We start from the raw sequence: 120,400 nt of genomic DNA, 5'->3' as shown, positions 1-120,400 counted from the left end.
GTCTTGATTCCTGAAGCTTTGTTAGACGTTTTGAAATAAGGAAGTGTGAGTATTCTAAGTCTGTTCTTCTTTTTCAAGATGCTTGCTTTGTTTGTTCTGGATCCCTTGCATTTCCATGTGAGTTTTAGGGTTGGCTTGTCGATTTCTGAGAAAATCCCAGCTGGAATTTTGATAAGCATTGTATTGAATCTGTAGATCAATTTGAAGAGTACTGCCACTTTAATATCAGTCCTTTGATCCATGAACATAGGATGTCTTTCTACTTATTTCGATATTCTTTAATGTCCTCCAACAAAATACTGTTGTACAAGCTTTGCCCTTCTTTTGTTAAATTTATTCCTAAGTATTTTATTCTTTTTTGTGATTTATAAATAAAACGTTTTTTTTTTTCTTTTTTTTTTTTTTCTTTCTTCGGTACGCGGGCCTCTCACTGCTGTGGCCTCTCCCGTTGCGGAGCACAGGCTCCAGACGCGCAGGCTCAGCGGCCATGGCTCACGGGCCCAGCCGCTCCCCGGCACGTGGGATCCTCCTGGACCGGGGCACGAACCCGCGTCCCCTGCATCGGCAGGCGGACTCTCAACCACTGCGCCACCAGGGAAGCCCTAAAACGTTTTCTTAATTTCATTCCCATTGTTTATTGCTGGGTATAGAAACACAATTGATTTTTGTACCTTGACCTTGTATCCTACAACCTTTGCTCAACTCATTTATTCGTTCTAACAGTTTTTTAGTGGATTCCTTAGGAGTCTTTAGGATACGAAATGATGTCATCTGTGACTAGAGATAGTTTTACTTCTTCCTTTCCAATCTGGATGCCTTGTATTTCTTTTTCTTGCATAATTTCCTTGGCTAGAACCTCCAGCCCAATGTTGACTGGAAGTGACAAGAGCAGACAACTTTGCATTGTTCCTGATATTAGGGGGAAAGTTTTCAGTATTTCACCACAAAGTATAATGTTAGCTCTGGGTTTTTCCTACATCAGGTTGAAGATGTTCCCCCTCCATTTATTTCTACTATTCTTGTAATCTTTCACAAATTTGAAATTACGTTAAAAAAAAAGAAGTTAAAGGGAAAAAATTATGTGTTCTAATCCATGAACATAGCATATATTTCTATTGTTTTTTTTAATCTTTCCTTCAATGTCTTTCAAATGATTGTAAATTTCTACATAATTTAGACATTATTGCATGCCCTTTTTTATATTTATTCCTAGATAGATATTTTATGCTATTGTAAATGTTATGTTTCTTTTGTTTATAAATTCTGTCCCTGTTTATTTTTAGATATTAATTTTGTATCCAGAAACTATGCTAAATTTTCTTATTAATTTGAATAATTTATCTGTAGAATCTTCAGGTTTTTTACATAGACTACCACACCACCTGCAAATAATTTCTAAATCTTCTTTTTTTTAAAATTTGGCTTGCCCTACTGCACTAGCCAGGAACTCAAGTACAATGTCAAATAGAATTAGCTGGTAATCTTATCTTGTACCTGATGTCAAACGTAATGCTTTCAACATTTCACAATTCAGTAATTTGGTTTTTAGCTATTTTACCCTGATATCCGTAAGTGTGCATTTCTTCTGCGTGTAGTTTCTAAGCCCTCTTTAATTTGTGGTTTGAGATTCTGCCCCCCATTTTTGGAAAGTTCTCAGCTATTATGCCTTTTAATACTGGTTATGCCCCCTTCGTCTCTCTTCTTCTAATTACACATATGTTGAGCTCTCACATATCCTGTCTCTTTCTCCCTTTTCTTAGTTTCCATCCATTTGTCTCTCCCTGCTTTATTCTGCATAGTTCCTTCTGACTTATCTTCCAGTCCATTGATACTCTCTTTAGCTGTATTCTGCTATTATGCCCATCCATTTGTCTATTAATTTTGGTTAGTGTCATTTTTGGTTCTAGAATTTTTAAGTAGCTCCTTTTTATAGCTCCAGTTCTCTGCCATAATTATCAATGCTGTCATTTATATCTTTGAACAGCGTATGCTTAGTTATTTTAAAGTTTATATATGATCATTCCAATATCTGGAGTCACAATCTATGAGGCCATGAAAACTGAAGCTCAAGGTCACCAGGGTCCACAAATGCTCTCACGATTGGCCTCAGCATTCTGTTTACCTCTCTGGGTTTTTGTCTTGATTGAATTTTTGGACTCTGGGATTCCTTACTTGTTCACCATCGAATTGGTTCATTTAAAAGGATGATTTTTAAATCTTTTATTCAGCAATTTTAGTTATTTTCATCAGAAAGGTCATGCAGAGCATCTAGTTTATAATGCTGAAAGAAACAGAAATAAATGTGTACGTTTTGAAAGGTCACAAACCTTGCACCCACACTGACATAAAAACGGCTTCCTTCTTGGTTTTGTGATTGCAAAAATCTGGATACGTTCATCTAAGATGAATTTTTCTTTCTCTCATTGGTTTTTTGTTGAGAGGTGGCCTTGTGTTTTTCTTTAATAGATAGTTTTGCAATAACAATAATAATATTAATAATAATAATGTCCCCACAATAGGTAATAACAGGGACCACATCTGTTTTGTTTTCTCCTCTGTCAGTTAGGATTGGGTTCAGTTACACTTATGAGAAAAAACTCATATTAATAGTGGCTTAACCAAGAGACATTCATTTGTCTCATGTGTTAATGAAGTCCAGAGGTAAAACGCTCAGGACTAGTATGGATATTCCACAAAATCACTGGGGATCAAGAGTCCTTCCAGAGGGGCTTCCCTGGTGGCACAGTGGTTAAGAATCCACCTGCCAATGCAGGGGACACGGGTTCGAGCCCTGGTCCAGGAAGATCCCACATGCCGCAGAGCAACTAAGCCCATGTGCCACAACTATGGAGCCTGCACTCTAGAGCCCACGAGCCACAACTACTGAGCCCATGTGCCGTATCTACTGAAGTCCACACACTCTAGAGCCTGTACTCCGCAACAAGAGAAGCCACCAAAATGAGAAGCCCACACACCGCAACAAAGAGTAGCCCCCGTTCGTTGCAACTAGAGAAAGCCCGCACGCAGCAACGAAGACCCAACCCAGCGAAAAATAATAAATAAATAAAAATAAAATACATTTTAAATAAAATCGATTCCTTCCAGATCATTCCAACTCACTGCTCCGTAATTCCTAGAGTGTGGCCTTCATTGCCTTGATCCAAGATGGCCGTCAGAGATCCAGCCATAGCACCAGGACGGAGATGAGGAAGAAAATAGGGGAAGGGGTGAACGAGGGGAACACCAGCGTCTCTGAAAAGTGTCTCCCAGAAGGAGCTATACTTTATAAGACTCCCAGTTAATCTCACGGGCCAGAACTGGCCACATGGCCACACCCAGTTGTAAAGGAGGCTCAGAAGTGTGGTCTTTACTCAGGCGGTCATGGGCCCAGCTAAGGGTCTGTCAACAGAGAAGCAACCAGCAGTCTCCACCATAATCACTGCATCCAGAGAGCCAACTAGAAAATGCAGGAAGAATTACAGAATCAGAAAATCACCATTTGTAACCCAAAATAATGGCCCTAGATGGAGATCATCAATGCCTACTAAAACTGCTAGGTGTACATTTGCTGTACCAGGCTGACCCCACGTGCATCTGCCAATCCATCTTGACTTTGAAAGTGGGCAACTGGATGAGGTGTGTCTCCTGGCATAGGATGGGAAGCGCTCAGCCCCACCTGAGGAGTCGTCTTACCAACAAAATTTAACCTGAGGGCTTCCCCGGTGGCACAGTGGTTGAGTGTCCACCTGCCGATGCAGGGGACGCGGGTTCGTGCCCCGGTCTGGGAAGATCCCACATGCCACAGAGCGGCTGGGCCCGTGAGCCATGGCCGCTGAGCCTGCGCGTCCGGAGCCTGTGCTCCGCAACGGGAGAGGCCACAGCAGTGAGAGGCCCGTGTACCGCAAAAAAAAAAAAAAATTTATAGGAAATTCAGGGGGCAAAGGAACACAGTAGACACCACAAGGATGCCATCAGCCACATCTAGGCCTGTGAGGAATGCTTCAGGAAGGAGTTGGCTTCTTCAAGATTTTAAAAGACATGAGAGGTGAATCAACCCCAAGCTAAGTGGGCACCTTGCTAGTGTTCATACCTGAACAAACCAGCTATAAGAAGGCATCTTTCAGGCAAGGAAAGTGTGTATTAAGTGACATTAAGGACTATTTCCATATCAGTCATTAAGTGTGATCATGATTTGTGGGTTGTTTTTAGAAGCCCTTAACTGTTAGAAATCCATAGTTATGTCTTTATGTGTGAAATGACATGATGTCTACAATTTATTTTCTTTTTTATAAATTTATTTATTTATTTTTGGCTGCATTGGGTGTTCGTTGCTACACACGGGCTTTCTCTAGTTGTGGCTAGCGGGGGCTACTCTTCTTCGCAGTGTGCGGGCTTCTCATTGCGGTGGCTTCTCTTGCTGTGGAGCATGGACTCTAGGTGCGCGGGGTTCAGTAGCTGTAGCACGCGGGCTCAGTAGTTGTGGCTCGCGGGCTCTAGAGCACAGGCTCAATAGTTGTGGCACACGGGCTTCGTTGCTCTGCGGCATGTGGGATCTTCCCAGACCAGGGCTCGAACCTGTGTCCCCTTCATTGGCAGGCGGATTCTTAACCACTGCGCCACCAGGGAAGCCCTACAATTTATTTTCAAATGCTCCAGACTAAAAACAATGTGGGATCCTGGATGGGATCCTGGAACAGAAAAGGACATGAGTAGAATAACTGGTGAAATCTAAATGAAGTCTGGAGTTTAGTTACTGGCATTGTACCAATGTTCATTTCTCAGTTTTGACAAACGTACCTTGGGAAGGCCAGGTGTTAACATTAGGGGAAGCTGAGTGAAGGGCACCCAGGAGCTTCTGTACTATCTTTGCAACTTTTGCATAAAAGTAAAATTATTCCACAGTCAAAAGTTCACTTTGGAGGAAGCCTCCTACACCTTTGGTGGGAATGTAAGTTGGCGCAGCCACTATGGAGAGCAGTATGGAGGTTCCTTGAAACACTAAAAATAGAGCTACCAAATGATCCAGCAATCCTACTCCTGGGTATATACTTGGAGAAAACTCTAATTCAAAAAGATACATGCACCCCAGTGTTCATAGCATCAGTATTCACAATGACCAAGACATGGAAGCAACCTAAATGTCCATCGACAGACGAATGGATAAAGAAGACGTGGTACATACAATGGAATATTACTCAGCCATAAAAAGAAGGAAATAATGCCATTTGCAGCAACGTGGATGCAACCAGAGATTATCATAGTAAGTGAAGTAAGTCATAAAAAGACAAATACCATATGATATCACTTCTGTGTGGAATCTAAAATATGACACAAATGACCTTATCTAAGAAACAAACTCACAGACATAGAGAATAGACCTGTGGTTGCCAAGGGGGAGAGGGGTGGGGGAGGGATGGGGTGGCAGTTTGGGATTAGCAGATGCAAACTAGTATACACAGAATGGATAAAAAACAAGGTCCTACTGCATAGCACAGGGAACTATATTCAATATCCTGTGATAAGGCATAATAGAAAAGAATATAAAAAGAATATATATATATATATATACACACACACACATATAACTGAGTCACTTTGCTGTACAGCAGAAATCAACACAGAACTGGGGAGTGGGACACCGGCCTCCTGTCCGTTTCTTTGCAACTTCCCGTGAATCTAATTATTTCAAAATAATGAAGTCCCCAGGGCTTCCCTGGTGGTACAGTGGTTGAGAATCTGCCTGCTAATGCAGGGGACACGGGTTCGAGCCCTGGTCTGGGAGGATCCCACATGCCGCGGAGCAACTAGGCCCGTGAGCCACAACTGCTGAGCCTGCGCGTCTGGAGCCTGTGCTCTGCAACAAGGGAGGCCGCGATAGTGAGAGGCCCGCGTACCACGATGAAGAGTGGCCCCCGCTTGCCATAACTAAAGAAAGCCCTCGCACAGAAACGAAGACCCAACACGGCAAAAATAAATTAATTAATTAATAAACTCCTACCCCCAACATCTTCTTTAATAAAAATAAAAAAAATAAAGTCCCCAAAATACTGCATGCAAAACGAAGGGTCTAAAGGAAAATTACAAGCCAGTTGATAACTGTTGACACTGGCTGGTCAGTCCCCAGGGCCTCATTAACGATTCTCTCCACCTTTGCTTAACGGCTGACATTTTCCGCAATAAACAGTTTTCTTAAGAGTCACTGCTAAACCAATGTCTGTTGAATGAATACATGAAGGATTAATGAATAACCACAGTGAAAACCTGCGGTTCTATAGATCATGGAAGCAAGACCCAGGGAGGCCTACTCAAGGCCACGTGGGATCGCAGAGGGCAGGCCTCAAAGCCAGGGCTTCTGATCTCCAGTCTCACTCTTTGAAAATATATTTTTTAAACTTTACACAAGCAGTACATAAACACGTGCTTGTTATTTAAAAAAAAAAAAAAAGGAAGGTGGGGGGAATTGACCGTAAACTGAGGGCTGCAACATGGGGGGCTTCCCAGGAGACAGCAAAGGGAAACCCGGGGTGCTGTGCTGCAAGAGATTTTCTTTAAGATGAAATCACTTGAATGCGTGGTGTGTTTGAACGTCTTGAGAGAACATTTACACACCAGGACGAGTCTAGGGTTGAATTAGTGATAAGTGCATGGGAAGCTAAGCAAACAGTCAGCCAGAGGACAATTATTAACTCCTGGGAAAACAAAATGCTGTGCAGAGAAGAAAAGTAACCATGGCTTGCTTGCCTTAACTGTGAATGGCATTTACGTGGCCGCATAATTTTCAAGGCTGGTGGGATTGGAGTGGGGGGTGGAGGGCAGAACCCTCGTCCTGCAGAGAAGCCCCGAAGCAGGCGGGGTGCAAGGGCGCAGGGCCTCGGGGTCGGGCGACCTCGTGAGCAAAGGTTTGGGGGCAGGACGGCGGGAAGCCTACGAGAAGGTTCTCAAGATGTAGCTGGCCCCTCTTCCAGAAGGCCTGCTCTTCCCCCACCCTGGCCATCTCCGTGACCCACCCTGCCCTTCGCTCCCTCCCGTCCCTCCAGATGGCCTGTCCTTGTTCCCATGTGAGGCCAGCCCCTCCACGGGGCACCGGGCCCCTCCCCACCGGCCTCCTCTCAGTCACACGCTGAGACCGCTCAGACAGCAAACTGTGCACGTGCCCAGCTGCAGGCACACCAGGCCCCTCTGGGGGCTGAACTCCCATCTGGCTACGTGCTGGACGGTGGCAAGGTGACAGCCCACCACAGAGCACGACACAGCCTCACTGAGGCCCCTGCCCTCCGGCCTGGCTGGGGCCACCCAGGAACACCACAAGCCGTTGGCCTCAGAAGTTGGGTGCTCGAGAGTGCGACACACCATGGGTGTGGCGGGGTGAATAGTAGCCCCCAAAAGATAGGTCCTCATCCTGGCCCCTGTGAATGCACCCTTATTAGGACAAAGGGTCTCTGCAGATGGAATAAAGTTAAGGCTCTGGAGAGGAGATCATTCTGGGTAACGAGGGCGGGCCCACATCCAACGGCAAGGGTCCTCACAAGTGACGGAAGAGAAATAGAAGGAAGGTCAGGACCCCGTCATACTGCGAGGGCAGCCCCAGGACACTCCTCTGGGGGAGACAGCACCAGGGCGTGAGGGCTGCTGGCCCCGGCAAGCCCAGCAGGGCTTCACTCGGGGCGCTACTCCCAAGCAAGGGGCAGGGCCGGCGGCCTTCGAGCAGTGAGGGTCCTGGACCCAGCGCGGCACCCCGTACGCTCCCACGACCACGAGGCTGGGTGACTGGGAGTCAGCACCGAGGCACGCCTGCAGCCACCACCCCCTTGCTCCAAGGCTTCTGCCCATTCAGGGGCCACCCACCCCTCTTCTGACACTGCTCTGGCCAAGGCCCTCCGTGTCACCAAACCCACTGGCCTCCGCCCTTGCCTTTCTTTCAGCAATGACCTTCCTCCCTGCAGGCCTGATGGCCCATCTATCTGTCCGTCTGCAGTTTTAGCTCCATGGTCTCTGGCCTTGACGGGGGGCGGGGGGAGCAGTAGAGACCCAGGACAGCCCGACAGGCCGGTTCTCCGAGGCATCCTTGGGTTTACGTGTCAAGACGGGGAGACTGTGGAGACCTGGGGACGGCACTGCAGGCAGGAGTGAACGTCGCACCCAAGTGAGACAGAATGTTCATTCAACCAGAGGCAAAAGGAGGGGAGAGCCCCAGAGGTTCCCCCACAGGGGCGGGGACTCCAGGGGGCGGCGTGCCAGCCTGAGCCCAGTCCCCTCCCTTCACGGCTACTGGGCCATTGCACCCAGGGCCCACCAGTCACCAGAGGGGACCTGCCACAGGTACACCCTGAGCTTTGGGAAACACGCCTTTCATCCGGGTAACCATCCGGCTGCCCTGCTTGAATGTCAGCGCCTTAACAACAGTCACTCGGCTTTGTTCCCCTTTCCACCAGCACCTAGCACAGCACGCGACACGTCAGAGGTGCGTCACTAGTTTTTCAGTGAATGAAGGGGCCCATCACTCCCACCAAAGCTCTGTGCCAGGTGCTCACTGCCCCGGATCCAGGTCTCTTCCCCACCTGCCACGCCACTGGCCGCTGAGCTAACGCTCACCAGGCATGGAGGCCACACGCCAAGGGGCCATGGCCCAACAGGCCGGCGGTCCCGAAGGAGGGAGGGGGCAGGCTGACAAGGAGCCGAGGCAGGGAGGGGGCAGGGGGAGGCTGCCCCTGGCCCCCCGGCTGGCACTCTCCCCCACCTCCTCCCCGTGTCTGAGGCTGGCCCAGCACAGGCAGTCCAGGTAGTTGAGGCATGGGTGTGCGGGCGCTTGGGGCACTGGCTGCACCAGACGTAGCTTCCTCCTGGGGGCAGGTCCCCGGGACCCCAGTGGGGAAGGAACCTAGAGAAAGGGTTCTGGGTGAAGCCAAGCCATCAGTGGGAAGTGAGCCAGCCCCTTGGGAAGGAGGGAGAGTCCGAGCCAGCAGTGAGAGGCAGGCGCAAGGAGGCCGTGAGCCGACTTTGCAGAGGGCAGGAAGTGACCGTCGGTGCCACGTGGGCTGGGCGGTAGGAGAGTGGGAGTACTGCCGAGAGTCCGTGGATGCAGGGCTGTCCTTCTCCACCTCTGCTCCGTCCGCCTCCCCTTCTTGTGGCCTCTGAGAGAGGTGGCCTCACCCGCTACGGGCAGGGACGGCACCCCCTGGGAACTTCGACCCATGCCTTTGCCAGCCAGGGCAGGGGCTGGCCCGCAGGGGTGCCCTATGCTGGGCTCCGGCTGCCGAGTGGGGGGTGCCCAGGAACTCTGAGTTCACAAATCAGCCCCTGGTGCCCCATGGGTGGGACCAGGTCAAAGCCAGTGAGAGTGGGAGGTGTCTACCAGGGCTGCACGTGGAAAGCAGGGTCCTGGGATGGGAGCGGCCCAGACAGAAATCGCCCCAGGCGTTTGCCCTCACAAGGAGGGAGAGTCAAGGGGAAACAGGTCATAACCAGAAGCGAGAGAATGTGCGTCAGCTCAGGGCAAAGGTCAGGTGTGACCGGAGCCGGAGCCTCGAGGGGCGGGCAGGAAGGGGGCCAGGTGCACCGAGCCTGGGGCGCTCCCCCCACTGTCCACGACCGGCTGTGCCTGGCCCAGGCCTGCCACCAAGCCTCAGATCCGTGGGCCCAACCGCCCAGCCACCATGTCTGACGCAGCTCCAGGTGCAATCGCTTCTTCCTACTGGATATCTTCCTGGCCTGTCCACCTCTCTTCCTTCCAGACTGGCCCACGAGCGTACACACAGGCCTCCTGCCTGGAGGCTGGGCGATGGCCGTGGTGTCCCCAGGGCCCACTCCCTTTAGTACACATACAGGCTGTTTGGGGGTTCTGAAAGGCTCTGGCCCTTTCCCCTCCAGCAGTCCTCTGAGGGGGCCGAGTGCAGGTTCACACACACACGCACGCACACACACCTGCCTTTGCCTTGCACATACGGGTGAAAATCATTGGCTCCCCTGGGCAGGCCAGCCAGGAGGCTGGACCCTGCAGCCCCGGGGCTCTCTGCACAGCCAGATCTTGGAAGAGTAGCACATCAAGGGGTCTGTCCAGTAGTCACCTTCCTTTTGGCCCGGGAAGGTGGCTGGTCCCAGAGGTGAGCTTCCCAGGTGAGGACTCAGCTGGCAGGGCCGCAGCAGGCACTGCTGTGGGTCGGTGGAAGCCTCCCTCCCTCCCTCCCTCCCTCCGTCCCTCCTCCAGTAGGCCCACCCTTTCCCACTCCATCAAGACCAGACCTGCTGGGCCTGCCCTGCCTCGCCCAGCCTCCCCTCACCCACCACTGGGAGGGTACAGAGAGCCAGGAACTGGTGTAGGAGGGGGGAAGGGAAGGCTCTGCCGGAGGCAGCTAGCTACAAGGGGCGCCCCCAAGGGCAACCATGGCTGCTTTCCCCTCAGCGGAGGCCAAGAGCTGTGTGTGTGTGTGTCCCAGGGGCTCTGGGAGACAAGCTGGCAACCGGGAAGCACCCTTGGGATCTTGAATAAAGCGGGCAGCCTTGGCCATTGGCCTCCCCATAGCCCCCTCCCCTGATGAGGCAGCCGTGTGGTTGTGCACGTCCAGTTCTCCAGCTTCATTTTTACCCCAAATAGACAGACATGCATACGTGCCACAGGGAGTCTTTCTGGGTCCCTGAGGAGGTGAAGCATTTTCACGACTCCACGCTCTCACCCATGCTGTGTCCGCATGGTACCACATTCTTCCCTGCCCCACCTGGTGAAGTCCTACTTCAAGACTCAGCTCCAGGGGCTTCCCTAGTGGCGCAGTGGTTAATAATCCGCCTGCCAGTACAGGGGACACAGGTTCGATCCCTGGTCAGGGAAGATCCCACATGCTGTGGAGCAACTAAGCCCATGCGCCACAACTACTGAGCCTGCGCTCTAGAGCCCACGAGCCACAACTACTGAACCCAAGTGCCACAACTACTGAGCCTGTGCTCTAGAGCCCATGCTCCGCAACAAGAGAAGCCCCCGCGATGAGAAGCCCGCACACCGTAATGAAGAGTAGCCCCCGCTCGCTGTAACTAGAGAAAGCCCCCGTGCAGCAACGAAGACCCGATGTGGCCATAAATAAATAAATAAATAAATTTATTAAAAAACAAAAAAAAGACTCAGCTCCAGTGCCCACCCTCTACAGAGCTTTCCCTTGGTCCTCCGCAATCTGTGGATTTTGCTGGCCACCAGTTGAAGGCAGTCCACTTCCTCCTGGGTTCTCAGCTGCCATCTCAGTAACTACTACCAGACCTAGATCACCCCCGGAAACCAATCAAATTGGTTCGTTCATTCATTCCACAGAGATTTGTTAGATGCCAACTAAATTATGCTTCCTTCCTAAAGATAAGCTCTTAGCTAACGTAACTAATTATCAATTACTAGGTTGGGATGCATATTTAGGAAAAGCTGTAATTTAGAGCAGGGTTTAAAGGAATGCCATTAATCAAGAATAAACTAAGGGGACTTCCCTGGCGCTCCCGTGGTTAACACTCTGCACTTCCACTGCAGGGGGACCGGGTTCGATCCCTGGTCGGGGAACTAAGATCCCATAAGCCGTGCAGTGCACCCCAAAAAGAAGGAGTATGGATGGACAATTTGCCTCGACTCATTCAATCAACAATATCTGTCAGACCCAAAGCTTCAGAAATATACCCTTTAAAATAAAATTAAAAACCTGACTATAGCAGGAAGCTGGGAGACTTTAGTGCCTTATGTTTCACTGGATATAGATTTTAAACCAGATGAGTTGCACTGAGCCCCGGGTCTGCTTCAAACTGACCGAATTACTCTGAGAAAGTCATTCAAATGCTCCGAGTCTCAGTCGCTTCATCTGTGAAATGCTAAGACTCTCTACCTCGTAGGGATATTTTAGCTTTAAATGATACAACAGATGAGAGAGCCGCCATAACCAAGTAGCACAAACTAGTGGCTTAAAATAATAGACCTTTATTGTGTCACAGCTCTAGAGGCCAGAAGTCCTGGATCAAGCTGTCCGCAGGGTCCTGCTCCTTCTGAAGGCACTGGGCAAAGGTCTGCTCCGGGGGCCGTCCCTGACTTCTGCCGGGTGGCCTTTGATGTCCTTGGTTTTACAGGTCTGCCTCCATCTTCATGTGGCATTCTGTGTGTGTCTGTGTCTAAATGTCCCCTTTTGGGATTCCCCTGGCGGTCCGGGGCTTAAGACCCTGCGCTTCCACTGCAGGGGTTGCGGGTTCAGTCTCTGGTCGGGGAGCTAAGATCCCGCATGCTGCGCGGCATGGCCTATAAGTAAATGAATGGCCCCTTTTCATAAGGACACCAGTCACAGTGAATTAGAGGCTCACCCCCTCGGGTACGACCTCATCTTAATTACATCCACAATGGCCCTATTTCCAAATAAGGTCACATTCACAAGTACAGGGACGTTAGGACTTCAACATGTGAGTGGGTGGCGGGGGGGAAGGCAATCGATCCCATAACCAGGTCTACACTAACCTTGCATTAGAATAGTTCGGTCTTTTTGATTACTGTGTTTTGTTGGCTACACCTTATTGGTCCAGTTAAATCCTAATTGGCTATGTATGCGTGTGTGCACGTGCGCGTGGCTTCAACCTTGGCAGACTCCCTGCCCATGTGCCTGGATGGCTGGAGAGGTGAATTTGTGCCACGTGAAGGCTCGTGCACATTCACGTGTGGACACCACGTGGCTACCCCAGGCCTGGATCTGCACGGCCGTAGCACTGCTGAGGGAGCAAGTTCCAGCACCGACGCAGGGAGCCAGGCTCCGGGTGCACATCTCTGGGGCCGTCCAGCGGGATTCCGTGCAGCCTCATGGGCGCCCCGTCCCTCATCCCTTGATGACGAGAACTCACACGAGGCTCTGGTTTCCGCAGTAACCAAGGCCTGTGGCTGACTGGTCACGGAACCTGCAGCAGAGGTGTCCCAGGGATGCCAACGGGGTGACATGGCAGCTCGTCCCCCTCCCGCCCTGCCCGCCTTTCCTCTTCAGCATATGCCCAGCCAGCTCCTCGGAGTGGGGCAGGCATGGCCGGCCCTGTCCTCGGAAGGCACCCACTCGGCCCTCTGAGGGCTGGGTGGGCAGGTGAGGGGCAGTGGGAGAGAAGGCTGGGGGGCTCTCTGACGGTGCCTGCAGGCTATGGGGTACATCCGAGCACACAGAAGGAATCGAGGCAGTCAGCCAAGCTCAGCCCCAGGAATTCACAGTCCCTGTTTGGAGGCTGCGCGACGCATATGCCAAAAGTGAAGGGCAACCCCTGGCAGGGAGGGGGCGCCAGGATGTGCCTGGAGTCCCACACATGGGCAGGGGTCTCCCAGAGGCTGGCCAGGGCCCTGTCCTCTCTGTGCCCTAACAGAGTGCGGTGCCTGGAAGGTCCATGCGGGGTTACACAGCTGCCCTGACTCAACATCGTTCACTCAGGAGACGTCGGTGGAGTGCCTGCGGTGCCCAGGCCCGATGCCAGGCGAGTAGGAGCCCAGAGACATCCTCAGTGTTGCTGGGCTCGCCAGCTGCCAGGCACAGAAGGAGACGACAAACAGGGAAGCCCTGCAACGCATGAGGGCAGGAGGCTGACACCTGAGGGATGTGCTCCGAGCTGTCTGCCCGAGCCGAGAAGCAGCTTCGGGTGGGTGCAGGTCGTGCGGAGGCAACGCCCCAGCGACAACACGCAGGGCCTGAGTGACTCCCTCAGTGTGCCCCATGCCACAGCCCATCAGGGACCCAGGCCGGCCCCTCCGCTGGGTCCCAAACCCTCTCCTTCCTAGTGCCCCACACCCCCTCCCTGGCCTGCTCACGACCAGATGCCCAGTGAGGCTGAGAGCCAGGAAGGGGGTGGGGGACGATGGGGGATAAGATGGGGGGTGGGCCTGCCGCCACATGCAACGCAATGGAAGTGCTGCCCCCGTGCCATCCGCAGGCGCAGCCATGTGGGCCCCTCTGGGGGCCGCCAGGGCAGGGGTCCCGGGCAGCAGCCCTCTGGCCGCACGGATGGATGGCAGGGTCGGAGGGACTCTCGCTCCGCTCCGCTCCGCGGGACAGAGGTGTCCGCGAGAAAGAGCCGGGCCACCGGCCGTGGCGCTGCGGGCCGTGCAGCCAGGGGCCCAGGAGGGAGGGATCAGGTGGGCTGGGGGGCGCCCAGGATGGCCGGCGCCTGCGTCCCAGCCCCTCTCTCCAGGCCTGCTGCGGGCACTGGGCCACATCAGGCGGGAGCCTCCCTCGGCGGCAGGGCCGCCCGCTCGCAGGGCAGCACTCGGGAACCCAGCACCGAGGGGACCGGACCGCCCGGCCCCGGGCCACGTGCCTCCCTCCCAGGCCCCTGGCTCCAAACCAAGACGGGACGCTTTGCCCAGCTTCTTCCAGGAGGAACAGAGCTGAGGCCCAGAAGTGGGGAGGGGGTGCCAGGGAAGGTTCCCCCGGGCCTGGCGTGGCAGGTGGAGGCCCGCTCACGGCGGGGAAGCGGGCGCCTGGCCCTCCCCACGCTGCGCACCGCCGCCGCCACCGAGGGCGCCCAGCGCTTGCGGTCGGGGGCTGGTCCTTTCGCGGAGAAGGGCCCTCCCTGCGCGGTGGCCACCATCATGCCCAGTGATCATGTGCACAGACGTTCGGCAGGGAGGCCACCACCGCTCCCCGGTCTGGGGTTTGTGTCGGGACGCGGGTGTGCCGGGATTACCGGCGTCCCGTGGTCCGGGGGCTGAGGACGTTCCCAGGCCAGTGGAGAAGAAGTGCTCGCAGCGGCCCGGTGGCATCCACCTTCGTTCAGGGCCGGCCAGAGAGGTGACTCCAAAGCACAGCACGAGGACCAAGGCCCCGCGCTCCGAGGTCCCCCGCGGCCGGGACGGAGATGGCCGGCAGTGACGCCTGCGTCTCCCTGCCCCTCCCTTGGTTGCCCGCTTTGTTCTCCCCCTCTTAATCAGGAGGGTCTGGCGATCCTGGGCTGTCTGGCAATTCTAGCCAGGCTCTTGGATCTGTTTGCTCCTGGGGTCTAGACACATTACTGGAGCCCCATCCCAGAGCCAGGCTAGGTGGTAAGCATTGGACAGAGACACCAACGCAACATGGTCCCTGTCCTCCAAATGTTCTGTCAACCCAAAGAGATGGCTTCCCGTCCAAGAGCTGCAGTGGTCCAGGCCTGGGAGTACACAGCCCACCCGTGCCAGGTGGTCCCAGCGAAGGGAAGAAAGAGGGTGTGACCTCACCAGGCTGATGGTGGGCTGTGACGGTAAGTGGCGGCGGCGTGGCAGGTGAAGACTTTAGGGGACAGCAGCGTGGCGGGATTTATCTTGCACGTGAGCTGACGTGAATTGGGGGTGGGGGCCGGCCATGGCGGACTGAGAGTGGCCCCGGAAAATGTGTGTGCCAGAGCCTCAGGGTGGGAGCTTATCTTGAACAAGGCAAATGGGCACGAGACAGCTGGTACATTCTGGCGACTGCCAGCAGTGCGATGGGGCCGGAGGGGTGTCCTGGGAGAGAGGGGCTGGGAGGCGGCAGGAGCTGCTCACACAGGACCGTGCGAGCGGCTGAAGTGCTTACACTTTGTCCTCAGGGTCACTTGGGGCCATCTTTAGGACAATCACCACGTCCACCATGTGGGGGACGAGGGGAGGACGGAGCCCTGAGGCTGCGGACAGTGAAGAGGGGGCAGGGCCTGGCCAGGGACAGGAGGGAAACTCAGCAGAAACCAGCAACGCAAAGGGGTGGTGGAGAGAAAGGTGAACTGGGTGCCACCCCCGAGGCCAGGATGTGGGCAGCTGAGGGGAGACAGTGAGTTTCCCTGGGGCACACACTGCACCTGAGGGCCATGGGTCATCCCGGTGGCAGTGGAGACACTGACGTCACAGTCGTCACCCAGGAAAGGAGCCGAGGTCATCCGGGGACACACAGAGGGACAGGAGGACCTCAGAGCCTGAGACACACTTGAGAGAAATGGCCAGAGTGGTGGGAAGGAAACCGGGAAGGCAGAGAGGGGAGGGTTTCCAGGGTCTGAGGGACAGCAAGACAAGAGGGCACCTCGGCCGGCGGCATCCGGGGCAGTAGCTGAGGGCATGGGACAGCAGGCTGACCTGGGAGGGAAGAGGACCCCACCTCCTCTGAGCCTGGACGCCAGGGGCCCGGGACTACAGCTGTTGGTGGCTTTGACTCAGGAAGGGCAGGAAGTCCAGGGAGCTCTCCCCTGACGGGCCGGAACGTGCTTGGTCACTTGGGTGGCAAAGGCACCCGCTGGGAGGGTGAGGCCTCAGCTGGGCTCCAGGAGACCGATGGAGCTTGGGACTGTCCACTGAGGATCGTGGGAAGGAAGGTAGCCAGGTGCAAGTAAGGGATTCGACAGGTGGAAAGCAGGGTACCGAGTGGAGAAGGGGCCGGGGTCACCAGAGAAGCACTGAGAAGCAGGGGTTCGAATGGGCCACCCAGACCCGAGGCCCCAGGAGTGGATCCGAACCCAGGGAGTGAGAGGTGGGGCGGCTGAGAGGAAGAGCCTTGAAGGCCCCGGAGTTTGACAGGAAGGTGGACTAGTCACATCTAGAAGCCACCACCTTGTGAGGCAGGTGATGCCAAGAGGCCTTGGGCTCCGGGAGAGGGTGTGGGAGAGCGCGCAGTGGTGTCTCCACTCTGAAGGCACAAAGCGTCGTGGAAGGATTTTTTTTTTTGACATTTCGTGTTATTTGCCACAGATTTTTTTTTTTAATTTAACAAAGCATTTAGGGACTTCCCTGGTGGCCCAGGGGTTAAGAATCCCCCTGCCAATGCAGGGGACACGGGTTCGAGCCCTGGTCCGGGAAGATCCCACGTGCTGCGGAGCAACTAAGCCCGTGCACCACAACTACTGAGCCTGCGCTCTAGAGCCCACGAGCCACAACTCCTGAGCCCATGTGCCGCAACTACTGAAGCCCATGCACCTAGAGCCCGTGCTCTGCAACAAGAGAAGCCACCATAGTGAGAAGCCCATGCACCACAACGAAGACCCAACACAGCCAAAAATAAATAAATTAATTAAAATAAATACATTTTTTAAAAAAGCATTTATTTATTCATTCATTCATTTTATTGAAGTGCAGTTGATTTACTAGTTGTGTTAGTTTCACGTGTACAGCACAGTGATTCAGTTATATATATATTCTTTTTCAGATTCTTTTCCCTTATAGGTTGTTACAAAATATCATGGAAGGACTTTTTTTTTTTTTTTTGGCTACGTTGGGTCTTCGTTGCTGCGCGCGGGCTTTCTCTAGTTGGGGCTAGCGGGGGCTACTCTTCCTTGCGGTGCGTGGGCTTCTCATTGCAGTGGCTTCTCTTGTTGCAGAGCACGGGCTCTAGGCGTGCGGGCTTCAGTAGTTGTGGCATGTGGGCTCAGCAGTTGTGGCTAACGGGCTCTAGAGCACAGGCTCAGTAGTTGTGTCACATGGGCTCAGTAGTTGTGGCTCACGGGCTCTAGCGTGCAGGCTCAGTAGTTGTGTCACGTGGACTCAGCAGTTGTGGCTCACAGGCTCTAGAGCGCAGGCTCAGTAGTTGTGGCGCACGGGCTTCGTTGCTCCACGGCATGTGGGATCTTCCCGGACCAGGGCTCGAACCCATGTCCCCTGCATTGGCAGGCAGATTCTTAACCACTGCGCCACCAGGGGAGCCCCCATGGAAGGACTTTTGAGAGCTGCTCAGGGACTTGGGCAGAGGCAAGGGTGGTGCTGAAAGGACAGGGGCCAGTGGTGGTGGAGAGGACACGGTGATGGGAGCCGTGAGGCTAAGAAGGAGACAGCGTTCCGAGCGCCCTAAGTGCCCCTTCCTGAAGATGAAGACAGCTTCTGGACACTTGTCTCCCTGTTGCCGTGGAGAATGGGGCCATCACTGAGAGCCGGAGCACAGGACGTTTGCATCTGGGCCTTGGTGACTCTGTTCTGATGACTGGGAACGCTTATAGACTTGGGGACTCCATCTTTGATCCACCCTTTCTCCTCTGGGGCTGCAGAGAACAGGCAGCTCAGGTCAGGGGTGCCATGGGGAGGCCGATGTCACGGTCACAGTCCCTGTGGCTCTGGCCAGGTCCCAGTAGCCAAGCCTCGCAGGTTGACACATTGGGCTCTGCGTTACCCTCCTGGTCCCCGCCCACGCCAGCCCCAACAGACGTCCCCAAAGTGGAGGTGCAGTGAAGAGAGGCTGCCACTGCTAGAAAGCCAGCCTCAGGCCACTGCTCCAGGTTTCTAACGGCAGAGACAAATGGGACCCCGGAGTGACTCATACTGAACCGTGACCCTCTGTGCCCCCCACCCCAGGTCCTGCCTTTTCTCTCCGTGATAATGGAATGGCGCTGGCCGGGGGAGGGGGCACCCAGCTGGCAGGTACTGAGCGCTAAACACCTGCTAGGTACCAGGCGAGGCCCGACAGGAGAAGGGACCCGCCACAATGCCCAGGCACATGGTGACGGAGGGAGACAGCTCTGAGGACCCCTGCAAGGAGCTCTTGACTCCCCACAGCCTCCGGCCAAGGGGCCTGGCTCCAACTGCAGGTCTGTGGCTGTCCCCTTCCTGCGTGCAGCGTCTCGGGGCGGAGACCAATCCCTCTGGCTCTGCTGCCACCGGGCCCTGGCCTTCCCCTCCCTCTTCTCCCCGTCTCTCTGCCTGGAGGTGCTCTCCTCTCTGTGGGAAGCAGGTACTGAGGGGTAATAGCTACTCTCTAAACTTAGAGGGGGAAAATCCCCACAGACTTGGCAGAAGTATCCTGCGCCTTCCTTGTGGAACGCCTCTCAAGCGTGAACGTTGGGAGGGGGCAGTGAGGGGGCGCTGCATGGGGACAGCGTTGAGGCTAAGGGACAGTGACGGAAGAGGAGTCCTCACCTGGGCCGGGGCGCACCTGGGGCCACAGCCTGGGGCTCCACCTCGGCCTGTGTGGACGGCTCCCCAGGGCCCCTCTGCAACTGGGAGCTCTGTCCTTCCTTGCTCTGGCTGGGTCGCTGGCCCCGCTCCTGCCACCCCCAAACCTACGAGAGAGAGAAACCTGGACCCGAGCCCCGACAGCAGAGGCAGTGCTCGCTCTGGAGGCTGGAGTCCTCCGCCTCGTCTCTCTGTGCCTCGGTTTCCTCATACAGAAGGCTCCTGGCCCTTGTTCCTGGCACGGTAACCAGGAGCTACCGTTTTCATTATTTAAGGGTCCCTCGGCGACAGCAGGGCTCCAAAGGGCAGCAAGTTGGCTGTGTGGCTTCACGTGGCGGGGCGCCACCCGAGTCTCCCTGCCAGCGGCCAAGTGGCTCCGTGAGCTGGCCTGGGCCCTGGGGGCCCACCCACAGTGCCTGCTCTGCCGCGGCCGCCTGCCCTGGACAGCGGTTCCTGCGTCCTGCAGCTTCACCGCCGCCGCCGCCGCCACCGCCATCGGGCCACGGGCGAGTCCCCGCCCTGGGCCTTGTCTCCCTCCTGTCTTCCCTTAGCCCAGTCACTGTCAGGGGCTGACTAGGGCTTCCGGGGCCCAGAGCTGGGCCTGCACAAGTGCTCCCAGACCAGGCCAGAGGGTGGAAAGCTCCTGCAGTGGGAGCACTGAACACCTGACCCCAGAGGAGCAGTGACCCAGCCAGCCTGGTGTTAGGCCTTGGTCTGCGCGCCAGGAGCCAGCGGGGCCCAGGCTGGGCCTTGCAGTGCTGCAAGGCGGAGCGGGAAGCAAGGCGCTCAGTCTGTCATACAGGGAGGCGACCCCTGAGGACGGAGACGAGAAAGACCCTCTGCATCCCCAGGACCCCCTCCCCACCCCCCAAAGACAACTGAGCCCGGGCCAGGGAGCTGGAGTGAGCCCCGCCTTGGTCTGGCCGCACTGCCTGGTTCACGCCTCCCTTCCTGTGGCGAGATGGCTTGACTCAGGAAGCACACTCCTGGTGGGGGAACGGAGAGACGTGGCCAGGGAGCTGGGCGGGCCACTCACAGAGGCCTTCACTGGAGCCGTTGGCTCCCGACCTCCTGGCCTATCCTTCCAGCCGTGCTGGCTCCCCTCTCCTGGCCCCGTTCGGCCCTCTCTCTCCTCCCCTTCCACCGCCCTCCCGCCTCTTCCCTCTCGCCTCCCTTTGCCTGTCCAGCCAATGGGCGTGGGTGTCTGGCTCTCTCCTGGTAAAAGGATTATATCATCTGTAATGTATATCCAGACACGCGCACTGCTTCTCGGGAGGACAAGGCAAGGAGAGGGAGCCCGCGCAGCTGGCCGGAGGGGGTTTATAACCAGGTTATTGAACCTGAACCTGAGCCCTCCCGGAATGGGGCTGTTAATGGCTCCCGAGGTCCCGGACCCTCGGAAATCAATCGCTGCTGCACGACACAAGCTGCCTCTCGGCCCTGCCCCCTCCTCTCCCCTCAGCTCCCTCCTGGCCCTCACCCTCACCCTTTCACCTGGGCTGCAAGTGCCGATCTGAGAGCAACCACTGGGCCACTTGGTTTCAAATGTCCGGATGCGGTTCTGTCAGGGGCTGCTGCAGGCAGGTGGGGCTCCGGAACAGGGCCTAGAACGTGTTCCTGAAGGCAAGGCAACTGGTAGTGAGATGCGTCTAAAGGATGCTGGCTAAAGTGCCTCTGACGGAGGAGGGGCAGAGTGAGGCCTGTTACCCAGTGGTGGAGGGACGACGGCAGCACGCGGATTCAGCGGCGGATATCGCTCTCAGTGGGACCCAATGGTTGCCCAGAAATAACGCCTCACGTGTGTGCGCACCCAAATGCCGGTGCCCATGGGGAGCAGGGTCTCCACGCAAGGACCAGGTGGGATGCGCCTCTCCTCAAAGCTCCAGCTGCCTGGAAAGGGACCCAGAATCGGACCGGAGAACAGCTGCACCTGCGCAGCTATGGCCGCCTTCAGCCCAAGGCCCGCAGTGGCACACCCCCGGCACATTCGGAGCACGGCCCAGCCTCCTGCCGGTGGAGGTTCTGGTGGGCGAGGGGGCAGGGCCACAGAGGAGAGGGTGAGGGCTGGAGATTTCTGTTAGGAGCAACAGCATCTGAGCACGTGGGCTTGGCTGCTTCGGGGACGGAGGCCCAGCTGCGTCTTCAGAACAACCTCGATTCCAACACGGTTGGCCTCTCAGTCGAGCGCTCTTCGAGAAGATTCTCCTTTTTATTCCTCAAGAGGGAACAGGTCAGGCCTGGCTACCTAAGACAAGTCCCTGGGGACGAGGAGGGAGACCCCGTTTCCCGAGGCGGAGCAGACCTGTGCCTTGGGAGCTCCCAGGACTGGCCTGGCCGTTTGTGTTGGTCTTCTCTCCCAGAGCTGGGTGGGTCTTGTTGCCTGGAGAGCAGAGGCCCTGTGGGAGGGCTGGGGTAGGAGCTTTGCAGGGGTGGGGGGGCAGCATCATTCAATCCAAATGTTCCTCCTCCAGCCGTTCAGCCCTGAGTCACTGAAGTGCAGGATTGTGGGGGGCGGGGGGCTGGTTATTCAACCTTTCCAGATACTCCTCTGTGAGTCAGCTCACCAAGCCTTTGCAGGGGGCCAACTGAGTGCCCAGGGCCACGACACGGCTGTCGTATGTCTTCCGCAAATGGGAGGCTCACCAGGGAAGCCAGCCCCATCTTTTTCGGTTTCCATGTATTTTCCCGTTTTGACAGATAAAATGGTCCTATTGATAAACGGCACGGCTTCTGGCACATGTTGATTTCTTAGCAAAGGCCCCCTGACTTGAGGACAGCTGGCACCGTGGAGCGTCACAGAAGCACGGCGTCGAGCGGCACGACCCACACACAGCTTCGTTTGCTCGCTCATGCAGTGTGGTTTTGGCAGTTCAGTTCCACGCTGGACCCTGGGGCCCTGATGCTGAAGAGGAGGTGAAAGGTCAGCCCAGCCCAGGGCACCTTAGGCCTGCCTGTCAGATGCACCTGCCAGCGGGTGCAGCCCAGAAAGGCCCAGGGGCTCGAGCAGGGGGAGGGTTGTAAGGGTGGGCACCTGCTGAGGCCCGAAAGGGGCAAAGGGCAGGGTGGGCATGCCAAGCTCCCACAACCTGGAGAGAAACTGCAGCAAAGCTTAGCAGGGCCCTTGGAGATCATGAGGTCTGTGCCTTTCCCCAAATGTACGGATTAGGAAACAGAGCGGCCCCTCTCCTCTCTTTTCCAGGGGAGCTGACTCAGGGGAATTCAAGGCTGCTGCAGACACTAGCCAGGAAGCCTGGCCTCCCTCGGCCGCCCCTCATCCGTGGGGCGGCTGGCATCCCGGCTCTGCCTACCTTCTTCTCCATGCTCTCCCGGCCTTGAGCCCGCTCGGGCCCTGTCCCTGCACTCCTGTGTGATCGCCAGGATACCACTGCCTCGGTTTCCCTACTTATAGCATGGGAAAGGTCTCCTCCGACTCCCAGACTGGTATAAGGACCAAATGAGGTCCTGGTGGCCTTGGGTCCGGAGGAAAGCAAACCGGGCCTGGTGACAGCACCCCCTCCCAGCCCCACCCCCAATGTCCAGCCTCCACCCCTTCCAGGCACTGAAGCCCAAATGCTATGACCATTAGCCGGAATCCGATGCATGAAAAAGGGAGAAGGTAGTGCCAGGGGCACCGGTGGTTGGGGACACTTGCAGTGCCGTCAGCTGGACCTTATGCCCTATCCCCTGTGGCGGCAGGAGGTGGCTCTGGGGGCCAAGATGCGCCTGGTCCTCGATGGGTCCCTTCGCTTCTCTTGAGGGTAGCAGGGGTGCCAGCAGAGACTCTTCGGTGCAACCGTCTCCCAGCCCAGGCCCTACCTAGGTCAGGGCCCCCCACCCCACTCCGGCACCCCAAGCTCGGAGACCCCAGGCAGCGGGGCCGTTGGGGGCCGGGGGCTGCAGGGGACATCCCGGAGAGGGGCCACATTGGGCAGAGCGGGCAGAGGCTTGCAGGTGGGAGGAAGGCGGGCGGGGGAGGTGGAGGGAGACGCCGGGCAGGCCGCGGCCCCTCCCCGCTCCCTCCCTGCGCGCCGCCGGCGACATTGCCCCTCCTGGGCAGGGGGCGGAGAAGACGGCGACGGGAGAGGAGGAGGCGGCGGCGGAGGCGGGATTTGGAGTTTCCCTCCGCAGCGGCGGCGGCGGCGGCCCCTCGGCTCCAAGCGAGGCCGCCGCCCGAGGCTCCGGTGGCGCTCGGCGGCAGAGGCTGTGGCGCTTCCCGCCGCCCGGGCTTCGGAAACTTCCCGGCCGCGACGCGCGGAGCCGGCGCAGGAAGCCGAGCGGAACGGAGGTGAGCGGAGGTGAGCGGAGCACGCGGCGCCCGGGCACCCACCCCACCCCCACCCTGCCTGGCCGCCCCCCGACGTGCGCTCCTCCACCCTGCACCCCCAAAGTCTTGCCAGAGCGCACCCCACAGGGCCAACGCACGCGCCCCTGGAGACCCAGGCACGCGCCCCTGGGAGATCCACTCAGTGCTACCATCGCACACCCCCCGTGCACATCCCGCCCGTGCACCTCCCGTGTCCATGGCCACGCACACCCCCTGACACAGGCGCGTGCACAAACCATGCACCGCGGACCCAGGTCCCTGCAGTGCACACACCAGCAGCCGCTAAGTCACCATCCACTACTGTCCCCAACTCAGGCCAGCACCCATCCCAGACGCTGCCACGCCTCAGTACACACCCAGGCGCGCGAGCGCGCGCGCGCGTTCACACTCACACACACACACACACACACACACACACACACATGCCAAACACATCCCTGCGATGTCTGCACTAACATAGCTCTCCTCACCGTGCCCCACCATCTCCAACTCCCCATATGCTCATTACAGACACCCCACCCACGTTCCCAGCCCAGAGACACTGCAATCCGCCCAGCCCTGAACAAACCCCAACACTAACCCCCACCCCAGAGGCCGACCCTCCCCACTCCCTGAAGCCAGGCCCGCTCCCCAGGCACACACCTCTAGCATCCCCAGCACGCACTCCCATACACCCCAACATGTATGCACACCTGCTGGATTCATGCTCTCCAGCACCCTGCCCCGCCCCCATCGCAAATAGCCCTCAACATCCCCCAGCACATCCCGAGTCCCTCCCACCACCACTCCCCAACACCTGGCACGCGGGCGCTAGAGGCTGCAGCGTTTGGTGGCATCTCTGCCGGGCGCCTCTGGCTCGCCTTCGCAGCAGCAGCTCACCATCCTGAGACCCCCAGGTGCCTCCCTAAACAGACCTTGAGGCTCCCCAGCGACTGGCTTGGCCTCTTCCCTAAGAGATAAGGAAGGCACTTGGGGTGCAAGGTACCGTACTTAGATGGGGGGGAGGGGGCGGGGAAGAGGAAGGGAGAGGCAGGCACTGAAATGGAGGCGGCCCAGCTGGGACCAAAGGGGCCCCAGTTGCTGGCACGCACGTAGTAGGTGGGTTTCCTGGGGGCATGAGTCGGAGTGCCGCGTGTGCCCGTCTGCCTGTGCGGTGGCGGGAGGGCCGTGTGCGCACGTGTGCTTGTGCGTGTCTGTTGGGGGCGAGTGTGTGACCCGCTGAGGAAACAAGCAGGAGTGGTACCCTCCTGGGCTCCCTCACGCAACAATTGGTTTCATTCATTCATGCCTTCTTTTGTTAACGAGCATTTCTTCCGTGAGCGCCGCGTGCCAGGCCCTTCACTGGGGGCTGGGGCCAGCTTGGGGCCGGGCACACACCCGCTCCTGCCTTGGAGGAACTCCCAGTCCCGCGAGGAGACCGACCGGGAAAAGCAGAAAGCCATCCCCAGCGGAAAGTGGATTTGGTGGAAAAGACAGTGGATTTGGCAGGAACGCTGTCGCTGGGAGTTCTGCCCCTGGCCATGTGACCCGGCCGCGACAGCCGAAATTCTGCCACTCGGCCCGGCGGGAACCGTGTGTTTCGGGGAGGCGGGGGGAGGGGGGGGATGGAGGGGAGGCGGGGCGCCGCTCTCGGGAGGCTCCAGGGACCAGAAGGCGCACGCGGCGCGCGCGAGGCCTACGGGCAGCGGCGTTTCCGCGGCCTCCGAGGGGCACTGGCTGGGCCGGGCGGGGGGCCGGGGGCGCCCGGCGGGAGCTGGGGCGGCGGGCGCAGCGCCCACCCTACGGGAAGCGCGCGGCCTGGCTCCGCCCGCCGGAGGGGGCCTGCCGAGGCCCCGGCGCGCGGCGCTGCCTCCCCCTGCCCGGCGCGCCCGGGGAGCGGGTGCGGGGCGGGGCCGGCGCTGCGGGGGCCCGAGCGCGGGCGGGCCGGGCGAGGGTCGGGGGAGGGGGGCTTGGCTGCGTTCAGCCCTGCAGTGCGGAGGTGGCAACAGGTTCCAGTCTGTCCTGCTGCTGGCGCAGCGGGCGCTGCTGGCGCCGGGCAGCGAGCGCTCACTTTCGAGATTGAATCCCCCTCCTGAGCGCTCTCTCCCGGCGGGAGGGCTGGCCGGCAGGGGTCCGGAGCGAGGCTCAGGGGAGCCCCTTCTCGGGCGTTGCGAGGCGCAGGCCCCGCAGAACCCCAGCCCGGGGCGGGGGTTAGGGTTTCTTGGAGCCTAGTTCCCTCTCCCCTCACCCTTGCAGAAGTTGCCTCCCTTCTCATCCTCAGCTTCCCAGCCCGGCTCCGGTCACCTCCCCCAGGGAGCCCTCTCCAGAAAGCAGGGCTAGGCACCTCAGGAGCTCCTACCTCCAGGGGGTTGGCGACCGTCTCTCCAACCACGCTGAGCCCTCAGGACAGGGCGGGTGGGGACACGTATCTCTCCACCTCCCTGTCGGGTGCTGCCACCCCCACTGCCCACGACTCTGCCAAGCCAGACACCCCAGGCTGGCATGTTGCAGAGCCCCTTAGTGCCTTCAGCCCCTGCCCACCCCAGGCTCCTGCGCACAGCTGCGGCAGGCCTGGAGGGAGCCCCCAGGCTTGGGGCCCATGGGCAGGTGGCAGCCAACCTCTGTCTCTGGGAGCTAGGATGTGAGGGAAAGGAAATGCCCCCCACTCCGCTCCGGCCCAGCTGGCAACCTCGGGGAACTGAGCCCTGGAGCACAGAGGAGGGAGACAGAAACCTTGTGGGGAGGGGGGATGGCTGAAGAAGGAACAGAATCAGGACAGGCTGCAGAGGAGGCCGGGACTAGGGGCAAGGGGACCCAGCCCAGCTGCCTGAGGCCCCTGGATGCATGTGGTGGGACTCAGCCCAGAGACCTAGACATGTCCCAGGCTGCTGGCGCACTGGGCCCGGAAGGGAGGGAGGGAAGGAGGGAGGGAGGAAGGGGGCGACTGGAGGCCCCTTCGAGGCAACTGGCTCTCTGTAAGCTGCCCTCTCCCCAGCATTACCTCCCACGTTTTCTCATCTTACTTTGTGGTCCGTGAGAGGAGTCTTCGGCAGCCACGCTGGACTGAGCCGTCCCAGAGAGTGGCCCTCCAGTGGCTTTGCACCCTCGCTCCTTAGTTACTGTCTTGTGGTGCTCATCCTGTGTGCACAGCTCTGCCTTCTTTTACTTAGTTCCTTGGGGTGGATTCCCAAAAGTGGCCAGAGGGTGTGGTGTTCTTCCCAGCTGTGGAAGCATAGTACCAAGTTAATTCCCACAAGGGCCACACCAACAGAGAACCCTCTGGCAACCAGCAATGGAGCAGTAGGCCAGTTTCACAGCACCCCTGCCAGCACCGGGAGCTCTCATTTTGAGAACATTTCACTAATGTGACAGGTGGGAAGTGTTACCTTGTTTTCTGTCGTTGTTACCTTGTTTTTTTTAAATTTACTTTCCTTCCACGACTGAGGTTGAACCTTCCCCCAAACGCCTTGGGCCGATCGCATTTCCTTCTTCGTGTGGTCTTTTCTGCTTCCTTCGCCCATTTATCTATAGGAGTCTTAACCTTTTGATTAAGCTGTATGAGCTTTATCTTATCTGCTGTACATTTTCCTTCAACTCTGCTGTTTGCTTTAGATGGGCTTGAAGCAGAGAAGGGACACAGACCAGACTTTTCAGAAACCTCCCCCACCTCGTTTCATTGTCTCAGCACTTATCACACCTGGTATTATCTTGTTCGGCCCCTCGGTTTATTACTGACCTGTCCTGCAGGCCTGGGAGTGCTGTGCAAGCAGCGGCCCGGTGTGTCCTGCCTGTTCGCCATCCTGTGTCCGTGGAAGGTATGGAGGACACCGTGGGCCTTTGCTGCAGGGCAGGGCTGAGGGGGGTTGAGGCACACAGGCCTGGAGGTAGGGAGAGGCCTTTGGAAGCTATGATGGTGACCCAGGCCGGTGCAGGGGGCAGAGGGGAATGTCCAGATGTGAGAGACATTTAAGTGGACATGACTCGGCTCTTGACAAAACGAGGAGCCAGGGGTGGCTCCCAGGATCAATAATGTGGTACGAGAGAGCACCCCACTTCAGGGCTGAGAGCACAGAGCTCCCGGGGCCGTTGGCCTGGCCTGTCCGAAGGAAGCCACTGTGGTGCCCAGAAGCTGCCCTCTGCCTGCCCAGCCCTCCAGCTGGCCTTGGGCAGGGTTCTGGCCAGGAGGCAGCAGTGGGTTTCTGGTCCCGCTTCCCCCTCCCCTCCACGATTTCGCCGGCATCCCATGGTAGCCAAGGCGGTGGCTGTGAGGGGCCTGTTATATAGACTGAAGTCCAGTCAGGGCACGCGGTGGTCACCCCAAATGAGTAGGGCTGGAGGCAGCCTCTGGGGCAGGGCCACTGGGCTCCTGTCCCCACCCCTCCCCCTGCCTCCAGGGGCCTGACTGGCGCCGGCCAGGGGAGCTGCAGCTGGTCCCCTGCTGGGCCCCTGACCTGCCCTTGGCCTCTGCCCTGGCCCAGTCCCGCTTCGGTGGAAGCCCCGGCTCAGCGCGCCACTTGCAGGGCCCACTCAACTGCTGTCGAGGGCACCCGTTGGTTCGCTGCCCCCCTGAGCCCGCCCCCGCCGCCCCGCCCCTCCAAACGGCAACTCCACGTCCAAAGGCAGCAGCTTCCAAGGTGGAAGCTGGGTCCCACTGCCAGGAAGCGGCCGGTGCGCGGGCGGCAGTGGACTCGGCCTCCACGTGCGCGCCTGCTCCACTGCCCCGCCCTCTTCCCGGTGGCCGGGATCGGGGACTCCCTGCCCGCGGACGGCGCCCCTCGTCCCGCGGTGGCCGTGGCTGGGACGTCCGCGCGCGGCCGCTCGCCGCGGGATCACGCTCCAGGTCTCTCTCCTTTTGTTTTCTACGGGGGGGAGGAGGGCAGCTCCGAGAGGTCCGGCCGGCCGAGGTCCAGCACCTCGGCACCACCTCTATTACCCGGGCCCGCCTGGCCATGCGGGAGATCTCGGGCTGGACCCCCTCTCACGCGCACACGCCCCCCAAGTCGGAAGCTCGAACGTGGGGAGTGACTGCGGGCAGGCAGAGTGAGAGACGGACGCAGAAAGGGGGTGTGGGGGGAGATGGCTGCGGCCTTGGGCCCCCGGGAGTGGCCAGGAAGGGACCCACGGCGGCTCTCGAAGGGGCCGTTGGACCCCCAGCCTTCCTCTTCTGGGGGACCTCTCACTTCCCTTCCTGGGACGGGAAGCAACGCCGAGTGGCTGCCTGGGGCGTTTTTCTTGGGGCGCAAGGGGCGCCTTTCTGCATATCCTTACTGTAGGAGGGGTACGAGAAGAAAATCAGGCAGTAGAGGGGCGTCCCTGCGGGACCCTCGGCGCCCGCCTTCAGGACCCGGGCCTGGCTTCCCGTCTTGGCCCCCGGGCCAGAGCCCGTTGGCGGCCGGGCGCGAAGGACGCGAGCTCACGTCGCGCGCCTTCCCTCTCTCTGCAGCTCTCGGGGCCCGACGTGCCAGGAGCCGCGAGCCCATGGAGGGTCTGGGCCGCTCGTGCCTGTGGCTGCGCCGGGAGCTGTCGCCCCCGCGGCCACGGCTGCTGCTCCTGGACTGCCGCAGCCGCGAGTTGTACGAGTCGGCGCGCATCGGCGGGGCGCTGAGCGTGGCCCTGCCCGCGCTGCTGCTGCGCCGCCTGCGGCGGGGGAGCCTGTCGGTGCGCGCGCTCCTGCCTGGGCCGCCGCTGCAGCCGCCCCCGCCCGCCCCGGTGCTCCTGTACGACCAGGGCGGGGGCCGGCACCGGCGCGGGGAGGCCGAGGCCGAGGCCGAGGAGTGGGAGGCCGAGTCGGTGCTGGGCACCCTGCTCCAGAAGCTGCGGGAGGAAGGCTACCTGGCCTACTACCTACAGGGTAGGTGCGGGTGGTGGCCCGCGGGCACCAGCCCGGGGAGGACCCCAGCCCAGGGAGGGCCGGGCCCCACCTTCTGAGGACATTCATGATTCATTTGACCTTGGGCAAGCCCGGCCTCATTTTGTCTAAAGTGGAGGTGAGGTTTCCCTCCCCTGAGCATGACCTTGGGGAAGTCCTTCACTCTTGGGAGCCCCAGTTTCTGAGTCTGGAAAATGGGGAGAACCTGCCCTGACCTGGCTCCCTGGATGCTCAAGAATGGAATGCCCAGTTCGGGCTCCCAGCCCCCATCCCATCATATCACCCCCTCCCCCAGCTGCTCAGCCATGGGTGAAGGAGGCTGGAGCCACAAGAGGACAAATCCCGCTCAGCAAAGGGTCTGGAAGGGGGAGGGGAAGAGAGAGGGAGAGAAGCAGTGAAGGCAGGAGGAGGCAGAGAGCTCCCCCCTCCCCCGCCTGCCATGGTCATGGCAGGGCTTGGGGGTGGAGGGGAGATGGGCTGATACAGGCATGTTGGCTCCTTGCCAAGCCAAACACCCCCAGAGATCCAGGGTAGGGACGAGATTCCCATGAACCTACAGAGCCAGCTGTCCCCACCTCCCCATCCAGGAGGGTCATTGGCCTGTCGTCTGTTGCTCCATTCTGAATGCACAGGGACATAGAAATACATAAAATGTCAAATTTCCAGGCCCCCACCGCCATCCCCAGGGAAATAGTAGTTGTTTGTAGATGGAGATGTTCACTTCTTGGGACTTTGGGACCATCCAGGTGGAGCGCTGCACTCTCTCCCAGGCTCTCTGCCCCTTGGGGTCGACCTCATCCCTGAGGAGAGCACAGACACGGCTGTGACCCGGCCCCTGGCCTCGGGGTGCTCCTGGTCGACCTGGGTCAGGAGACCCCCCCAGGCAGAGAACTCACATCTGAACCTTTCCTCTCCTTTAACTGATGGCCGCTGTCCTCCCCAAGGCTGGCAGTACATCTAAACTCTGTTGAGCCCTCGTGCCTGCCTTGGCTTGGCCCTGGGGGGGTGTAAGGTCCTCTTTGGGTGGCTCTGCCCCCGCCTGGCGCCTTGCAGCTGCAGTGGGCCCTTGCCGTTCGGAGCAGCAGCCACCAGTGCCGAGCACACCACACGGGAGACCAGTGTAGGTCAGACTGCTGGCTTTCGAGTTCCTCTCGGAGACATCTGCCAGCCCCCTCAGGCATCGGAATTGTCCAGGGTCGGGTCCCTGTCCCCAGCCAGGGCGCTCGGCTACCCGGGATCCTCCCCTTGTCCCCTCCCAGGTGGCTTCAGCAGATTCCAGGCCGAGTGCCCTCACCTATGTGAGACCAGCCTTGACAGTCGTGGGGGCCCAAGCACAGCTCCGGTGCCCAGCCCAGTGGTGGGGCTCGGTGGCCTGTGCCTGGGCTCCGACTGCTCCGACGCGGAATCCGAGCCTGACCGAGACTCCATGAGCTGTGGCCTGGATTCGGAGGGTGCCACGCCCCCCCCAGCGGGGCTGCTGCCATCCTTCCCGGTCCAGATCCTGCCCAACCTCTACCTGGGCAGTGCCCGGGATTCGGCCAACGTGGAGAGCTTGGCCAAGCTGGGCATCCGCTACATCCTCAATGTCACCCCAAACCTGCCTAACCTCTTCGAGAAGAACGGCGACTTTCACTACAAGCAGATCCCCATCTCGGACCACTGGAGCCAGAACTTGTCCCAGTTCTTTCCGGAGGCCATTGCATTCATTGGTGAGGCCGCTCTGCACTCCCCCCTCCCTCCCCAGCCCCGGCCCTGGCTGCTGGCCTCTCCCACGTCTTCCCTGTCCCTCACCTGGGCTCCTCCAGGCTCAGCTGCCTCCCCAGAGCCCCGAGCCGGGATGGCCCTGCGGGGGCCGGGCACCACTGGAGCAGCTCCCTAGCTCGGAGGATGGGGCGGGGACTGCCAGGGACCCCCCGGAAGGCCACCACCCGCACCTCACGCGGGCCCCCCTCTGCCCCCACCTAGACGAGGCCTTGTCCCAGAACTGCGGGGTGCTCGTTCACTGCCTGGCCGGCGTCAGCCGCTCCGTCACCGTCACCGTGGCCTACCTCATGCAGAAGCGCCACCTCTCGCTCAACGACGCCTACGACCTGGTCAAGCGGAAGAAGTCCAACATCTCGCCCAACTTCAACTTCATGGGGCAGCTGCTGGACTTCGAGCGCAGCCTGCGTCTGGAGGAGCGGCGCGCCCGGGATGGGGGCAGCGGGGGGCAGGAGTCGGCCGCCTCCGACCCGCCCTCCTTCTTCACCACGCCGACCAGCGATGGCGTCTTTGAGCTGGACGCCACATAGGGCCCCGGGCCGTCCCCCAGCGGGTGCGCCCAGCCCAGCCACCCGCGTGCTGGGGAAGAGGAGGGAGGGGGCTCAGCCTGGGGGGGCGGGGAGAGCACAATACCTCATGTGGAGCTGTGGGACGAGGCAGGAGCCGGGAGCCCCTCCAGGGTGGCGGTGGGGACAGGCCTGTCCTACCCACTTGAAACATCCACAGGAATCCTATTAAACGTGCCTATGGGCCGGGCCTGGGGCCGCCAGCCTGACCCGCGCTGCTTGTGGGCGGAACCCCGCTCCAGAACCTGCCTCTTCTGCGACTGTTCCTTTTTCCTTCGGGAGGGGGGTGGGGATTCCCATCCCCAGAGACCATTCCAGGTGGCTGCACTTGGCCGAGCTGGCCGGGCGCCGAGCCCCCTGCGGCTTCCCTTTCGGGAGGGCCGTGGGCCCGTTCCGGCCACCTCGTCTGCCACAGGGACCCACTCCCTGTCCCATCCCTCTTCCCAAATGGCTACTTATGGGGAGGGGTGCACCGCCGACACCAGCATAGTCACCCACTGCTCCTCCGCAGAGGGCTTGGGCTTCCTGGGACTGGGGGCCTCCCTGGGGACATGGCCTTGGAGGCGCAGCGGCCACCCAGCGTCCGCAGGGACAGCCCCTTTCTGGGTGGCTCCTTGCTGGGCAGCACTAGAGGGGAGGGCGCCGGCCTGGGAGCCGCTGGGCGGCTCCCGGCCGCACATCTGGCGCCCTGACTGTTTATCCACTTGACATTTGAAAAGATGCTTTTCTTCCTCTTCGCCCAGATGTCCTGACAGGATCACTGGGGCTCTTTGTGACTGAGGGTGGTCAGACTGCCGCCAGAGGAGATGGGGTCTCAAAGCAAGAGCTGGGGTGGGGGAGGGGAAGAAGCAGGCCTGGATTTTGCTGCTGTGGGTCCCACACGGCCGTGGTGGGTTTGGGGGGCGGGGAAGGGGCCGAGCTGCACACACACACAGTCATTCATTGCAGTACATACCCCTCATGGGCGGCGTGTGTGCGTGTGTGTGCGTGTGTCTATGTGTCAACACTCACACACACACCAGCCCGCTTACGGACCCGGCCCAGGGCCAGCAGTTCCTGCAGCAGGGCCATCTCACCCTTGGGAATGCACACCACGGCTGCTTTCCTTAATTGTTCCTGAATAAATGGTTTCTGTAAGATCCTAAACAGCGGGAAGCAGCTTCCTGAGCACCTTGGAGAGTTTGGGGGAGAAGGCAGGGAGCAAGACCTGGGGAGTGGGTGTGCTGGGCTGCTCGGGCACTCGCGCACCACCCGCCCCCATGTCACTTCCCACCTGGCATCCACACTGCCTGTCGGCCCAACCTCTGGCTGAGCCGCCCATTCACTCGTTGAGCTCCTACTCTGTGCCCCATGGCTCAGGACCAGGACCCTGTGAAGCAGCAGAGAGGGGAGCAGGGACCCAGAAGTGACCATGGGGGGTTGGTAGCTGAGCCCTGAGAGCGCAGAGTCCAACCCAAGCCCCAGTGTGAGGAGATGGAGCTGCAGAAGGACCCAAGCTGGTGAGGGACACGGGAAAACTGCACATCCAAGCATGTGTCCCTCCGGCTGACACTGTGGAATTTGGCCTCCAAAGGCTGGGTTGGGGGCAGGGAGAGCCTGCGGAGGCCACTGGGCCACCTGCAGTGACCTGCTCCTTCCAGCCTCCCAGCCTCAGCTCTGGCCGCCTCCAGTGCCTTCTGCGCACTAGCCGGGGCGGTCGCTCTAAAGACATGATTCCCGGTGATGGAGACACGGCAGGAAGTGACAGGAAGCTGGAGGGTGGGTGGAGACAAGCACAGTGTGAGAATGCAGTGGAGGCCTTGCGAGCAATGTGGACCACGCGTCCAGAGCAACTCTCCTGGTCCAGAACCTCTAAAACATAGGATGAAGTCTAAAAACATTTTTGAATGAATGGCTGAGCTCGTGGGAAAATAAGAGAAAGTCTCCAAGGTCAGAAACAATGAGGATACTTGAGATGGGGAAATAGTCCTGGATTCTCCAGGTGGGCCCTAAATGCCATCATATGCATCTTTATAAGGGAAAGAGAGAGGCGGGAGAGTGAGATGAGATGTGGTGATGGACATGGGTCGGAGCCAGAGAGATTTGAAGATACTACACCGCATGGAGGTTCTCCCAGGACAAGGCAGCTCATGAAGGCCAGCAGCTTCTCTGCCTAGGTTTGCAGGTGGCTAAGTCAGTTTGGAGTGGTGGGTAGCATCCACACCAGGGGCATTGTCAACTGAAGTAACTTCTCAGGGGCAGACAACAGGGAAGGGCCAACAGCTCAGTTCTACTAGACAGGTTGTGCAAGTGGTTCATTGGGACAGGCATATTCCTGCCTAGCTGGAGAAAGGAGAGGTCCCAAGCCATCCACACTCTCCTGACTGCCTTGAGGCTGTGCACAGGTATGTAGGAGACTCAAAAGGGTCAGTGGAAAAAACCCCGGGAAGGCCTGAAAATAGCCTGAAGATTGAAAGAACTCCCCCTCCCACACACAGATCCATCAGCAGAGCACACAAGCCTTAGTGGCTTGAGATGTTTGAGCACAGTTTCTGTCCAATCATTGTCTGGCCTCTAAGCTAGGCAGATACGGGGGCAGCCCCTAGAGAACCAGGCTTAAATTTTAAAATGGACTATTTCTTTTTTAACTCAGCAGAGACACCACTGACTGCACAGTGTGGGGCGGGGAGGGGACAGATTTCACAGACTTAGCCCAGAATAGTCACACAACAAAGAAACAAACAAGTTAAAACACACACACACACACACACACACACACACACACACACACACTCCAAAACAACTACTTCTAAGGGGAAAGGGAATATGAGAATCCAGAGTTGATGAAAAATATTATCTAAAATGTTCAATTTTCGGACTTCCCTGGTGGCGCAGTGGTTAAGAATCCACCTGCCAACGCAGGGGACACGGGTTGGAGCCCTGGTTTGGGAAGATCCCACATGCCGCGGAGCAACAAAGATCCCGCATGCCACGGCTAAGACCCGGCGCAGCCAAATAAATAAATAAATAAATAAATAAATATTTTTTTAAAAAAGAAAGAAAGAAAAGAAACTGTCTCTGAGTGTTCCCAGATGTTGGAATTAACAGATGAAAACTTCAAAGCACTTATTATAATTACGTTCAAAGTGCTAACAGAAACCATGTTTAAAGAGTTAAAGGGAAATGGGACTTCCCTGGTGGTCCAGTGGTAAAGAATCTGCCTTCCAATGCAGGGGACACGGGTTCGATCCCTGGTCAGGGAACTAAGATCCCCTATGCTGCGGGGCAACTAAGCCCACGTGCCACAACTACTGAGCTAGTGCGCCTCAACAAGAGAGCCCGCGTGCCGCAAACTACACAGCCCACACACCCTGCGCCACAACTAGAGAGAGAAAACCCGCACACCACAACTAGAGAGAAGCCCGCACGCCACAATGCAGAGCCCGTGCCACAATGAAAGATCCTGCATGCCTCAACAAAGATCCCACATGCCGCAACTAAGACCCCGTGCGGCCAAAAAATAAAGAAAGTAAATAAATATTTTTAAAGAGTTAAAGGAAAGTAGGACAAAAAAGAATCAATAGATAGAGATTCTCAATAGGGATACAGAGATTATGAAAGGATAACTAAATGGAAACAATGGATTTAAAGAGTACAATAACTGAAATGAAAAGTCCCCTAGAAGTATTAAAGAGTAAGTTCCAGATGTCATAAGGAATTATTACTGAACTTGAAAATAGATCGATAATATAAATTATCCAATCTGGAGAAAAGAGAGAAAAATGATTGAGCTTCAGAGACCTGTGGAACAACATCAAACATTCTAAAATATGTGTAATGGGAGGTTTTGAAGAAGAGGACAGAAAGGCTCAGAATAAATATTTGAAGAAGCAATGACAGAAATGTCCAAAATTTTATGAGAAACATTAATCAGGTCCAAGAAGTTCAATGAACCCCGAATAAGATAAAAACAAAGAGAGTGAGTCATAGACACTTCACAAATTGTTGAAAGCCAAAGATAGAAAATTTTGAAAGCAATAGGAGAAAAATGACCCACTTAGAAGAAAACCACAATAAAATTCACATCAGAAACAATGAAGGCCAAAGACAGTGAAATGACATAATCAAAGAGCTGAAAGAAAAAAACACTGTCCATCAAAAATTCTATATCTAGCAAAACTATCCTTTAAAAAAAACTGAAGGTTTAAAAAAGACATTTCCAGATAAACAAAGACTAGGAGAATTCATTGCTAGTATACTTCTTTACAAGAAATACTAAAAGAAGTCCTTCAGGCTGACACCAGTTAGTGACTTGAATTCACAAGAAGAAATGAAGAGCAGCAAAAATGATTAATATCTGGGTTAATATAAGTGTCTCTCTTAATATATTTTTCCTTATTTCTTCTCAACTTCTTTAGAAGACATAAGATTGTATAAAGCAATAGCTATAACACTGTATGGTTGAGTTTATATTATGACATATATAGATGTAATATACATGACATTAATAGCACAAAAGAGGAAGGAAGGAATGGAGCTATACTGGAGCAAAGTCTCTACAGTTTACCGAAAATTGTATGAGTACTAATAGGAAGTAGATTGTGATTAGTTAAGATCCGTATCGTAATGCAATTGTTCTTTGTGGGGTTTTTTAATATTTATTTTATTTATTTATTTTCCTTATTTTTTTGGCTGCATCAGGTCTTAGTTGCTGCACACAGGATCTTTGTTGAGGGATGCGAGATCTTTTTCGTTACAGCGCACAGTCCGCTCGGGTTTCTCTCTAGTTGTGGCCTGTGGGTTTTCTCTCTCAGTTGTGGTGCATAGGCTCCAGGGCGCGTGGGCTCTGTAGTTGTGGCACGTGGGCTCCAGAGCGCATGGGCCCTGTAGTTTGCGGCACGTTGGCTCTCTCGTTGAGGCGTGTGAGCTCAGTAGTTGTGGTGTGCGGGCTTAGTTGCCCTGCAGCATGTGGGATCTTAGCTCCCCGACCAGAGATCGAACCCACGTTCCCTGCATTGGAAGGAGGATTCTTTACCACTAGACCACCAGGGGAGTCCCTGTAATGCAACTGTAATTCAAAAATATATAGTTAAAAAATCAGCAGCAGAAATAAAATGGTACACTAAAAAATATTTAACACAAGAGAAGGCAGTCAAGGAGGAAGAGAGGAACGAAAAGACAGGCAATATAGAGAAACCAATAGCAAAATGGCAAATGTAAATCCAACCATATCAATCACTACATTAAATACGCAGGGTCTAAACACCCCAATCAAAAATCAGAGATTCAAAAAAGCAAGATTCAGCTAGCTATATATTGTTTACAAGAGAAATTTATCTTTAAATGCCTAGACCAACAACAACAAGAAAAGGTCTCAAATCAATGGCCAAATGACATACCTTAATAAACTAGAAAAAGAAAAGCAAACTAAATGCAAAGCAAGCAGATGGAAGATTAGTGCAGAAATGAATGAAATAGAAAAGAGGAAAACAATACAGAAGATCAGTGAAAAGTTGGTTCTTTGAAAAGACCAGCAAAGTTGATCTTACTTAGACTGATCAAGAAAAAAAGATTACCTGTTCTTTTCTCTGGCGGTCCAGTGGTTAGGACTCAGTGCTTTCACTGCCGTGGGCCAGGGCCCAATCCCTGGTAGGGGAACTAAGACTCCACAAACTGCACAACACGGCCAAAAGAAAAAAAAAAAGAAAAAGATTACCAAGATCAAGAATGAAAAGAGAGGGGCTTCCCTGGTGGCGCAGTGGTTGAGAGTCCGCCTGCCAATGCAGGGGACAAGGGTTCGTGCCCCGGTCCAGGAAGATCCCACATGCCGCGGAGCGGCTGGGCCCGTGAGCCATGGCCGCTGAGCCTGCACGTCCGGAGCCTGTGCTCCACAACGGGAGAGGCCACAACAGTGAGAGGCCCGCACACCGTAAAAAAAAAAAAAAAAAAAAAAAAGAATGAAAAGGGGGGGCTTCCCTGGTGGCGCAGTGGTTAAGAATCCGCCTGCCAATGCAGGGGACGCGGGTTTGAGCCCTGGTCCAGGAAGATCCCACATGCCACGGAGCGACTAAGCCCTGGTCCAGGAAGATCCCACATGCCACGGAGCGACTAAGCCCGTGCGCCACAACTACTGAGCCTGCGAGCCACAACTACTGAGCCCACGCACCTAGGGCCCGTGCTCCACAACAAGAGAAGCCACCGCAATGAGAAACCCACACACCGCGACAAAGAGTAGCCCCCGCTCGCCGCAACTAGAGAAAGCCCGCGCGCAGCAGCAAGACCCAACACAGCCAAAAATAAATAAATAAATTTAAAAATAATAATACTGTAAAAAAAAAACAAAAGAAAGAAAGAAAAAAAGATTACCTGGGAATTCCCTGGCGGTCCAGTGGTTAGGACTCAGTGCTTTCACTGCCATGGGCCCGGGTTCAATCCCTGGTCGGGGAACTAAGATCCCACAAGCTGCACAGCGCGGTCAAAAAAAAAAAAGATTACCAAGATCAAGAATGAAATGAGGGGACTTCCCTGGTGGAGCAGTGGTTAAGAATTTGCCTGCCAATGCAGGGGACACGGGTTCGAGCCCTGTGCCGGGAAGATCCCACATGCTGCGGAGCAACTAAGCCTGTGCACCACAACTACTGAGCCTGCACTCTAGATCCAGCAAGCCACAACTACTGAAGCCTGCGTGCCACAACTACTGAGCCCACGTGCCACAACTACTGAGCCCAAGTGCCTAGAGCCCGTGCTCCACAACAAGAGAAGCCACTGCAATGAGAAGCCCGCGCACCACAATGAAGAGTAGCCTCCTCTCGCCACAACTAGAGGAAGCCCGCGCACAGCAAAAAAGACCCAATGCAGCCATAAATAAATAAATTTATTTTTTTTCAAAAAGAATGAAAAGAGGGACATTGCTACTGACCCATAAAAATGTTAAGGGTTATAAGGCAATGTTTTGAACAAGTTTATGCCAACAAATTAGACAATTCAGATGAAATGGGCAAACTCCTGGAAAGACAAAAATGACCTCAATTGACTTTAAAAGAAAGAAAATCTGAATAGACTTATAACAAGCAAATAAGTTGAATTTGTAATTGAAAATCTTCCCACAAAGAAAATCCAAACCCAGAAGTCTTCACTGGTGAATTCTATCAAATAATGCAACTGAAAACGTATGTCCACACAAAAACTTGCACAGAAATAATCATAGCACACAATAGCCAAAAGGTGGAAACAACCCAAATGTCCATCAGTGGATGCATGGATAGATAAAACATGGTCTATCCATACAATGGAACATCGTTCAGCTATAAAAATGAATGAGGCACTGATACATGCTACAACATGGATGAACCTTGAAAACATTATGCTTAATGAAATAAGCCAGACACAAAGAGCCACATATTGTGATTCCATTTATATAAAATAGCAGAATAGGGAAGTCCACAGAGACAGAAGGTAGATTAGTGGTTGCCAGGGGCTGGGGGGTGGGGGCCGGATGGGGAGTTACTGCTAACGGGTACAGGGTTTTCCCTTGGGGTGATGAAAATATTCTGGAATTAGATCGTGATCACGTAAACTGTAAACACAGATCTTCCTCAACTTCTGATGGGGTTACATCCCAATAAACCCATCATAAGTTGAAAATATCCTAAGTCGAAAATGCATGTAATACACTTAACGTACCGAACATCATAGCTTAGCCTAGCCTACCTTCAGCATGCTCAGAACAGCCATAGTAGTCTACAGTTCGACAAAATCACCTAACACAAAGCCTATTTTATCATAAAGTGTTGAGTATGTCACGTACTTGAATACTGTGCTGAAAGTGAAAACCAGAATGGCTGTCTGGGTATAGAAGGGTCATAAGTGTATCCATCGTTTACCCTCGTGATCAAGTGGCTGAGTGAGAGCTTCGGGTGGCTGCCACGGCCCAGCATCACAAGAGAGGACTGCAGCACGTATTACTAACCTGGAGAAAGATCAAAATCCAAGATCCGAAGCACAGTTTCTACTGAACGCGTATTGCTTTTGCACCGTTGTAAAAGTCAAAAAATCGAGGGTCAAACCATTGTAAGTCAGGGACAATAAATTGTACATTTTAAAGGGTGAGGTTTATGGCGTGTGAATTATATCTCAGTAAACAAATTTAAGTTTGAAAGAAAAAGAATTGAACAAGATATGACAGGCAAGTATTCACGAAAAGAAAGATATAGTTGCTATGCTACTATCACTGTATAAGTCGACTATAAGGCAAAAGCATTACTAGTATTAATGCATGTTGCTCCATTTTGACCAAATGTGCAACTTACAAAATACGTAGCAATCCTAAACTCATCTGCACTTAATAACCTAACTTAAAAATACATAAGGCAGGGGCTTCCCTGGTGGCGCATTGGTTGAGAGTCCGCCTGCCGATGCAGGGGACACGGGTTCGTGCCCCGGTCCGGGAAGATCCCACATGCCGCGGAGCGGCTGGGCCCGTGAGCCATGGCCGCTGAGCCTGCGCGTCCGGAGCCTGTGCTCCGCAACGGGAGAGGCCACAACAGTGAGAGGCCCGCGTACAGAAAAAAAAAAAAACAACATAAGGCAATAATTGAAAGAACTAGAAGGATAAACTGAGAAAAAACAACTGGGCCTCTACTCGGGACATCACTTGAGGCAGGCTGGGCTCCCTGGCATGAGGGGAACTATTGAAATCTCTCTCGGGCTTGGGTGGGGCGGCATCTAGAGATGAGATTTTTGTATTTATCAAGAGGGGCCAGATACGGTTGAAAAATACTTGGAAACTGTCTTAAAGCAAAAATCTCATCTGGCCACCATCCTCCCTACAGCCCTCCAGTGGCTCCCCAGTGCCGTCTTGAGAAAGTTCACCTTTCTGGGCAATCTCTAACCACTTGTCCCAACAACCCTCAATCGACCAAATCGGGTTATTCGGTTTTTTCCCAAACACTCCGTACTTCGTGTCTTGCCCACCTGAAGAGACAGGGATGGAGACAGGGGTGCCTGGGCGGAGGTGGGGTTGGACGGAGAACATGGCTACCATGGGCCCTGAATAGGCCTGCTTCTCTCCTAGACTCCCTCACAGTCCCCCTGCTCAGTCCACCATGACCAATGTCCATCTTTCCAGTCCCTCTTCAGCTCCCTCCGTCAGCACATCTCTCTCACTTGCCCTCCAACATGGCCCCCAGACGTGCCCCTGCCGTCAGCCCAGGCCCTCACACTGAATCGCAGAGGGGTTCGCCCCATCAGCCAGGTTCCCGTTTCACAGGGAATTGACTCAATGAGCTAGAGGCACAGGGAGCGTCAAAGGCAACACCACCACCTGCAAGGCTGCGCTCAGCAAGAGAAGGGTGGAGAAGAGCTCCCCTGCCTTCTCCCCAAGTCCCCACACGGCCTTCCTGTTCCCAGCGAGCGCTCCTCACTTACACAGAGACCGGCAGGAGGCAGAGCCCAAGGCTGCATGGCCTTGGCTCAGTTATGCGGCCTCTATGCCCCGCCTCCCAGTATCCAAAGTGGGGATGACGATGATGAGTCGCTACCTCAGAGTCGAGGCTGGAGTTGATACGGGTGCCTGGCACACAGTAAGTGCTCAATAAACACTCACCACTGGGCCTTCCCTGGCGGTGCAGTGGTTAAGACTCCGCGCTTCCACTGCAGGGGGCAGGGTTTCAATCCGTGGTCTGGAACTAGATCCCGCATGCCACAGATTCGCTCCAGGACAGAGCGTGTGGCCCACCCTGTGTGGCCCAGAATGAGGGAGACATCTTCTTGTGATGCCCACAGGGCTCCCCCCTCAAACCCAGTCTGGTCCCTGACACCTGGGAAGGCCAGTCCTCTGGCCCCGGCTCCAGACTCAACAGCAGCTCAGCACCTCCCCAGCCCGGACAAGGGCGCTCTCAGGCCCCCACCCCGCCAGCGGCTCATCGCAGCTCAAAGACCGAGGCCCAGCTCTCACCTCACCAGGCTCCAGTCTGACCCGTCCCTCCGGCGCAGCCTCAGTACCGGAGCACCTGCTCTTCCCTGAGCCCGAAATGCTCCCACGGCCTGGGTCACCCAAAGCTTTCTTCTCGCAAACTGCCCCCCCCAGATGGGAAGGGCTCGGAGGGATGAACGGCGACGCCGCTGCCCGACCTGGGGGTCCCCCGTCTCCCTGCTCCCAGATGGGCAGGGTAGGCCTCTCCCCCAGGCTAGGACGTCCCTGGGGCAGGATTTGGGAGGGGGGAGGAGAAATGGTTTTGAGCAGCTGCCCCAGGTGCTGAAGGATCAACAGGTGGCTGATGGACGTGGAAAAATGCGACTGTGGCGCCTCCTGCTGGCGGAAGATCAAATTGCGCCCTGTGTCACTGCGGCCGGAGCTGGGGCCGGACTCTGACTCCGCAGCGAGGATGTGGCTGCAGCCTGGGCTGGAAGAGCTGGCTGTCTCCGAAGGAGTGTGGTTGCTTCTGGAAGGCTGGCTCTGGCACTCCTGATCAGGCCTCCCTGAGCAGCCAGCTGCTACCTTCCCCGGGCGGATCATTCCCACCGCCTGAGTAAGCCCACTCCCTCCACTGCAGGACCTCCTGCGTGACGGTGGGCACCTTGGCCGGTGGGCTCAGCGCCTGGCACAGAGTAGAGGCCCAATCAATGTTGATGGCAAAGCGAGAAAACGTGAGTGTGCTGGGAGGCCAATGTGAACAACCAAAAGAGGGGAGGAGAGCCAGAGAAGGGGACGTCTGAGGTGGCAGGACAGGAGATGACAAGGCCCCGCGTGGGGGGCTAAGGGGAGGCAGGACAGGTCGTTGGAGGTGAAGAGGCCAAGCTGTAGAGACCGGGCCAAGGTTATGGCAGCCTGAGGTCCCCCGGGCTATGGACAGAGAAAGGGGAGCTGGCGTGGTGGGACCACATTGTGTGACACCAAAGCCTAGAGCAAAGGATGGCCTAGAATTGGCCGTGGGGACAGAGGGGGAAGCTGCCTACCCCTCGGGACTTGCCCCGGGCTCAGGGGCCTGCGCGGCTGTGCACGGAAGGGGGTGGGAGGATGCTGGGAGGAGAACTCCGGAGAGAGACTTGTGCGTGGCTACCCTCCTCAGCGGAAGCCCGGCCCCTGCTCCAGCCCCACCCCCGAGACCCAGGCCAGCCCTGCTCTGGGCCTCGCCATCTCCCTTCAGATCCCAAAGGTCGACGTGGAGAGGTGTCTTCTCCAGCAGGCTCTGCGATGAAGGCTGGAAGGGACCAGTGGGCAGGGGTGACGGTGGGACAAAGGGGTGGCCAGCTCAGCCAGAACCGTGAGGGTGTTGCTTCTGCCCTGACCGGGGCCGAGGAGAGGCCCTAGGAGCCTTCCCCTCATGGGCGCAGGACAAAGGCCAAGCGGAGCCAGTAAAGGCCTGGAGCCCAGCAAGGCCGGGCTCTGGAGCCCTACCCGATCCAGAATGGGGGTGTGAGGGGCAGGGGCTGCGCAGACCAGAGCACCAGCCACCGTTCTTCACACCGGAAGCCACGACCCACCCAGCCCGGGGTCCCCAGGGCCTGGAGCCCAGCGGTGCCAAAGCCACGACCCAGCACAGAGGTTGAGGCCCCAGCAGCGCCCCCTCCTGGACGAGGGGCCCCTCCTCCAGCCTCAGAGACGGGCTGCTGAGGCTTTCGGTGCAAGGCGTGCTCTGGGAATGCTCTGTCCGGCCACGGCCACGGGAAGCAGGGGAAGGAAGGGAGACGGAGGGGGGGCGGGGAGGGGGGTGAAGACAGCCCGGAACTCTGGTTGCCCTCCTGGCTACAGCACCCGGGGCTCCACTCGCCCCTGAGCCCGGCCCAGGGCCCCAGAGCCACACGCAGGCCAACCTCGAGGGTGGCAGAGCTGGCCAGCTCGGCTGCCTCTTGCCGGCACGTCGGGGAGTGGGGACAGGAAGTTCTTGGACAACCCGGAGCTTGTCTGCTGTGATGGGGGGAGCAGAAGTTCGGGTGGTGACGGGCGAGGTGGCCTGCCTCCTTGGTTTCCTTCCCAGCCCTCATCCCTCCCCCCAGCTCACCACTGCCCATTGCTCTGTCTGTCTTTATTGATTTGGGGAAGACTGGAGGGAGGCTGGAGGGCCACGACACAAGCAGGACCACCCACAGTCAGCAAAGCACAGAACAGCACGGGGAGGACAGCCCCTGGGCCTCTTGGTCTCTAGACGGGGTGTGGCAGCGACAGGGGAGGGAAATCTGTGGACGTGCCCCAACAGCGCCCACCCCAGTGCCCTGCACCACACCCACAGGGCTCAAGCTCTACCGCAGAGGTGCCCTGGGGCGGGAGGGGGAGGTGGGGGGGACTGAAAGGGTCCATTGGAAGGGAGTCTGGGGGTCCGTGCGCTCAGCCTGGGGTGGAGAAGAAGAGAGAAGCACAGGGAAGGGGGCAGTCAGGAGGCGCCCCTGGCCTGCCCTGCACCCCCTGCTCCCGGCCCAGGCTCTCAGCAGAGGTGCTCACTGGGCCCCTCGAGGACCCTCACGCCAGCGGCACGGCCTGCCCCCCACCTCTCTGTCTCATCCACTTCTTGGGGACCCCGGCTCCTCCCCTCTTTCGGTGCTCTCCGCCCTCAGCCCGCTACTCTGTGGGGCCCACCCTGCTGAGCTCTTGGCCACACGGGGCCTGCCACCCCCTGAGCTCAGCGAGGAGCCAGGTCCCCGCGGGCGCAGGGCTCACCCCCACGCACCTGGGTGTCACCACTTGGGGGGCTGGCCAGTGCGGAGGCCCGGGTGGCCGTGGCTCATCACCCTCCGTCCCGAGGCGTCCTCCCCCTCCGGGGTCTGCCCCAGCTTGCGGATGTGGCGCAGGAAGGAGGTAGCATTGAACGCTCGCTGCAGGGAGAGGGGTGTCAGGCCGTGTCCCGGCCCTGGTCCCAAGACTTCGAGGACCGTAAAGACCACTGGCGGCCCAGACCATCCTCGTGAGGCTGACGGACGGGGCGGGCAGCCTCGAGCCGGGTCCCCAGGCCCCTCCCCACACTGACCTTCCAGTGGGTCCGGGCAAAATTCTTCTGGATCTGCTCACTAACTGAGCCCAGGATGTCCTTGTCAAAGGCTGTATCCCCGGAGATCCTAGGGCAAGGCCAAAGGTCAGTGAGGGGTGGGGGTCTCTGAGGGTGTGGATCCTCTGGTCCCAGGACAGCTCAGCAGGGGTCCCGCTCACCAAAGATGCTGTAAGGCCTGCTGGCAGGTGAACCTTTTCTGGGGATCTCGCTCCAGAAGGTGCCGGATGAAGTCTTTGGCTGGGACAGGGAAACCAGGTCAGCCCGCCCCATCCCCACGGCCCCACGGCCCTCCCCGCTCCCTGAGCTTGGGGTCAGCCTCAAGTTCACCTGATTCTGAGATGTCATCCCAAAAGGGAGAGTCAAACTCGTAGCTGGCCCTCAGGATCTGGCTGAAGAGTTCGGGGTCGCTCTCATCATAGAAGGGGGGGTACCCACACAGCCTGGCACCCACAGATGAATCACCCAGCTGTCCAAACCTCCCCGACCCAGCAGGGGGCAGGCAGGCAGAAGAAGAGCCTTCCCAGTGGTCACTCACAGGATGTAGGAGATGACACCCAGGGCCCACACATCTACGGCCTTCCCGTAGGGTTTCTGCTCCAAGAGCTCCGGGGCTGGGGGCCAGAGACAGACAGACGCACGCCCGCGCACACGCACAGCACGCCTTCAGTGCTGCCGGGCTCAGCCTAGTGCACCCCAGGAGTGGCCCACCGCCTGCCCTGCCCCTGGCACCTCGGCCCCCACAGGGTACCCCGGCCCCCGGCGAGCCTCGGGGCGCCCCCCTCACTTACCCACATAGCCCGGGGTCCCACAGGCGGTGCCTAGCATGTTGCCAGCCTGGATTTTGGAGAGGCCAAAGTCAGAGACCATGATCTTGGAGTCCTCGAAGGGCGTGGCATAGAGGAGGTTTTCAGGCTGCGACACACCGATGTCAGAGAGAACACCGGCTCAGCCGTGGCGTGGTCCCCGGGGCTGGGCGCCCGCAAGTCCCCCAGACCCGTGGTGCACAGGGACGCGGGGCAAGGCCTGGGTGGGCGGGCAGGAGGGCAGAGGCACCTTGAGGTCTCGGTGCACGATGCCCAGGCTGTGCAGGTAGGAGACGGCACCAAGGACCTGCCCCACCAGGTGGCTGGCGTCCTTCTCCGTGTACGAGCCGCGCTCCATGATGCGATCGAACAGCTCGCCCCCCGTCACCCTGGGGGGGCAGGGGCTCAGCTGACCCGGCCCCCCGGCCCCGCCCACCCCCGCCTGACCCCGCCCTCCTCACAGCTCCATGGCCAGATAGAGGTGGGAAGGGCTCTCGTGGACGTCCTCCAGAGCCACGATGTTGGGGTGGCTGACCCTGCAACGGCAAGAAAAAGCCCCTTACGGGCCGCCACGGCCCCCTCTGGACCCCCAGGGAAGCCCTTCACCCTCTTCTCTTCCTCCCGCCCCTGCCCCCTACCCTACCGTGGGCCGCCCCTGCCGGTCCAGCAAGGCAGAGCCCCCGGCCAGGCCTTTCTGGGGACACGGAGGAGGCAGGGCGCTCCACCCCAGGAGGCTCCCAGCCACTGCGAGGCGCACACCTGCGGAGCACCGCGATCTCGTTCTCCACCAGGGCCTCCTTGCCTCGAAGGGCCTTCTTGGGGATGCACTTGAGGGCGACAAGGTGTGAGGAGCCCCGCTCCTGGGCCAGCACCACCTCGGAGAAAGCGCCCCTGCGGCAGAGGGGGAGGCAGGAAGGGAGGGGAAAGGCGAGGAGGAGGGCGGGGCGCGAGAGCAGAGGCGGGGAGGGAGAAGGGCCCCCTTAGCCGAAGGAGATGGGGAAGCCCTCCCCGTCCCATGCCACCCATCCCCCCACACAGACACACACATTCACTCTCACGCGCGCGCGCGCGCGCGCACACACACACACACACTCACGAGCCGAGCTTCTCCCGGATCTCATAGACGCTGCTGATGTCCTCCGTCTGTTTCTTGAGCAGCAGCATGTCTGGGGGTGCAGGGAGAGGTGGAGGGAAGCTCCCTGAGCGAGGGGCAGCCCCGTCCCCCAAAACCCAGATCCGGCAGTGCCTCAGCCACCCTCAGCCACAGCCCCACTCAGGAACACAGGTCCCACACACCCTCCCCCAGCCCGTTACATCTCGCCCCTCCCCCACTGTCCAGGTCCGCACTCCCAGGTGGACGCCTCCAGCGAGGCCGCCGCATAAACTCCTCCCCCTCCCAGATACGGCCACGATCCGACGCCCCGCGACCTGGCACCCCGACGACGATCAGCGCCCAGAGACCCCCTCTCCGCCCCCACACAACCTAGTCAGCCGCGATTGGCCGCCTTCCAGAAGGCTCCGTGCCCCCGCCCCCGGCCCCTCCAGGCTCACTCCCATCCGCAGCGCCCAGAGGCGCCCCCGGTCGCCCCCAAGCCTAGACCTGCCACCCACGGCCCAGCGCCCACAGGCACGCGCCCCCCAGGCCACCGACCCGCCCTAGATGCACCTGCGACCCCCGCGCACAGCCGCCCGCCACGGCCACCCACGCGGCCGCCCGGCTCAGCCCAGCCCTCGGCGCCTCGCGGCGGGAGGGACTCGGCAGCCCGGGCCTCCCGCGTCCCGAGCTGCGTGAGCCGCGCTAGTGCCGGCCGGGGGCGCGCCGGGCGTGACAGGTGTGCGCCGGGCCTGCCGTGGCCCGGGACACTGCACGCCCCCGCCAGCGCGCGCCCGCGCCCCGGAGCGCCGGGTGCGGACCTGGAGCCGAGGCGAAGCCGCAGCGTCGCCTAGCGCAGTAGCCACCGCGCCGAGCCCCCCGCCCGCGCCCCGGCGGCCCCGCCCCCCTCCGCGCGCGCCCCCGCCGCCCGCTGGCGGCCGAGCACGCGGTGGCCGAGCGCGGCCGCGGCACTGCAGGGCGCCTTGTAAGGCAATCGGCCGGCGCCGGCCGCCCCCGCCTCTCTCCTTTGTCATTCGTGCGGGTTCCCGCCGGCTCCAGCTCCTCCCGGCGGCCTGACTGGGCCGGCCCCAGGGCCTTTGCACCACCGGTGTCCTCCACACAGAAGTCTCTTCACCCACATGTTGACCTGGCTCTCTGGGTGCCTTCGGGTCTCTGCTCTAATGTCCTCTCTGCAGACAGGGCATCCAGGCCACTTGACCTAAAACAGCCTCCTTCCCTAGCCCCAGCCCTGCCACTGCCACTTCTGCCACCTTGGCCTGAACCCCCATCAGCACTCAGTTGGAGGACAGCAAAAGCCTCCTCGCTGGGCTCCCCCTTCCCTCTGCCTGCACCCTTAACCTCTCCAACCGGCAGTTTCTTCCCCACCGAGCAGCCAGAGCTTCCTTTTATTGAGATCATGTCACCCCTGAGCTCCAAACCCTCCCACGGCTCTTCGTGTCACTCCAAACCAAAGCATGAGTCCTTACAGGGGCTTAAGAGTTCTGCGTGATTGGTCCCTCTTCCCCATCATTGCTTTGGCCCCTCTCCACCCACTCCCCCCCCCCTTGCTCAAGCAGCTCCAGCCACACTGGCTTCTTAACTGGTCCTCAAGCACACCACACATGCACCCGCCCCAGGGCCTTTGCACTCACTGCCTCTCTGCCTGGAACACTCTTCACTCAGGTATCTGTTTGGCTTGCTCCCTCACTCCATCAGGTCTCAACTCAAATGTCACCTCTTCAAAGAGGCCTCAGCTGTCCCCCTCCAACACATTCTATATAGTAATCACCCCGCCTGCCCTGTCTGAAGAGCCTGCACCTCTGCAAAATCACCTTCTTTGGCTTGTCTTCCTCAGCAAAGCATCCACTCCCAGAGAGTGTCTCTGTCAACTTGGCCCAGGAGAATCACTCAGGAAATAAGTGCTTGGTGAATGAATCCAATCCTTCATCCAACAATTAGTGGATTTGTCCCATCCAGTCTCATCTCGGTTCTGGCGCCCCTCCCAGGGAGTCCAGGTCCCACCAAGGATGGGGGCAACAGGTGTCCTGGCTGTTACCAAGAGTACATCCACACAGGCCATTGTTGGAGGGGCTCCATGGAATCTCAGGGCCCGGGAGTAACCTGCTGGCTCTATCTTTGCAGGGGTCTATAGGCCCCCGGCCTGACACAAAGTCTTCAAGAGGGTCTACGGGGCAGGCAAAGGTTTTTAAAAATCATCTCTCCAGACCTCAGCTCCTACATGTCCTCTGTTCAAAATGGCGGGTCTGAGAAGGCCCCCTCAGGTTCCCTTTCCCAACCACCCCTCCCAGTTCCTTCGAGAAGGCTCCAGGGGCCTCAGCACTCGGAAGCATGGGCCCCACTCCCAACTGCTCAAATCTGTGAACAGGGTTTCCTAGATCTTACATCTAAAAGAGAAAAAAAAGATAGGAATGGAACCGACAGTGAACCCCATCTCATGCTGGCGGTAAGTCCTATTTGTTTATGGACACTTGGACAAATTGACACAAACCAAAGCCCCATCTTATTTGCTTGTTTCATAATTATGCATCCACATGTCGAATCCACTGCCCTGTGGTCACAGGTCCTAACAAGAAATGTAATTGGTGTTTTGGAGAAGTACGATGATGCATGAGTAATAAAAGGCTTCCCACGTGGAGAAGGACAGCAAAGGAGACTGCTCTGGGGGGCAGCAGATGGAAAGTGGAGGCAGGAGGAAAAGGACCCACTTCCAAAGTGAGCCTGTGGCATCAAAATCAGGAAGTGGAAGTGTAAAAAGTGATCTCACAGTTTTTGTTTTAAATCAGTATTTACAATACACTGGAAATGACACCCTTCACGACTGTTGAAACATCCGTTGAAATACTGTAGATGTCAACTTCAAAAAACACATGTGTGTGTGTTAGAGGGTGGTGGATGCAGAGCTTTTCAAAATCCTTTCAGGGGATGCCTTACAGAAAAATGAACGCAAAGTGGATCACAGACCTAAATGTAAAATGCCAAACTTCTAGAAGAAAACATAGGAGAAAATCTGTCTTACCTTGGGCTTGGTGATGAGTTTGGGGATGCAGTATGAAAAGCATGGTCCATTAAAGAAGAAATGATAAATTGGACTGTATCACAATGTGACATGTTAGCTCTGTAAACAACACTGTTAAGAGAATGAGAGAAAACGAGAGAGAATGAGAAGACAAGCCACAGCTTGGGGAGAAATCTTTGCAAAACACATATCTGATATAGGACTGGCACCTAAACTATATAAGGAATTCCTAAAACTCAATAACAACACAAACAACCCAATTTAAAAATGGGCCAAAGCAATCAGAGAAGAAAAAGAACTAAAAGGAATACAAATTGGAAAAGAAGAAGTAAAACTGTCACGGTTTGCAGATGACATGATACTATACATAGAAAATCCTAAAGATGCCACCAGAAAACTACTAGAGCTAATCAATGAATTTGGTAAAGTTGCAGGATACAAAATTAATGCACAGAAATCACTTGCATTCCTATACACTAACAACAAAAGATCAGAACGAGAAATTAAGGAAACAATCCCATTCACCATTGCAACAAAAAGAATAAAATACCGAGGAATAAACCCACCTAAGGAGGTAAAAGACCTGTATGCAGAAAACTATAAGACACTGATGAAAGAAATCAAAGATGCCACAAACAGATGGAGAGATATACCATGTTCTTGGATTGGAAGAATCAATATTGTGAAAATGACTCTACTACCCAAAGCAGTCTACAGATTCAATGCAATCCCTATCAAATTACCAGTGGCATTTTTTTACAGAACTAGAACAAAATATCTTAAAATTTGTGTGGAGACACAAAAGACCCCAAATAGCCAAAGCAGTCTTGAGGGAAAAAAACGGAGCTGGAGGAATCAGACTCCCTGACTTCAGACTATACTACAAAGCTACAGTAATCAAGACAATATGGTACTGGCACAAAAACAGAAATACAGATAAATGGGACAGGATAGAAAGCCCAGAGGTAAACCCACGCACATATGGTCACCTTACCTTTGATAAAGGAGGCACGAATATACAATGGAGAAAAGACAGCCTCTTCAATAAGTGGTGCTGGGAAAACTGGACAGCTACATGTAAAAGAATGAAATTAGAACACTCCCTAACACCATGAACAAAAATAAACTCAAAGTGGATTAAAGACCTAAATTTAAGACCGGACACTATAAAACTCTTAGAGGAAAACACGGGCAGAACACTCTATGACATAAATCACAGCAAGACCTTTTTTGATCCCCCTCCTAGAGTAATGGAAATAAAAACAAAAATAAAGAAATGGGACCTAATGAAACTTAAAAGCTTTTGCAACGCAAAGGAAACTACAAAGAAGACAAAAAGACAACCCTCAGAATGGGAGAAAATACTTGCAAACGAATCAATGGACAAAGGATTAATCTCCAAATTATATAAACAGCTCACTATTAAAAAACAAACAACCCAATCCAAAAATGGGCAGAAGACCTAAATAGACATTTCTCCAAAGAAGACATACAGATGGCCAAGAAGCACATGAAAAGCTGCTCAACATCACTAATCATTAGAGAAATGCAAATCAAAACTACAACGAGGTATCACCTCACACCAGTTAGAATGGGCATCATCAGAAAATCTACAAACAACAAATGCTGGAGAGGGTGTGGAGAAAAGGGAACCCTCTTGCACTTTTGGTGGGAATGTAAATTGATACAGCCACTATGGAGAACAGTATGGAGGTTCCTTAAAAAACTAAAAATAGAACTATCATATGACCCAGCAATCCCACTACTGGGCATATACCCAGAGAAAACCATAATTCAAAAAGACACATGCACCCCAGTGTTCATTGCAGCACTGTTTACAATAGCCAGGTCATGGAAGCAACCTAAATGCCCATCGACAGATGAATGGATAAAGAAGATGTGGTACATATATACAATGGAATATTACTCAGCCATAAAAAGGAACAAAATTGGGTCATTTGTAGAGACGTGGATGGGTCTAGAGACTGTCATACAGAGTGAAGTAAGTCAGAAAGAGAAAAACAAATATCGTGTATTAATGCATATATGTGGAACCTAGAAAAATGGTACAGATGAACTGGTTTGCAGGGCAGAAATAGAGACACAGATGTAGAGAACAAACGTACGGACACCAAGGCATGAAAGTGGCGGAGGGGGGCTGGTGGTCGGATGAATTGGGAGATTGGGATTGACATATATGCACTAATATGTATAAAATGGATAACTAATAAGAACCTGTTGTATAAAAAAATAAATAAAATAAAATTCAAAAAAAAATTTTTTTAAAAAGGGGGCCAAAGATCTGAACAGATACCTGACCAAAGAAGAAATACAGAGAGCAAATAAGCATATGAAAAGAGGTTTAACATCATAGGTCATTAGGGAATTGCAAATTAAAACAACGATGAGACACCACTACACACCTCTGAGAATGGCCAAAATCTGGACCACTGACAACACCAAATGCTGGCGAGGATGTGGAGCTACGGGAACTCTCATTCATTGCCGGAGGGAATGCAAAATGGTGCGGCCAGTTTGGCTGTTTCTTACAAAACTAAACATACTCTTACCATACAGCAACCGCGCTCCTTGGTATTTTACTCAAAGGATTTGAAATTTTATGTCCACAGAAAAACGAGCACAAAATGTTCATAGCAGCTTTTTCAGAAGGGGCAAAAACTGGAGCAACCAAGATGTCCTTCATTAGGTGAATGTGTTCGTTTCTGCTGCTCAAAATGTGCATTTTAAAGAGATGGCAGAGCTATGGGCTCCTGGAGAAGAACAGGTAGAGCATTTGTATCTCAAAGGCCTGAGGAGCAAAAGGCAAGTTCCTTCTAGGATGACTTTGTTCCCTTAAGGCCAGAAAAAAAATTGTTTTCCCTCCGTACTTACAAGCCTCTTAAGATAAGGAGGGGAGGTTTGAGGAGTGGTAAAGGCTGGTGGGATGTGGATTCTTTCTGGAGCTCCACCTCTGATCCTGTACAGACTAGAGTTATAAAACAAGGAGGTTTTTTTTTCCTCAAAGAATTGAGTGGCCACCTCAGTGATATCAAAAGACTGACACCCTCATTCACCTATGTTGGAATGTTTTACTTGCCCTCATCTAGCTTAGGGGAGAAGGCCTCCTTCACCCCAAATTCCTATCAGCGATGGTTAGTTTAGTCAGACCAGTGGCCTCCCATTTTGGTAATTTATTTATAAACACTTTTGAGGATCCTCCCTGGGTTTAAGAAGCTCTCTGATCCTCGAGGCTGGCCTACAGCTTCACGTGGTCCCATTTCTAAAGGTAGCCTGACGAGAGCAGCTCCGCCAGGGACCTCTGCGTCCCAGGCAGCGGGGTTCACTTGAGAAAAAACCTGGGGTGGAGGGGAGACCCCCTCTGGCTTGGGATTGAGGCAGGCTCCCACGGGCAAGAGCAATCATTTTTCTTGGCGGGTGCCTTCTCCGTGAGGGTCTCCAGCTTGGACTATTGTCTGGAATTCAGTGAGCAAGTTCCTTCCCAGCAGGGGGACGGGGCACTGAGGGACGGGGCACTGAGGGACAGGGCACTCAGGGACGGGGCACTCAGGGACGGGGCACTCAGGGACGGGGCACTCAGGCATGAGCAGAGCTGATGTGTGAAGGTCCCACTTCCTAGCAAGCAGCTGCGGGGGGGCACGCTGAATTGCTTGGTCTTATCATACACGATTGGGAGGACGCGGGGCCTGAGCCATCAGTCAGCACAGACTAGGCGGCCCCCATAGCTGGTAAGAAAATAACCTTCCTACCGTCCGCGTCAAGGTTACCAGAGGCTCTTTACCGAAAGCTCGGTCTCTGTGCACCGGTGCCCAATCAAATCTTGGAGACAGAGTTTTGGGGGAAGTAGAAAAGGAGAGCTTTACTGCTCTGCCAGACAAAGGGGGGCACAGCGGGCTCCTGCCTCGAAAAGCTAAGTGTCCCCCGCCCACGAGGATTTGAGGAGGGGTTTTATAACAACGGTTCAAAGTCAGGGTTCCTGACAAGATCGGGGTGTGCGTAGGGCTTTCACTCCCTTAATCTCGCCTCAGGTGGTGTGTCCTGATCTGGAGGAGCTTCTCGGGTCCCTTTAATCTCGTCTCAGGTGGTTTCTTGGCCGCTTCTCCCTTGATCAGCAACTGTTCAGCTCTCCCTTTTGGAACCCAGGGAAGGTCACGGAGGCTGGACTCTTGCCTACAAGAAACGGGGGACAAAAGTGCCTCCGTGCCCGGGAGCCCCACAGGGCCCGCTCACTTTCAGCTCCTCCAGAGAAAGGACCAGGTGTCCTTGGGGAGCCAGGGAGGGTCCCGGGCCCCAACAGTCTTAGGTCCTCTCGGCCATCATTGGTTTGGGGGCTCAGAGTCCCCATCGGGACTGGAGGTGGTCCCACTTCCGGTGGCCCTCTCGTTTGCATGTCAGGCAGGATCCCAGTGGACTTTTCCCATACAGGGAGCATTTGTCCTTCCAGTGGCCGTCTTGGCCACACTTAAAACAGATCCTTTCCTGGCGAGACGGTGGCCCTGATCCAGGCTTCCTGGATCCTGTCCCCGTCATGGGCTTCTGTAAGGTAGGGTAACCCTGAGGTGGTGCAGGGGTTAGGGCTGCCGCCAATAACTGTGCTTTTCGCTGAATCCTTTTTACCTCTTCAACCTTATCTCTATTGTTGAATACTCCAAAGGCCAAATCCGTGGGCTGATTCAGGGGTGTTTGGGGTCCCATAGCTGTCCAGATGTGGCGTTAGGGGTAAACAGGCCGGAAGACTGTCCCTCCTCAGAATTGGTGGGGGGGGCCGGGTAGGAGTTCCTGGTTGTGGACCTCGGGGAGGTGGTCTCATAAGGGGATCACCTAAAACATCAGGCTCCCGTGGGGGAAGAAGGCACTTTGAAGGGATGTGAGCCAGGCACACCCGGCGGGAGCTCTTTAGACCTGGATCTTAGAACAGGGTCATGAACATTTGAACATATGGGACTCCCACCCCATCTACCTTTCCTTTACAGAACAGGTCCAGCTGCAAGACGGTATTGTCATTCAATGACCCGTTTTCTGGCCAGATCTCTTGGTCCCCTAGTTTGTACGGGGCCATGCAATATTGCAAAAGAAAATTAATTATTTTTCTTAAACCATCCTGTCTACATTTTCCCCAGCTATCTAATATGCATCTTAGTGGGGAGCTCTTTGGGAGTGGGAGGGTTGTCCCAACTATTCTGGAGAAGGGGTGGAGAGCAACAGGAACTGGGCCATCGCCCTCTTTTTGGCCTTTTATGGTCAGCCTGGGAACTGTCATGGCACCTGTGGGGTGTCATTTAGCATGTTAATGCATTACAATGAGGCTCGAGGTCTACTGGAAGTGAGTCTTCCACCATCTTGGGCCTAACTGGCTCTAACCAGTTTTTGTCGGATCCTGTTTTTCTCAATGGCTCCTCAGGCGCGGGCCATGGCTAGTGACTTTGTTCCCAAGAGGACAGGATGGGAAGGGGGAAGATTAAATTCAAAGTGGAGACACCTGGTGAACAAACAGGACCTCAGCCAGGTGACCCAGGTCGACACGGACAGTGGGAGTCGTGTTCAAAGCACGGAGTCTTGCTGGGATGTGATGAGAAGGGCACTTCGCCTCCGTGGTCCTCCTCTCAGTAAGCATCACCCTGTCTACTCATGACAGAAAACACCAGAAAAACCCTGAGGGGTCCTGCAGGACCTTCGCCACAACACCAAAAACGAGGACAGTCACGGCCCAGAGGAGCCTAAGAAGACACAACGCCGATGCAGTGTGGGATCATGGGGCAGAAAAAAGAGGTGAGGGGAAAGTCAAGGACATATGAATAAGACTCTGGACTTTAACCCTCCTTTTGTTGGCAGGGATCAGGCGTGTGGTCTTGGGCCACGTAATGTAAGGACTCTGGCCCCCTCGGTGTCACGTCTTCAGTACTGGCAGCTTCCAAGCTCCAGGACACAGGGCAAAAAAAAAAAAAAAAGACTCTGGATTTTAGCTGCTGATCATGTATAATATTGGTTGATTATTTTAACAAAGGGACCACACGATGGAGAGTGTTAGTAACAGGGGAAGCTGTGTGTAGGTGTGTGGGGACTCTCACTCCTATCTCTGCAGTTTGTGCATCTAAAGCTATTCTGTTAGAAAAAGTTTATTTAAAACATAAAAACGGGGACTTCCCTGTTGGTCCAGTGGTTAAGACTCCGCGCTTCCAATGCAGGGGGTGCGGCTTCGATCCCTGGTCGGGGAGCTAAGATCCCACACGCCTCGCGGCTAAAAATCCAAAACATAAAAAAAAAAAAAAAAACAGAAGCAATATTGTAATAAATTCAATAAAACTTTAAAATGGTCCGCATCCAAAAAAATCTTAAAAAAGAAAAACATAGAAAACGAATTTCAGAACCCTGTTGGGGGTTCTGCGTGGATGAACACAGCTGGCGGACCAGGGGTGCTGTGCAGGGGCCGCGGTGAGCAGGCCCCGGGCCTCTCAGGTTGCCCGCCCCCCAGCCTCCCGGGCAGCCTGCGCCTTTCTCCCCTTCCCAGCGGTTGGAAGCACAAAGCCCTTCAAGGTAGACTCCAGCCGTCCCTTTGTTCCCAGCTAATTCTAATTGCAAAGCTCCCCAAGCCTGGCAGCCTCCAAAGAGGCCCCCCCACCCCCGCACCCATCTCCAGCTGCGAGGTCCTCTAGGCATAACCAGTCGACCCGGGGCCGGACGCCCTCCCACCCCGCCCACTCCGAGGTCCACGGTCGCTGCAGGCACTGGGTCCAATCCCCAGCCCAAATCCCCAGGCCTCCCTGGACAATGGGAGCCCTCCCTCCCCGCCCCACTTCCAGCTCTCCCCTCCCCTTCCTCCTCAGCTCCTACTCTCACCCCCAGCCTAACTGTGGCTTCTGCCTGGGCAACGCTTTGCTTCTCACCCGGGAGCGGCGGTAGGGCACACCCACCCCCTCGTGCACGTGCTTGGGAACCAGCCTCGAAGGGCCATCAATACCGGGGCCCGGCGCGGGGCAGCCTCCTGCCCTCAGCTGAGGGTCTGCCGCAGGGGTAGGGGGTGTTGGCAAATACACCTTTGCGAAGCCCTGAGAACCCACCGAGGGCTGGAAACCCCTCTGCCTCTGTTGGAACACTGTAGACGTCCCTATCAGTTGAGACACTCCTAAGGACTGCTCGGGTCAACACATCAGAGGCCAGAGTTCCGACCCCAGCTCCCACTTTGAGAAACTCCTGCCTGATCATCCCGCCAGAGGCGAGGATGTGTTCGTGAACCTCATGTATCTCCAAAGCCCAGCTCACCCCGTCTGGACACGGGAGGCGGTGCAGCTTGTGTGCAGGGGTCGAGGGCTCCCGAGTCTCCCTCTTTAGCCTCCTGGGCCAGGTGGCGGGTGAGCTGAATCCCACAGGATCGGAAGGAGGTGCGGGGAGGCGCAGCGCCCTCCAGCTCTGGAGAGCCCGTGGGCCAGCTCGTGCCTGATCGCAAACGCCTTGGAGGAGATTGTAGGCTGATCTTCAGCAGAGAGGAAAGCACAGGGAAGAGCGTATAGGGGAGGAACCGGTCAGATCTCTGCTGCTGAGAGAAGCACGTGGTGCCCGGGCCACAGGAGGAGACCACACGGGGGCTGGGGAGGCAGGGGGTGGTCTCATCGCCCACTGGGGCAGACTGGCGAGGGGGAGGGAGCGAGGGTGTGGCCCTGTCGCACCCCCAGATGCGGAGGCCCGTGCTCCGAGCGGCTGGTGGTCCCTGGAGCGGCGGTAGCCGCTCTCTGCAGCCGGCTCGCCCTTCGCAGCTCTCTTCAGCCACCTCCAGCGAAGCCACCTCGCTCTTAGCAGCCTCTGAGCCCACAGAGACAATGGCAGCCGCAGGTGGCAGTTCCCCCCCCCACCCCGGTCCTGCCACTGGCCTTGGAACATGTCCCCTCCCGTCCTGGGCACGGCAGCCGAGGTCCCCACCCTTGCTTCTCAAGCTCCCTCGGCCTTGCTCGGTTCACCCTCTGCCGTCTTCAAAAGTGCCATTCCCAAAGTGCAATCAGCTCATCACGTCCTTCCCCAGCCCCTGCCTTCTCTCCCCACCGAGCTCCTCGGACAGGCAAGTTCTTAAATTCTTGAGTCTCCTGCCCCCGGCCACGGCCTCACTTCCCTGAGCTTCCCCTGGCGCCATCCGGCCTCTCCATCGAAGCCAGCCCTCACCCAGGTCACCGCCAGCTAATGAACCGCCCTCCCCTTGCAGGCGTCACACCCTCGGCCGCAAGCACGCCCTGCCCCTTCCCCTCCACTTACTCCACCGGATCCTCTTTCCCCTCTCAGACTGCATAGGGGTGCCTGCGGTTCACTGGGCCAGGCCCCTTCCCCCTCAGTCCTCGCCCTGAGGGTGGCCCCTGCTTCCCCAGGCCATCTACGGGTCACTCGTAGGCTGGGCCAGGGAAGACTCGAGATTGGGTCTCCCGAGGAGCACCGGGACCCCGCCCCCTCGAGGGTCCCCGAGCCCCCAGTGCCCCCGCTCCACCTAAACACTGGAGACCCCGCCTGTCTCCCACACAGGCCCGTTAAGGCTTGCCCCTCCCTCACCTAACAGGTTCAAGCTGGCTCAGGCCGGAACTGCTTTTCTTCCTAAAGCCGCCCGGATGGCTGAGGGTTTAGCTTAACGGGATGAGCCATCTGGGGACTGCAGCGTGGCGACTGGGGAGCCTGGGACTGGGGTCAGGGGTGGGGGCGGGCACACTTCACATCTCCAGCCGGGATAATGACCCCTTCCTTCCCCATCCTATGGCTACTCTTGGCCCTGGGAAATTCCGAACAGGCTGCTCAGCTGCTGATGGGGAAGCAGCTGAACAACCTTGCCCTTGCCGGGGAGGCCTGCAGGTCCCTGGGGAGAGAAGCACAGAGGGTGCGGAGCTGGGCCCTCTTAGCTGAGGCCTCTGGGGGAGGGTCTGTGCACCTACCAAGCACCAGGGGGCAGCCTTACCCTACTCCTGCCAGAGTCTCACGTAAGTCAGGCAGGGGTAGGGGTGGCAGGAATCCCTACCACCCTCCACTTTGGTGAAAAGGTGCGGCATCGCCCCTCGCTTGGGCAGGCGCCCCTCTGCCTGCTCAGGAGACTCACGGAGGCCTGTCACTCCAAGAGCTGGGGCCCTGACCCCCAGCTACCAGTGCTGTGTCCCTCAGGGAGGGCCGAATGGCAGGAGACAGGGTCTTGGCAAAGCCCCACAGCACACACCTGGAGGCATACCCACACCCCCGCCCCAGCCGTTCCCCGATTTGGCCAGCTGGGCCCAGCCCTGCAGGAGGCGGAAGCACCCTGCACCCCCTCTGGTGCAGGGGAGCCGGAAAGCTGTAGGCCTTGGTACCCAACAGTGGCCCAAGCTGCAGCTGGGATCAGAGAAGGGACCGAGATGGGACAGGCTGGAAGGAGGAGGAGGGAAGAGGTGGGGCAAGGATGTCGAGAAGGCAGCCAGGGTAGTGGCTGGCCTAGAACCGGGAAGGGCAGGTTAGGAGGGTCGACGTGAACCAGGTCCGGGTGAACCTGGGGTCAGGGGCGGTTCGGCTCCTGGGAAGGAGGTGCTGGCCGGCGCCCCAGGTAGCAGCCATCCAGCTTCCCGCTGGAGCGGCGTCGCCTCCTCGGGAGGAGGGCGGGAGGAGGTGGGCGGAGTGACGGGGAGGGCAGGCGGGAGGGAGGGACGGAGGAGGGGGAGGGGGAGCAGTCCAGTCGTGGGGGTGGGGCGACAGTGACATCATCCCGAAGTCGGTTCTTAAACGGCAGCCGGTCGGACCGGGGAGGAGAGGCAGGATCGCAGCGCAGTGGCGAGTCGCTGAGCCCGCCGCGGCCCCGAGAGCGGCTGGAGCCGCCGCCGCCGCCGCCGCCGCCGCCAGGAAGGAGGGGCGAGCGCGCCTAGGCCGCCGCCGGGAGAGCCGCGGGCGAGCCGAGCAGCCGCGCGGGTCCGGGCCGGGGCGGGGGGCGCGGGCCGTAGGCCCCTGCTCCGGCCGCAGCTTGCAGACAGTGGGCTCCGGTGGGCTCCGGCTGCCACCCGCGCCCCGTTAGGCTGAGCCTCGGGCCGGCCGAACAACCGCCGCCGCCGCCGCCGCCGCCGCCGCCGCCGCCGCCGCCACCGCGGGAGCTGCGGGCAGGAGCCTCGGGAGCCGCCGCCGCCGCCCGGCCGGGCCCCGCCGCCGCCCGCGCGCCCCCGGGCCCCCGACACACATGAGATTCTTCAGGCTCACTTTCAAGTGCTTCGTGGACTGCTTCTGACCGCGCCGCCCCCGCCGTCCCGCACCCCGCCCGCCGCCCGCCCGCCGCCCCGACCCCCGGTCCGGCCGCCCCCGGCCCCCGGCGGGCCCGCGCCTTCGGGCCCCCCCCAGTGCCGCCAGCGCCCCCGCCGCCCGCCCGCTCCCGCGGGGCGCCGCGCCCCCGGCCATGGCGAAGAAGAGCGCCAAGAACGGCATCTACAGCGTGTCCGGCGACGAGAAGAAGGGCCCCCTGATCGCGCCCGGGCCCGACGGGGCCCCGGCCAAGGCCGACGGCCCCGCGGGCCTGGGGGCGCCTGGCGGCCACCTGGCCGTGCCGCCGCGCGAGACCTGGACGCGCCAGATGGACTTCATCATGTCCTGCGTGGGCTTCGCCGTGGGCCTGGGCAACGTGTGGCGCTTCCCCTACCTGTGCTACAAGAACGGCGGAGGTGAGCGCGGGCCCCTCCCCCCCTGCCGCCGGCCCCGCCGGGGCGCCCGTGCGAAGTCCAGGGGGTGGGGAGGCCCCCCCCGGGACGGCCGGGGGCGGCCCCTCGCCCGCCGTCGCCGCGCGGTGGCCCAGCCGGGCGGTCTCCGCCCCCCCCCCCCCCCCCCCGGCCGGTCATGTGCCTGGCAGCGTGTGGGGGGAGGGGGCCGGCGAGCCTCCTGCCGAAAACGCCGAGCTGCCCCCACAGACTCTGGGCCCGAAGTGATTGGCCACCGAGGTGGCAAGACGAGGCCTCCCCCTTGGGGGGGCTTCCAGAGGTGAGGAGCCCTGGCTGCCCCCACAGGTCAGGCACACAAGTGGCACATTGTGTGGGCCCCCCACGTGTGCACACACGAACACACACACAATGGGCCACTCTGTCCCTCCCTCTGCTTTCCCCTCCCTTCCCTCCTCTCTTCTCTTCCCCTCTCTCCCCTTCCCTCCCCTCCCCTCCCTCCCCTCTAGCCTGGGCCTGGAACACTGGGTGCCTGAGCCAGGCTTGGGAAGCCTGCAGCCTGGGCCGCCTGGCGCCGCCGCTGGACACACTGCATGCACACCCCATGCCCGCCCCAGCCCAGCTTAGCAACAGCGATGGGCACGCGTGTGTCCTGTGACTGCAAAGCAGCACCAGGGTTGGTGGGAAGCCGCAGGGACTAGATGATGGACGGGTGGGAAACTGAGGCCCAGAGAGAAGGCCTTTGCCCAAGGTCACAAGCAAGAAGGATGCTGAGACCTGAAGCCAAGCTCAGCTTTTGAGTAGTGGAGAGTGCCGACCGGGGGCAAGGGTAGGGGGCCTGGAGAGGAGAAGGGCTCCCCCACCCCCAGCCTGAAGTCCCTGCCAGCCTCCCCCAACCTTGTCTCCTGTCCTTGCTCATATGCCCTTTCAGACACCCTCCACTCTGCCCCCTGGCAGACGACTGCTACCCACCTACCCACCCACCCGCTCCCCTGCACCTTCACACTTGCAGGAAAGAGTCTGGGTGCCGGCACAGTCCAGGGCTCCCTTCCCCTCGCCCAAGCTCAGCACGTCCCCGGGCCTGAGCGCCGGCCACGGAGTGGCTTGTGTCCACAAGTGCATGTGTCCTCCGTGCCCGTTAGTTAGGTCACCGTAGGTGAGTAGGGGCAGAAGCCTTGTAGGGGACCCCCAGCCCAGAAAACAGGGCTCTAAGGCCCAGGGGCTGCCGTAGGCCCCTCGACACTCCACCTCCCCAAGACTGTTCACCTTGGGCCCCTGAGTCAGCAGCCACCCCTTGCACTGATTCACTCAGTGGGAAGTTATGATGGGCTCTGGGCGGAGCCTGAATCTGGGGCTCCACCCGCCTCCCAGGGCTTCTGAAAGCCAGGCTGGCTGGCCTGGCCTGGCTGAGGAGTTTGGGTCAAGTCCCCACCTGGCTAAGGGGCCACCCTGTGCAAGTGGCCACCTTGAGCTTCATCCCCCAGGTGTGTTCCTCATTCCCTACATCCTGATCGCCCTGGTCGGAGGAATCCCCATTTTCTTCTTGGAGATCTCGCTGGGCCAGTTCATGAAGGCCGGCAGCATCAACGTGTGGAACATCTGCCCCCTGTTCAAAGGTGAGCAGCCCCAGGCAGCCCCTCTCACCCTCTCCCTCCGGGACCTCTCCCCTTTCCCGCCACTGGGGCAAAGCTGGTACCCACTTGAGAAACCTCAAGTCTGAGCATCTCCTGTCTGAGCACCAGGCCTGGGATGCCCCCCAAGCTGTGAGGGAGAACCTGGAGGACATGCAGACCACCTGGCTGACCTTGGGGAGGTGGAGACTAGAGTGGGGGATGGACCTCTCCACCAGGGCGAGAAAGCCCAGTCCCAGCAGCACCCCGGGACAGGCCCTGCCGAGTATACTTGGCTCGCTGGGGCTGAAAAGAGGGTGGCTGGGCATGAGACGCGATGGCAGGAGAAGCCAGAGGGCCAGCCTAAGGAGCTGGGACGGGAGCCATTGAAAGTTCAGGGTCTGAAGGGAAGGACCAGTGGGCAGGGTTACCACCAAGCCCCTTCTGTGTGTGAGCAGTGTTCCCCCATCAGCTCAAGGCCCTAGGAGGTAGGTCCTACTGTTACCGTCCTCGTTGGCTGGGGCACAGAGAGGTGAAGTAAGTGACTGGCCAAGGTTGCCTCCTGAGAGGGTGACTGTCTCCCACGCTGCCCCAGGTCCCCAGAAAACCCCCAGCTGCTGGTACGGAAGGCCATTGGGTGGGGGGCAGGTGGAGGCATGGCCTTCCTTCAACCGTCATGGTGGCAGTGGGACCCAGAAGGGGACAGGTATGTGAGACTAGGGAAACAAGAGGACTTGACTCTCAGACGGGGGCAGGATGTGTGCTCTGCTTTGGGGCTGGGGAGGATGCAGGAGGTGAAGCAGGGCGGGGGCAGGGAGCAGGGGCTGATTTGGGGGGACAGATTGAGGAGTTAGCCTAGCGCTGGGGACACAGTGCAAGGGAGACTCCAAGGGGACTTGGAGAGGTCTGGTTGGACAGCAACAGAGAAGGATTTAGTTGCACGGATGGCGGGGGAGGGGGAGGACGGCAGATGCAGGGAGCAGGATGTTGGGGTCCAGCAGGGACTGCTGGCAGTGCCTGGCCATGTAGATAGTGGGGACGGTGGGGAACTGGCCAGAAAAGAGCCTTCATGGAAACTCTGCTCCTCTCCAGGCCTGGGCTACGCCTCCATGGTGATCGTCTTCTATTGCAACACCTACTACATCATGGTGCTGGCCTGGGGCTTCTATTATTTGGTGAAGTCCTTCACCACCACGCTGCCCTGGGCCACGTGTGGCCATACCTGGAACACTCCCGACTGTGTGGAGATCTTCCGCCACGAAGACTGTGCCAATGCCACCCTGGCCAACCTCACTTGTGACCAGCTTGCTGACCGCCGGTCCCCTGTCATCGAGTTCTGGGAGTGAGTCAGGCACCTCTGGGCCAGGCCCCGCCTGTCTCTCTGGTCTCCCACACGTAGCTCGAGTCTGCATGTGTGTGCGTGTGCACGCGCGCGTGTGTCGGGGCCCGCCCTGGGGGGATGAGGCCAGGGATGCGGAGCGGGCGGTGCCTGCCCACCTAGGGAGGGAAGCGGGGGGCTGCTGCTGGGCCCGCTGGGGACGGCGTGGGGCCGGACCGCCAGGGGCTCCAAGGCTCCGGGGACACAGACTGCAGCGACTTCAGGCTGCAGGCTTGGCCCGGGCTGGCCAGGTGCATGGGGGAGACCGGCTGGACGCAAGGGCTGAGGCAGCGGGGGTGGGGGGAGGGCGGGAGGCGCCACCCCAGGACCACCCCCAGTCTCCTGGCTGTTTGCTGGCACAGACCTCATGGGCTTTCCCTCCCCCAGGAACAAAGTCTTGCGGCTCTCCGGGGGCCTGGAGGTTCCGGGGGCCCTCAACTGGGAGGTGACCCTGTGTCTGCTGGCCTGCTGGGTGCTGGTCTACTTCTGTGTCTGGAAGGGGGTCAAGTCAACAGGAAAGGTACAGCCGGGGTGACGGCAGGGCTGGGGGCAGCACTGCCTGGGGGGGTGTAGCTGTATGCCAGCAAACACTGCTGCCACGGGAGGAGACGGCACCAGGGCCAGAGCCCGAGGAGGGGCAGGGACTTCAGTCCAGACCACCTGATCCCTACCCCCTGGCTGGAGAGTCCTCCCCACCCTGCGCCTCCAGGCCCGGCAGCCTTCCCTCCCGAGTGGAGGTGGAGAGGCCCAGGCAGCGGCTGCCCCTTCCCTGGGGTGGGGGGCATCCCTGGCTCACCTTTCCTGTCTCGCCTTCCCTCCCTTCCAGTTCCTCTCGTTTCTGGCTCTGAGTCAGCTTTTGACCTTCTCGGTCTGTCTCTCTCACCTGCCTGTCTGCCCTCGGGGACCCAGCGGGCAGCGTGGACCCATCCCTCCCTCAGGGGCTCCCTGTCAGGTTGTGGGCACAACTGTGTGAACAGACACACAATAAGACAGCCTGCCGGTGGTTGCGGGACACGCAGGACACGGCCAGGTCTCTGGAGGGCGGGAGCGTTCCAGCAGGGTCCGCAGAGCAGCCGCTTGGCGCTGCTTGCGTGGGAGGCAGAGGCGTTTGCTGCCGTCTTGATCTTGCCTCTGTCTCTGGCTAGCTGAGTTCTAATCCCCGGCACCAAGGACCCCCGCCTCTCTGCAGACCAGGCCCTGGAGTCGGCACGGGAGGCGTGGGACCTGCGTGCGGGCTGCGGCCTCGCTCCCTGCCAGGGGAGGGCCCTGCCTCTCCCTCCCTCTGCAGCTGACCTGTGCTCGCCGTGGGGCTGCTGGTGCCCCAGCCAAGCACCCAGCTTCCTTTGGGAGGAGTCGTGGCTCTGATGAGTAGAAGGGGGTGCCACTGGGTGGCCTCCCTCCTCACCACTGAGCACACCGGCCAGCAGGGACGGTGGCCTTCCTGGCAGCCCTGCGCAGGCGGGGGAGGTGGGTGCCACAGGACCCCTCTGAGCACCCCCGCCCCCCAGGTCGTGTATTTCACCGCTACATTCCCCTACGTGGTCCTCGTTGTGCTGCTCGTGCGTGGAGTGCTGCTGCCTGGAGCCGTGGACGGCATCATCTACTATCTCAAGCCTGACTGGTCGAAGCTGGCGTCCCCTCAGGTGAGGCGGAGGTCGGGTGGGGGGACACTGTGCGGGAGCAGGCCGGCCTAGCAGCGCTCCTCACACCTGCTCTCCCCTCGCTCATCTCCAGGTATGGATAGATGCCGGGACCCAGATTTTCTTTTCTTACGCCATTGGCCTGGGGGCCCTCACGGCCCTGGGCAGCTACAATCGCTTCAACAACAACTGCTACAAGTAGGCACTACAGCCCTGCCACCCCTGCCCTGCCTGCCCGTGGGCAGCAGGCAGTCTCACCAGCCCACACGGTCCCCTCTGCCCCCAGGGATGCCATCATCCTCGCACTCATCAACAGCGGGACCAGCTTCTTTGCTGGCTTCGTGGTCTTCTCCATCCTGGGCTTCATGGCCACAGAGCAGGGCGTGCACATCTCCAAGGTGGCGGAATCAGGTAAAGACGCCCCAAGCCCCAGCCCGGCCTCCGGAGCAGCGGCAGCTGCTGTCGTAACGGACCGTGTACGCGAACGCACACAGAATGACGTTCTGAGAAATGAGAACAATTCAAACTCAATTTGTCACATCACTCTGGGCCAGGAGGCCTGGCTGAGCAGCTGCGAGGCACAGCTGTGCAGCCACCTCAGGCCAGGCCACGTGGAGCCCCGAGCCCCCATCCATCTGTATCCAGGGGCCTCGGGGTATGTCCTCACACTTGCCTGAGTGTTGTAGAGGGAAAGGTCGGCCTTTTCTGGGTCAGTGGTGATCTGCGACCACAGTAGCTGCCGGAACCCAGGTACAGAAGGCTGAGCCAGACACGCCACTCATGAGTACAGGTCTACCAAGGGCTTGCGGGGACCTTCCAGCCCCTGGTATGGCGCGCGCGCGTGCAGACACACACACACACGCGCGCGCGCGCACACACACACACACGAGGGCCCGAGTGGCCCGGCAGTGTCTTGACAGAAGTGGAAAGGCCCTTGGCCACAGGGTGCCCTGGCATCGTCCACTCCTCTGGTACCGTGGTGCAGGGTGGAGGGGGACAGGTCGTGGGTGGGGGGCTCCAGGTGTCCACACCCTGCCCCTTCCCCCTCAGGGCCTGGCCTGGCTTTCATCGCCTATCCCCGGGCCGTCACGCTGATGCCTGTGGCCCCGCTCTGGGCTGCTCTGTTCTTCTTCATGCTGCTGCTGCTTGGCCTTGACAGCCAGGTTTGAGAGGGGGGATGCAAGAGAGGGGGCTGGGAGGTGGGGGGGAGGGGGACTGGCGAGCAGAGGGCACACTGGGCGACGGGAGATGGCGGGTGGGTGGGGAGGGGCACGGCCTGAGTTGCCCGGCCACAGTTTGTAGGTGTGGAAGGCTTCATCACCGGCCTGCTGGACCTCCTCCCGGCCTCCTACTACTTCCGTTTCCAAAGAGAGATCTCCGTGGCCCTCTGCTGCGCCCTCTGCTTTGTCATTGATCTCTCCATGGTGACCGATGTGAGTGGGGGCAGGGTGAGGGATGCCCCTGGCCTCAGGCTGCCGGCTGCCACCTTCCCTGACCTGGCTCCATCCCCAGGGCGGGATGTATGTCTTCCAGCTGTTTGACTACTACTCAGCCAGCGGCACCACCCTGCTCTGGCAGGCCTTCTGGGAGTGCGTGGTGATCGCCTGGGTGTACGGTAGGTCTGGGCCGACAGGCAAGCCGGGGGTGCGGCACGGTCAGGGGTGGTACATCTCTAGCCCTGGCCCTCCGGCCTCACGTTACCCCAGGAGCCGACCGCTTCATGGACGACGTGGCCTGCATGATCGGGTACCGACCTTGCCCCTGGATGAAATGGTGCTGGTCTTTCTTCACCCCGCTGGTGTGCATGGTAAGGGCCGGGAGAGGCTGGGCAGGGCGAGGGACACCGAGGGCCCGCAGTGGTGGCTGCCGGCTGAGCGCGAGGCTTCTCGCCCGCAGGGCATCTTCATCTTCAACACGGTGTACTACAAGCCGCTGGTCTACAACAACACCTACGTGTACCCGTGGTGGGGCGAGGCCATGGGCTGGGGCTTCGCGCTCTCCTCCATGCTGTGTGTGCCCCTCCACCTCCTGGGCTGCCTCCTCAGGGCCAAGGGGACCGTGGCTGAGGTCAGTTCCCCGCGCCCCGTCTCCCGCACACCATCCCTCCCCCCCGTTGGGTGGAGACGTGACCTCCAGAGCGCCCTGCCCCTTCTCCCACCTGCCGGGAGGGACAGACCATTGTGCCGGAGCCTCTGGGCCAGCTCGGAGGGGGGTGTACGGGAGGAGAGTTGGCCCTCCAGGGCCTCGCTCAGGTGGTGGCGGCGGAGGAGAGGCCTGTCCCTAGCCTCTGTTCTAGCAGCCACTCGGCCCTCCACTGAACCCCTATTTCCCTAGCGTAGGGAGCGGGGCCTGGTCAGGAGGGGCGCGGCCCCGGGCCCCAAGTTGGTGGCAGGTGGCGGGAAGCGGAGAGAGGCCAGGGACAAGCAGGTGCCCCTCCCCAGGGACTCAAGGTGTCCCTCTCTCCCGCAGCGCTGGCAGCACCTGACGCAGCCCGTCTGGGGCCTCCACCACTTGGAGTACAGAGCTCAGGACTCGGATGTCAGGGGCCTGACCACCCTGACCCCAGTGTCTGAGAGCAGCAAGGTGGTGGTGGTGGAGAGCGTCATGTGACAGGTGCCCCGGCTCACATCACCAGCTCACCCTCTCGTAGCCATAGCAGCCCCTGCTCTAGCCCCCCACACCCCCAGGGGGCTTGCCTTTCCCTGACACCTATGGGGTCTGCCGGGGGGGGGAGGGGAGGAAGCACCAGAGTGCTTATAACTAAAATAACTTTTTCCATTTTTAATAAAATGCCAAAAATATCACAACCCACCAAAAATAGATGCCTCCCCCACCCCCCTTAACCAAGCTGGTGCACACGCTGCTTCCCAAGCCCTGCCGCCCGCCCTCCAGTGCCCGCTACCGTCACGTCTCACCTGACCCCACCAGGCCCTGCCTGCCTCTCTCCAGGCTCTGCCCAGCACACCCCTGGGTGGCCCCTCACCCCAGGGGCAGCAGTGGCAGCTCGGGGAACAGGGGGACTGGAGAGCAGAGGGGGCAGGCGAGGGGGGGGGCAGCAGAACCAAGGCGAATATTTCAGCTGGGCTAGACCCCTCTCCCCGTCCCTTCTCTAGAAGCTTAGAGAGCCAGCCAGCAAGGGAACCTTCAGTTCCTGAGCAGTTGCCACCAGTAGCAGTTGTGTGAGCTTGAGTGCATGTGTGCGTGAGTACGTAGGGTATAGACATAGATCTCCGTTTCTTAGCCAAGGTGAATACCAGGTGTAAATTGTGCCTGTGGGCAAATGAGGCTTGTATTTTGCACATTTTATAAAAACTTGAGGAGATTTCTGCTTGTATATTTCTAAGAGAAACACCCCAGCGTCCCTCTCCTTGCCACGCCCCACCCCTTTCAGCCCCTCTTACACCTCTGCCCCAGCCAAGGAGTGTGAATTTATAGATCTCATTTTCATAGGCAAAACAGAAGCTTCAAGCTGCCGAGTGTGTGAGTCTGTCGTGTGGGTATGCACGTGTAGTCCCTGGCCCCAGACTGGGGTGGGAAAAGTGCATGGTGGGGACCTCAGTGGGTGTCTGCACACTCCCCGCTCTACCCACAGGTCGGCAGGGTGAGCCGACGCAGGGTTCTGCGGGGGGATCCAGACCTGGGGCTGCTCACCCAGCATGCTCAGGCTGACCCACACCCTGCGCCCTGGGCCGGGCGCCCCTTCGGCAGGGATCTGAGGTGGGCATCCGTCCCCCGCCCCAGGGATCCTGCGCGCGGCTCCCACCTGCGAGCTTAAGGCTGACGCACTTTCCACGTCTCAAGTCCTCCGCGTAGCAGCTTCACTTAACCCACGTCTGTGTCACGTCCAATCCCGAGACAGCCGAGGGGGCCCTAGAAAGGCTTCCCTCACACCCTGACGTGGGCTGGAGGGGTGGGGGGCGGGTGAGGGCGGCGGTCCAGCGGGGACACCCTTACTGTGCTCAAAAGCCACTGCAAACATAGCAATAAAAACATGTCATTTTCCAAAAGCTGGCTCCTGCCCCCACTCTGTTTGTCAGGTGCCAGAGCTGCGGGTGGAGGCCTCCCCACCTCGAGCAGCTTCCTTGGGCAAGTATTCGCCCTGAGGGTCTCTGCACCCGGCACTGTTCTGGGATCTTGGAACGGAACAGGGAAGGAATCCGGCAGGAAGCCTTTTCCCCACGGAGCTGACATACTTGGGGAGCAAGGATATCGGCGTGCTAAAGAGGAGCACGCCGAGCGGGGAAGGTGGGTGTGAAGTCCGGGCGCTGAGGTTTGCAAAGGCTGCCCAAATGCTGCACTGAACAGGTGCTCTTCCGAGGGCAGGCGAGGGAGAAGGCTGGGGAGGAGGCTCCGATAGAGCCCCCGGAAGGAAGGTGGAGATCACTGGGTGGGACCAGGGCACTAGCAGTGCAGGTGAGAAGTCTCTGGGTTAGGGACCTGTTTGCGAGGCAGAGCCAACAGGCTTTTGGATGGCTGGGATACCAGGGACGATGGCAGTTGCCAGGTCCTGCACCAGGGAGACGAGGAGGTTTGGAGGTCGGGACGGTGCTGTCAACTGAGTAGAAATGTCCAGTAGGCAGGTGGACAAGGAGGTTGAAGTTCTGGAAGGAGTCTGGGCTGGAGACAGAATTTTGGAAATTCTCATTACATAAAGATGGCCCCGAGCCTGGAATGAGCTCCCCAAGGCCGGGGCGGGGGGGGCCACGGGCAGCTGGAGAGGGAGACGTGGCCCAAGCACTTGAGTGGCCCTGGGACACTCAAGAGGTGGCAGAGGGCTTCCCTGGTGGCGCAGTGGTTGAGAGTCCGCCTGCCGATGCAGGGGACACGGGTTCGTGCCCGGGTCCGGGAGGATCCCACATGCCGCGGAGCGGCTGGGCCCGTGAGCCATGGCCGCTGAGCCTGTGCGTCCGGAGCCTGTGCTCCGCAACGAGAGAGGCCGCGAAAGTGAGAGGCCCGCGTACCACAAAAAAAAAAAAAAGGTGGCAGAGAAGAGGGGGGACCGGCTGCAGAGTCTGAGGAGGCTCGGGAGGGGCCCTCGAGTGCCAGACGGGTCCTGGAACACATGTGAGGACCCTCCCAACCCCGCCCTGGGCGTCAGGGAGGAGGGAGCAATGGGCTCTGTGGGGTGCTGCCCACGGTCACGGGAAGTGAGGCCCGAGATCGCCAGCTGCGTTTGGCGACAAGATAGGTGACAAAATCGCGGAGACCTGGATGAGAGAGGTCTGGTGTGGGAGGAAGGGCCAAAGTCTGATTGGAGTGGTATTAGAAAAGGAGTGGAAGCAACCCAAGTGTCCAGCGACAGAGGAACAGATGAAAACAATGTGATCCATCCACACGATGGAAAATCAGCCTTAAAAAGGAAGGAAATTCTGACACCTGCTACAACACGGATGAACCTCAGACATTACGCTCAGTGGAAGGGAAGCCAATCACAAAAAGACATAGTGTGTGACTCCACTTCTATGATGGCCCTAGAGGAATCAAATTCAGAGACAGAAAGCAGAACGGTGGGTGCCAGCAGATGGGGGGAGAGGGAAGGGGAGTTAATGTTTAATGGCGAGAGAGGCCACACACAGTGTAAGTGTACTTAATGTCACTGAACGATAATCCTAAAAATGGTTAAAGCAGAGTTTGAGATTACACACACTTTAGCCCAGTGTAAGGGAAGGGGTGGGGAAGACCTGGAGAAAGTGAACCCATTCAGGTCCTTGGCTCCATCCCGAGTGATAGGAGGAGGAGCATGACGAGGCATAGACATGGGGTGGCCAGGACCAGCCCGGTCATCATCTGAGGCAGGCCTGGGGTGGGGGTCAAGGTTGGGAACCTGCTGCCCACTCTGAATGCCAGCCTGGGCAGAAGGGAGGGGGTGGCCCTTCAGAGAAAAGTGACAACTTGCTCCTCTTCAGTCCCTCCCAGGCCAGTCCCTCTCTTTAGCAAGGCACAGTCCCCTTAGAGAGGAGGGGGCTTTAGCCCTCAACTGTACAGCCGGAGATGGGCTCCGCCTGTGACACGGCCATCAGCCCATGCTCTCATGATCACCAAGAAGAACCCAGAGAGCACAGGTCACTGCAGAGCTTGGGAAGGAACATCGGCCGAGCAGGCCCAACCCCAACTCGACCTGGGCCTTTGCTGGCGTGGAGAGGCGCCTCGGCGGTGCGACGGTGGCCCGGGCCCTGCAGGCCCAACACCTGACGACCGTTCTTCTGACCCAACCCGTCCCACCCTTCTCTTAAAAGACTTTTCACCCTACAAACCTCTGCTCTCGCCACGCCCACAACTCCAAGAACCCCGTGTGCTGGCAGCTCCCCAAACCTGCAGCCTGGCTCTCCTGAGCAGGCCCCTCACATGGTGCCCAGCCCCCACCCTGCATCCGCTCCTCCATCAACAGTCCCTGCCTCCCCTGCGGCTGGGCCTGCTGTCACCCCCAGGCCCTCGCTACTCCCCACCCTGACTCATACCAACTCCTTAACGTCTCCGTTCCCCCGACCACCGCCATGCCTTGGCTCAGATCCTCATCACCTCTTACCAAATGGCCTCCAAGCCACCTGCCACAGGCCAAGAAAGACTCAGAAAACATCAACAGCACAAAAAAGGGAACTTAGGGAATTCCCTGGCGGTCCAGTTGTTGGGACTCTGTGCTCCACCACAGGGGGGCCGGGTTCGACCCCTGGTCGGGGAACTAGGGTCCCACAAGCCATGCGGTACAGCCGGATAAATTAATTTTAAAAATTTAGAAAAAAAACAAAAAAGGCAACTTGACAGAGGTCATGCTGCTTGGCCAGGGCCCTGAGAGCAGTAGGCTGGCCCCATTCACTTGGGAATCTGTCCGTCCAGTAGGGGCTGAGAACCCAGTGACCAGCAGCCTAGCGGGGGAGACAGGCAAGGAAATGGAACAGCCCAGACCCGTGGAGCCCACGGGGTTACCAGAGCTGGAGGCAAGACAGGGGATACTGTCGGGCACAGTCCCACTCGGAATGGAGGCTGCCGGAGGAAAACAGCCCTCAGGATGGGCCAGAGGGGGCCGGTTTCCTCAGGCAGCCCTCCAGTGTAGGCTGGGCGAGCACCTGGCTTTTCACCTGCCAGAGTCTGCTGCCCCTGCCACTGTCTCTTCCCGTCCCCAGCCCGGGGCCTGATGCCAAGGGGGTTCAGGGACCACCCGGGACTGAACAGGGAAGAACCTAGAGGCACACTGTTTGGACTTTGGCCTGTAGAAGTTCAGAGAAGAGCGAGCTCAGGGAGGCCGAGGTTGTCAGGGAACGCTTCCTGGAAAAGTGGGACTGGCCCTCAGCCTCGGCCTAGCAACCAGAGGGCGTCACCTGTGGGCTCCCTCCCCGGCAAACACCACCTAGAAGGCTGCCCAGAAAAGGGTGGCATTCCTCATGAGAACGTGGGGAAACGACAGCCCTGAAGGGAGCCACCAGCCTGCGCCTGGCAGGAGGAGCAGGTGCGCAAGGCTGGGTGTCAGCACCATCTTCAGGGGCCCCTTAATTCCAAGAGAAAACACCTCCGACCTTACCCCAATTCCCCTCGCCCAGCCCTCAGGGCCAGCAGAGGATGAGCACTACGGCCTGCCCAATGGCGGCCACCTGCCAAAGCCAGCCCAGGGGGCCACCAAGGGGGAGCCCGCTGCCAGAGCAGGCTGTCCGATCAGGGCGGTGCACCTACATGTTCACGGGCCGCAGGTGGCAGAGGAGCACTTTACCCGCCCGGAGGCCCTCCCCACTGCCTCGCTCTGCCCTGGGCCAGTCGCAGGTCACTGCCAAGGGCAAGTCTCCTCTCTTGCCAGCATTAGTCAGAGGTCATCCTGCAAACCTTCGGGAGGGGGTGGGGCAGGGAGTGACTGGTGGCACTCTGCCATGCTCTATCTGTCCTAAATGTGATGAACAGGACCCAGAGGAGGCAGGCGAGTCTGCCACCCGGAAGCCCCAGCGGTTTACCTGGCCTCTCAAGCTTCCCCGGGCCCAGCAGCCAACCCCCAGGAAGACCGACAGGATGGACACACCCCACGTGGCCATAAAGCGGGGCCTGGCCTAGGGAGCAGGAGGCAGAGTGGCAGAGAGGGCAAGTGTGAGCCTGCGCCCAGCCTGGGATGAGGGAGCCTTTAGGGGTTTGAACAAATGGAGACAAAATGTCTGGAAGGCCTCCAGGGCAAAGACTGGAGCGGGGGTCTCTGTCCGAGCTGCCTGCCGCCACCTTCCCAGCCACTCCAGAGAAAGGGATCACAAGGAGGTCTCCCTGCGGCCTCAGTTATACGCACGCACCACGGACACAACACGACAACGTTTATTTTGCCCCAAGAGAAATTCTACTCTTTCTGCTCCACCTGCCCTCCTGCAGGACCAGAGAAAAGGGGCCTTGGAGCCCCGAGCATCAATGCGCAACACAAAGGGGCTTAACCCAGCGGGAAGCAAGACCTGCCACAGCCTTACTCATCCTGGGTGGGAACTGAGTCCCCTACAGAATGCTGGGAGAGCGTGAACTGCAAGCGGCATGAGGGAACGGAAGCGGAAGGGAGCGAGCCGAAGTGCCGAGGGAGACCAGGCTCTCGGGAAGCAGCCAGCCACGGGCGGGGAGCAGGGGCCCTCACTCCTCCTTCTTGTCCGTGGGGCCATCTACCTCCGCCTGCAAAGGGGACAGAAATTGCAAAGCAGTGGGTTGGCAGGCATACTCCTCCCCTTCGCCTTCCAGCCCCTCCACCCCAGAGGCCCAGTGGGGTGCCCCTTTCTGAAGATGCCAGGCGGTCAGATGAGCAAGGGACCCCCCCACCAGCAGCACCTCACAGTCTGCCAGGGTGGGAGTGGCCCCACTCCACGAGGGCTGTAACCCTAACTCCAGCCGGGTGGGGGCGTGGGGCGAGGGGGCGAGGGGAGACAAGCCTCTGCTGTCGCTCTTTTCTCAGAGCACCAACCCCGCAGCACCACCTTCTCCTGGGCCTCACTCACACCCACCCTCGTGCCCACGGCTGCCTCCGAACTTGAGTCCCTTCCAAGTCCCAGTTCAGGCTCTTCCCAACTCTGCACACCTTCCACAGGTCCTGCCAGTGAGCCCGCCCTGCACTGAAGCTGTTGGTCCCCCTTTGGGGGCTGGGCCCTCCTTCTCCACCTTCCACGGTGCCCAAACTCAGGCCGCCAAGCACTGAATCAAACCATCAGAACTTAGGGGTGTTTTCCTAGCCCTCATGCCCAATTTCCAGGCCACCTGAGCTTCCAGACGCAGGTAGCCTGGGGACTCAGACCGGGCCTGCGGACGGAGGTGGTGGCAATGACTCGGACCTACTGGGTGGGAGCTGGCTGTGATGTCCCCAGCTCTCGGCCTCACATCACCCCGCAGCCCCTACGGAGGGAAGGCCAGCAGCCAGCAGTGGAATTTCCCCTGCACGTCTCTGGCCGGTACTTGATGGGGCCCTTCAGTAAACCACACCATGGACCAGGGGTACGTGTAAGGGAAGGAGCTCTTCTCAAGGGCACTGATGCTGGGCACAAGGCTGGGCAGGCCCACAATGCAGAGGGCTGACCCGACTGCCAAGGCGACCTTAGTAAGTGGCTGCCATCTGCCAGGCCACACCCCTCCTGCTCCAGAAGGGGTTCCGGCTGTTGGGCCCATGCTGGCCCCAGACTCAGCGGCAACAAAGGAAAAAAGGGGGACTGGGAGAGAAAGCAGCCAGCTTGCTGCCGAGGCCTCTCAAAGGGGACACGTTGGCCCTGAGGCTAAGCGAGTGGGAGGCCTGCTCTGCGCCTGCGCAGGGTGCGGGGGGCTCGGTTCCAACAGAGCGAGCTGAGCGTGCTGACCTGCAACTTCGCGTGCTCCTCCAACAGGCGGTCGTACTCCTTGGTCAGGCCCTCAGACTGCTTCCGCATGGCCAGAGCCTCATTTTCAGCTTTCTCCAGTTCTGGGGATGATGCAAGTGGTGAAGGAAGGAAAATTAAAAGATGAGGATTAGGGAGAAAAACACCATTTGCTGTAGACAGCAGATGCAGCCGCCCCAAATCTGTCCCCAGTGAGGGTGTCTGGGAGACCACTCCTCTCAAGAAAGCTCCTCTGCCAGCTGCCTTGAAAGCCTCCAAAAGTGGGGAAGGGCTGGCCAACAAAGCTGGGAGAACACTGAGGATCGCCCCCCCAACCCCTTTAATGGAGGGACCCTGCATGGCTCTCAGCAGGGGTGACCGCAGGGAGGCTGACAGCATGGGGTAAACATCTTGAAAAGGTTGGGGGTAAGAGCAGGAGGCAGGGAGCAGAACCCCAGCCTCAAAGCTGAGAACGAGAGGTGTGTCGAGAGAGGCCTTCAGGAAGGGAGCAGATGGGAACATCTCAAGCAGCTCTGATGCAGCCTTTCCTTTCCCACCCACCAGGCCCCTGGTGACAAGGCACACAGCGCCACTCCCCATGCCTGGTGCTGGATGAGATGCTCTGGAGTTAGCCCATGGGCCTCTGGGGTTCCTGGGCCCTCCTCGGTTGGACCCTGAGTGCACTGCTAAACCACTAAGCCCCACCGGCTGGGGCCAAGCCCGGCTGTGTTTGGGCTGGACGAGCAAGGAGCCATTTGTTTGTTTTCACGCAGCTCCTGAGCCTGCGTGTGAGCTTGTTATTAATACTTTGGCAAGAGAGGGGTGGCAGCCACTGACAGAGGCTCCCGAGCTCTGGGGGCCGCGGGCAACCCGACGACAGTGCTCACTTTGCTTGTTGACAGCCAGCTCGTCCTTCAGCCTCTGCAGATCAGCCTTCAGGCTCCTGTTCTCTTCCTCCACCTTCACTTCAGCGTCCCTGCCATCCAACTTGACTCCACCGGCAGCTTCCTAGGAACAGTGCCAAGGGCCTGGGTTACTCAGGAGGGAGGAGGGAGGAGGGAAGGAGGGAAGGAGTCCAGCTCCGTCCTCCCCACTGAGCTGTGATTCCTCAAGCTGCCCTGGGCACTTGCCCCTTCGGAAATGTCAGCACAGAACTGGGCCACTGCTTGTTCCCAGCCACCAGGCAAAGCCCAGGCCAGCAGGGCCACCTGCTACAGCTCCCAAGCCACACGCCCTGCCTGCCCTGGCCCCCAGCCCTGCCTCCTTTCTCGGCAGCTCCTCCAAGTTGACCAGTCCATCCAACGACTCCATTTGCTGTCATCTGGGGATTGCTGCCAGTGACCCCCAACTGACCAATGCCATCGCTTCCTCTCCCCAAGCTCCACAGCTCACTCCAGCCGAGGAGCCCCCAACTCACCCCTGCCCATCCGACTCTATCGTGCCTATGAATCCAAGTCCATCCGTCTCCTTCCCCGCTTGGCTCACACCTCACCTCCTCTGACAAGCCTTCTAGGACTGCCCCGCCTCGTCCCCAGATGATAGCAATCCTCAGGGGACCAAGATTGGTCCTATCCTATCTTGTGTTCTTCTGTGCTAACTTGCCCAATGTGCACAGCACAGGGCTCGGCTCCTTAGGGAGTCAGTTTATCAGGGAAGAGTCTGGCCTGGATGCACAGCGGGTAGAGGCAAGAGAGCAGCAAGGGCGCCCCCCTTCCCATCGCGTCCCCCAGACCCCTCCAGTACCCACCCCCTTCGTCCCTCCACCCAACTCCTCCGCTTTTCAGACAACAGCAGTGTTGCACGTTTCCCAGCCTGATAGGCTAACGGCAGCTGCTGTGGCCCATAAAGAATGTCACGTGGGGGGGTCGGGAAGGCCAAACTCACCTTCTTTAGCTGGTCATTCTCTTCCATGTACTTCTTGGCCGCTTCACTAGCGCTCTCTGCCTGCTTTTTAAAGGCTTCATTGGAGGCCAGCAGCGTGGCCTGCTGGGAGATAAGAGTCACCAGGCGTCTAAGCAAGCTGTAATTGTTTACAAAAAGAGGGGAGAAGTGAGCAAAAGAAAGAGGGAAAGATGGCTAGCATGAACTTCTTTCGTTTGCTCCCACCCCATACCTGCCTGCAGCCTAGACCTGTCCTTCTGGATTGCCAGGGAGGCAAAGCAAACGTGAGGGGAAAGATGGAGCCAGGAGCTGTCCTCTGCCACCAGAAGGATTACTAGTGCCCCCAAAAGGCCGCTCACAGCCCTGGGGCTCTCCTCCAGCCCAGAAGGCACAGGAAGCAGGAGCCTGATAGGACACAAGGGGCCACGCCTAGATACAGCCTAAAGGCCTCGAACCCGGCACTTTACAGGGCAGGGCCTGGACGTGCCAAAGCAGCCATGCTGCCACTTTCCTCGCTGCGAGGCTGGGCCCGCCTTGATAAACAAGGGCAGCCCAGGACTTCCCTGGTGGTCCAGTGGTTAAGACTCCGTGCTTCCAATGCAGGGGGCGTGGATCTCAGTTCCCTGGTTGGGGAACTGAGATCCCACATGCCATGCAGCAAAACAAACACACACACCACACAAGAGCAGCCAGTGCTGTGGGGGCTTCCAAAGGGCCGGCCGAATCCTCCAGCCCGCCTTGTGAGACAGTTGCTGCCACTGCCCCCGTTTCACAGAGGGGATGTGGAGGCTCAGCATGCTGAAGCAACTGGTCAAGAGCCAGAGACGAATGTGGCTGGAATCCGCACTCCTGCCTGTCTGACCCCAAGGCCTGAGCTGCCAACCACTACATGTTCTTGATTTCCAGGGAACCACTAGCTGGGCCAAATGAGAGAGATGGAAACAACCCTTCTCTCCTCACCCCCTTCCCAAATGCAGTCTACAGGCAGCTGCCAGACCACACCTGTTAGAAAACATCACCACCTTGAGGTTTCCCCAGGCAAGGGGGACAGAAAATGAAAAATCAGGGCCCAGGCACACATCTCAGGTTCAGGCCAGCCACGAGAGGCAAGCACGTGGCAGCTGAGCACACGCTGCTCCATTTCCCGACAGCCACCCTGCCCTGAGATGTTAGCTGGCAGAAGAGAGGATGGGAGGACTCACAGTGGGGGGCAGTGGGGGCACTTCCCCACATGTCTGGGACGGGCCTGGCCAGCCACTGCCCCGAGGAGGGTGCAGAATAGGCAGGCCCCGGGGACGAGGGGAGGACTCAGCATGTGTAGGGCGTTTCCACAACAAAGTGCTCGCTCAGAGGAGACAAAGCAGCTGAAGCCGCCTGCTCCGAGCCGTCTTCCCTGGCCTTTGCAGGGCTCCTGTGGACACCTGCTGCTCATCAGGCCCAAGGGGACGAGGGGACTAGGGAGGGATGGGAGAGCAAACAAGGCGCCCAGCTCTCCCTGGCCAGGCCCTGGCAGAGCCCCTGCTGGGAATGAGCCCGGATGGGGAGCGGCTCGCAGGGGCTGTGAGGCACCCATCACGCTTCCTGGTTTAGGGAGCGGCTCCAGGGGCCCCTGTCAGGACCGGGAGAGCCAGGCTACTGGTTCCTGGCAGGAAGGGAGAGTTTCCAGTGACATGTGCTCTCTAAAATTAGCGACCAAGACCTCGTGGCCCAGGGCTCAGGTTTCCCTGTCTCAGCCGCAACTGCCCACCAGCCTGCCCCCCACCGGGCTGAAGCCCTGGAGGTGGAGGGGGAACCCGAGTGCCCCAGGAGCCAGAGAGAAGCAACGTGCCTGAGTCACACAGGCAGAGTGGCAGTCACTGGGGGAGCCCAGAAAGAAAGGCAAGTCTGACTAAGCCCCAAGCTCGCAAGCACAGGGCGCTCAGGCAGCTCTGAGCAGATCCTGACGACGTGGAGGAGGCTGCTCCTCCCAGCCGGAGACTGGGTTGGGGGGGGAGGGCACATGTGCCACCTGGCAGACCCAGCCAGCAAAGATGGAGCAGACAAGCCCAAAGGTGACGCTCCCCCTTCGCCTGCCCCCCCCGCCCGACGAGGCTGGGCAGGCGGCTGACATGGGGCAGGACTCCAGCAGCACCGTGAGCCACCACAGCTGTCGCCCCAGTTACCCAGGGAGGCCAGGCCCAGGATGGTGGTGGCAGCGAGGACCACAGCAGTACAGCAGGGGCCGAGCTCTCCTCGGTGCCGTCCCAGCCCATCCCCACTTATGGAGAACCAGGGTTGCCAACAAGAGCCCGGGCAAACACGCAGTACCCAGCGCCAAGAGCTGTCCAGGGGGCCTCCCGCCACCTCAACCCGCTCAGCCCCCTGCCTGCCCTCAGGGTCTCCCACTCAGTGCAGGGCAAGAGCGTCTAGGGTAGATGCCCCTCCCCGACCACGTGTCTTTCACAACATCCATCCACGCCATCCATCCCCTTCCTCTCCCTTCCTGTTAGACCTGTTCCTCCAACCCAGCCCCAGACGATTCTGGGTAATTCCTCCCTCCAGGAACCTCGCCCCTCAAGGCTCTGCCTCCCACCAGCCCAAGCCCCTCCTCTCTTCCTCCATTCCTCAACCACCAACAACCTATATCCTGCCCTGGCCATGCCACCAGCATGATCACCGGTGCCCTAACCGCCCAATCCAAGGAGCACCCTGGAGTCCTTGGGGCACTCGTTCTGTAGCACTTGGCACAGCTGACGGGTCACCCCCTTGGAACTCTCCCCTACCCTTGCCTCAAGCAACCCTCACCGCCCACCAATCCCACCCCCGACAGGGGTTTATCTCAGCCAGATCCTGACACCCAGCTGCCGACTCACCAGTGGCTCCTGCATGGCCCCGAGACACGCCTGACTCAGCCCATCCATGACAGGCCAACTGCTCCTGCACCGCGCCATGGTGGACACCGTCACTGAGCTACCCAAGCTCTTGGGCCTGCACGCCACCTTGGGCCCCAGACATCCCTGTGGCCTCACTGCTTCTTTCCTGGGTGACTTTAATAGCTCCTAAGTGGCCTCCTCCCTACCCTCCACCATACAGCTTTGCAATCCATGCCCCCAAGGAAAGCCAGTGATCTTTCTCCAAGACAATCTGATCATGTCACTCCTCTGCTTCCATCGCTCTGACGCACGCCCACTGTTCTGGCTGGCACACAGCCCTCTGCGAGCTGGCTCTTGTCCCCTCACCACCCGCATGGCCCTCTGCTCTACTAACACCAAACCACTGGCTGCTCTTGAACACGCCAGTCCTCACTTGCCTCATCTCCTGTCACTGCACGTCAGCCCACCAGTCTGCAGGGGTGTCTCCCCTTCTCTTTGAGAACTCTCGCTGATGACTCAAGACCCAGCTCCAGGGGACTTCCCTGGTGGCGCGGTGGTTAAGAATCCACCTGCCAATGCAGGGGACACGGGTTCGAGCCCTGGTCCAGGAAGATCCCACATGCCGTGGAGCAACTGAGCCCGTGCGCCACAACTACTGAGCCTGTGCTCTAGAGCCCATGAGCCACAGCTACTGAGCCCGCGTGCTACAACTACTGAAGCCCACGAGCCTAGAGCCTGTGCTCCACAACAAGAGAAGCCACCGCAATGAGAAGCCCGCGCACCATAACAAAGAGGAGTGCCCGCTCACCGCAACTAGAGAAAGCCCACCTGCAACAACGAAGACCCAATGCAGCCAAAAATAAATTAAAAATAAATAAAATTTAAAAATAAAAAAGGGGACATTTTAAAAAATCCGCCTGCCAGTGCAGGGGACGTGGGTTCGATCCCTGGTGCGGGAAGATCCCACGTGCCACGGAGCAACTAAGCCCGTGCACCACAACTACTGAAGCCCGCGAGCCACAACTACTGAAGCCCGTGAGCCACAACTACTAAAGCCCACAAGACACAACTACTGAAGCCCGTGAGCCACAACTACTGAAGCCCACGAGCCACAACTACTGAAGCCCACGAGCCACAACTACTGAAGCCCACGAGCCACAACTACTGAAGCCCACGCGCCTAGGGCCCGTGCTCCGCAACGAGAAGCCACCGCAATGAGAAGCCCGTGCACCGAAACGAAGAGTAGCCCCCCGCTCGCCACAACTAGAGAGAAGCCCATGTGCAGCAACGATAGACCCAATGCAGCCAAAATAAATAAAGACCTAGCTCCATTACCACTCTCCCCTCAAAGCCTCTCCTGAACCTCCCAGGTCCCCCTTCCACATGTTCCCACACCAGCCCCTGTGCCCCCTCATCTGGTTGCACGGTTCTTCCTCTCTTCTCCTCCCAATCATCTCCCCGCATCACACTGTCACTTGCTCCTCAACTGGCTGCCCAGCCACAAATGCCTTCAGACCAGGGAATGCACCTTCAACCTCTACACGCCCCCCCACCTGGTCCACTGGGAAGGGACCCTGCAGATGACTCCCCCCCCGTCCCCCATGTGTGTGATGCCACACCTCAGGCCAGGACAGAATGTGAGTCTGCGGCCCTGGCTCTCCCCAAACTCAGCCTTCCCTCGGCCCAGCCGCACAGAGGGGGACACAGGCAGACACGGGCGGGGCTTGCCAGTCAGTTGAGCAACAGGGTGACGAGAAACAGCAGCAGGAAGGCGCCATGTCAGACCCGTGTTGATGAGCCAGCCAGGCTTGTGACTGCAGCGGTAGCTGAATAGGCACTTGGGAAAACACTCATCACCAAAGCTGGGGGCAAAGCCCAGTGCCCCGGCCCAAGTCCAAAGGGTGCCCCTGCAGGGCCCCCGGCTAAGCCAAGAGCAGCATTCCCTAGCACGGCCGACCGGGCCTGCCCAGGAGCTGGCCTTCTAGAACTTCTTAGTGCCCCTCACACATTAGGCCCCATGCTCTTGTGCCTGTCCCCAATTCACCCAAGATCCAGCTCCAACACTCCCCGAGAGCCTCCACCCTCTCCCAGGCACATCAATGTGCCCTTTTTGTGTCTGTCCCCTCAGTGTTCTGAGTCTCCACCGAGACCCAGGACAGAGCAGGGCATACGGTGGAAGGTGCTGAGCTTCAGAATCTCCAAATTTCAACAGCCCAGAGATGTCAGCCTAGAGAGAAGGCTGATGGACTGCTGTTCCCACTCCTGCCGGCCATCCTCCACCGTGCTCGGCTGCACTGTCCAAGTACTGTTATGCAGGTAACTATTTCTAGCCATTTCTGGACAACAGGTGAGAAGCCACAAGCCGAAGGGATTTCCCAAAGGTTCAGGGCTGGTAGAGGGGCCACGGTCTGGGTTAAATGCACCCAGCGACTGGGAGAGAAGTCAGTGCACGAACCGTAAGAGAATCCAGATGTGCCCTTGGCAGACAAACGTCATCCCCAAATACCTGAATTCAACTGGGCTTTCTCGGTAAGATGTTTCTGGACGCTGAGTGGGGCTTTCATGCTTTTATAAAACGTTGAGTAAACAAGGATCGGCAGGAGAAACAGAGCCAACCATATCAAGCTATGGAGACGTGGTTTCACATGTGCTTTACACCGATCCTGTCTCCCTCCTGTGGGCGAACAGGGGGAGGCAGACTTGGACTTTACAGGAAGTGGGACGAGAGCAAGGAGGAGGGTCCTCCCAAGTCCCAAAAGGAATATTCTATGCTTGTGGCCCCCCCTTGCCAATCCTGCCCACTAGCATTTACCAGGCATCTCCCAGGTGCCACGCCCTCGGGTCACTCAGCCCTCAGGGCCCCGCAGCGAGACAGGTGGGCCGGCAACTCCCCTCACCCTGCTGCCCTGGGGAAGCGGGAAGCTGGTGTCACAGCGCCACCTGTTGACTCTCCAGGCTGACTACAGCTCTGCCTCTGGCGCCGCTCCACAGGGTGGCAGGTGGACTCCGGGTGAACTCGGCCCAGCTCGCCAGCAAAAAAAACACTGAGGAGGCGGCGGCGCGGCGGCGTGGGGAGGTGGCCACCGTGGCGAGGAGCCAAAAGCCAGGTGCTGCCCCAGCAAAAACTTCGGACAAAGCAGACCAGTAATAACAGGGTGGAAGCCGCCCCAGGAAACTCTCACCCTACAGAGTCTGGAGTCATGAAAATAAGGAGGCAGCAGAATGGGAAGAAGGAGAGTTTACTCAGAAAGATCCAGGGAAAATCTTTCAAGGGCTGCCCCCATCCATCTCAGGAGTACATCTCAGCACACATGCTCGGCCTTCCTCTTAGCCCTTGAGTTCGGACAAAATGGGAGGGGGCCAGGGTCGAGGAAAGGCCAAGGCCCTGCAGCAACTCCAGCTTAAGCCCAGGTGGTGCCTATCTACCCTGGGGACAGCAAGGCCAGCTAGAGGGAGCGGGGACGGGGGGCCCTCTAGAGCTGAAGAGAACCAGCGAACAGGAGCGAGCCTGTCACGTTGCCTTCTTGAAACCAGGGAGCAGAGGGATTCTGTATAAACTGGGGGACAGAGAGCAACCAAAAGAGGCCAGACAACCTAGACAGATGTTCCAACGCTAAAATATGCTGGTGGCCCCCTGGCTACTTCAAGGGGATGGGAAGGAGGGAGCTGTCGACCCCCAGATGTGCCCCACGTGGTACTCCAGTCCAAAGGCAACAAGGCAGTGTCACCAGCAGGCGGTGGCGATGTGCTGTGGAAAAAGCCCAGGAAATAGGCCTGGCCCGGGCTGGGGAACCAACAAAGCAAAGAACGAGAGGTGGCATTGGCTACGCCGTCCAATACAGAGGCCACCAGAGGTCCTTTCAGTTCAAATAAATTAAAATTACATTAAATGAAAAATCCAGCTCCTCAGTCACACCAGCCCCATTTGTTCACAGCGAGAGTGTCTCCAGCCTGCAGGCAATTGGTCACATGGCGCTGGGCTGGAGGAGCCAATCGCCCTTCCCATCTCCAGCCCTGCTCTCCGCTCACCCTACCCTCTGCCTTCAGAGAAAGGGGCCCTCCTGGAACATCAGGCTTCCGATGACCTTGGAATCAGGAAGACTGAACCCCTGTAGTGTGGCACCCTGCCCCAAAGAGGTCATTCACCATTTGCCTTTAGAGTATGAAGAGAATTCTTCGGCCAAAATCCAGTAGCTGAGCAAACAATCCATATTTTAAAAGAAGCCAATGCGTGTCAGATGGTCTTCCATGGCCTCTTCGTAGCAACTCCCCCCGCATTAACACGGTCCCCCCTTTATCAGAGCCCCCTCCTGGGCCCAGCACCCACAGGACACCAGCACACTAGTAGCTGGGGTGAGTTTGGCTGGGGGAGGGGGGGGACTAGAAATCAACGGACTTATCGAAAAGGCTCTTACCCAGTGCTGAGCTGTGAAGCACTACTGTATTTGTAGTCTTAGAAAATGATGGCAGGGCTTCCCTGGTGGCACAGTGGTTAAGAATCCACCTGCCAATGCAGGGGACACGGGTTCGAGCCCTGGTCCGGGAAGATCCCACGAGCCACAGAGCAACGAAGCCCGTGTGCCACAACTACTGAGCCTGCGCTCTAGAGCCCGCGAGCCACAACTACTGAAGCCTGCGCGCCTACAGCCCGTGTTCCACAAGAGAAGCCACTGCAATGAGAAGCCCGCGCACCGCAACGAAGAGTAGCCCCCGCTTGCCGTAACTAGAGAAAGCCCGCGCGCTGCAACAATGACCCAATGCGGCCAAAAATAAATACATTAATTAATTTTAAAAAAAAGAAAGAAAATGATGGCAGCTGATGGATGGATCGTCGGATCAAGAGGAAACAAAGGTCAAAAATCCCTTTACCTGGCCTTCTAAGGTCAGTCCTCCACTTAAATCACTTTATCTTTGGGTAGGCCCTGAGCATCAGATTTTAAAAACCCCTTAGGTTCCCTTATCTAGACACAGATTTAAACAAACAGTAAAAAAGCATAAACAAAACCTGCAAAGTAATCTGGGAAACGTGAGCAATCACTCCTGAGTTGGTTACTAAGGAATTACTGTAAGGTTCTTGTAATAAGCAAGATGCTAGTATGCTTACGGTTTTTTAATAAAGTCCCTCTCTTTTCCAAGCGATAATCCAAAATATTATTTTGCCTGTAAACATAATATTTGGGATTCGTTTCAAAATAATCCAGAGAATAATGGGGAAGGGGGCAATCAAATGAGACTGGCCAGGGAGACACTCATGTTGAAGCTGAGTGACACCACAGGGGGTTGGCTCTTCTATGCTGCCTCCAGTGCTGAGAACCGGATGCCCAGGGCCCTGAGGATTCCTTGGCTTGGCCGCCTCCAACCCTTATTTGGCCTCTCCCTGGGGCAGCCCTCCCCCCACCCTCTGCTCTGGCTGCAGTACCCGTCCTCTCTGTCCTTCTGTCCCACTCTGCTCTCCCGCCCCCACTCTCCCCACCCTGTGCCCAGCCTGGAATGTAAGACCCCTGAAGGCCAACACCAGCTTTCTCTTCAACTCCCTACCCAGGCCCAGCACAGCCTACCACGTGAGTGGGAAAAATCCCACGAAACTCTCTCACTACTTGGGGTGATGCCGGTAACAACTACCATTTATTAAGCACTCCCCACGTGCCAGGCATGATGCTGAGAACATAACCCAAGTCACCTCCACCCTCACACCAAGTGCTCGAAAGAGGCATCCTCAACCCCTGCGCAACAGGTAAGGAAAAAGGCTCCGGAGAGTTAAGTGACTTACCCGAGATCACACAGCTAGACAGTAACAGACCCAGAATCCAAACCCAGCCAATTCCAAAGTCCACTCTCACTACGCCCATCTGTCTCTCAGGACCACCATGGGCTGTTATACTCCCTTGGGCAAGGGAAGAAAGCGCCCCGTGGCCACTGCAGGCGGCAGAGCCCAGGCTGGACGTTCATCCTCGCCTGCTGGACCCACGTGGCCTCCGTGGACACGGTGGCTCTGGCTTGTCTCGCCATCAACACAAGCCCCAGCGGCCGCCTGGGCACCAACTATCTGCAGAGCTGAACGCTGGCAGCAAGCAGGGCTGACCCAAAAGCAAAGAAAGCAGAGCAGAACGTCCCGCTCACCCCAGAGGGTCTGGATGGATTCCGCCTCACCAGCAGTTTAAAGGGCACGATCACCTTCCAGGAGACAACCCAGCCCCCAAGTCACTGGTGGTTAAGCAGAGGAACTTTGTAGCAAAGCACGGGCAGCTCCATCTGGACTGACTGTGGTGACACAACCCAGCCCCAGAGAGGTAGGCAGAAAACAAGAGCTAACTGTGGACCAAGTTCAGGTCACTACAGATCGAGGGGCCTCACGCACAACGGTGGACCTTCCTGGGTCTGGATGGCGACCACTACTTGGGTCCTGACCAGTAACATTTTAGCAAAAGCGGAGAAAACAGAGCACTGCTCTCAGAACATGCAAAACTCAGCCCAGCAAGAGCTGCTGTGCAGCCACACCTGTAGCTCCAGAGGGATGCCCGCCAGAGGCGCTCCCAGAGCAGGGAAGTAGGCACTAAGGCAACGGATGGGCAAGAGCCCGCGAGACAGAGCCCGCGCTGCCGAGTCCACACTAAACAGTGCCCTGCGCCACACCCATCACAGACCAGAGGCCCGCTACGCAATGCTGGGACCAACGGCATCCACATCCACGTCCGCGGGGCACCCAGACATGTGTCTTCACGAGCACCGCCCCCACCCCCCGGCGTTCCTGCTGCCAGAGCTCAGGAGACCTGAAGAGCTGGGCATCCAATCTAAAACACTCGACACAGCAGTTCGATGAGTTCAACCTGGACATGGGCCTGAAGCTGTCCCTGTGTGCCCAGGACACTCCATTCAGTCCCTAAGGTGAAGGTGGCACAGAGTCAACCAGACTAAAGGGGGTGAGCCCAGGTCCCCACGCTGCCCCTCACAGGCCGCTGGGGCCCTTGGAGGACAGCTCTGTAAGCCAGCCCACAGCACAGCACGGGCCTTGCACGGCAGAATCGGGAGGGAAGGCCCAAATAAGCATGAAGAGGAGGTCTTGGCTAGACCAGCAGACAAGAGTTGGGGGGTTCCAGGCAGAGGCCACAGAAATACTCAGGGAAGGGGACCCACGAGGCTGGTTCACGACACGGGGCAGCCGAAGCAGAGACTGCAGAGGGCTGCAGGATGTAGGTTTCAAGCCTTGATGCCAAAGGTGCTCTGAAGGCACTGGAAGCAGGGGGTGGTGGAGTCGGTTTTACATGCCAGAAAGGTCACTTGGCTGGGGCAGGGTGGACAGGCTGGGAGACCAAAGCCAGCGGCAGGAAGCCTACTTGGGATGATGCAGCCCCACTGTGGCAGCACTTCCCCGGGGAACGAGGAAGAGAGGCTCAGGAGGTGAGATCCCTGGCTGTGGAGTGGGGACAGAGTTCCAGTTTTGCAGATGAAGAGTTCTGGAGGCTGCCTGTACAATAGTGCGCACGGGCCCAACACTACTGAGCCGTACACTTAAAAATGGTTCAGATGGCCAGTTTGATGTTAATGCATTTTATCGCAATTTAAAAAAGGAAAACACAGGAGCAGGGGATCACATGGGACAAAAAAAAAGAGGCAGAGCACCCCCAGGTTTCTAAGTAGAGACAGCTGTTCTCAGACTTTGGGGCCCAGCCCACAGAGAAAGGAGCGTGAGGACATGGGAAGGTAGCAAGCTGCCCGACGTCAGGGCGACCACGAAGCAGACGCAAGACAAAAGCCCAGACCCTGACCCCTGCCCCTCCCCAGCAGACTGTTGCAGGGAAGTACAGACTTGTTTAAGGACGTGATGTGTCCTTTAAGCCTGGGGCCCCTGTTTTCAATCATGAGGGCTGCTCAAGGTTCCCCCCAGGTGCTTTTTTTTTTGGCCGCCCTGCACAGCCTGTGGGATCTTAGTTCCCCAATCGGGATTGAACCCGGGCCCTCAGCAGCTAAAGCGCAGAGTCCTAACCACTGGACAGCTAGGGAATTCTCCCCCAATGTGCTCTTGACCCCAGCCCCATGAGGAACCAGCGCCACCCCCAGCCTCTCTTCTGAGCATTGCTCTCTGCCTCTGTGGTCCCCTCACCCACTAACCTGCTGTCTCTCCCCCTGTCTTGCCTCTCCCTGCATCTGCTTTCATTCCCCTCCATCTCACTTCCAGGGAGCGGCCAGCACCTCCCTGTCGCCCATTCCTCGACCCCTTGGTGCAGTCATCGCCCTCCTCTCCCCCGGCTTCTTCGTTCCTTCCAGCAGGCCTCACCGGCTCCCTTCCTTCCACGCGGGTGGGTGTGCAGCCTTCCTCTGGGTGCTGCCACTCTGTGGGCGCCCACAGGAGAACCCACCACCACCTCAACCTCAGAGGCTTGGCATCCCCACTAGTTCCTCCCCTTTCTTCCACCAGCACCTCTGAAACCAGGTTCAGGCCACCAGCATGTCTCAGTTTGGCGACCTCTGACTTGGTCCCCCTGCTTGCAGGCTCTCCTGCTCTACTCCACCCCAGGCACCAAGTATGAACACGCAACTCTGACCATGGCGCAGCGCCACTGGAAAAACTCAGTGCTGTACCACACAGAGTTCGGGTACAAACTCTGAAACTGGCATTCAAAACCCTCCACCCTCTCTCTGGCCACTCCTGACCCATCCACCCTGATCCACGTGCTCTTTTCCAAACAGCCTACAGGGGTTCAGGGACTGAGCCAGTACCTGCAAGTGAGACTTGCACAAATACAGATGAGAAAGAGACAGACAGTAAGAGGGGCAGAGACACTTTGAAGAGTACCAGGCGGTCTAGCTGAGAGGCACGCAAAGTGAAAATTGAGAGGGGTTTTCCCTGTTTATGATATCAGAAAAATGGGGAGATCGGCCTGATGTTCACCAGCGGGGAATTGGTAGACACCTAAGAATGCTGGCAACAGATGGGGTGTCCTAGAACAATGTTAATGACAAACTCAATGGAAGACCCATGTTCCCACGTGGTAGTTACAACCTGACCCTGTTTTGAAGAAGCATGTGGCTGCTGAGGTCCCATCACTTCAAGTCTGAATTCTCAGCTCTGCTGATGACTAGTTCTGGGAACTGGGGTCTCTGAACCCCAGTTGTTTCTTCACAGAGCTACTATAAAAATTAACGTGTGCCTGGCATACTGAACGCTTAACAAGTGGTAGCTGCTATTAGGCATAGAAAAGTCTAGAAAAATATTTAACAAACGTATGTGTCGACAGTGGTTATGATAGCATTTTAGAGGATGTATTTTCTTATGTTTATTTAAAGCCTCAACTTCCTCCAAAGGTTTTAGACTACCAGATTACTTAATAATCCTCAGATGTACAAATGGAGCTAAGAGATTAAAGTCGTTGGACTCCTAAAACTTAGACTAATAAGACTGATGTACAAATCGTGTACTTGATCCAGGCACCTTCCTACCAAAATCCAGGGGAAAAAAGCAGCCCACTATCCAGTCTATGGTCTGAGGCAGGCTATACACCAACAATCTGGCACCAATTGCTCACTCCGATGCACACTAGCTGGCATCTGAACAGAGGGTCGGAACTCGGCGTGAGCTCGGGCTGGCCACTTAGAACCTGTGCAACTCAGGCCGCTCCATCTCTCTTGGGCTGCCCTTGTCCATTTATAAAGGCCCACTGAATTATGAAGAATTATTAAAGTCCTTACTGACTTCAAGCAGAACCAGAACCCAAACAGCTCACACGCACACAGGCGAGGCCACCTGGCCATCCAGTCTTCACGATAAGCTTTTGTTTTCTTTCTTTTTTTTTTTTTTTGGCCATGCTGCGCGGCTTGTGGGAATCTTAGTTCCCTGACCAGGGATTGAACCCAGGCCCTCGGCAGTGAAAGCGCCGAGTCCTAACCACTGGACGGCCAGAGAATTCACACGTAATCTTTTTTCTTCTTGGATGGTTAATGTCATGCAAATAGAGAAGTTCCTCAAGGGCCACGGCCGCCATACAGGATCTGACCCCTAGACTAGGGAGGAGTATATCATCTCAGAAAATTCTAGAAACAATTAAACAGCTCATTTGTGGGCAACTGATGAATCCACACTGATCCTTGGGGTCACTGTTTCCTTTTCTAAGAAGTCACACAAGACCAACCTCACATCCTTTTTTTGATCAGCTACTGGCCAGGAGGGACACGGGAGGGTATGGCAGGCACAGCAAGCTAAGATGGACAGGCAACAGATGTATGGCTGCTGGAACAACCAGGCCCAAGAAGTTACTACGCCCGACATGTTTTAAAGGGAATTCGATGAAGCCTTCCTTACACGCCTGTCAAATGGAGAGGTCAGAGCAAAGTGAGGGAGGCAGCTGACACGACAAAGCACAGAGTGGGGTTGTGAGGGAGCATGGGACCTGTGGGCCCAAATCTCACTCTCCTCTCTCAGTCTCCGCGCGTCCCTTCAGGAACAGCCGAGGTATAAATGAGGACTGCTCTTCTTTGAATTCACCTGTTTGGGTTAGGAGACTGCCAACTACTCTGTACCCTGACGGTGGTGGTGGTGTTATCCTACTCTGCATTTGTCAAACACTCACAGAACCAGATGCCCATTTGTGCTATATGTCAATTTTTTAAAGTCAACTGCAGGAATTAAGCTGGAACACCTCGCTTCACAGTGTCGCAGAGAGGACAGAGCTGAGCACACACTCACTCGTCTGGTACACCTTGTTACCCACTGTCCCCTGGCCTTGTCAGATAATACCTGCCCTGGAGATCTCCTTCTGGAAGAGATCACAAAAGCAGAGCAGTCAGAAGAGTCTCAGTCCACAAGATCATACTTCTTTTTTGGAGCTTCCTGAAACCCTAAAACTCTAAGCTATGTGTCCAACTCCTCCCAGCCTTCTCAGTTCCTGACTCTCAGAAGTTGGAAGACAGCAGCCTTGCAGATCACTCCTGTGATCAAATGTATCCCCCTGAAAAGCCCTTTCCAGCTCCACCACCCGGCACTTTCCAACTATGGAAAGTGACTTTTTTTCTGAAACACTGAAACCCAGTCATTCCAATGCCCAAGAATCCATACACTGACCCTACTTCTCAGTAACCTCACGGTAGACTCTTCCCAATAACTCCGGAAGCCCTTGGCCCCCAGGCTCCAATAGGCCTCATGCTCCTGTGACAGACAGGTCTACATCTGAGAAGGCCCTGGGGACAGGGTCGGTCTCAGCCCCTTCGTGCCATTTCTGCCCACTCTTCTCAGGACAGGACCCCATACACAAAAAGCCCCTGTTCAACTGGTCCCTTTTTTTTTTTCTTTTTTGCAGTACGCGGGCCTCTCACTATTGTGGCCTCTCCCGTTGCGGAGCACAGGCTCCAGAGGCGCAGGCTCAGCGGCCATGGCTCACGGGCCCAGCCGCTCCGCGGCATGTGGGATCTTCCCGGACCGCGGCACGAACCCGCGTCCCCTGCATCGGCAGGCGGCCTCTCAACCACTGCGCCACCAGGGAAGCCCTCAACTGGTCCCTTTTAAGCTGGGCTCCAAAGAGCCTCTCCCAGAAGAGGGTAACGCCTGTCACTTACTTCACTCTGTGTACAGAAAGCGAGCTGGTGATAAGACATTTGTCCTAAAAGAACGTGTTGCAGATTACGGCAGAGCCAGAACGTGGTCTTCTGACCTTCTAGTCAGCCCGCTCCCACCCTCCATGCTGCCTCCGGAGGTCAGGAGAAAAATCAGAGGCCTCTGGGGAAACTGTGTGGTTCCCCTAACACAGAAAGGGCCTCCAGTTCAAGGCCACAGACTGAGGAGGCAGTCATGGGCTAGGTCCCTTCGCAGTCCCCCAGCCCTCCCCACTCACAAGGACAACAGCAAGGAGAAGCCAGCGATGTAGAGGTTCCTCTGGGCACGGAAAAGCTTCATGTGGAAGTGTTCCACAGCCCCGGGGTTGTTCTGGAGGTTCACCTTCTCCGCCACGTCGTCGTACTTTCGAATCTCGCGAACAGCATCTGTGGCGGAGCAGAGGAGACACGGGCATTTAGGTCCCGCTCAGACTAGGCTGGCCTGTCCAGGTAAGACAGGCGGCATGAGCTGGGGCAGTCTTGCTTCCCTCGAATCTGTCTCCCCTGCTATCCCCCTTCTGTACACACCTTGGGGGATGCCTTGTCAGAAGCGCTGCCCTTGGACCTACTCTCTCCTCCAGCTTTTCTCACGCCACCCCCGGACCCATTCTACACAGGCCATGAGCCTGCTCTCCGCGTCAAGATGCTCATCGAATCTGAGACATCGCCAGCAACAGAGGCAGCTCCCCTTTCCCATGGTGCCCCCAATGTTTGGTTCTGTTTATCTCAAACTGGGCTGGTCATGGGCCATCCAACTGATAAGCCGGGGTACTCCTGTTTATGGAAATGCCCGCTAGGGAGGCATGAGCTGCCTAGGAGTCAAGACCTGAAGCATGCGTGCTAGAGATTCAAGGGTTTTCATTTCTAAGCTTTATAACCCATTTTATTATTTAAACTGTTTTATTCTGATTACAAGAGAAATTCACACTTATCAAAGGTTCAAACATAGCAGAAATGCAGAAGGAGTAAGAATCCCATAACATAATCACCTCCAGCAGGACCTGCTACATGTGGCCAGCTTAGCTAAAAAGCAGTCATTTTCAGTCCCATTACCTGATGTCATTCTCTTTGCAATACACACATCTGAAATTACCCCAATTACAGGTTTATTGTCCATCTCCCCCAAATTAGACTACAAACGCCACGAGAGCAGAAATCTTTTCTATTATACCCCTAGGGCCTAGCATAGTGCTAGGCGCACAGGGGGCACACAAACACCTGCTGAATGGTGAACAGCCTCTGCTCTGGAGAGCTGCTGCTGGCCACACAGCGCTCTGGTTCACCCGTGTATTCACATCTATGTGTTTGTGGAATAGAAATGGAACCATCACACAGGGAGGGGGAAGGGTAAGCTGGGACGAAGTGAGAGAGTGGCATGGACATATACACACTACTAAAAGTACAACAGCTAGTGGGAAGCAGCCGCATAGCACAGGGAGACCAGCTCGGTGCTTTGTGACCACCTAGGGGGCGGGATGGGGGGGTGTGATAGGGAGGGTGGGAGGGAGACGCAAGAGGGAGGGGATATGGAGATATATGTATACGTATAGCTGATTCACTTTGTTATACAGCAGAAACTAACATAACAATGTAAAGCAATTATACTCCAATAAAGACGTTAAAAAAAATAAGAAAAAAAAAGAAGAAATGGAACCATCCCATACCTACCGCTTTTCTCCCTCAACCCTGAAATCTCTTTTTTCTTGAGGTACACTGATTTGTAACATTATGTAAATTTCATGTGTACAACATTTCTACTTCTGTATACCCTACAATGTGCTAAAAAACATGGAATGCTTCATGAATCTGTGTGCCATCCTTGTGCAGGAGGCATGCTAATCATCTCTCTTTCCAATTTTAGGATATGTGCTGCCAAAGTGAACATCTGAGACATCTTTTTAAGTCAGTACGTAAAGAGCTACCTAAAGAGGGCTCTTAATGGACCCCCATGGGAGAGGGTTAAAGTATCACTGTATGGCTATTGTCTGGTTCTTAATTTCTGGTTTGAGACTGCTTGTTTTTTAAGCTGATCTTACATTATAAAAATCTGTCCTCCTTTACTGGTGTTTTTGTGTTACATCTGTACCATGAAGCAAGCCCTCTTTCAACACTGTTGGCAGGGATATAAACCAGAACAACAATGCTTTTTATGGACTGCGTGTTCCTGGCCCCAAAAATTCCTAAGTTGGCATCCTAACCCCCAACCAGATGGTATTAGGAAGACGGGCCACTGGGAAGTGAGCACGAGGCCCTCGTGAATGGGATTAGTGCCCTTATAAAATAGACCCCAGAGAGCTCCCTTGTCCCTTCTTCCATGTGAGGACATGGCAAGAAGACAGCCACCTATGAACCAGGAAGAGAGCCCTCACCAGACACTGAATCTGCCAGCACCTTAATCTTGGGCTTGCTGCCTCCAGAACTTTGAGAAATAAATGTCTTTTGTTTAAGCCACTCGGTCTATGGTCTATCGCAGCCCAAACTAAGACATAAAATTTTAAATGTTCATGCCCTTGGGTTCATTCATTCCACCTCTATGAATTTACCCTACAGAAAGTTTTGCATATATGTGCAATGATATGAGGATGCCTATAAAGAAGGAATTACACTATAACCATATGATAAAATACTACCCAATCTTTAAGAAGAATGAGACTGCTATAAGAAAAAAAGCGTAAGATACAGTAAGTGGAAAAAGCACAATCCAAAACAGTGTGTACTGTGATCTGAATCCAAGCCAAAAGGGTATGTACTAGTTTAATAAAGACGGCAGCATAGAAAATGCCTGTGGAAACATACCATAAACTTTTAACAATACTCACCTGTGAGACATGGGATTATGGGGGACTTTACCTTTCTAGGTTGAATTTGTGAACTTTTAAAGATGTGTTATTTTTGTGATTTAAACAAACAAAAACCATGTTTTCCTACACTGTCTTCTGCATCCAGAAACCCCAGCACCTCCAGGACCACCTCTGGCTGATGGCAGAGAGCAGACCGGGGATGGGGGCGTTGGGCCAAACTAGCCCAAGTCACGCAGCAGAGTGCTGCCCTCTATCTCAGGCCTCCAGCCCAGGGTAGTTGACCCTGGACCCTCATTAAGCCCACTCCCCCAGTGAGATGTGCCCTAGGCCCCTCCCAGTGATGGCTAGGGGCCAGCCAGGCCTGCAGCTTCTAGCTGGTTATGTTATGTCATCAGTATTTGCTACTAGCTAACAACTTATTTAGGTAGGCCTCTCTAGATTATGCTTCTTACCCTTAGGATAGAAAGCAGCCTATCATCATAGCAGGACGTCTCTCTAGAACATCCAGGTAGTTCCCTGACCCCCAAAAAAGAAGAATGGCACCTTTGCCAACTACTGCCTTCTGCAAAGGGCCCCCCCGGCCCACTCTGCCATACTAGGAGAGTTCGTGGAGTCTGGTTTGCAGAGGGGCAAGGCCCCAAGTGAACACCCTCAGCACGGTCCCTCCCCACCCCAATTCTTGCCCCCAGCCCACACCCAAAAGCAAAAGCACACACACCCAATTCCAAAACCCTGCAGCCTGGCCTTTCCTGCTCACGGGAAGACACGCATAATCCCTACCTGTTCTGGACTCAGAGGCTGCTCAGGGAGAGAACCCTGATTGGAAAGAGCTGCCTCTTGGGGCCTTACCAAGTACTTCAAGAACAGTGAGGTCTGTGCGCAGCTGGCACCCACCCTCCACGGCTGGGAATGGATAGGCTGCACCTCACCTGTCCAGAGGCAGTCCTGCCTGAACCTATCCCATCAGGCCCCGAGACATCAGGAAGGAGACACGCCTAATGCTGCAGCTGGTGGGTGGAGCCCTGCACATTCCCCTGAACTATGGCTCCCTGGCCTCCCACCCCCTGCCACATTTCTGCTGGGGACTCAGGGAGACAGAAGTGCTCTGAGTCTAAGCAGGCATCGCACCTTGGAGACAGGACCACTGTCTATGGCAGAGGTGAGCCAATACTTTGGAGACCAAGCAGGGGGATGTACTGATCACTTACCGCAGCAAAAGGCACATTTAACAGACAGATGAAAGCTATACTGATTCCTCGGGTCTCCAAACAATCATGCCACCACCTGGCCTCAGGCCCTGCTGGTGTGTACCTCAATGCAGGGTTTATGGAACTTCAGAACTGGAAGGACTTCGAGGAACCTGAAGTCTGACCCAGACCCAGAGAGGTCTGGGATCTGCCCCCTAGATATGCTATCAGACCTCTTGCCCCCGTATACTTCAGGACATGGCGGCTTCTTTCCCAGCTTGGCTCCCTATCTATTTGGTAGCTCAGTCCCCTATCTGAGGCCTGTTTCAGGCACTGAGGAAGAGACTGACGCTGCTAAGTGCCCAAGGAGCAGCACTACTTGGACCAAGGTCAGCATGAGCCAGTTAGCTTCTCTTGGTTTCAGCTCTGGAAGGGCGTGAGGAGCTGCCTGAGACATGAGGTGGTCATCGCCAGGTACACAAAGGCCGCCGGTCAAAGTGAGGGCCCTGCCAGCAGCCAGTATCGCCGTCTTTGTGCATGAAAGGAGCCTCCTCCCCCAAGAGAAAGACAGGCGCCCTTCAGTGGTCTGTCTCTGAGAAGCCAAAGCTGTACACTGCTTACGGAACATGGCACGGGGCTTTGCAGCAGAGGCTACTTTGGTCAAAGGGTCTAGGTCAGGTAGCTGCCCTCAGCCACAGCTCACTCACCAATGAGCAGCAGCACAAGGATGACGACGAGAACCACAAAGAAGGTGTTGCCATAGGTCACTACCAAGTGCACGAGGCGGGACTTGAAAATCTTCTGCCATCTGTGAAGAAAACAAAAAGGCTAAGGCCTGAAGAGAAAGAACGCACGCCGGGGATCCAGGGCCCTGTGAACAGAAATACAGTTTTGCACTCGTCTCCAGCGGCTGAATATCCCATACAGATTCAGCCTCAGCCACTTGCAATTCTCCAATTTATGGCATCCATTCAAGAGTGTTAAAAAGAAAAACAAGATACATGTCCGTGTATAGAAACTTCTAGAAAACCAGTCTTAAACACTGGTAGGCTCTGGGGAGGGAAAGGGGAAACTTCCTTTCCCCTCTGTAGTGTCAAAATGCTTGCCACGTGCACATTTCTTTCAACCGGTCGTGGCTCACCTAGACTCCCACCCCCGGCATTACCATGAAGCAGACCGCAGACCTCTCTTCGTTTCCCTCCATGAATACCTCAGGATACAGCTCTATCAGAGAAGAGCCTTCCAAAATACTAATCACGATGCCATCACCAGACCTCAAAAATATCAACAAGATCTCTCATCATCAGAACTCCAGAGCCAGAACTCCCAAGTCCAACTGAGACAATTATTTTTAGTTGGTTTGTTTGAATCCTGACAAGATTCTGATTCTGCATTTAGTTGGTAAGTATCTTAAGTCTCTCTTATTCTATAGGCTCCCTCTTCCCTTGCTCTTTTTTCTTTCCCAGTTTACTGTCTGCAGAAAACAGACTGTTTGCCCTACAAAGCTTCCCAGATTGCAGCTCCAAGGAGGCCTCTGTTCTGCATCTCCTGTGAACTGTACGAGGCGACTCACATCTCGCTTTTGTCAAGAATATTCCTTAAGCAATGTTGTATACTTTCTATCACATCACAACAGGGCCTTCACTTTTTCATTAAAAAAGAGCTTTTAAAAAAACATCCATAAAAACACAGCCTCATCTGTAATGCCCCAATTTAAGTCCAAACGTGTTCATATAATAAATGTAATTAAAATTAATTTCCAGTTAACTTTCTACAGGTCCTCTGTTCATTGAAAAGAAACATGGCTCCAGCCTTCATAGGCTGAGTAATGCTCATGAGGGCACTACGCAATGCCAGTGAGACTAGTTAAGAGAACAGAAGTCACCAAATCAATGGCAACGTGACCCCGTGATGCAAGTTTTGCAGATCCCACAATGCCATCCCCTGAACGCCAGGGCCCCCGAGGGGGTGGCAGGAGGGCATCACTCCCAGAACCATAACTAGGTCTTCTCCCCTCTGGGACATTCTGAAGACCAGAAGGCAGGGCGCACAGGAAAGGAACTCGGCAAGATGTGACAGAGCAGAACTGTGGGGAAGGTTGGCGATAATCAACGCAACCCTTGCCACCCCTACCCCAGACAGGTTCTACCTGTTTCCATCCGGCCTCAGTTCCAGGGCCCACCAACTCTGCAGGGATAAGCTGCGGAGCAACTCTCCCTGGCTCGCCTGCGCGCTCCACGGGCCATACCTTTTGGGAGAAATGAAGGGAATGCAGAGAAGCAGCACAGCGAAGACCTCTGCATAGAGAAAGGTGGCGACTGCAGTCCACTGCAGACTCATCGTGTTGCTAGCAGCTTTCCAACGGGGAGATGTGAGCCTGTTCCTGCGGGAGCACAGAAAAAACGGGAGTCGTGACAGCTGGGCGGCCCCCGCACCCGACCTCAGAGCCTTCCAAGGCCTGGCTGACACGGGCTCGAGCCCCGGCAGTCTGGGCGCTAACACACCCAGAGCCGCCTTTTCGGACAATTCCTTCCCGGTGGAGTCCGGGAGACTCCTCCCGCCTGCGGAACCGGGGCAGCGTCTGGAATCGGAAACCCGTGGAGCCCGGAGGCCGTCCTCGCAGCCCCGCGGGCCCGGGCCCGCCCCGCCCGCCGAGGGGAGCGCTGCGCCAGACGCTCCCGCCCCCCACACCCCAGCCCCCGTCTCCATAACGCCCTCGCGCTTTCTCCCGAAGCTGCGGCGCTCCCGTCCCCCGGGGAAGCCAAGGGGCCCTGGCGCCCGCGGCCCTCCCATCGGGGCCCACAGAGAACCAGCAGCCCCTCCCGGGGTAGGAGCGGGGCTCCAAGGTCTCCCGACCACTGCGTCCGCCTCCGAAGGGGCGGAAGGGCTCGGGGTACCTCAGAAAGCCCCGGAGAGCGACTCCTAGAGAACGGGAGTCGGGGCCAAGGACAAACGCGGGTCTCGACCCTGCACCTCACGGCCCCATCCAGAGAAACTTCTAGAAGACTGTCTCCTCAAAAGCCGGAGGAGCCCCTCCCGGCCGCCCGGGTCGGCCACGGCGTCCACCCCGCTCCAGAGAAACCCCGACGTGGCCCCGACCCGGCACGCCCTCCCAAGCCCCACCCCGGCGGCTCCTCCGGATGGACTCGGCCGTCGCCCCCCGCCCCCGGAGACGGCTCCACCCGCCGCCGCCCCGACTTCCCTCTGCCCGGCCCTGCCCTCGCACTCCCAGCTCGGCACTGGCCCCGCGCCCCGGGCCTCGCCGCGCTGCCCGCCGTTCCCCCCCTCGTCGAGGAGCCGGGGCACCTCGGCGACCCCGGAACCCGGCCGGGAGCGCGGGCTCGCTCACCGAGTTTCCCACAGTCAACCGTCACGCCCCGTCGCCGCCGAACTCTCCCACCTCAACCTCGGCCCCGCCCCTTCCCCGCAGCCGGAACCGGAAGCGCCCGCCGGGTCCCGCCCCGCCCCCAACCGCCGCGAGGCCCCGGAGGCCCCTCCCAAGGCGGTTTTCCGCCCCGCCCCCGAGCCGAGGCTCCGACGCCCAGGACTGGGGAAGAAGCTGCGCCTCGGGCGCGCGGGGAGTCGGGGCGAGGCCTTGGCGGGAAGGCGAGGTGCAGCTTCTCTAGCCCGCGCGGTCCTCCCACGTCTCTGTGGTCCGGGGAGGGGGCGGGGCCGAACCGTGGGGCGAGAACGGGGTGGGGCGCCCCGCGCCCTGGCTCCGCCTCCCACCCCTCCTCCGCCTCCTCCCCTTCCCCCGAGTTCCCCCCGGGGAAGAGTGGGTGGGTAGGTGGGGATTCCCGGCGGGTGGCGGAGTCACAGTCGCTTCAGCCAGGCTGCGGAGCGGACGGACGCGCCCGGTGCCCCGGGGGAGGAGGAGGTGGAGAGGAAAAGACGCCCTCTCTGCCCGAGACCTCTGGAGGCTCTGACCCCAGGGGCCAGGGGACTGACAAGTTCCTCCACCTCGGCTGCCTGAAGAGGCCGCGACCCTGGAGGCCCCTGAGCCCACCGCACCAGGGGGCCCAGCACCACCCGGGTGGCCTAAAGCGACAGTATCTGGGACCACTGCGAGGCTTCCAGTTGCCTAGACAACGAGCCTGGGGTCAGAGCCTCCACCCTTCCAGCCACCTGCCTCCTCTGCTGCCTCAGGCACCAGTCCCAGACCCGTGAGTCCAGCCCAGGTGACATGACGGTGCTCTCGACCCCCCGGCCCTCGCGGGTGACCACGCTGAAGCGCACAGCTGTGGTCCTGGCCCTCACGGCCTATGGAGCCCACAAAATCTACCCCCTGGTGCGGCAGTGCCTGGCTCCGGCCAGGGGCCCTCAGACGCCGGCTGGGGAGTCCGCGCAGGAAGCTTCCGGGGCCACGGTGGGCGCAGCGGCCAAGGCCGGTGTCAACCGGGTGTTCTTCCAGCGACTCCTGTGGCTCCTGCGGCTGCTCTTCCCCAGGATCCTGTGCCGGGAGACGGGGCTGCTGGCGCTGCACTCAGCCGCCCTGGTGAGCCGGACTTTCCTGTCGGTGTATGTGGCCCGCCTGGACGGCCGGCTGGCCCGCTGCATCGTGCGCAAGGACCCCCGGGCCTTCGGCTGGCAGCTCCTGCAGTGGCTCCTCATCGCACTCCCCGCCACCTTCGTCAACAGTGCCATCCGCTACCTAGAGGGCCGACTGGCCCTGGCGTTCCGCAGCCGGCTGGTGGCCCACGCCTACAGCCTCTACTTCTCCCAGCAGACCTACTACCGGGTCAGCAACATGGACGGGCGGCTCCGCAACCCGGACCAGTCCCTGACGGAGGATGTGGTGGCCTTTGCCGCCTCCGTGGCCCACCTCTACTCCAACCTGACCAAGCCGCTCCTGGACGTGGCTGTGACCACCTATACCCTGGTTCGAGTGGCCCGCTCCCGCGGGGCCGGCACAGCCTGGCCCTCGGCCATCGCTGGCCTTGTGGTGTTCCTCACGGCCAACGTGCTGCAAGCCTTCTCGCCCAAGTTCGGGGAGCTGGTGGCAGAGGAGGCGCGGCGGAAGGGGGAGTTGCGCTACATGCACTCCCGGGTGGTGGCCAACTCGGAGGAGATTGCCTTCTATGGGGGCCACGAGGTGGGGCAGCTTGGGGCACCGGAAAGCGTGTAGCTGGGGGCTCAGGGGCCGGAGAGCCAGGGCTGCCTATGGCTGATGCCAGAGGTGTGGGCCAACCAGGGCCTTGGGCAGCTCAGATGGCACAGTAATGAAGAGGCAGGAAGGCTGGGTGGGGACTGCCCTGGGCCACTTCTGCTTCTTCTCCGCCTCACTTGTCTTGGCCTTAGGGCTGTGGACCCTAGCGATCTGAGGCTAGAGTTCCCTGGTTGCCCCATTCTTCTAGCCAACAGAGAGGAGGCTCCTGCCATCTGGGGACGTGGCCTTATGCCTGGGCCCCCAGACCCTTTGAAGGCTGGCCTCTGGCCCAGCTGGCCGGCTGGGCAGGCGGGCAGTATGGGCATGACTCAGCCCAAGCGGAGGTTAACGAGCAGCGCGCAGCGTGCCGGCCGCAGCGGTGGTGGAGCTCAGCGCTCCAGGTCAAGGCTTCCCCCATCTGGAGCCCGAAGGCCCGCCTGGCTGTGGGCTTGGCCGCCTCTCCGAGGCCCCGGCCCAGGATGCTGGGCCCAGGCCGCCACTGCGGCAGGACGCACTTCCTGCCTGCCCGGCGGCCACCCTGCCCCCAGCGTGGCCGCCCTTCCGCCTGGGTCCCAGTCGTGCAGCTTCCCGGCAGGCCGGGTCGGGGGGGCCGGGCCAGCTACGGCCAGCCTAGGAAAGGTTACTCCAGGCCAATGCTCCCTTTATCTCGCCTCGGCCCCTCCCCTTCCTCGCGCCTGGGGTTGCGGCTGCCTCTGGCTAGGCTCTCTGCAACTCTGGTTTCAGTTCCCAGTGTTTCTCGGGGGAGGGGCACAATGGCATCCATCTCGTGAAGGCCCATGTGTCGTCCCCGGGTCAGGTGGCCTTGTGCCCCAGACCTTGTCTCACTGGCTGCGCATCACATCAGGCAGATAGGCAGGCTTGTCTCTGATTTTTAAAAAGGGTTTATTCCCGAGCAGATAGGGGGCATCCCGGGCATGGGCTGGGCTCCAGATTGGAGAAAAAGTGCCTGGTCTGCAGCTGCAACCCCCTCTCCTCCTCTCCTGTCCTCTGGGCCGCAGGGCCTTGGCAGGCAGCCGTGGCCTTGGGTGAGGCACTTGGCACGTTCCCCGTAGCTACACTGTCAGCTCCTGCCAGCTCCCAGCACGAGCCTGGATTGCCCGGGTGCTCATTTCAGGAACAGGAGATGGGCTTGAGGCAAAGCCACTGAGCGGTGCTGCAGACCTGGGTGGTGGGGGGTAGAAGAGAGATCACTGGCTCCTTGAAGGACTTCCTCTGGGCTAGCTTCAGCAAATCGCATGCTCACCGGGAGGATTCACCGGCCAGGGCGGGAGGGACCTTGTGAGCGTCCACAGCCTGTCTGTTAGGGCCTCAGCCAAAGGTCTGAAAGCAGTGTGGAGTGATGGGCCTTCACGGGTGGGTTGATTGCCCTTACTGTATAGGCAGGTGGCTCACCCCAGTCCCATAGGCAGACGTCCCCATGCCCAGGCTCAGATCAACAGGCTAGGGCGGAGGTGACTGGCTGGAGGGCTGTTGCTGGGATCTCGAGGAGGCTTATTTAGACACGCACATACAAACACACAACCTCTTATTGGCTTCATAAGTGGAAGCATGAAGCATCGTTTACAAGAATTTGGTCCTCCTAATGGCTCAGCCAATGTGATCCAAATTCCATACCTCTTGCTACCTCCAGGCTGGGTGAGCTGGGGCAGGTCACTTTGCCTATCTGGGCTGCAATGGACATGAGAATACACACACAGTGGGACATGGTGAGAATCAAATGGAGAGTCAGCTGTGAAACCACTTGGCGGAGGAAACGGTTCCAGGCTGGGCAACTGTTGTCGGTCAGGGGTGGGAAGGCGGGGCTCGGGCATGTGCCCCCGCCCCCACAAGAAATCTATGCCCCAGTGGCCACCTTGCTGTGACTGCTTCCTGACCACTCCAGCCCCCCGCCCGTCTACCTGCTGCTATCACAGGGAGCCCCTTTCTCTCCCACTCCCTCTCCTCCTCTCTCTTCTCCAGGCCCTGCATAGGTCCCTCTCCTGAGATGGCAGGTAGTGGCCAGTGCAGGAGGGGGAGGGCAGGGGAGGCCCACTCTCTGCTGAGCGGGTGGGCCAGAGTCCTCAGCTGGCTTGGGCATGGGGCTGTCCACTGAGGGCGATGCCTGCACGAGCTGGCTTGGGAGTGTGCCCTGCAGGTTCTGGTGGGAGAATGCAGTGCAAGTGTGTCACCCAGAGGAACTGTGGGAAAGTAGAGGGAGGTGGGGCCTAAGCAGGTAGAGGTTATTGAACCAAGTTCTTCAAAACCAACAACCGCCTTTTGCTTTCCTGTGCTGTCCTTCGCTTAGTTCAGGGTAGCCCCCCAGCAGTTGCCCAAAGAAACAGGCAAGGTGGCTGCCCTCAGCCCATGTCGAGAAGCTGTCCAGGGCAAAGAGGGGTGTGGTGAGCACTCCAACTGAAGAGGTAACGGAAAGGAGATGAGCGTGGGCCTCGGGAGGTGGGGGGGTGAGCCCCTTCACTGCCGCTGTACCCCAATGCTGTGATGTCGATCCCATACCTCCCCCGAGTTTGAGACCTGTCCCCTGTAAACGTGGCCCGGTCCTAACCCCCGGCTCTCAGCCTTGTCGTGCTCATCATACAGCATGGCCTGTGTGAGCGACACTTGGGGACTCTCGCTGTCCCCCCTGTGGGACTGACCGCCAGGCCTCTGGGTCTCCGGTGCCCGATCCCTGCAGGTGGAGCTGGCCCTGCTGCAGCACTCCTACCAGGACCTGGCTTCGCAGATCAACCTCATTCTGCTGGAACGCCTGTGGTACGTCATGCTGGAGCAGTTCCTCATGAAGTACGTGTGGAGCGCCTCGGGACTGCTCATGGTGGCAGTCCCCATCATCACCGCCACCGGACACGCGGAGTCAGGTGAGTGGGGGCCTGTCCTCCTGCACCGCTGGGCTAGGCTTGGGGGGCCCCAGTGCTCAGCCGGCCCACCTGACTTTTCTACTTCTGGGGTCGGGGGGTACCCGGCAGGTCACACTCTCCCGGAGCTCCTCGCTGCCTGCCACCCTGTGTGCGGCTCCCCTTTACAGCATCTCATGCTTCTTGGTCCCACTTGGCCAGGCCCAGGGACTGCAAGTCAGGAACAGCCTTCACCAGGCGCGTGCACCCTTGTGCACCTGGCCCTGCCCTCGGCTCATCTTGGAAGTACGTCGAGGGGCCCTTCCTGGCTTGGGCTGTGGCTTTCCCACCCACGCCTACAGTAGCTCTTGCAGGTTGTCGAGGGCAGAGCCCCCTTCCCCAGGGCCTTGGGGGGACTGGGAAGGATTCGCATTTTGTTCCTCTACTGGTTTGCAAGGAATTCATTCTGTTTGCAGTCTTTTCATGGTTGCCCTTCGAAGGTTAACGTGCTCACTTGAGAACAGTCTGGGTTAATCAGTAGCTCCTCCTCCTCTGGGCCCTTACTTAGAACACGTGGGCTGGAGGGCCAGCCCGCCTGACGTGCTGATGTCCCCAGCAACGGGTTTGCCGTTGCTTTATCCGGTTGGTGCGTGTTCAGATTCACCTGTGAGTTTCTGCTTTCTTGGCTTCCCAGCCCTTCCCCGCGGCCCAGTGACCCTCCTTCAGACAGCCGTCCTTCAGAAGTCCTTACTGTGACGCTTTCATCATGGAGCTTCGAGATGATTTTCTTGTCTGAAAATGTCTTATTTTATCCTCCCCCTACCCCCGAACTGAAGTTCAGTTGGGTGAGGGAGTTGAGACGGACGGTCGGTTTCTCTCAGCCCATTGACAACATCCCGTTGCCTCCGTTGGAAAATCTGTTACCAGCTTAACTGCTCTCAGCAGCCTGCGTGGTCTCCCTGGTTAGACTTTTCTCTTTTTCTGCAGTCTCTTTAGGAAGCGTTTGCCTGTGTGTTTCTGTCTATTCTGCTTGAGACTTGTTGTATGGCCGTTGAATACTCAGATTGTTCCATCGTTCTGGAAAGTTCTCAGCTGTTACCTTTTCAAATATTGCCTCTCTCATTCTTTTTACTCTTTCCTTCTGGAACTCTCACGATGTGTTGGGCTTCTCACTCCTTTATGACTGTCCGTCTCTCTTCACTTTTCCCCATCTAGCACTGTCTATGCTGAATTCTGGGAGTTTTCCTCAGATTTTCCTGCTCACACATTTGCTAGTTTTCTCTTCGGCTGCATCTAATTTGAATTTTCTTTTTTTTTGGCCACACTGCGCGGCATGAGGGATCTTAGCTCCCCGACCAGGGATCGAACCCGTGCCCCCTGCATTGGAAGCACAGAGCCTTAACTACTGAACCGCCAGGGAAGTCCCTAATTTGAATTGTTTTTTATTTCAATGGCTATTTCTGTAAAGTTCTGCCGGCGGCCATATTAATCATGCTCGTTCCATGGTTTCTGAGCAGCTATTCGGTTGTCTGAATTCTTGGGGGTCTAAGCCAGCTTCATCTTCCGTCTGCCGGTCTTCTTTGCTCGTGGTCGTTGTGGGTTCTGCAGCCTAACTAGAGGGTAGGATTCCCCTGCGCACATTTGCTTTAGTTTTAGCCAAGCGGCTGCCCAGTAATGAACCAGTTGGAGGCCACTTTCATGTTAACTTCTCTGCTTGGGGGAGGAGGGGTCCCCGCACTTGCAGGTGATATTAATTTGCAGCCCAGACACATAATTACAAATTCTTAGAGGAGATCTTTTGGTCCTTGCACCTAGAGCCCTATCTTCTCCGTCTCTGGGGATGTCACAGGAGCACCTGGCTACTGGCTTCTCTTCTCACTCCTGGGAATTTCCCTTGCTTTCCTGCAAGCACAGCTCTGATTTAAAAGGTGCTGCATTTTATGCAGTTTGGTAGTAAGAGGGTTTTCAGATCTATGTAAAGAGGGAGAGCCTGAAGTGCGTGTCTCAGAACCAGAAGTCTCTCTGATTCTCTCCCTATTGGTGTCTCTCCCTTGGGGCTTCCGTACCCTCAGCTGTCTGTCCCTCTCTGGGTGACCCCCAAGAGGAAAGATCTAATTGAGGGGGTAGTTGCTTCCACCAATGGACCTACACTAAGGGTGGCCTTGATTTAGGCCAGGAGCATGGGAACGGATCCAGGAGGAAACCCAGCCGTGGTTTCTGTGAGGAAGTGCCTGTGGCCGCTTCCCTCTGAAGCTGGCACAGGGCACAGCTCAGCCTGTCTAGTCCCCGAGGCCTCTCCCTCCTCTGAAGGCCTAGGACTTTTTGGCGCCTCTGCTGTGTCGGGCTCTGTCCCCACCCTCATGGCCCTTATAGCCAGTCACCTGTGAACACGTGGACCGCTCCCATCCCCCTGGCTCACTCCGCTTGTCTCACTGGCCTGCTTCCGCCTCAGGCCCTTTGCTCCTCCTGGCTCTGCCAGGAATGCTCTTTCCTCTGCCACCCCGTGGCCCCTCCCTCCCTCTATGGGAGCTTTGCTCACAGGCACCCTCTAGGTGAGCCCACCGCCCCACCTTTCTCTCCCCCTCCCCTGCCTCGCTGCTCTTCAGAGTGCTGAACAGCCGTCTACTCCACGTCTGCGGCTGCCTTATAGAGGCTCTGCCACTTTAAACTCAAGGAGGCCAGAGGTTTGTCTGTTTTGTCCCTGCTGTGTCCCCAGTAACTGGAGACTGAGAGCGCTGGGAACCGGGTGAGGAGGCCAGCGATTATCCACAGGGAAAGATACCTTTGCCTTTCTGGCCTGCCGGCATGGCGGCCTGGCCGGGAAGAGCTGTCAGGTGTCTGGCTCTGGGGTACTCATCTTAGCCCCCAAGGCGCCGAGGAAAGCTGCAGAGGGTTATGCTGTCTCCAGGGAGGGGCCCACTGTTGCCAGGGCCCCCGCGCAGACCCTTTCCCTTTGTGCGCAGTCCCTTTCCAGCTCTCAGGATGTCCGGGGAGGAGGGTTTGTGTCCCCCCTGCCTAGGGACCTTAGACTGTCAGAATCACCACTGCCCTCCCCCGCCCAGTTCCCTGGACTCCTGGTGCTCTAGCCAGCTGTCTGGCCCTATCCACCCCACACTGCACCTGCCCTGACCTGACTCCCTGGCCCTTCCCAGCCCACCCCCACCATCACATCCTTGAGGCTCCAACCTCAGATCCATTTATGCCCCTGGATAGAGTTAGCCCTCAGAGTTGGCCTCCCCCTTGCTCCCCATCACCATTTCCAGAACATTCCTTGTGTAAAAACCTTGCCCCTCTAGGGGGTCCAACGGTCAAGGGAGTCAAGACCATTGACAAGAAAGGGTTGAAGTGAGTGACCACGGGGTCTCAACTGAGACAGAAAGGAACAAAGCAAGTCAAGACAGGAGCAGGCTCTCAGGGAGAAATAGTAGCATTGAGGACGGCCACAGAATACGGCAGCAAGGGGAGAGATGAGGGCGACACGGGGTAGACCGGAGGTCTGAAAGGGGATATTCCTGTTTGAGAGGCTCGGGAGGGGCTGCCGTTGTAGTACAGGACACAACATCTGCGTTACTGAGACATAATTAACGTACCATACAATTCGGCCTTTTTAATGGGTACAATTCAGTGGTTTTTGATGTAGTCACAAAGTTGTGCAACCATCACCACTATCTAAGTCTAGAACATTGTCACCACCCCAGCAAGAAAGCCCAGACCCACTAGTGGTCACTTCCCACCCCACCTGGCAGCCCCCAGCGACCACTAATCTGCCTGTTGCTATGGGTTTGCGTCTTCCGGACAGTTCACATAAATGGAATCACACAATATGTGGCCTTGTGTATCTGGCTTCTTTTACTTAGCATCATGTTTTTACGTTTCATCCACGCTTTAGGATTAATCAGTACTTTATTCCTTCTTATGGCTGGATAACGTTCCATTGTGTGTACATAGCTTCCACGTCGTGTTTATCCACTCATCCATCGGTAGACGTTTGGGTTGTTTCCATCTTTCGGCTCTTAGGAATAACTGCTACACATACTCATTTATCATTTTTTGTGTGGACCTCCATCTTCACTCTTGGATATGTGTACACCTAGGAGTGGAATTGCTGGGTCATTTGGTAACCCTCTGTTTAACATTTGGACGAACTGCCAAACTTGTCTTCCGCAGCAGCTGCGCATCGTTCATCGCCACCAGCGGTGTCTCATGGCGCCAGCTGCTCCGCTTCCTCACCAGCACTTTTACTGTCTTTTCAGCTGTAGCCACATCCTGGTGAGTGTGAAGTGGTGTCTCATTGCAGTTTTGATTTTGTATTTCGCTGGTGACCAATAAGCATCTTTTCGTACGCTTCTTGGCCATTTGTATATCTTGCAGAGGAAGTGTTTATTCAGGTCCTTTGCGCATTGATTAATTGAGTCGTTTGTCTCTTTATTGTTGAATTGAAAAAGTTCTTTATGTATTCTGGGACCTGGGACCTGGGCCCTTAGCAGATATATGATCTGCAGATATTTTCTTCCAGTCTGTAGGTTGTGTTTTCACCTTCTGGATGACTTACTTTGGTGCCCCAAACTTTTTACTTTTGTCGAAGCTCCCTTACCTGTTTTGCTTTTGTCACTTGTGCTCTCTGGTGTCGTATTTAAGGAGCCACACCTAATCCCAGGGCACGAAGGTTTACCCCTGCTTTCTTCGAAGAGTTGTGTGGTCTTAGCTCTTCCGTGCAGGCCGCTGCGGTGCTGCACTCTGAGTGAGTTTCCGTGTGGGGTGTGCGGTAGGGGTCCTTCTTCTGCATGTGGATGCCCAGTTGTCCGAGCACCATTGGCTGGACCGACTTGCTCTCTCCCCCAGTGGGTCAGTTATGATTTTCCACTGTCCTCGCCACTCCCCACCCCACTGTGCTCCGCAGACTCGGAGGTGGCGAAGAAGGCGGCCCTGGAGGCGAGGGAGGAGGAGCTGGTGAGCGAGCGCACGGAAGCTTTCACTATCGCCCGCAACCTCCTCACAGCTGCCGCGGACGCCATCGAGCGGGTCATGGTGTCCTACAAGGAGGTAACCCCCCGCCCAGCCCACGCCCCTACCATCTCCCCTCCCTCTCCGCCCCCACTGGCGGGGGCTGAGCCACGGTCGCCCTCCCTGCAGGTGACAGAGTTGGCTGGCTACACAGCCCGGGTCCACGAGATGTTCCAGGTATTTGAAGACGTCCAGCACTGCCATTTCAAGAGGCCCGGGGAGCCAGAGGACACTCAGGCAGGGTCCGGGGCCGTGGTGAGGTCTGGTGTCCGTGTGGAGGGGTCCCTGCAGATCCGAGGTAAGGGAGCCCTCCCCAAAGAGGCCGCCCTGGTCCCGGCCCTCCCACAGCAGGCTGCCCGGCGCCCCACGGAGGGCTTCCTGGGCACGTTGCGGCCCCCACAGCCCTCCCTCTCAGAGCGGCCACCGCTGGCCACCGTGCTCACGTGCCCAGTCCCTTCCAGGTGCCCCGGTCAGGGTTTCCCTTTGCGAGACAGGGGGGGCGCAGCTCCAGTAGGGGCTGGGGCGCTGGGGAAGAGGCCCCAGGCGTCGCAGCCGCCTTTCAGGTGGTGTGGCGTTGAGGGGCTGCAGGGGCGGACGCCACGCTTGGGCTCCAGAGGCCAGGGAACCGGCTTTGCCCCTCCGCCGCCCAGAGCACAGCAAGGGGGCTGTAGTCAGCTGGTGGGCAGCCGCACTGTATTCCCAAGGGCCCCTGGGCCACACAGTGGCGTGCCGTCACGGGTGGGGGTCCATGGCGCCCAGCGGCAGGTGGCAGGAGAGCTCTGCTCCCTCTCTCCCTTCCTCACGTTCTCTCTCCAGGCCAAGTGGTGGATGTGGAGCAGGGGATCGTGTGTGAGAACATCCCCATCGTCACGCCCACGGGGGAGGTAGTGGTGGCCAGCCTCAACATCAGGGTAGGTCGAAGGGCGGAGGGGAGCCCCAACCTGGCAGCATGGGCAGGGCCGAGCCCAGCTCTGGGGCCCGGGGCCTGGCCTTCTGCACCCACCTCAGCCCTCAGCATCCAGCCTGGCCAGCCTGCCCGCACTGCCAGTAGCCATTGACCCCAGGTCTATGTGGCAGGCAGGCTAAGCTCAAGGTGAAAGACCAGCGTGTCTCTGACTGACTGTTAGTTCTGGTGCAGTGGAGTCAGAGCTGATTAAGAGGGCTGGGCTGGAGTCACCCAAAGGTTCCTGGCCCTATCATTGGCAGCACCCCACGCCCGCCCCTATCCCTGAGTAGCCCAGGACTTGGGGACTCTGGTCCAATTCCAGCTGTGATGAAAGAGATTCTCTTCCACTGACCCGGGCTTGAGGTCCCACAGATTTGCTGTGAGAGGCCCCCAGGGCGGGTGTGTGCCGGGTGCAGCCTGGCCCACTGGGAGGGCTCTCAGCCATTACGCAAGCTGTCTGTGGAGAGGATGCCCTGGGGGCAGACATCCACCAGTGACCTGTGTCCCCAGCCGGAGCTTTGGACAGGGTCAGGGAGTGATAGAGTGAAGGGGAGTCCTGGGTGCAGTAGTCATTCATTCATTCATTCATTCATTCAACTAATGTTCCCTGAGCTCCAGGCTGGACACTGTAAACCCCAGGTAAATCAGGGGAACCCCAAAGCGTTACAGAGATCCCGGATTTGGGACTTCCCTGGTGGTCCAGCGGTTAAGACTCCACGCTTTCACTGCCAAAGGGTGCAGGTTTGATCCCTGGTCAGGGAACTAAGATCCCACATGCCGCCCAGTGTGGCCAAATTAAACTTTAATAAAAAAGAGAAAAGATCCATGGTTAGATGGCTGTCCCGGGTGCAGCGAGGGCCACAGGAAAGGCAGAGTAGAGGTCTGCATCCCTGGGGGAGTAGAGGTCACATGAAGCCTCACCCAGGGCAGGGACGAGGAGCCAGGGGCTTCGGGCCCAGGTCCTGCAGGGGCCACGCGTGCCCCGCTGAGGAGCCAGGGCAGCGGAAGCCACGGCCAGGCAGGGAATAGGCAGGAAGGGCCAGTGCCTAGAGCACCTTTCCTTGATCTGCTGAGAGGGGGCCTGAGAGCCAGCTGGAGGCTGGACGCAGGCCAGTGGTGTGATCCCCGTCACCCCGGGCAGTAGTCACCCTTGGGGTGTGGGGCTGCCACTGACGGCCGGTTCCTGCAGGGTGAATGGCTTCCAGGCAGGCCCAGTGGAAGCCCAGCTGGGCAAAGCTCAGAGGCCATGGTGAGCAGGGGCGTGGCTGGTTAGGGAGCAAGGTCAGGCGAGGAACGGGTGACCAGGGGCTGAGCAAGAGCTCTGTCCTGGCAGAGCCGCTGGTGGAGCTGGGCTCCGGGGCTGGGAGATGTTGGGGGCGGTCAGAGAGATGCACGGAAGGAGACAAGGGAGGCAGCCGTGGAGCTGGCTGGGGCCACGCAGCTCCCCCGGAGCCAGACACACAGAGGAGCCGGGCCCTGACCGACCAGCCCTCCCACATTTGCACGGAGGTAGGCCTGGGCCCTGCCCGGGGGAGTTTACAGTCTAACGAAGGAGGAACAGCAAACGAGGGGCTCAGCCAACAGAAGTTCACATCAGGGTGTCTAGGCCTCTCCCGGCTTCTGGTGTTTTGCCTTCATCTTTTTTTTTTTTTCTGGGCCGCGTTGGGTCTTTGTTGCTGCGCGTGGGCTTTTCTCTAGTTGCTGCGAGCGGGGGCTACTCTTCGTTGCCGTGCGTGGGCTTCTCATTGCGGTGGCTTCTCTTGTTGTGGAGCACCAACGCTAGGCGTGCGGGCTCAGCAGTTACGGTACTTGGGCTCAGTAGTTGTGGCGCACGGGCTTAGTTGCTCCGCGGCATGTGGCATCTTCCCCGACCAGGGCTCGAAACCCTGTTCCCTTCATCGGCAGGCGGACTCTTAACCACTGCGCCACCAGGGAAGCCCCTGCCTCCATCTTCACATGGCACTCTCCCTGTGCACGTGTCTCTGTGTCCAAGTGTCTCCTGTTTCTAAGGACGCCAGGTCACACTGGATTAGGGGCCCACCTCACTCCTTATCTAAATTTCATTATATCCGCAAAGACTCTATTTCCAAGTAAGGCCACATTCTGAGGTCCTGGGAGTTAGGACTCGAACACAGGACTCTTTGAGGGGACACGGCTCAACCCATGGCACTGACCGAGATAAACCAGATGGATGTGCGTATCCGCCACACTCTGGGATCTCGCGAGGACTGCACTGGCTGGAAGGCCCTTAGTGTTGCTGTGATGTCACACATGGCGGGGGGCAGCGGAAGCTGTACCCCACGTGCCTTGACTCCGTGCCTCATGCTCTCCCCCACCCCGAGGATGGCAGGCTCCCTGCCATCTGCATGCTCCCCACCTGCTCGGGCGGCCTTTTTCCTATAGCAGGTGTTTCCAGAACACCAGTGGACATGATGTAATCGGCTCATGGCGGGCCTCAGGCGCTTGACGCTTGGCTTCCAGGTGAAGCGGGCTGCAGCTGCCATTGACCTTCTGGGGCGCGTACCCGTTTGCTGGACTGTGGCAGAACAGGCCCTCCTCCTGCTGGCCCCCTGCTCTCTGGGGACAAGGCAGTGCCTGAAACAGGCAGCTGGTTAGGGCTCCGGATACCAGAGCTCACCCTCGGGGCCCTGCCATTCCTCACCAAGAGATGGAGGATGGCATGTGCTGGGTGCGGGGGCCTCTCCGAGGCTGTCAGGCAGGCCGTGGGTAAGGGGAGGGAGGCCCGGGCCGGCTTCCACGGCTGCTGCCTCTACAGGTGGAAGAGGGCATGCACCTGCTCATCACGGGCCCCAACGGCTGCGGCAAGAGCTCTCTGTTCCGTATCCTGGGCGGTCTCTGGCCCACCTATGGTGGCGTGCTCTACAAGCCCCCACCCCAGCGCATGTTCTACGTCCCCCAGAGGTGAGCGGTGGGGTGCTGGGGCCACCGGCGGCTGGGCGGGGGTGGGGGAAGAGGGAGAGAGCCAGGGTCCCCAGGTCCGCCCCCACCCCTTCTGACCTGCGGAACCTGACGTCCCGGAGATGGCAGGGCCTGAGGCCTGGGCAGAGGACGGCAAGGTGCTGCCACCCCGCCCCGCCCGCCCAACAGCTTCACAGCTGGGGGTGCGTGTGCATGCGTGAGTGCGTGTGGGCGAGTACCTGCATGTGTGCCGTGATGCGTGTGTGCAACCTGAGTGTGCGTGCGTGTGTGAGTGGGTGGGCGCGGCACGCTGTGCGGCAGTGTCTGCGGCCTTCCGGTCAGCCCCCCTCGGGCAGGCAGGGCCCATGCGGAGCCTGCTCGGGAGCAGGGCATCGGCAGGGAAGCCGGGCCGCCCTTCCCTCGGCGGACACGTGGCTCTCCCGCAGACCCTACATGTCTGTAGGCTCCTTGCGCGACCAAGTGATCTACCCAGACTCTGTGGAGGACATGCGAAGGAAGGGCTTTTCAGAGCAGCACCTGGAAGCCATTCTGGACATCGTGCACCTGCACCACATCCTGCAGCGGGAAGGAGGTAGGGGAAGGGGCATCCCACTCATCAGTGCCATACGGGACGCCGTCGATCGATCGTCCTTTGTCCCAAGACTCAGCTGGGGAACCTGCTGCTGCCCCTGCCCGTGCCTCCCTCCTGGCCCCCGAGGGATAGTCCCCGAGGGACTGCCCCAGCCAACGTTCGCGAGTCCGAAGTGCTACGTGGCCTGGGGAGCCCCCCCTCCCCGGGGAGGACCGACAGGAAGCGCGCGGCCCCAGACCGCCCGAGTGCACTGCACTCGGGAAGGGAGCCAGGCCTGGCGGGGGCCATCCGACGGGGCACCCTCTCCAGGCTCTGGGCTCTGTGGCAGGCAGGGCCTCTTGGGCCAGGCAGGGAAGGAACAGGTCAGTTATGCATTTCAGCGAGAGGGCAGAGCACGGGTGTGGGCAGGGCAGCCTGGAGCGTGCGGAGCCCACCCACGTGTCTGGCTCGAGCCTGGGAGCTGTGTCTCCTGGGAAGAGACCGCAGGAGGGAGGGACAGGCCGATGGCCAGAGAACGCATCGCCTGGGGACTTCTCAGCTTGGTCTTTAATTGCCCATCGTGCCCAGAGTGCGGCCCAGCTGCCAGAGTTTGGATTTTTATACTGAAAGCTGAGTGGCAGAGGTCCGAGCCCTGCCTAGGCTACCAAGGGGCAGCTTGACCTTGAGCAAAGCCTGACCTCTTGAGATGCTTTCCACCTGTAGAAGGGGCCAGGTGCCAGTCTCAACCTCAGTGCCGGCAGTAAATGAAAGAGCGCCTTTCAGGACCCATGGGGGCTCTGCAGGACATGGCGGGTGACTCGTGAGAGTCCCTCCCAGGTGTCGTCACCTGGGCAGAAAGGGGGCCACAGGCAGTGGATTCAGTGGGGCTGTTCCTCCCGGGCCTGCCCTGGTCGCCACGGTCCCTGCAAAGCTTCATCCCCAGCTTCCCCCTGGCCTGGTCGGGCCTCTTTCGCTCGCCCTGGGAGTGTACCCCTCCTCCTGGGCTGCACACACCCCTGAGTGCCTGGGGCCCCTGAGGCCGAGCCCCACTCCACAAAGGCGCCCAGGTCACTCTGCTATGTGTGGCTTCCTTTCCCAAGGCCACCTCACGGTCCAAGGTGGCTGCTGCGGCATCACATCGTATCCCAGGCCATAGGATGGAGAACGTGGCAGGGGCGGGGTTGGGGTGCAAATCATAGAGGGATTTAAAGAAAGTTCCTTTAAAGAAAGTTCCAGAAGCTGCCACGTGTGTTAACACACTTATACCCCATTGGCCAGAATTCAGTCCTGTGGTTAAACCTCTCATCAAAGCAAGCTGGGGGATTTTGTCTCTTTTGTGTGTGGCCACGTGCCCTGCCAAAACCTCTAGTTTTCTGGAAAGGCAGTGGAGGGAGCAGGCGAGGAGGCGTTTCTGATGAATCGCCCACTCGCCTCCTGAGATGCACAGGCCTGGCGCTTGTGGGTGAGAAGCCTTCTGGAGAGCCCATCGCAGCCATCCTTGGGGCTCTGCCATGACTGTTTGATGCCCACTGGCACCCCATTAGCACCCCGTTAGGTCCTGTGTGAGTTCGCTGGCGCCACAGACTGGGTGGGGCAAACGACAGAGACGTGTCGTCTCCCAGTTGTGCAGGCCGGGAGGCCAAGATCCAGGGCTGTGGGCAGGGGCAGTTCCTTCTGGGGGCCGCGAGGGGGGGTCTGTTCCAGGCCTCTCTCCTGGGCTTGTAGTTGCCGTCTGCTCCTGTGTCTTCACGCCGTCACTCCTCTGTGCGTGTCTGCGCCTCCAAATGTCCCCTTTTTATAGGGACGCCAGTCCCATCGGATGAGGACCCACCCCCGTGAGCTCACTTTAACTCGCTCACCTCTGTAGAGGCCCTGTCTCCAAATGCAGTGGCACTCTCACGTCCTGCGGGCGAGGACTCCCATGTGTCTTTTCTTGGAGGGGATGTAATTCTGCTCCCAACTCTTTTGAACTATTCCGGTGTCCCCACAGACGGACAGGTACCCAGAGCACACGTCCCCAGTGGACAGCCTTTCTCCGAGTCACGTGCGCTGCTGTGTTCCGCTATTGTTGGTGGCCCGGCCCCTCCCACCACAGCCACTGCGCCTGGGCCCGGGCCCTCTGCCCGTGCTGCCCGGCCCTTGTTGAACTGAACAGCGACCTTTGTCTCCTGCCAGGTTGGGAGGCCGTGTGTGACTGGAAGGACGTTCTGTCCGGGGGCGAGAAGCAGAGAGTTGGCATGGCCCGCATGTTCTACCACAGGTGAGCCACTCTGTCCTGAGTGGTTGGGCTCCCTCGGGCACTGGAGGTCCTCCGAGCCAGCGGCAGAGACAAGGGTGCTGCCTGAGTGCTCCCAGGAGCCTGCTCGGCATCTGTGCTCCCTGGGAGCCCCTTAAACGGGGAGGGCAGCGCCACCAGGAGGCCTTGCCCTGCCCCCCAGGGCCCAGCAGGGATGGGATCGAAAGGACATGGGGTCAGCACGCAGATCAGGCTTCCCGCCCCCACTGGGGGCTGGGGCCGGCCCGGGCTGTTGGGGCTGTTGGAGGGTCCACAGGCTCACCCACTCAGCCCCCACCCCCAAGGCCCAAGTACGCCCTCCTGGATGAATGCACCAGCGCCGTGAGCATCGACGTGGAAGGCAAGATCTTCCAGGCGGCCAAGGATGCAGGCATTGCCCTGCTCTCCATCACCCACCGGCCCTCCCTGTGGTAGGCGCCCTCACTTCTGGCGAGCGACGCGCCCGTGGCTTTGCAGCTGGGGAGTGGGCGGCGCTGCCAAACAACCTCCCTCTCCCTCTCCTGGGACAGGAAGTACCACACACACCTACTACAGTTCGACGGGGAGGGTGGCTGGAAGTTCGAGAAGCTGGACTCGGCCGCCCGCCTGAGCCTGACCGAGGAGAAGCAGCGGCTTGAGCAGCAGCTGGCGGGCATCCCCAAGATGCAGCGGCGCCTCCAGGAGCTCTGCGAGATCCTGGGCCAAGGCCCTGGAGTCCTCCAGGCCGCTGCCACCTGACACACGGCCCTGGCTCTTAGCCCTTGGCCCACGCCCCACACCAAGCCCTCGGATCACGTGAAGGAAACGGAGCGCCTGCCCACCAAGCCTTCCCCCCCACCGCCCCGCTGCAGGCCCACCCTGCATGCTTTGCCGTCCTCCCAGGCCTCCCAGAGGACAGCCAGCGAAACCCGTGCCCACTTCCCAGCCCCACCAGACTGGGACCTGGGCAAGTAGAAGGGGAGAGGGGCCAGAGGCGCGGCCCCGCTCACAGCGCCAGCCTGTGCCCAGGAGCCTTGGTGTTTGCGGCGCAGCGTCTCCTAAGTCTGGAGTCCCCCCATTCCCTCCTCTGCGGTCCCTTGGAGACATCACAGACGGTCCATCTCTCTATTGCCATCATCCCAGTGGCCCGCCAAGGCTCCCGTCCCCCGGAACCACCCTCACTGCCATAAAGACGGCCAAGTGGGCCCCGCGATGAGGCAGGGCCCGTCATCTGTGCCCCTTCTCCCCACCAGTCATCCCAAAGAGCCTTCGGGAGAAAGAATTGCACAACGTTTCCTACCGAGCAATGACGAGAATGTAGTCCCTGTCCGCCTCCGTCCCCAGCCCTCCCTCCTTCAAGCTAATTTATTGGATTCCCCTTTGCAGCCCTCTGTATCGTCAACATGAGCACCCTGCTAGCGGGAGAGGTGGCCTGGGCCGTCAGCCAGCCCGCTACCCCACCGGCCTACACTGCCAACCGCCAGGGCGTGGGTGGGGGCGGGGACGCTGGGGCTGCCAGTTCAGTGCCAAAGAGGGGTCAGTGGGGAAGCTGTCTCTGCAAAGACTGCCCCCACCTGAGGGGGAGACCCCGCCACCGCGCCGCCGTGTGCCTTTCGGGTCGGGGAACCTCCCTCAGTTCCTCAGTAAAAACCTCCTGTGGAAAGTGCAGTCCTGCCTCCCAGCGTCTTTGTCCGTCGGGGCTTGGGGGAGAGGCGGGACGGGCAGCAGTGGCCTGCATCGGGGGGAGGAGCCTTGATCCCACCCCCAGGCGAAGATGCTGCCCTGCGCGTCCTCCGGCAGACACAGCCGTGGGCAGGCGGCATCAGCAACATCTCTCGAAAAGGATGGCTGAGCCGGAAGGGGACTCTGGACCCAGCCCGACCTTGTGCCAGGGTGGAGAGGAGAGGACCGAGGTCCAGTCCACCCGTGACGAGCTCCAAGAGAGATGCTGAGAGAAAACCAGTGAGCTGCCAAATGGGCTGGCAGGGTACACGGAGGAGGAAGAGTCCCGAGCCAGCCAGGCAAGGAGCAGTGGGGACACAGTGCTTCCAGACCTCCTAGGAGGGGGAACGCTTGTGCCGAGGCCCAGGGGTAAATCAGGAGCAAGATGCAGGGGGCAGGGAGGGGCCTCACTTCCAGAGCCTGGCCTTCAGAAGCAGCGAGAAGCCACTGAAGGGTTTTCAGCAGGATGGAAACAACATGGGATTCATGCTTAAAGGAGGCTGCGTGGAGGGTTGCTTGGAGGGAGGCACGAGCACTGCGCTTGGCTCACACACTGCTGCTGGGACAGAGGTGGGGCAGCCATCGTGGGGAGCAGTGTGGCAGGTCCTGGAAAGCTAGGCAGAGTTCCCGTGTGACCCAGCACTTCCACTCGGAGATGTGGACCCAAGAGAATGGAAAATAGATGTTCAATCAGAACCTTATACGTGGGGCTTCCCTGGTGGCGCAGTGGTTAAGAATCCGCCTGCCAATGCAGGGGACACGGGTTCGAGCCCTGGTCCGGGAAGATCCCACATGCCGCGAAGCAACTAAGCCCGTGCGCCACAACTACTGAGCCTACGCTCTAGGGCCCACGAGCCACAACTACTGAGCCCGCGTGCCACAACCAATGAAGCCCACGCGCCTAGAGCCCGTGCTCTGCAACAAGAGAAGCCACCGCAATGAGAAGCCTGTGCACCACGACGAAGAGTAGCCCCCACTTGCCGTAACTAGAGAAAGCCCGCGCGCAGCAACGAAGACCCAATGCAGCCAAAAATAATAGATAAATAAATTTTTTTAAAAAAACCTCATACATGAACATTATTAACAGTACTATTGATGGTAACCAAAAGTGGAAACAACTCGAATGTCCATCAACAGATGAATGGACAAGCAAAATGTGGTCTGTCCGTACAATGGAGTATTATTCAGCTTGACAAAGAAAGCAGACCAGTGGGTACCAGGGGCTGGATAGTGACTGCTGAATGGGGTCAAGGTTTCCTTTTGGGGTAATGAGAATGTTCTGGAACTACAGAGGTGATGGTGGCACAATACTGTCAGTATGCTAACTACCAACAAACTGTGCACTTTAAAAGGGTTAATTTTGTGTTATGTGAATTTCGCCTCAAAAAATAGATAATAGGTGATGGATACATTGATCATAAAGAGGTAGAAGTGATCGATGATTGATAGATAATAAAGAGAGATGATAGACTGGTGATGATGATAGATAGATGGATGGATGGATCACAGGTAAAGAGATAGACATAGACGAAGGAGCACACCGCTTGACGCAGCCCAGGCCAGACGTGCTGAGGCCTGAAATCCCAGATGCACTAGAGAGAATAGAAGAAAGTCATGCGGGGGGTACCTCAGACTCTGGGGGAGGGGACGGGTGGAGTGAGAGTCAAGGTGACCCCTGGGTTCTGGCTTGGGTGGCCGGTTGGGCGATGGCATCCATTACGGAAGAAGGGACAGGTCGGGGAGAAGGTGCTGCCTGATTAGTGCTTGCTGGGCCCAGGCCCTTGGCCCCAGCGGAAATGATGAGTAAGCGCTAGGAGGGTGTGGCTGGCTGAGAGCTCCAGACTGGGGGTGGTCCGAGGGTGCATTGGCCAGCAGAGAGGCAGCTGGTGGTTGAAGAGACGCATGGACGCGAGGTGCTTGGTCTCTCATCTGGGGGACGGGAGATAGACGGCGTTTTCTCTGAGTTTTTTTTTTTTAATTTTTTTTTGGCTGTGTTGGGTCTTCGTTGCTGCGCACAGGCTTTCTCTAGTTGCGGCGAGTGGGGGCTACTCTTCGTTACGATGTGCAGGCTTCTCATTGCGGTGGCTTCTCTTGTTGTGGAGCACGGGCTCTAGGCATGTGGGCTCAGTAGTTGTAGCACTCAGGCTCAGTAGTCGTGGCTCACAGGCTGTAGAGCACAGGCTCAGTAGTTGTGGCGCACGGGCTTAGTTGCTCCGCGGCATGTGGGATCTTCCCGGACCAGGGCTCGAACCCGTGTCCCCTGCATTGGCAGGCGATTCTTAAGCACTGCACCACCAGGGAAGTCCCTTAGCTGAGTTTTGAGGTTAGGATTTGTTCCTGATCCAGGACAAGTGGCAATTTGGAGGGTTAGGAGGTGTTCCTCCATCTCTTCCCAAGATTGTGCAAGCCGTCCCTACCTGATAATAAATCCTTTTTTTTTTCAACTTACAAAGCTAGAATGGTTCTGTGGTCTGCCACCAAACCCTAATTGATACAAATGGAAACAGACATACCCAGCGAATACCATTCAAAAGGGAGTTAGTGGAGAGAAATTAACATCAGACAAAGTACACCTCACGGCACAAATCATTATTAGGAATAAAAGGGGTTGCTGCCCAATGATTAAAGAAATAATCCATTCAGAAGCATTAACCATTCTGAATGTGTGTGTAGCTGCCTAATGACAGAGCCTCAAATGTACATCAAACAAAAAAGTAGCAGTGGGCTTCCCTGGTGGCGCAGCGGTTGAGAGTCCGCCCGCCGATGCGGGGGACGCGGGTTCGTGCCCCGGTCCGGGAGGATCCCACATGCCGCGGAGCGGCTGGGCCCGTGAGCCATGGCCGCTGAGCCTGCGCGTCCGGAGCCTGTGCTCCGCAACGGGAGAGGCCACAACAGTGAGAGGCCCGCGTACCGCAAAAAAAAAAAAAAAAAAAAAAAAAAAAAAGTAGCAGTAAAAGGAAAAATTAATAAATTAGTAAATTCACCACAGTAAATCACACTACCTCTCACGCCAATAGGTAGCTCAAGCAGACAAAAATAGGAAGAATATAGCACAAACTGAACACACTTGATTAACAGACATCCCAAAACTAGAGACTACACACTTCAAGTTCACCTTGAACACTTAATAAAACCCACATGTTCGCAGCCACAAAACAAATCTCAGCAAATGCTAGAAGAATGGGTATCATACAGATCGTGTTCTCAAACTGCAATAGAATAAAATCATAAATGATAATAAAGCTAAAATTAAGTCCTCCCATATGTTTGAAAATTTAAATCTACAAATTTAAATTTAAAAACACACTTCCCAATAACTGATTGGTCCAAGAAGAAATATAATGAAAATCTAAAAAAATGTTAGAACTGAACAACAATGAAAACGCGACATTTGAAAACGTGTGGAGTGTAGCTCAAGCAGTACTTAAGAGTAAATGTATAGCCTTAAAAAAGTAAGCTGAGCCCCAACCCAGGAAGTTAGAAAAACCACAGTAGAATAAACCCAAAGAAAGTAGAAGGAAGGAAATCACAAAGCCAGCAGAAATTAATGAAATAGAAAAAACAAAGACCAAGAAAACCAAAAGTTGATTCTTTGAAATTAGTAAAATAGACACAAGGCTCTGGCAAGAATGAAAGGAGAGGAAAAGAGGGGTAAAACCATGGATACCATAGCCCTTTCCAACGTAATGAGAGACTCTGGCTTAAGCATGGGAGCTTGGACACCTGTGCAAGAGGCTGCTAGATCACATATATTTCAATTATATATATATATCAGCTTTATATATATGAAGCTGCTAGATGCTCACATCTTTACCCCACCTCATGCAGAAGACCAGACTTTATTCCCTGGCAAGTTAGAACAGAGGGTCTTTGGAAATGCAGATTAAAGCCACAGTGATATATCTTTTTATTCCCATCCACTGACTGATAGAAATGAAAAAGTCAGACAATAGTAAGTGTCGGCATTGATATGGAGTAGCAGGAAGCCATACACTGTGGTGCTATACAAACTTGTACAGCCACTCTGGAAAACAATTTGGTGTTATCTAGTAGAATTAAAGATGTACATATTTATGGCCTAACAAGGTCACTCTTGGGCACACCCTAGAGAATGTCCTTCACAAATACCCCAGATTACACGTACAGGTCGTTCACAGGCAGCATTGTTTATAATAAGCAAAAGCCAGAAAAAACCCAGGTGTCCATTAACAGGTGAATAAACAAACTATGTTGCAGTCATATGATGGAAAACCATTCAGCAAATGTAATATGGAACTAAAGCAACAGGCTACAGAAAAATACGTCCAGTATGATTCCATTTATATAAATTCTAAAAATATAAAATATATTGTTTAGAGATGATGCATATATGGGACAAGTAAGAAAAGTAAGGA

General features: G+C 57.6%; 5 protein-coding genes, 1 non-coding gene and 1 pseudogene across 18 annotated transcripts; 4 read left to right on the top strand and 3 right to left on the bottom strand.

Annotated features, from left to right (window-relative positions):
• Positions 1–22,991: 22,991 nt before the first annotated feature.
• On the top strand, positions 22,992–31,570 carry DUSP9 (dual specificity phosphatase 9). 3 transcript variants are annotated; one of them, XM_067724503.1, is made up of 4 exons: positions 22,992–23,136; positions 28,588–28,995; positions 30,273–30,722; positions 30,979–31,570. In XM_067724503.1, exons 2-4 carry the CDS (start codon positions 28,623–28,625, stop codon positions 31,302–31,304), a joined length of 1,149 nt encoding a protein of 382 aa, XP_067580604.1. In that variant the 5' UTR covers positions 22,992–23,136; positions 28,588–28,622; the 3' UTR covers positions 31,305–31,570. The 3 variants fall into 3 exon arrangements, with proteins under 3 accessions (XP_067580604.1, XP_067580605.1, XP_067580603.1); XM_067724504.1 differs by having other exon boundaries at positions 23,009–23,126; XM_067724502.1 differs by lacking the exon at positions 22,992–23,136 and having other exon boundaries at positions 26,139–28,995.
• Positions 31,571–43,330: 11,760 nt separating this feature from the next.
• On the bottom strand, positions 43,331–58,796 carry PNCK (pregnancy up-regulated nonubiquitous CaM kinase). Of its 9 annotated transcripts, XM_067723642.1 has the most exons (15): positions 51,659–53,260; positions 50,230–50,306; positions 49,236–49,346; positions 48,031–48,247; positions 46,202–46,271; positions 45,865–45,996; positions 45,567–45,641; positions 45,356–45,494; positions 45,091–45,214; positions 44,838–44,913; positions 44,630–44,742; positions 44,461–44,539; positions 44,282–44,369; positions 43,985–44,129; positions 43,331–43,649 (listed from the first exon to the last, which is right to left on the bottom strand). In XM_067723642.1, the coding sequence occupies exons 5-14, from the start codon at positions 46,267–46,269 to the stop codon at positions 43,992–43,994; spliced, it is 1,032 nt and encodes a 343-aa protein (XP_067579743.1). In that variant the 5' UTR covers positions 46,270–46,271; positions 48,031–48,247; positions 49,236–49,346; positions 50,230–50,306; positions 51,659–53,260; the 3' UTR covers positions 43,331–43,649; positions 43,985–43,991. The 9 variants fall into 9 exon arrangements, with proteins under 9 accessions (XP_067579743.1, XP_067579739.1, XP_067579745.1 ...); XM_067723638.1 differs by lacking the exons at positions 48,031–48,247; positions 49,236–49,346; positions 50,230–50,306; positions 51,659–53,260 and adding exons at positions 53,277–53,423; positions 53,871–55,491; positions 56,514–58,796; XM_067723644.1 differs by lacking the exon at positions 48,031–48,247 and having other exon boundaries at positions 45,091–45,136; positions 51,659–53,262.
• LOC137217675 (small nucleolar RNA SNORA57) lies at positions 55,069–55,182 on the top strand. The gene has a single exon (XR_010940180.1). It is a non-coding gene; the product is annotated as a small nucleolar RNA SNORA57 (small nucleolar RNA).
• A 760-nt stretch (positions 58,797–59,556) lies between the features above and the next one.
• SLC6A8 (solute carrier family 6 member 8) lies at positions 59,557–68,513 on the top strand. Its single transcript, XM_067723631.1, has 13 exons — positions 59,557–59,887; positions 61,363–61,494; positions 62,581–62,830; positions 63,254–63,386; positions 64,375–64,509; positions 64,601–64,704; positions 64,793–64,917; positions 65,557–65,669; positions 65,802–65,939; positions 66,019–66,121; positions 66,213–66,313; positions 66,403–66,573; positions 66,976–68,513. The coding sequence occupies exons 1-13, from the start codon at positions 59,626–59,628 to the stop codon at positions 67,114–67,116; spliced, it is 1,908 nt and encodes a 635-aa protein (XP_067579732.1). The 5' UTR covers positions 59,557–59,625; the 3' UTR covers positions 67,117–68,513.
• A 4,258-nt stretch (positions 68,514–72,771) lies between these two features.
• Positions 72,772–98,086, bottom strand: BCAP31 (B cell receptor associated protein 31). Of its 3 annotated transcripts, none has more exons than XM_067723647.1 (8): positions 97,945–98,086; positions 96,844–96,978; positions 95,303–95,403; positions 90,847–90,994; positions 76,176–76,311; positions 75,179–75,299; positions 74,295–74,395; positions 72,772–73,128 (listed from the first exon to the last, which is right to left on the bottom strand). In XM_067723647.1, the coding sequence occupies exons 2-8, from the start codon at positions 96,933–96,935 to the stop codon at positions 73,090–73,092; spliced, it is 738 nt and encodes a 245-aa protein (XP_067579748.1). In that variant the 5' UTR covers positions 96,936–96,978; positions 97,945–98,086; the 3' UTR covers positions 72,772–73,089. The 3 variants fall into 3 exon arrangements, with proteins under 3 accessions (XP_067579748.1, XP_067579749.1, XP_067579747.1); XM_067723648.1 differs by lacking the exon at positions 97,945–98,086 and adding an exon at positions 97,569–97,717; XM_067723646.1 differs by lacking the exon at positions 97,945–98,086 and adding an exon at positions 97,493–97,634.
• Positions 92,390–92,490, bottom strand: LOC137217650 (U6 spliceosomal RNA; annotated as a pseudogene).
• A 278-nt stretch (positions 98,087–98,364) lies between the features above and the next one.
• Positions 98,365–115,952, top strand: ABCD1 (ATP binding cassette subfamily D member 1). Its single transcript, XM_067723624.1, has 10 exons — positions 98,365–99,687; positions 102,434–102,614; positions 107,491–107,633; positions 107,724–107,892; positions 108,411–108,505; positions 111,317–111,462; positions 111,906–112,051; positions 114,206–114,290; positions 114,611–114,736; positions 114,836–115,952. Exons 1-10 carry the CDS (start codon positions 98,779–98,781, stop codon positions 115,041–115,043), a joined length of 2,208 nt encoding a protein of 735 aa, XP_067579725.1. The 5' UTR covers positions 98,365–98,778; the 3' UTR covers positions 115,044–115,952.
• The last annotated feature ends 4,448 nt before the right edge of the window (positions 115,953–120,400 follow it).

The sequence above is a fragment of the Pseudorca crassidens genome, chromosome X (genome assembly GCF_039906515.1).
Source record: "Pseudorca crassidens isolate mPseCra1 chromosome X, mPseCra1.hap1, whole genome shotgun sequence".
In the NCBI taxonomy this organism is placed as follows: domain Eukaryota; kingdom Metazoa; phylum Chordata; class Mammalia; order Artiodactyla; family Delphinidae; genus Pseudorca; species Pseudorca crassidens.
Note: the sequence above shows the minus strand (reverse complement) of the source record. Positions and strands in the feature narration are given on the sequence as shown.

Coding starts and splice junctions, on each gene's coding strand:
- ABCD1 (XM_067723624.1), top strand. CDS start 98,779: ATGACGGTGCTCTCGACCCCCCGGCCCTCGCGGGTGACCACGCTGAAG. Junction 99,688..102,433: donor CCTTCTATGGGGGCCACGAG/GTGGGGCAGCTT, acceptor CGATCCCTGCAG/GTGGAGCTGGCCCTGCTGCA. Junction 108,506..111,316: donor TGGCCAGCCTCAACATCAGG/GTAGGTCGAAGG, acceptor CTGCCTCTACAG/GTGGAAGAGGGCATGCACCT.
- PNCK (XM_067723636.1), bottom strand. CDS start 49,278: ATGCTTTTCATACTGCATCCCCAAACTCATCACCAAGCCCAAG. Junction 44,914..45,090: donor TGGGACCCCGGGCTATGTGG/GTAAGTGAGGGG, acceptor TCTGGCCCCCAG/CCCCGGAGCTCTTGGAGCAG. Junction 44,540..44,629: donor GGATGACATCTCAGAATCAG/GTGAACTTGAGG, acceptor TCCCTGTCCCAG/CCAAAGACTTCATCCGGCAC.
- BCAP31 (XM_067723647.1), bottom strand. CDS start 96,935: ATGAGTCTGCAGTGGACTGCAGTCGCCACCTTTCTCTATGCAGAGGTC. Junction 95,404..96,843: donor CCCTTCATTTCTCCCAAAAG/GTATGGCCCGTG, acceptor TTTTCTTCACAG/ATGGCAGAAGATTTTCAAGT. Junction 75,300..76,175: donor AGAATGACCAGCTAAAGAAG/GTGAGTTTGGCC, acceptor CACTGTTCCTAG/GAAGCTGCCGGTGGAGTCAA.
- SLC6A8 (XM_067723631.1), top strand. CDS start 59,626: ATGGCGAAGAAGAGCGCCAAGAACGGCATCTACAGCGTGTCCGGCGAC. Junction 65,670..65,801: donor TGCTTGGCCTTGACAGCCAG/GTTTGAGAGGGG, acceptor GCCCGGCCACAG/TTTGTAGGTGTGGAAGGCTT. Junction 65,940..66,018: donor ATCTCTCCATGGTGACCGAT/GTGAGTGGGGGC, acceptor CTCCATCCCCAG/GGCGGGATGTATGTCTTCCA.
- DUSP9 (XM_067724502.1), top strand. CDS start 28,221: ATGGCTGCGGCCTTGGGCCCCCGGGAGTGGCCAGGAAGGGACCCACGG. Junction 28,996..30,272: donor CCTGGCCTACTACCTACAGG/GTAGGTGCGGGT, acceptor GTCCCCTCCCAG/GTGGCTTCAGCAGATTCCAG. Junction 30,723..30,978: donor GGAGGCCATTGCATTCATTG/GTGAGGCCGCTC, acceptor GCCCCCACCTAG/ACGAGGCCTTGTCCCAGAAC.